General features: G+C 36.5%; 1 protein-coding gene across 2 annotated transcripts; it reads right to left on the bottom strand.

Moving 5' to 3' along the window:
- Positions 1–42,418: 42,418 nt before the first annotated feature.
- On the bottom strand, positions 42,419–135,061 carry BCHE (butyrylcholinesterase). 2 transcript variants are annotated; one of them, XM_027876159.1, is made up of 4 exons: positions 134,948–135,061; positions 125,828–127,349; positions 56,841–57,007; positions 42,419–43,618 (listed from the first exon to the last, which is right to left on the bottom strand). In XM_027876159.1, the coding sequence occupies exons 2-4, from the start codon at positions 127,339–127,341 to the stop codon at positions 43,494–43,496; spliced, it is 1,806 nt and encodes a 601-aa protein (XP_027731960.1). In that variant the 5' UTR covers positions 127,342–127,349; positions 134,948–135,061; the 3' UTR covers positions 42,419–43,493. The 2 variants fall into 2 exon arrangements, with proteins under 2 accessions (XP_027731960.1, XP_027731961.1); XM_027876160.1 differs by lacking the exon at positions 134,948–135,061 and adding an exon at positions 131,229–131,320.
- Positions 135,062–144,179: the final 9,118 nt, after the last annotated feature.

The raw sequence follows: 144,179 nt of genomic DNA, 5'->3' as shown, positions 1-144,179 counted from the left end.
CTCATTTTTAAATCACATTTTTTTTTAATTTACAACTTCATTTTTTAAATTTTCTTTGCAAATTTTCAGGGCAGGTTTCAAATGATCTGAGATAACTCTCTCCCATCCCTTTTTCTTGGTAACACATTAACTCAATGACAATATAGGAGGAGATCTCTGAAAAGTTTTCATGTTAAAACTTTTACCTTTCATTGTTAATATATCAGTTGCCACGGAGATGTTTCAGATTTGGAGTAATGAGAGAAGTTGGTGATGATTGATAAGATACATAAGAAAAAGTACTAGTAGATAATACTGAACGCTATGGAAACAATGCTAAGTGAATTATCCAACTTCTTTTTTTCAACATGTCTTGTAATAACCATAAGTTATACCTCCATGTGACACATAATGTACGAATAATAAGCTGACACCATGGTACTCAGCAACAAATGGCCAGGTTAGTTGGGGGCAAGTAACTTGAAATATTAAAGGTTAAGAAGGAGACAGAGACTTGAAGACTGATCCTCTCTGTTCAGTGATATCTACTCAGCAGTTGAGGGTTCTGACTCTGTGATCTGTGATGTCAACACTTTTTATTTAAGAGTTTAATCATTAGAGATAACCCTTTCCATTTACCTTGGACTCCATACCTGCCTTTAAAATATGTTGTTACAATGTTGGAATGATTGGGAACCTGTCATCTTTAGGCACAATCTTTCATTCTCCCAGTCTTACTCAGATACAGTCTTTTACTTTCTTTTGTCTTTTGGTTCAGTGAGGGAAAACAGAGACCATCAGAGACAGGAGGCCTATTTAAGCATCCTTACCTTCTTAGTTCCCTTAGAGGTAGCTCTCTGATTAGAGAACCTGACTCTATAGATTGACTCTAGAGCCAACTGGTGCACATATTCCATCCTCCCCCCCACACACATACTTCACCAGGCTATGCATTCTATGTAGCAATCCATTTCACAGGACTCACTATTCCCCTTTAACTATGGTGGAGGTAGTGATATCAACCCAAAGACTCCAATGACAACATAATATGGTGGATAGGGCACTGGCTAGGAATCAGGAAGGCTTAGGTTAAAATTCTATCTCAGATGCTCACTAGCTGTGTGATCCTAAACAGGTACCTTAAAGAGTGATCCTTTTTTGTACCTCAGTTTCCATTTCTGTATAATGAAAATGTTGAATGTGACGGTTTCTAAGGTCCTTTTGATCTCTGGATCTATGATCCTAAAATGACTTCATTAGATTGCCACTAAGGTTCATTCCAGTTCTATATCTAATCATCCAGCACTTAGTGCAGTACCTGGAACATGGTAGACATTTAATAAATATTCATTGATCAATTAATTGATGCAACTGTTTTTCGTAGCTAGTTTGAAGTATGCCACTTCCAAGGACAAATAAGCTCTTCTAAATGTAATTTTTCTGATTCTGGTACTGAGAGCTATAGTAAGAATATGCAACTGGGTGCTTGCTAACCACTGTCAGTGCCTCTCAGGTCAAAACCTAGCTATCATAGGTGATAGAATCATAAGTTTCTGGGGATTTTTTAAAAGAGTTTAAAAGGATCTCAAACATCTCTAATCACTTCATTTTATGGATGAGAAAATTGAGAACCAGAAAGATTATTACTTTCCCACAACTACAAAGAGAATAAGTAGGAGGGTTGGGATTTTAATCTAGTCTTCTGAATCAGTTTCCAATGTTCTGAAAATATCATCCTCAAAAACACTTAGTGACAGATGGTGGCACAGTGGATATAACTCTGGACCTCGAGTTAGGAAGATCGGAGGTCATATCTGGTCTCAGATACTAGCAGTGTGATCCTGAGCAAATCATTTAATCTCCACTTACTTCAGTTTCCTCAGCTATAAAATGGGGATAATGATTGTACCTAACTCACAGAGTTGTTGTGAGATAACACTGGTAAAAGTATTTAGCATAGTGCCTGGCACATAGTGGATGCTATGTAAATGCTTATTTCCCAGATCCCTTTAAGAAATGTCCATGAGGCAAAAGGTCATTCAACCTAGTCAACAGAAAAGCGTCTTTGGTTTCAATCATATCTGGGTTCAATTCTTGGTTCTTGAATATACATATACACATGTTGTCTCCTCCATTAGAATATGACTATCTTACATGCAAGGACTGTTTCATTTTGTCTTTGTGCACCAGTACTACCTCTAATATGGTAAGTATCTAATAAAATCTTGCTGGTTGGTAGGTTGATTGACCCCCTGAGCCTTCTAGTTGTATGGGAGTTACTGATCTGTACTGGCATAGGGAGCTTCCTCACCAGACTGGTTATACCACCACCATTGCTTATGATTTATCTTTCTCCTTAATGGCAAAAGTTGTTGGCAAAGATTGTGTGATATAAAAAGACTGAGATTCTGGGACACTCCAGTCATGTCATTAGTTCCCTGCCTTAGTAAGCAGCTAGGTGGCACAGTACATAAAGTTCTGCACCTGGAGTCAGTAAAAATTGAGTTCAACTCTAGCTTCAGACAGTAACTTTGTGACCCTGGGAAATTCACTTAACTTCTATCTCACTCTGTTTCCTCACCTATAAAATTGGGATGATAATAGCACCTACATGGCAGGGCTGTTATGGGGATCAAATGAGGTATTTGTAAATCACTCAGCATAGTTGCTGACACATACTAGGTATGTAATAAATTCTTGTTTCTTTCTACCTTTCTTACCTTCCCCATTATGAAATTGCATGTCCTGGTCCCTCTGTCAAGAAAAAAAGAATGAAAGGAAGAAAAAAAACAGAGGGAGGAAAGAACAAAAGAAGGAAACTAGGAGGAAGGGAAGGAAATGAGCAAAGAAGGAAGGAAGGGATGGTAAAAAAGGAGGCTGGATGGGAGGAAGGGAGGAGATAAGGGAAGGCAAAAGGGAGAGAGGAAGGAAGGAATGAAGGAAGAAAGAATGGAAGGTGGGAGGAGAGGAAGAAAGGAAGAAAGAAAAGAAAGAAGGAAGGAAAAAAGAAGGAAAGAGTACAGGTCAATTATTTAACAATTTCATGTTATCTTGAGTTTTATGGTCTACATCTTGACTAATTCAGCTGATGTTTTCCACCTTTCATCTATTTATTTGCTGCTTTAAAGACAGTGTCTGAGTGGTAAGACAAGGAAAGTGATTAAATGTTTCATCAAAAAGCATGCCCATACAAAAAAGCAAACCCGTTGTGTTTAATATGGGTTTGTGAAATTTCTAAGTATTTAATGTGAAGAACAAATCATTTAAGAGAGACTCGAGCTCTATGGTCCATGGGTAATGATGTAATGGAAAAATCCCCGAAGCACAGACCATAAAATATAGACAGATTTGGGGTCTATCGTCGTTGGATCGGCTTGTGTGCCAGTAAGGTATAAGAGGTGTCCAGCAGGGAGAGCAAGAATTACCGGATCAAAGGATAAGACACCAAATGCTAAAGTAAACCAGTGATAATACAGATAGCTGTGGAGGACTAGTTATTGACTAATAATTATAATGTTTTAGGTGCTATCTGCTTTATTGATTCTGTTACTTATATTAATGAGGTCTTTAGTGCCTTTTATCTTTTTTAAATTGTGTGTGTATGTGCGAGTGCGTGAATTCAGATATGTATGTGTCTAGACAAGAGCAGCCTCAGTGCACAACTGTAGCTTGATGCCAGGCTATTTTTAGTGTTTCTTGGATAAGCTGGGAAATGAATAATGCCACATGGAGGAAGTAAAGAGCTTTGTCACTTTGGATTTGCTGCTCGAGCAACTTTCCTTCCAAAAGTCGATAAATTACAGGGCGGCTCTTAATGAGTTGCTCCATTTGCATTGGCATTAACCCTTGAGTACCCTTTCACAGTGCCTGAAGAATTTCAGTTTGTTTGTGAAGGACTTGGTTCATTGCACTTGGATTACTTTTGCCCTTTTTGGGATGTTTGGAAATAAATTGCCGGGCCAGCTGTGTGATGAGTGCATAATGAATGGTGATGTGGGGATAGGGAGCCATGGACATTGTGGAGGGGTCAATTCAACAGAAGTATACTTGTTGCCCTTGTCACCATGAAACAGATGTACTTCCATTAGTGTTCTCTAAGATCACCACTTTATTTTAGCACTTGCCTTCTGATTTGTATCCTTTGACCTTCTTAGCATGTTTTCAACCTCTAGGACCTTCTACGTTCCTGGGCATATAAGCTGACTCAATAATGGTAGGAGTCAATCCATCTGCGTTATACAACACTCTGGCATCTAAACATCTTCTCAGCTCACCCAACATTTCCACATATGTTATTTGATGCCAGTCTTAGAGTAGTGGATGTAAAAATTAGAGAATCTATATTCAAACCCCATTTTAATGTTTCATACCTCTGTGTCCTTGGCAAATTCACTTGACCTAGCTGTACCTCAGTTTCCTCATCATTAAAATGGGGGGGGGTTGATGACCTCTAAGGATCCTGTTGGGTTTAGTGCTCTAATTAGATAAGCTTATAAACAGATAAAACTAGAGTATTGAGTGAGTGTTTGCAAAACGATAAAAAAAATAAAGTCAAAGAAGTTAATGGTCCCTTCTCATGCACATATAGATTGGAAGTTATGAAGTTAAGAATAGACTTAATATCAATGAATCCATGTTCTTAGTGATGTGGGCTCTCTCTCCATCAGTGCAGATCACAGTTCACAAATATCTCACCCTTTGCAATTATTTTCCTGTTCTCCCTTAGATTGTCCAGAAACAATCAGCACAGTCCGCTGAAGGCCTTTCTCTATTTTTTTAATTTCTTCATTACTACTGCAATGCTTTTGTTATCCATCTCAGATTTCTTGTTCTCACTATGTGAATGAATGAACCTTGTTTGATCTTACATTTCCTGGAAAATATACACTAGAGATATGCACAAGGAACACCTGGAAGATCTTATCATTTATATATGCATCAGCCCATTCTAATCAATAGCTCAGCTTAAGCCTAGTGGGCAATATAATGGTTCATAAAGTCCCCATGATTCACTTTTCTTCAGCTTTAGGAAATTGATTTTAAAGAAAATGTTATTAATTCAATAACAATTTCCCAAAGTACCCAATTAGGGAAATTCCCAACATTTAGACAGAGATTATACTCTTCCTTTGCCTGTATGTAGATAGAGAGAGAGATATGTAGTTAACTTCTCTCCTCTTTGTGATTGAGGCAAAATTCAGCTTACTGGAAACATTTGGGTAATGAAACAATAGATTAAATTATACTGTTGAGAAATGGGGGGAAAGGGCCTGAGCCTTCTCAGGACTTCACTCTGCTAAGATGTTCTGCTCTGAGTTGCCTGTAGAGCCAATAACTCTTCTTAATATTTCCCACTTCTCTCATAGCTTCTCATGAGTATGCTGGAATACCGTGCTTAGTCCAACATCTAAAATGAAGATCTCTCTTGATAATTTCAAAATGATTCCTGGGGTGGGGTTAAGTTCCTCCAGTCAATCTGAATAAGATTCTTGTACAATGAAGAATTTTTCCCATTTGGTTTAAGGTCTCTGATGGAACCTTATTGCTTGTGCATTCTATCATTTACTTTAAATGAGGTGGATTGAGTAAGGCAATTCCTCTTCCATTTGTATTCTGCTCATGAGACATTCAATGCTAGTGGCAATTTTAAACAAAATAAACGTATTCAGCAGAAATACAAAATTAATTCGAGGGAGGGAGGATACTAGTTATTAAGGGAGGGCATAGAAAGATGTCACATAGAAGGTGTTGCATTTAAATAAGAGGACATCTGAGATGGGGGTAAGGAGGCACTGCCTTCCAGCCAAGGAGGATGGCCAGGGCACAGATATAGGAGATGGAATGTTGTAAGGAACAGAGAAAAGACTTGTTTGGCTACCAGGGGTGGGGAACCTGCAGCCTCAATGCCACAAAACAAATTGTTCTGTGAAGTTTGGATTCAATCAAAGGGCCACACTTGAAGACCTAGAGGACCACGTGTGACCTTGAGGCTGCAGGTTCCCCACCCCTGGAGACTGTGAAGTGTGAGAAAGGAGTTGATATGTAAGGAGGCTGGAAAGTTGATTGAAGCCAGGAGGTAAAGGGTTTTAAAAGCCAAATAGAGGAATTTCTATTTTATCCTAGATACAATAGGGATCCATGAATGTTTGTTAAGTGGGAAAGTGACATGGTCAGATTTGACCCAAATCTCTTTGGGCAGAAAGAAGGTGAAAGCAAGGAAGATTAAATTAATTAGAGGATAAGGAGGTGTGAGGCAGAGACAAAGATGGAAGGATTGGATTTGATTTATATAGATTTTCCAGCAAGGAAACTACTTTGACTGATGCATAGAAGTTATTCATGTGTACCTATCAGAGAGGGGCTTAAACCTTGGTCATTCTAATTACAAGGCCAGTACTCTATTATAGTACTAATACCACCCTACTCCTAGTACCCTCTCAATATACTTATCTCTCAGAATACATAAGGAGCTTTAAGACACAGATGACTGCAATATAAAATTTGAATTTTAGAAGGTTTGAAGAGTTCACCTGTCATTAGCCTTCCTATTCAAAAAAACCTTTTAAAGCTTCTTATAAACATTTGCATTTACAAACATTCTATTTAACACTGAAACTTCAGAAAGCCTAGTTGTGCTTGAGATGTCCACAGAGACAAAACCTCTATTTGTAGTAAAAGCACTCCAAATTTGAGAAGATTTTCCTTGCTTCAAAATGTCTCTAATATATTTCTTATGGGGCCCCATTCTATTTAAGACAAGAAGTTTTGCCAAGGACCTATAGGACTAGGCTGTGATCCAAAGGACCATCATATAAGCAAGTTGATGACCAAGTAAAAGGTTGAAATCCATCATTTAATCAAGCAGAATTTATGTCAGGTAGGGACTGTTCTAAGACCCAGGGATATAAAGATGCAGCAATAAGTGTCTGTGACCTTATGGAGTTTACAATTTGATGGGTAAAGTGATATATACATAAATTGGTAAAAGAGGCACTCTTAGCTGGGTGGACTGGGGAAGGCCTTCTGAAGAAGATGGAGCTTGAAGTGAGTCTTGCAGGAAGCTAGGAGTTCTAAAAGGGGAAAGGAGGGAGAATGTCCTTATCATGGGAACTGCAAAGATTTAGAGAAAGACCTAGAAGTTAAAAGCCAGAAGTGAGGAACACAGGTAGAACCTTGTCTCTACACATTTCATACCGGAGACTTCCAAGTAGAGATGAAGAAGAAGCAGGGCTCAGAGAGATCATCTTATATGGACGAAAAATAACAGAAGACAATCAGATTTATACTACTGAATCTCAATGGCACAGTGCCTTACATGTGCATGAAACTTCTCAAGTCAGGAGTTATAAAACATAGATTGTTGCAGGGACCATTGCAGGGGGAAGCATAATCTTGCATAGCATGGGTGTGGTCAAGCAAATAAAAGCTTCCCAAATGCACCATTATTGCTGTTATTTTGCTTTCCTTTGCTTTGTTGTCTTTTTAACATAAAATAGGGTTTTGTGTTTATGAATTCAAGAACAATCAAGCTCTTTGAAGTTTCAGAGTAAAGGGAAACATTAAAAATTATTTTATTTTCAATTTATGGACTAAAACAAACGTTTCCATAACATTGTATAATAAAAGAGATGATTGCACATAAAACTGTAAATCTATTGTATACATCTTGCTATTCCTTTTAAATATCTAATAAAGTTATCGTGTAAATTTCTTTTTTTGTTCTTTTTTAACTTCCTTCTCCCCCATCCTAGAGATAGCTACCATTAGACACAAATAGGTATCTCTATCTATATCTTTGCGTGTATGATGTATACATGCATATACATACATATTATATACATATACATGCACACATATATATGTATATGTATGTGTGTGTAAAATTATTCTATATATCTTCTATTTATCAGTTCTTTCTCTGGATACAGATAGTGCCTTTATTCATATGTCCTTTGTACTTAATTTGTGTATTTATAATAGTCAAAATGACTTATTCACTCAAAGTCATTCTTAAAACCATATTGCTGTTACTGTATACAATATTCTCTTGGTTCTGCTCACTTTGCTCTTCATTATTTCATGCATGTCTTTCCAAGTTTTTCTAAGATGATTGAACTCATAATTTATTATATCACAGTAGTATTCCATCACAATCATATACCATAACTTGTTTAGTCATTCCCCAATTGATGGACATCCCTGCAATTTCCAGTTCTTTGCCACCACAAAGAGAGCTGCTATAAACATTTTAAAACATATAAGCACACACAGATGTGTACGTGTGTGTGTCCTTTCTACTTCCATTCAATTCTCTCCAGATATCTACCATAGTTAGCTTATCTGAAATTCTATTCACTTCCTTGACTTCCTTTATTTAGTTTTGGGTTAGATTTATTTAGTTCTGGGAGGGGAAGATTCACTTCCCAAGGGGAATGGTTATAAATATATTTATAGGAATATTAAAAGAGGCTTTGTAAGTAAGAATACACCCCTCTTAGGACAGATGACCCATACAAACCTTCTTCAAAGTTGATGTAACAGTAATCTTTTTTGCTCATTAGCCATCCCAACATATTCTGAATTAAAAATAAGTTTAGATACAGGTTAGCGGAGCACCTAGAGTTCTGATCTCAGAGTTTGACTGATGGGGGGAGGGGTCAAGTCTGCCCTCTGACATATGCATATGATTTACATCAATGGAGGGAGTTTGATACTGGGGTTCCATCTATATATCAAATCATAGGTACAGGAATCTCAACAAACAAACCAAAGGAACTTTTAAACTTGTTATTCAAGATACTGCATTTCACTTCTAGTATATGTAAAATGAGTGTGACAACTATCTCTTTTTACTTTTTTCATAGTATTTAATAACTAAATGAATGTATAGCATTGTTAATTCTAACAAATTGGCAAATATTTGCTAAAGTATATAAAGAGGTGAGCTTCACACAATAAATATATAGACTTACAGTTATAATATCATTCAGGATATTCAACTTAATTCATGTTTACAAAGGGATAAAATTTAAAAAGAATTTTTCTCACGACAACCATGTGGAGCAGGAGTATCTCCCCCATTTTTGATTTATCTGAAGAATTTCATCTTTTAATAAAATTGTTTTATAATTTTTTGTATTTTATTTTAACATGTTTTATTTCTCCAAATTCCATGTTAAAACAATTTTTAACTTTGTTTTACATATAAAGTTTTAAGTTTCAAAGTCTATCCTTTTTTCCCTCCAAGGTTCTAGATGTTGAATGAATAGATCCCAGTGACAGAGCTAATAACTGTCAGAACCAGGATGTAAACAAGGATTTCTATAATCCAACTCTAAGAATCTTCCCACTCTACCTATAGTATGTGTAATACAATATAATAGGATAAGGTAGGAGATAAGACGAGACAAGGTAATACAATTTAATGCAATGTAATTCAATAATATAACACAACACAACACATGATATAATGGGACATGACATGACATGACATATAATCTATGTCACTATGATGCATGGCATTATAACCCATAGCAACATACTATCTCATAGTATATCAATTATCACATAGCATATTGTATATATGATGTTATATAATATGCTCATACACATACATATGCATTTGTGTGCATTATACACATGTATATGTGCACAAATTGTACATGCATGTATATGTATGTGTATAGTCAGAGGCAGTGTGTCATAGCAGAAATATGGCTTGCCTTAAATTCAGGTACATGTGTATTAAAAGCTTTCCTCAGACTCATATTGGTGGTGTGACCATGGGTAAGTCACAGTTTCTCAGTGCCTCCCTCAGACAACCGTGTTTAAGACTCTAAATTTTAGAGGAATTGTTCAACTGAACTGGCAGAAGGATTTTCCACACTGGGATACCCCAACACCACTGAAATAAGTCGTCTGGACAAAAACAAATTAGTCTTTAGAACACCATGTGTATTTTCATTTTCCATTCACTTCCCACCCCCCAAAATCATGTGTCAGAGAATTTGAGGTCAATGGTCTTAGCTTCAATTTTCTTAACTACCTCTCATTGGATTGATCATAAAGGAATTAAATGAGGAACTGAGTTTTGCCCAGAGGTCACTGTGAAGGACAGATCTAATACAAAACTGTGTGGCATAAAATACAACTAAATCTGTCCATGGATGTTGTGAAATATAAAGAGAATAACTTCCTGTTTATTGCTAGAACTCTTGCAAACACCAGCAGGAGCAGGGAATATATATTATACATACATACATGAATACATACATATTTGTGGATATATTATACATATATAGTATATACATTATACACATTATACATACATCATACATACATGGTGTATATATTATAATATATTATTTACGGTGATTAAATCTCTATCTGTCTGTCTATCTATCTATCTCATGATTAAATAATAGAAATCAGAGATAGGCAAAGACCTATTAGGTGATTAGGTTTGTTCTCTGCCATCAGCACAAATATGTTCCTTACAAGTACATTTCTTCAGAAGCATTCATTACTTGTATAATATAGAATAAATCCCTTCTACAAAAAGTAAGGATTTTCCCAGGTATTTGTGTGTTTACTATAAATTTCAAGAATACTTGCAGCTACAAATTATTCTGATGGTTATATCCATCCCCCCCCCTTAAATTCAACTTCATTTCAATTTACCATTCAGATCACATATTTTTGTTACATCCAATTTTATGTTTACTAAACATAACACAATAGCTACAAGAATTTATATGAAGGAAACCTCATTTCAGTCACCTGATGTCATGGCTATTTCCTCCTACTTTTAATTCTAATCTTCTCTTGAGATTTTCCTCAAGCTCTTCAAATATGATTTTTATATCTGTATATACTGAGATTTGTTGGCTTCAATGAATCTATAATCTCATTAATGTCAACATAAACATTGATGATGGAGAAAATGCCAACTCTCCATGTCTGACCATCCTATGGGACAAGTCCTCCCACAAAGCCACTACAGGGGTCATCAACTTTTGGTCCCCTTTCTCTAGTTCCCTTGACTTTACGTAAAACCCAGTTGATTACGACAGCTGTCTCTCAGGGAGTCTCACTTTCCCTGTATGACCTGTCTTTTTGTTCTACTTCTGATCATATATCTCAGTAACAAAGTAACAGCATCTTCTTGACCTGGTGTCAGGAAAACCTGAGTTCAAATCTGGCCTCAGAAACTTCCTAACTATGAGACCCTGGGTGAGTCTCTTGATCTTTGTCTCAGTTTCTTCATCTGAAAAACTGGGATGATAGTACCTACCTCAAAGGATCAAAGGAAATAATATGTAAGAGGCCTTGCAAACATTAAAGTACTATAGAAATGCTAGTAATATGTAAAGCCTTACATAGTTAGGATTCCAGAAAATATCAAGTCCAAAATAATGTAACATAATTTAATAGAAAACATTAGAATAGGCTAGGCTAGGATTGTTATGACATTGTACAACACAACACAACAAAACTGTGATACAATACAGTATGATACAACACAATACAATGTATAATGCAATGTAATAAAACTGTAATATAATCTAATTAATATAATATATAATGTGATATTAATATAACCCAAGCTAATATAGCATAATCTAATCTAATACAGCATAGCATTATGATATGACATAACATAGTGTGATAAATTATGCATGATACACAATAGAGTATGATAATATAATATGGTATGATATGATATAAAATTTTGTATTGAATTATATTGCTTTGTATATTATATCATCATATATCATATAATATATGTAATATAATATAATAATATAATGTAATATATCATATATTATGTTATATTAATTGCTTGTATATTATTTTATCATATAATATTATATTATATTATATAAAATGACATTTAGAGTGGAAGTTGTTAAGTTGTTAGTCTTAGAATCAGAATAACCTGGGATCAACACCTGACTCTGATATATACTGAATGTGTGACCCAGTATCTTAAACTTTGATTATCCTCAATTAAGTCTCTAAGTTCAGGGGTGTGTATGTGTGCGTGTGTGTGTGCGTGTGTGTGTTTGTGATAGACCTTGCTTGAAGTCTGGTCATCCAGATTTCCTCATACTTTTTTTAAATGCATATGATAAAATACATGCGCTTATAAAAATGAATTATATTGAAATACAGTTATCAAGTCAATCAATCAATAAGCATTCATTATGTTCCTCTGTGCCAGGCACTGTGCTAAACTCTGGGGAAACAAACAAAGGTAAAAGACAGTGCTTGGTTTCAAGGAGCACATAATCTAATGGTGACAAAAAGCAATGACTGTGTACAAACAAGCTATATACAGGAGAGATAGGAAATAATCAACACAGCAGAGGCATAAGAATTAAGAGTGATTAGGAAAGGTTTCTTTTATATGAGATTTTAGTTAATACTTGGAAAAACTACTTAAAAATTTACATACAAATGAAGTTCACAGAGTCTCAGTGAAGAAGCCTTGCTCTAAATCTATAATTTGTTAAATGTTTGAATATCTATCGGGGTAGAGAGAATTGTTTTTTTTTTTTTTTAACCTTAGTACAGCCCTACCCTGATGATAGCACGGATCCATCCCCAAGTCACTCAAATAACCTATGTCATTTGCCCCATGAATTCTTGTGAGTCTGTCCTCTCTCCACTCATCCCTATGACAGCCATGATACATGTTAGTGGACAGTGAGTGGCTACGGTTAAAATATTCATCGTCTCAAGGCACACCTCATGAGTATTTTTTGAAAAAAAATTTAGGAAGACATTTCTGAAGTAGGACATTGGCAATGGGGGTAGAGAGAAGGGTACATGTGTGAGAGATGCCAAAGAGGAAGAAATGGTGAGATCTGTCATCTTAGATATATGAAGTGGAGAAGATGTGGCATTATGAGAAAATCTGCAAAACCTTTGCATGTTGGGTGGATGTCCATAGAACGTAATCATTTAACAAATTCCCAGTGTCACCTCCAAGGCATTATGTTACATTGGAGTTGTACTTCAGGAGGTTCGTCAGAATATTGACTGTCCCAGGATATAAACCACATTCTTCATATGAGAAAATGAGATGCATTTGAACTGGAATCATAAAGTGATTATAGACAGAAGATAGAAAGAAAGATAGATGGTAGATAGAAGGAAAGAAAGAAAGAAACAAACAAACAAACAAACAAACACTGGGATATAGTTATTACAAACTATAATTGAGATTTATACTAAAAATACTTGATGTGCTATGGCTAGCATACATTGTGCTCACTGCCCTCAAGGAGGGTATACCATCTTAAATATCCATTTATCTTGTTAAATAACTGATGAATAAAAGTCAAAGCAGTTTTCAGAAAGTCAGAGAGGATGCATGCATTGTTAGCTTAATTGATTTAGCCAAATAGCAGAATTCTGCATATTGTAGTCTAATTATGTTGTTTTTATCTTGATAAGACCTAGATTTGTGTTGTTAATCCGCATTGAAGCATAGGAGACTGTTCCATGCTAAATGTTCATTTCTATCCTTGTCAGAATTCAGTCTACTCTAATCCGGTCTATGATCTCCGCCAGCAAGCAGGTGCTAAGCTCTTTGCCATGCCTAGTGAAGCCAATGGTTTAGATGACTCTTGAATGTTTAAAAAGCTTGAGAAAAGCTACAATATACATCCTGTGCTTATTTCTGATTTTCTAGAGTATCCAAGCCATTAGTATAATAAAACGATAGCTAATTGTGATTCCCATGGCTCATTCCCATGATATGAAACATCATCTGTGGCAATACAACCAGAATCAGGGAATGTATTTACTGTAAGTGATTCGATGGGCTATAGGAGTTAATTTCTTTGGGGAAACAGTGATTGGGAGATAACTGGTCTCTGCCTACACACTTTTAGCACCATGGCAGAGATGAGACTTATAAATACTTTATAAATTAAAAGAAATTAACTGCCTTGCTGTGAAACTCAAAGTACCACCTACACCATTTTCAGTTTTCTATTAATAGTGAGAGAGAAGCATTAGCTGCCAAAGCCCTGGAATAAATTAGTGGGGAATTGGAGCTTACAGAGATGAGTGATTTCCTCCTGTTATGTGCAGGACATGTGGTGGGAAATGCCATATTTGGTGCCAATTCCTCATAGGTTCCAGAAATTATGTAGAGTAATGATGATCTAAGATTGCTGACTTTTAGCCTTATTAAGGTTTAATAAGAATAGACTGTGTATGCATGTTTGTTGGGCACGAGTGGAAGAGTGAACAAAAGGCAAAGTCATGTAAGTAGAGACTGTTTTCTTTGAATGGTTATTCCTATTCCATTCTGTTGGTTAAGATCCCACATCTGTCAAAATATATCTAATATAGAACATAGTTGTGTATATACATAAACATGCCAACATACATATATGTATACATACATACATATGTGCAGATTTTAGAAGATAATGTAAGTAATATACTTCCAAACTTTAAAGTCATATCAATATTTCATTATTATCATCATCAAGACAGTTTAATTTTTTCTTAACATGGACAAATTCAGTATAAATTACTTGATGCCATTCTGGTTATGAAGATTGAGCTGTCCTTCTCTCTTCCTGTCTATCTCTCTCTGTCTATGTTTCTCTGTTTTTCTTTGTCTCTCTGTCACTCTCTGTCTGTGTCTGTGTGTCTGTCTCCCCTTTCTTCTTCTTCTTCCTCTCCTCTCCTCCTATCCCCCTTCCCTTTATGAGGATTGATTGGAGAGGGGATAATCTTGAGACTGGGAGGTCAATTAGAAGGCTGTTGCAATAGCCCAGGAGAAAGGTAATGAAGATCTTATTTAAGGCATTTTCAATGTGGAATGAAAGAAGGGGGCAAATGTGTGAGAATGTATAGAAATAGAGAGGATAATATTTCACAATTGATTAGCTGTATGAGGTGAGAGAGAATGAGGAAGTGAGGATCACTCTGAAATTTTTAACCTTGAAAATTAAGAATGGTGGTTTCCTGGGAACCTAAAAAATGGAAGGCATTTGGAAGATGAGTGGATTTGAAGGCAAAGACGATGAATTCTGTTCTTAGACAAATTCAGCTTGAGATTCCTACATATCCTCTAGTTTGAGATGTAAAATATAGTTGGTAGAGTGAGACCAGAGATCAGGAAATATTCTAAGATTGGATATGTAATTCTGGGAGTATTCTACATATACAACATGGTACCTAATGCATGAGAGAGAGACATATACAGAGAGACACAGAGAGACAGAGACAAAAATGGGCAGAGACAGAAATAGAGAGAGAAGAGGGAGAGACAGAGAGTTTCTTTAGGATAAGTCCTTGGAATAAAGGCCAAAAGAGATATGGCTAGATTTTTTTTTTTGGCATCTGGGGTAAGCAATTAAAAAAAAAATCCTGGGGATGAATGGTATGAAATACTATTAATTTTTCTAAAGTTCCTTTCTGATGGATGAGAATTAAGCATGGCTAAATGGATTAGAGACAGAGAACTGGAAATACACCATTAATGGAGACTCTAATAAACTATGAAGTGACTTGATGGGAGTGGAGTTGTTGCTTGGCTTGAGCCTTAACCAGAGTGAAGCTTAGCTGTTATATGTAGGGAGGATGTATACCATCTGCTATCACTTTCTCTTTCTCTCTCTCTCTCTCTCTCTCTCTCTCTCTCTCTCTCTCTCTCTCTTTCCTCCAGAAGCAACTTTACCTGGTTTCACCGAGGACAAACTGATCACCCGAAATCTTATTACCATGCTGATTGACTCATTTGTTGTTACTGAGCACCTCCCCAACTCCCTCAATTGTCTCTGCCCAATGTTTGGAGAATAAAACAGTAAAATCCTCCCACAACCTTCTTTTATGGAGGATCCCAGACCTTCAGAAATCCCCAGGCTCCATTCTTTATCAGTAGCTCTGCTTGGTTTCAACTACACAGAAAATCATTTCCCATACCAGCTACCACCTAGTATTCCATTTGTTTGTTGTCTTTTCTCATTAGATTGTAAGCTCCTTGAGGACAGGGAATGTCTTTTTCAACATTAATCATTTTCTGGAAAAAAAAGAGGACATAATGTACCAACCTTCACTCTTAAATCTATCAGCTCACTCTTTGGAGGTGGATAGCATTTTTCTTCATGAGTCATGTGGAAATGTGGTATGTTATTGTGTTATCAGAGCTAATAATTCTTTTTACAGGTGATTATGTTTAAAATACTGCTATTGCTGTGTAAATTGTTTTCCTGGTTCTACTCATTTTATTTGTATCATTTCATATCAATCTTCCCTAGTTTTTCTGAAATTACCTCTTCCATTTCTTATAAAAAATGGAATTTTGGCATTTTCATGTATTATAACTTGTTCAGCCATTCCTTAATTGATAGAGATCTTTTCAGTTTCTAATTCATTGCTCTCTTCAGAGGTAGAACATCTGTCCCCTCACAGCAACTCATCTCTGCCTAGGAATTGTGACCCAGAACTGGGTAATGGGTGACAAATCTGCCAGATGACACACATTCCTGCTCCCAGTGCTAGTTCAGGGGTCCATGGGATTTCTTTATTACCAGATGTTCAGTGCCCTTATGATCCCTGAGTGCTGAGCTGCTCCCTGGAGTTTCTGCCCACTGGATTGCTGCTGAATTGCTGGGCTTCTGGCCAGTCTTTCTGCAATTTTGGTAGACTTTTCTGTTTATCTTCCTAAGCTGCTCTGGGCTGGAAAAATGACTCACTGTTGCTTTTTCTTGGCATTCCTACTAAGAATTTGCTTGACATATGTTTCAGGTCATTGAGAAGAAGGATGTGGTTAAGTTAAGGCAATGTTACTACCTTTTATTCCACCATCTTGCCTCTTTTTCTTATTTGTATCCTTAGTGTTTAGCACAGTGCCTGGCCTGTAGTATGGGAGTAACAAACATTTATTGAACTGAGTTGAATTAAGTGCTAAAACTAGTTGTTTGATATAGAAGAACTGTAAGTACTGAGATTGCCATCTGAATTTGTGTATCTTGAAGCAATATCTCCATTTTCTTATTCTAGTTATGGTTTTGAAAGTCATTATGCACGAGACAACTTGTTCAACCACTTTTCTCATCCTTAGAGTAATCACCATAATGAACATCATCTTCATGAAGACATGTTTACTAAAGGTCATGGTAGAACAAGAACTCAATTGGTGTTGTCTAGTCTCCTAAGTGTCAAAAGTTCATGGAAAAAAATAGTTGGAGCTTAATCAACCAAACAATTCAAGGTTTACAATACTTTTATAGAAATTATTTCATTATGTTTAAATACACTTAACAAAGCTGACAAAAATGATTTTTAACAAAAATTGTCTGTTGCTATTTTAGCATCCCCTTATTAAGATATTGATGAGAATAATCTGGAGCCATATTGGTGAAAATATAAGATTTACTAATATCTAATTAATCTCCAACCTCGGTATGGTCTATAGTTACGTACTCACCACCACAGGCACAGTTTATACATGGCTGCTTCCACCAGCAATGGTAGCAGAAACAGTGGAATGCTTTGGGTTCTAATGGAGTGCTAACAGTAGCTCAAAAGAATGGGAGATATGCCAGTTTAGAGACATTCCCATGCCAAACATTCATATGAACTATTTGTGCCTGACTTGTCAGAGAGCATTCTGAGCTGTTATTGGTCTGATCATCCACAGTCAGACACAATGTACCCTGACCACAACATAGTGATGCCATTTTGGTCCTCTTTGAGAATGAAGGACAACAACCAACCAGTACAAATGATGTGAAGACTTTCCACGATTTTTTCAAGGCTTGCTCATCCACCTTTGGTGTCCACCTGTCACCCAACTCTCATCTACAGCTCCAAGAAGCTGTAGCATGCACACTTGCCACACCCTAGTAAAACTGTCTAGGCAGGCAGGCTGCACCAGGTTGAGGGTAACCAACAGGGTAACTTAAGCACATTGGTGAGATAGAGGGATGTCTACCCCAAGCATGTGAAGACTTTTCCTAATGTAATAGACATATGAGGACAATTTGTTCCAATGTCCATAAAGGCATGGGGGCAGGCACTATAAAGTACTTAGAGCTTGGTTAGATATCAAAGAAACCAAGGTCATCCATTGCATCCTGGATCATTCCCACTTACTTTGACTTTGGTCCTGCCAATGGACTTTGGTGGCTCTGGAAGAAAGAGTGAGGCTGACTTGGCACAACTCTGTCTCATTTAAATCCAATTCACATACAAGTCAAGACATCATTCTTCACATCATGATGTCATTGGTGCCCTTCAAAAATGAAGGATGAACAACAATAGCAGAAGAAGTAGCAGTTAGAGATTTTTCCCCTTGCCTGTCTATATACTAGGGAACCTAGTGACAACATGTTGCTACCAATTTAAGGAGGCAGAGTCCTCATGATTCAATGTTCTCAAAGAATATCTGAATTTCTGTCCAAAGTACTATAGTGATAAAAAATATCACTCCCAAGCCCCTCATTTCTCACTCTCTCCCAACATGAGGAGGTTGGAAAGGACAATGAGGAAGAAGGAAGAAGAAAGAAAATCCCTGGGAACTCCTGAACCCAAAGAGGGCCATGTTTTTCCTCCACCCAGGTTCTCCTTCACATTGTTAAATGACCCTTGGGCTGCCTTTCTGCAGAAGTGATTTCTTCACTACACTGCCATCTTCACTACATTACCATTACTTCACTGACATCTTATTAACAGCATCATTTTCTCTAAGTCAGTGTCACTGCTTGGAAGAATACACAGTGGAGAAAGCTAAATCAAAAGGACAAAATTGAATGGCGGGGTTTCTCACTTTTACAACATGGAGAAGAGCTATGCAAGAAATCAAGACTAAGAAAAGGGGAAGTTAAGGGGGAAGGTGAGAAAGGGGCCCAGAGATATTAGGGCTTTTTTCACATAAGAAAAGCTCGATTTTCCAAGTTTGTGTTTTTTTTTTTTTTGCCATTTAAAACTTGCCAATTTTGCCGGGTTCCTATTGGCTTACATTACGTATGTTAAACTGATTTTTATTTAAAATATTTTTAAATGGTTTTTAACTAGTTAATACTTTCCATTTTGCTTTAAAAAAACGACTGAATTATTAATCAAACTATTCTTCCTGATTAATGCTCTTGTATAAAAATAAAAATAAAAATCCTAACAACAAAGTGACCAGAACTGTCAGAATGTACCTTATTTCCTACACATAGTCTCCTATCTTTACTGTGAGAAAGGTTCTCTGTTTCCTAGTCTTTTCTTTTGGAACAGGGTTGCTCATTGAAATTAATCTGAGTTCTTCTACAAGTTGGTATTGTTTTCATTTGAAGAATTGCAGTCATTATCTATACTGCTCTTTTGGTTCTACTCTTTTTGTTCTGCATTCATCTATATAAGCTCTCTCATTTCTCTCCCTTAATTCATTATATTTATTGTTTCTTATGGAACAAAATGTTCCCTTACGTTCATGAGATTCCAAGGTGTCTACCAGAGGGCTCAATATAAGCATGCATTTATTTTCTTTATCATTGAGAGCAACTGGTCCAAAAAATTCATTTTGTCTTTTCCTTCTGCTATTTCAGGAAGCTTACTAATGCTTACTTTGAAATATGATAAAAACAGGCTCTGAGCCCCTAGGTTAAATAAGATATTTCTTTTTCTCTGATCATAGAACATAGAATAACTGCCTTGTTTTATGTTACACTCTATTTAAATTTCAGCTAACTGTGATGTTTCCCATAAACCCTGCCTCTACATTGAACACAAATAACAAAAACTCCATTTATTACATTTTAAGCTTGAAAATATAGCTATATATGGAGATGAGTTGATTAAATAATAAAAAAGATACCAAAGTTAAAAACAACCAAGAATTTACCCAACATGGGTAGTAGGCAGCATTAAGACAAGAAGGTGGAGAAACAGAGGATGTTGAAATGAAGGGAGGACATATAAGTAGCTTTTTAAAAAGCTACTAAAAAGACGTAATACCTTAGTAAGCCCAGTTTTTTTAATAGTTTTTTGAATTAACAATTTTTTTTAAAGTTTATTTATCCCTCCAATTATCCCCTCCCCTCACTGAGCAAATAAAAGAAAAGTAAAAGAAAGAGAAAGCCTTCAATATATTGCTGCATCATCTGGTAAAACAAATTCCCTAATTAGCCATTTCTGAAAATGTATGTGTCTTTCTGCATTGTAGGTTCATCACTGCTCTGTCAGTAGATGAGGGGCACATTTCATCTTAATTCTTTTGTACTTATGGTTTATCATCGCACTGATCAGAGAGAAGTCACAGTCTTACTGCAAAGTGGGAGATGAGAGACTTCTACACTCAGTCCCTTGTCTTAAAGGTCACAATGAATGCCCTCCTTAAGGACCTAAATACTATAGTTGTCACACAATGCTACTTCCCACTTCCCCCCTAATTTTCTTTATTCTGATTTTTCAAGTTTTATGCTTTGATGTTAAAAGTCTGTGCCTATTCTTCTCAGATCATGGACTGCAAAACCCAGAATACTGAGAACTCCTGGATGATTTATTCTTTGTGCAGAAGAGTAATTTCCTTTTAAGGGCATGTATATTTTTCCATGACCTTTGGAATTTTAGACTCTTTTGCTAAATCAGCTGCAATAGACTTGGCCTCTGGAATTATATAGCACAGCCACAAAATATACATGATACATATCTGTGTACACCAGATGAAGGATAATGTCAGTGCACAAGACCTTAGAGTTCCATTCAGGATAAATATACATCAGCAACACATGCAATAATCATAACTCAGTGTAAAGAATCTCATAGTAAGCTGTTTCAATTATTACATGTCTGTATTAAATGCAGTATATCTTTCAAACAATTAGTATATCAGTCCCTGAATTCATGCAGGTATGCATAATAACAAATTCAATTAAAGCAATAATAAAATCATTAGGCCCACCAAGTAACAAGGTTAAAAAGAAAAAAAAAACTTCACACAGTTGGTCAAATGTTGATGTGATATAGATATAATGCTGAAGCAAAGCAAGTAGTTATAAAAATGATAATAAAACATAAGCATATTGAAAATGCAATAATTAACATATGCATAAATGAGCATGTATAATCATATGCAAGTCACGGTGACTGGGTAAACAATAGTATTATTATCTATGAACATATAGCTTTCTCTGTCTTTTCTATGTTCATTCTTTCCTAATATTGGTCTAATGAATGCCTAATGTCTAATCATCAAACTTAGGCAATCAGGAGATTCAGGGTCCCACTAACAACCACGATTGGTAGCAACAGAAGTCAGAGTAGAAAGAGTAATAGCCTTGAAAGCAGTAAGCTCAAGGCAGAAACATTTTTGGCACTTAAAGAACTGGAGAGAATGTAGGGTAGAAACTATGTGGCAATCAGGGTTAAGTGACTTGCCCAGGGTCACACAGCTAGTACGTGTCAAGTGTCTGAGGCCGGATTTGAACTCAGGTCCTCCTGACTTCAGGGCCAGTGCTTTATCCACTGTGCTACCTGGCTGCCCCTTAATTCTTAATTTTATACATTTTTTCTCTTGTGCTTTTATGGGGGTTGTGAATTTGTTGATTTTCTCTGTGTAAATTTGTGTATGTTTGTTTTTCTTTTTTTCTTTTTTTTGGGGGGGTGGAGTTGGGATGACTGGCTTACCCTATCTTATCCAACCTGTGAGTGCAGTTACCATTAATAAGCTTGATCTCAATACTGATTGGCACAGAAGCTTTAAACTTTTTTTTTTTCTGACCCTGATCAGCTCTCTCCTGCTTGGACAGCCTGGTGACCCTGTGCTCCCAGAGAGTCACCATATTGTTACTGGACTTACTTAGTGTGAACAACCAATTGACTTTAGCCCCATTGTTGCCTAAAACTGTTGAGCTCAAGCAATCTATGGGCTTCACCCTAATCCAGTAGCAGATTTTCCAGGTGTGTGCCCTCACGCCCAGCTGTGCATTTCATCGTCCATTCAAGTCATTGTTCCTTCCATTCACTATTTTGTATCATGTTTTCAGGGATATACATTTTTCATTAATTACTGTTTTGATTTATCATATATGTTAATATTTTCTCATCATTATGGCACTTTAGAATAATCATTCTCATAATTTTATAAATTTTTAGTTTTATTGTTGCCTTTTCTGAAATACTTCCTTTTCTGTTTTTTTGGAATCGCATGAGGAATAATAAATATTATTCAGTCTCTAATTTTTGTTCTTTATGTTCACATATTTTAAATGTGCTTCTTATACATTTCAAATACTTTCATTTTGTTTTAACATCCTTTCTCTTTCTTTTTATGGTAGAATTTTATCTGTTCAAATCTGAAGTTATCATTGTCATGTTTATGGTTTGGTTACTTTTTCTTCTACCTTTCACTTTAAAATCAGAACCTAAGGGACTATGGTTTTGGCTTGCATTAATATGATTGTAATCTCTTTGCATCAATACCTCTCCTGCCATCAGTTAGACTTCAAATACAAACTCTTTGAATTGTCTTTGATTTATATTCATTCTTAATCTGGATTATTATTATTTTAAAATAATCTTATATAATGACAATATTTAGCTTATATACAAATAATACAAAATACCCTATGTGTTCTCTTAATTTGAAAAATTCTCATTTGTAACTCCTCTTTCCAAATAATATATATATATATATTTAATTTTTCCTATTTCTTACTTATTCTTTCAAATATATATTCTACTCTTGCATGTTCTATCTTTGTTCTCTTTATGACATATACATAGCTCTTGATAGACTCAAACTTTTTTCCTTCCTCCTATCTCTTGCTATGATTACAGATTTCTCCCAATTTCCAACCTCATTGTTGCTTTTATTATTCTTTTCATTCTTCTGTAAAGATTGTCTCCCCAAGAGCCTTATTCTCACCACTGCTATTTCTTTTTTGGTTCTTCTTGCTTTTTTTTTTCCAGTAAGGCAATGAGGGGTCAAGTGACTTGCCCAGGGTCACACAGCTAGTAAGTGTCATATGTCTGAGGTTGGATTTGAACTCAGGTCCTCCTGACTCCAAGGCCAGAGCTCTATCCACTGCACTACCTAGATGCCCCATCCACTGCTATTTCTTTGAGCAGTTGATGGACTGTGGTGGAAGATGGTTTAAAACCCAGTTCACGCAGTCTATTCATTCTTTATGCCCTTTTTCTCTCTGCCCTTCCACCAAGAGCACATTATTTATTTCTTTGCTATTTGTGACTTCATTTTCCCATCTCTCTAAGTCAGATGTCTTTTGTCCACAAGACATTCAACAATCACAAGTCCAGCAGTATGACATATGTAATAAAAAACAGATATCATGAAAGTAAGGGGTAGGTGATATGACAATATAGCAAGGAGACAGCAGCAGCCTTGAAGCTTTGGAGGTGTGAATGGCACCTCCTAAAGTCATTTATATATTTGTGCCTTATTTTCACATGTCACCTACGTATATGCATCTGTGTGAGCCCTAAGTGAATTATTCCTACTTATGGTATGAGTGAGTATGCCCTAAATTTATGGTGGAAATGTCATATTACTACTTTCCTTACTGTGTTATTGTGTTAAATGCAGTAATATATGCTGATAAGTATTTAACAACTGACTCTCTGGACAACATGTATACATAACATTCTTTTAAGTCTAATCTTTCTTATTAACATTTTTAAAAACTTTTCTTAAGCCTAGACAATTAAAACACCAAATCAACCTCAGGTTTATAGACTTTGACGATGTTGAAGATGTAAGTGCTCACGTCAAAAATTTAACAATTGGCTTTCGAAGCTGGCACACATCATTGATTATGTAGAACTTTTAGCCAAGGCCTTTATATACACTATCTTGTTTGAGCCGTAGACAACTTGGTAAAGTAGGTTCAATCATGGATAGGGAAAGTGAAGAACTAATCTCACTGGTATACAGACCTCCTAGTTAAAGAAAAGCTTTCTGTTAGTGTACGTAAGTACCACTTCAGTTTAGTCTCAGAGAGTTACCTGCAACAGTGAGACATTTAGGAATTTATCTAGGGTTGCACCATCAATATATTTCAGAGGCAGGACCTAAACTAGGTTCTTTCTTCCTTTAAGTCTGACTCTATCCATCACTCTACAAGGAAATGGAGGCTCAGAGAGGTTGTAAATTGGTAGGTTCATACAGCTAGCCATTGTCTAAGAGGGAATCAAAACTCTGGTCATCCTGATTCTAAGTACAACCTTTTATCTACTACTCAATAACTTCATAGCTTCAAATATATGCAGCTTTAAGGGACCTTAAAGGCCATCTATTCCCAACTCCTTATTTTATAGACTAGAAAATTGAGGCCCAGGTGGTTAAGTGATTGGGCAAGGTCATAGATGTAGTAAACATCAAAGAGGGAATCTGAAACCAGATTCTCTGAAGCCCATGTTCAGTGCTCTTTCTGCTCCTGATGGCTAATGTTCTCCATATATGTGTGTGTGTGTTTGAGTGTGTGTGTGTGTGTGTGTGTGTGTATGTATGTATGTATGTATGTATGTGTATATAACATCCAGCCAAAGATACAATAAAAATATTTAGAAGTCTCAAGTAATACCAAACTAGCTCTTTGTTTTTCAAATCAAAGGTATGCTGACTTCAATAATTCCTCAAGCTCCCATTTCATCAACGTACAGGCTCCCTGCAAGGTTTTATTTATTATTCCTTTCACTAACACAAACCAGGCCCTCTTTAAGACCTCATAGGCAATCTAGGAGAGAGTTCTAATCAATGAAAAAATTCACCATAATGTGAACAACATGGTGATGAGTATTCTCTGAAGACAGCTAAGCTGGTGCCCCCACAAAAGAGATGCTGTCCAGTTTCAAGTATGAAGGTATTTAGAACCTTCTCATATTGATCAAAACTCACAAGGACACATGAAATCCTAGCAAAGCATATAAGGATACAGACTCATTTTTGTGCAATGGTGAGGCATGAGATGTGGACCCTAGTGGGGGTTGGTGGCCTCCCAATTATTTCACAGTTTTCCAAAAATTTTTGGACATGTATCCCTTCTGTCACTTTTAACTAAACAGGAGGAAATGCAAATGTCATGTTAACTTTGCTGCAGCCTCATGGATAATGGGTATCTCCTTTCAGCCTACTTTATGTGAGTCAACTGATATGTGGCCAGTACCAACATCACAGATGGATTGATTGTGGCAAACATACAACTGCACCATTAGACAATACAGGTGCTTGGGTTGCTATTTGCTTGCCAACTAGCAGTGTGTTACAGAATGTTGGAAAAGCCCCTGCCATTGCAAAAAGAAGCAGAGAGAGTGTCTGCCCACTCACTCAGCTGGCATTAATCTGACTCCATAATTAGTCCCAAGCTTGGACCAGATCCACTACCATCATTTCTCTCTGAGGCTCTGAATCTCTGTCAGATTCCTGACCAGTCCCTGCAAATTAGGGGAAAAGAATTTGGGCTTAGATCATCAGGGGGAATTTTGGAATGGAAATGATCTGTGTCCTTTCTCCTAGAAGTTACCAAATAAGGATTACAGCCAACATGAAGAACATTTCTCTTCTCAAAAGAAAATGATGTCACATAGCTAAGAAAATTAGATCTGATACAAGCAGGGACATATTCAAATAGCATGCTTTATTTTTATTATTTCTGCATTTGGAGTGGGTTTTATACTATGTCTTTTGTTCTTCCAATTTGAAGATGAGGTGACTGAGATTGATTAAAAAAAACAACTTTATTGATTATTTTAAAATTTCATCCACATTTCCCAATTTAACCTCCACCTATTGACTATGGTAGAAAACCACTAAATCCTGGCTTTGCTACTTATTACCTATGTGACCTTGGTCAAGTCATTTGATTTTTCTTCTTCAGTTTCCCCATCTGTAAAGTGAGGGCATTGAACTTAACGAGCTCTAGGATCTCTTCTATCTTGAAATCTATAAGCTTATGAATTTATCCAAAATGACATATTTTTATTTTTTATTTATTTTCCAGATGCATATTGTTTTCTTTCAGTAGAATGTAAACTCTCAAATGGCAGAGTCTGTTTCATTTCTAGTTTTGTACCCTTAGTACCTAGAACAGTGTCTCATTTTTGGGGGGGAGAGGGGCTGCTCTTATGATTTCAGTAGAGAAACCCCAGAGAGATACCTCCCTCTGCCAATGTAGATCAGCCCCTGCCCTTTGTCTTATGGTCTTCAAGAGTTTCCTGGGGACACTGAGAGGTGGTAATTTTCCAGGTAACTTTTCAACATTCATGTCTTCTTGACCTTGAAACCTGTTCTATATCCACTTCATCGCACCACTTTTTGCTTGACTATAGTAGTCACAAAATGAAAAAAAAATTCTGAATAGTTAAGTAGATAAACAAATATCCATTTATAACAGAGAAATTCAATTAAGCAAAACTGATGAACACTGGAAAAACATTTTTGATGGTATATGCAATAGTTTGCTCTGCTAGTTTTATGCTTCTCTACTAGGAAAGTGAAGTGGGTTTCATTTTCAGTTCTCTAAAACTAACATAGTCCCTAATTTGAATCTGAGTTCAGTATTTTTTTGAAACATACATTACTGCAACTCTTGTGTATGTTGTTCTCCTGATTCTGCTTTCTTCCTTTCTCTTGGTTCATGAAGGTCTTCCAAGATTCCTTTGAATTTGGGGCAGCTAGGTGGCACAGTGGATAGAGCACTGGCCCTGAAGTCAGGAGGACCTTAGTTCAAATCTGACCTCAGACCAAATACTTGACACTTACTAGCTGTGTGACTGTGGGCAAGTCACTTAACCCCATTTGTATTTGTCATATTGATCATAATTTATGGCATAATATTCCATAAGGTAAATTTGTCAGCCATTTCACAATTATTGGGGATCAAATGGGCTTCCAATTTCTTATTATTGGAGTTGATTGTTATTTGTATATGGACATGGAAGAATAGAATAACAGAGGAAGAGAGTCTCGGGGATTTTTTGCTTCCTTGTTTTTGTGTCTCATACCACCTCACTTGCACCCTAACACAAAGAAAATTGGTACTCTGGTTTGAAGCTGTGGTTGCTATTTTTAGAATTGGAATCTTCTTGGAAATGTTTCACCTTGGCTTTCTCAAGGGAAATTTGGTGGCCCTGGTACACAGTTTAGATTTATAATGATACTACCCTACAGTGAACTTGAACATTTGCCCGATAGCTTGTGGAGGGTAACTTACACTTATTGACCTTCTACTAAGAGGGAGGAAGAGTGCCTTGGTATGTAAAAATTTGTCCAACTTGATTGGTGGAAATCTTTAAATTCTACAGAGAGCTATAACAATGGTAACAAAACTTTCCCTTCCCAGCACACTACTTTCCCACTGACACCAGGCCTTACCTATCTTCCTCTGTACTCCTCCTCTGCCCCCTTAAAAGGAACTAGGAGTAGCTTAGAAAATGCTCATACACACAGACTTCCTTGGGTAGAAGTTTTTTGCACACAACAGCCACTTAATAAAAGCTTGTTGGTTGATTGAATGCATAGCCAGGGTTCCTGAAAATTCATATATGTGTATATTTATGACTATATGTATGTGTGTACACATATATACATACATATATAGATGTGTGTACATATATATATAGAGTGTGTATATATATATATATATATAGAGAGAGAGAGTATTCTTTTTCATCGTTTTCAATTCAGATATGCATTTGTTTTCTTTCTCATTTCCTCTCCAACCCCCACTGAAAAAAAATAAAAATAAAGGGGAAAAAATCCATGTAACAAATATAAATAGTTAAGCCGAACAAAATCTCCATTGTCTATATCCAAAAATGTCTATTTCAGCCTATTTAGTCAGTTCATCGCTTCTGATTTAAGAACTCTAATTAACACAATGACCAATCATGATGCCAGAACGTTGATAATGAATAATGCTACCCACCTCCCCTATACATTCACTGTCCTTCTCCCCACACTCTTTATACAACTGACCATTCTAGGTCTGGCAAAGTCTTCAAAGGATTGGTCCACTCTCTGTCTCTCAGCTCTCTCTGTTAAATCTGTCTCCCCTGTCTCTCCCAATCAAAACAGAACACTCAGCACAGATTCTAGCTAGCAATGCACACCTCATTGCTCACTACCCCTAGGGTGTTCTGTAAACCTCAGGAAACAATGTCAGCCTTGAAGCAGCTTCCTCATACCTAACTGAATAGCAAGTACCAGCACCTCTCTTCCTGTTTTCTATAATGACCACAACAGCCACAGCAGCGGTAGCAGAAACAGCAGCAGTAACAACAATTAATAGTAATAGGATGAAGTACTTATCATTCTTGTTGCCCTGTCATCTACTGGGGTTGTACCAAGGAAACACTTTGTGATAGGACCAATGTTTTCCTGATGCAACTTCCTTCAGCCCCAACATCTCTGTTGCAGCTCCCTTGTCAAAAGACACAAAAAGTCCCAGCCACATGTAGTTGGGATTTCACAGACTTGGTGTGTGCTTAGGACCATGGGATCCCCCATCCTCTTATGATTTAATGACCAAACACTTTTCGAGATGGAGACGAGGGATGAGGGCCCCAGAGGAGGTAAATGTTATTGATTGTATCACTGTTGTATATTCTTGCTATGTTGGGGCAAAGTAAAGCTCCTTTGTTATATGTTCGGTTATTTCCAATCCCTCATTTCACCCCCATATCAAACCTAAAGTAAGAGAGCACTGGTGCTAAAGCTTACACTTTCAATGAGCATGCAGAGCATGAGCCCATACCTTACTATTTTTATCCAATTTCGAAAGTCAGTAATTTCATCTACTTGTGCTATTGTCTGTAAAACTTTAAATAGAATCATTCCACCTACAATTTCATTAGTATAACAAACTCTTACATGGGAGGACCCAAACTACCAAATGCAGTTACACATTTTCTCTAATTTATTGTCTGTGAGCACATCAATTTGCATGTCTCTATCAATATGCATGTCACAACTCATCCAAGGCTGCCCATCCAGAGCAACTTTCATCTATAGCCCCCCCCCCCAGTCATTGCAAGGAGATGACTCAATATGACAAAGACATTTCTTAAATTCTCATTATATCATCTGGATACCAATGATGTTTGGTGTCTATATTCATGGGATGCTTGCCACTTGTTCTTACCATACGCCTGCCCTATCATAGTTTCTAGCCATATATTTCTCTGATGATATCCTGTTCACCAATTCTCTTCCTTGATTCCTACTCTGAAATCTGTCGTATGCTTCTCATGCCCATTTCTCCTTTACCCTAATGTCTTATTCTTAACTTTGTGTTTTTAAAGACAATAGTGTTCCAGGATCCACAGTCACACAACATCATTGGATGAACATTCATGTAAAAAAATGTATCTTTGTTTTGGGGAGAACTATGTAACAATATTTGCTTATTTTTAAAAGTATGGCTCTCTTTGATCATTAAGCCAATATGAAAATTATTTTGTTATGAAAATGTTTTGAATTAAGAGTAAGACAAAAATAACATTTAGAAGCCAAAACCCCTCATTTTATGGATAAGTAAGTCAAATCCTACAAAAGTCTAGTGTCTTGCCCAAGGTCTTCACGTAAGAATTATTAGTAATGGGATTTGAACCTAGCTCTTCTGATTCTAAAGTCAATGATGTTTCCACCATATCATAGTCCAGAGATATCTATTACTCAATGTAAGTACTGTAACTTTCACCATCTATTCTTAAAGATTGAAGTTTCCTATTGCCTTTGCTACTTTTGTATTCTGATCCAGAGTCTCCAAACAATAGCCACATTTTTCCCCAGAAAATGTCCCGGGCCTAAGCCATAGAAATTTAGTTCTGGAAAGGACCTTCTCAGGGACCAAATAATTGATTAGAATTAAGCAATAAATAAAAGTGGAAGGTTGGCTTTACCTTGACTCCTCCACAGCAAACAGTGAAGATAGAATTTCATGACAAGTCAAGCTTAATTCCATTTATTTTATGTTACTATGCTCAAGGATATAAGGGATCTGGAAGCTGGTCCTGGGACATTTTCTAAATTCTCTGAGGTCCTGTTTCATTTTGATAGGCTAGTAACATCATCAAAAGTCCTTGAGATCATCAAGTACTCTCAGAGGTATTCCCACTTGTTATTAAATGACTCAGTGAAGGATAGGAGTAGTCCATTTATTAAATTACATACTATGCATCTTCATAAGAATATTGCAATTTAAATTTCTCCCAAAAGTACAGGTATCAATGAAATATACCCAACAGCATATATAAGATGATGGGGGGGAAACTGTTGACCTTTTTAAATTCATCATATTCCTCAAAGCTCATTTAATTTTGCTAGTGATGACATGGATTTATCATGACAATCTAAGATGGCACAGAGGAGTTAAGTATATCTCTGACATATAAAAGTATTTACAAAAAGGCATGTCAAATTTTAAGTCTTGGTAGGTAAATTCATTGACAATTTTTTTGGTGAATGTTATCAAATCCCGCTTGGTTATATTTCTCTATGTGTGTGCTTGTGCACATGTGTGTAAACTGTAGCTTCTTTCAAACTGTGCTGGTACCCATGGTTTGACATCATTCATCAAGATGGGAATGAGCTTGACCAGTAGAGTTAGATATACACGTTATCTTTGCTTAAATTCTCATTTTGATGTGTACTTTTTGGGATGTGGAACTCTTCAGGGAAGACTAGTACCCGTGGTGTGAGGGCTGCACTGCCCCTTTCTGGGTTGCTTTCCATCTTTGGTGTCCACTCAATGTACCCAACTCTCTCACCTGAGACTACAAGAAGCTGTACCATCAGAAGTGGCTATACTGTGGAAAACCATTTCAATAGACAGGCTAAACTAGGTTAAGAGTAACCAAGTGGTCTCAAACCAATTGGTAAGTTAAGGGGTTGTCTGCCCCAAGCATGTGAATACTTCCCCCGAGGTAATGGATTCATGAGAACAACATGGCCCAGCCACGAAGGTGGCTGAAGCAGGTGCTGTGGAGTACTTAGAGCTTGGTTAGACATTGAAGATGCCAAGGTCATCCATTGCTTCCCAAGCCAAGGCCAGTCATCTTGACTTTTGTCTTGGCACTGGACTCTGATGACTCTGGAAGAGAAAGTGAAGCTAGCAACTTCTGCAACTCTGCCTCATTTAAATACAATTTATGCACAAGCCAAAAATAGTTTGGAGGCTAAGGAGTAGCACATTGACCATCTATGTATGACTCAGAAATCAAAGGGCCTGGTTTCAGATTCCAGCTATGTCATTTACCACCTGTGTGTCCTTGGGCATATCACCTAACTTATATGGGTATCAGTTTGCTCATTTTTAAAATGAGAGTCGAGGGATTGGATTAGAAGCATTTTGAGCTCTGTTTCCATTTTAGAGATATGAAGCTATGATTTACTTGTGGGCCCCTGCAAACACTCAAGGTATGGAAACATATTTGATTCTAGTGGTTGTGCCCAGGTGTTTGGACATCAGGTACACTCAAAATGAGGCCATAGGGAAAGACAGCCATGGAGTTGTAAACCACTATTCCATGGTTCCAGTAACTGCTTCTATGACTTTCATGTCTTTATTTATAAACTCTCCTGGATGCCACACTCTATACTACCAAAGTGAGCAGATTTGAAAGTTAAAGTTGTACCATTCTCAGTACTATTTATGCCTATGTATTCTCTATGTAGTATCCATTCACTATTACATGCCATTTACCCATTACAATGGGACAAATTCCCTTTAGCAGATCAGCAATAGGAAAATTCTGTTTATAGACAAAGGGGAATAAAAATTAAGTAATCATCAGCAGCAAGTACCTGGACACTTTTCCTTAGTTCTTCAGAGTTGAGCCCCATCCCCAGCAAATGCATAGGACTTTTCCATGGGGGAGGGGGTGTTCAGGGAGTGAGTGAGATGAATCTGAGACTGGAGGAGATGAGTAGTGGGAAAAGTCTTAGACTTGGAGTCACAAAGACTTGAATGCAAATCTAGCTAGACAGTTGTTAACATTTGACCCTGGGTGAGTCACTTAACCTCCCTCAGTCTCAATTTCCTCACCTACAAAATAAGGATGAAATGAGATGCTCCATGCATCATTTTAGAAATCTTAAAATTTCATAATAATGTGAACTAATATTAGCTAATAAGAGAACTAATGATATTTATTTTATTCCATTCATTTGACCATCATAAAAAACCCTATGAGTTAATAATTTAGGTATTATTGTGTCTGTCTTACAGAAGGGAAAACAGAAGTTCAGAGGAGTTAATTAATGTTCCCATTGTCACGCAGCTAATATTCAAGGTAGTATTTGAATCTGAAATCTCCTGACTGTAAGAACAGCAGACATGCCAGTGAACCATGTTTATTCTCAAGGGGATTTGGTAGGTTCCAGAGCCAAAATATCAAGCTTCTGTCTAAGTGTGGGTCAATATTGAAGGGAATTAAAAGTAATAAAATCATATTATATGAGACTTTTTCTTTTTTCTGTTGAATTTATATTTTCACTCTCCTCCTGCTCCCTCCTACCTGTTGCACCCCATATATCACATCTAATGCAATATATTTCGGTCTATAAAAGCCTTTATTGAAGTTTTACTATAAGCAGGTTACTGTACTAGGTGCTACGTCTATAAAGATACAAAGAGGATTAATTTGTCCCAGTCATTAAGGAGCTTGCATCATCTGGGTTCAAAGGAAGGGGAAGGTCAAACCATGTAAATAAATAAATAAATACAGAATGGTTTGAGGACAGAAATGATACAACTGGGAACATGGTGGCTGTGGGGGGGGAGGAAGGGATGCTTCTAGTTAGAGACGTTAAAGGAGCTGTTAACAGCAAATAGGTTAAAGAGAAAGGGAAATAGAAGGCCTCAAACGTCTCTAGTTACTTCTTTTCCCTTGGGTTGCCTAGTGTGGGTTTTAAGTAGTCTGTAGGGCCTGTGTCCTAATATAACCCCTCCAAGTATTTTAAGAGCTTGGGGTATTATCTTTTCAGGGGTTATTTGCATTTTAATAGGACATTATGAGAATTTTTAAGTATTAAAAAAGGAAAGTCAAAAGAGGGGATGAGGCGTAAGGAAAAAGCAGTATTTTGGAACTTGGCAGTTGATTGGCCACCCTTCCAATTCTACCATCTAATTGGCTTTCAGAGATGTAGCAGTGGTGTGGTAGAAAACAAATCAATGACCATTTCTAAGGAGTGGGTCTTGGGCTTGTCCAAAACAGGTGCTTTCAATATCTACATCTATCATATCGTAGCTGCTACAAAACTAAGAGCTAGTCACTTAAACTTTCAATGCCCAGATCTAAGACTTTCAATTACAAATGAGTTGCAAATCTTCATCAATGGAAGATATTTTCACACTAGGATTTCATTTAAATAATATAATCTCAAGTGTGGAAGCACTCACTACCCTAAAAATACATGTGCACATTTATTTTTCAAATAAATTTCTATTAATAGCTTTTTATATCACCAACATTATCTAATGTATCCACCCTTTCATTCCCTAGTGAGTTATTCTTAAAATAATGAATTAAAAAAAGAAGCAGGAAAAATAAAAACAATCAGCAAAGCTAACCAAAAATTTGAAAAAAAAAAAGTTTATGTGGCATTCCACATGGATTTCTCCCTTGTCTCCATGATATATTGGGTGTTTTCTCAAATAGTTTTGGCACTAAGCTTAATCATTTTAGTTTTATAACAGTTAGTTTTGTTTGTTTTATTATCTCCATTTGTATTCATGTAGTTATTTGTATATATACTCACTGTGTATATTATTTTCCTTGTGTATATGATTATCACTTTACATCTGTTCACCTAAGTCTTCCCATGCTTCTCTGTATTCCTCATAGTCATCATTTCTTACATCACGGTAATATCCTTTTATATTCAGATATTGTAATTTGCTAATCTATTTCTCAATTAGTGGACATCTAAATCATTTCCAGTTCTTTGCTACTACAAAATGAGCTACTGTACATATATTGGTGTATATGGGGCTTTTATTTTTGCTACTAACCTAGGGATATATTCCTAGTAGGGAAATATTTTGGTCAAAACAATGTGGATTTTGTATACTTCCAAATTGATTTGGAAGCTCCAAGAACAATTCATTAATCTGCCCCTCTTTCTGCAACTTCCAATACTGGCTATTCTCCTCTTTCATCATCTTAGACAATTTTCTTCATGTAGTGTGAAACCTTAGGGTTGTTTTGATTTGAATTTATCTTCTTATCACTTATTTAGGGCATTTTTCATATAGTTGTTAATAATTTGCAATTATTTTAAGAAGCGTTTATTCATATCTTTTGACCATTTACATATTGGGGTGAAATTAGTCATATGTATTTGATAAATTATCTGTATTTTTTTAAAATTTCAGACTTTTATCAAAAGACTTGATACAAAGATTCTCCATACCCCAGTAAAACACTGACTGGTGACTTTTAAAACTGAATAATATATTATTACACAGTCTTCTACCTACCCCCATCTCCTTCTTCTGAAAAGTCTTTAAAAAAATCTTAAACTACAAGCAAGTTGAACTAGTCATCTATTACGATACCAACTTTGCCTTTGCAAATGGCTTCAAAGAGTGAACTCCCAGGGATGTTATTAACAATTTAGCATTTGCAGTTCATGTGAAAATGTTAATTCCACTTACCAAAGAGAATATTATAGACTTGCTTGGTTTAAAATGCAAATATCACAGCCTCTAACTCATTTGAGTTTTGCATGCATCTATTACTTTACAGAGAAAGTTAAATTCAGGGTTTTGGTTGAGTTCTGCATGTTCTTAAGTTATTTAATGCTAACACATATAATTTTTGGACTCTGATTTATTTCAGCTCTACTGGATAGCAAACTGATGGCCAAAGGTGACAAAAAGAGACAGAATAAAAGAAAAAAAGAAAGAAAGAAAAAAGAAGCAGCTAAGTAATAGTCATCTTCAAAGCCTTGTAATTTTTTTTTTCTTGAGGAAATATTTTTTTTTTGCCTTGGGTTATAAGTGAATAGCTTATTTTTTTTCCAAAACTAGAGGAAGGATTACTAATGGATTGTTCACGTGCTCCACTCACCCCAGAAGAGAATGGATGGAAGGACACCCCATCCCACCCCCAGCTGTGATGAGCTTAGGAAGGGATTAATGCTTTGCAATTAATATTTATATAGAATTGAATAACCTCATTCTGTCTAGAAAAATAGGGGTTTAGGATTGGTTGGGGGTGCCCACCACCAGTTGGAGTATACTTATATGTAGAATATGGACATTTACATTGAAACCTTCTTATGAGGACAATTGAAAACTCCTGGTTGTTTTCTGATGTTTGGGAAGGGCTGAGACTCTGGCAGACCAATTCTTGTTTAAGGAGCGTCCTTTGTTCTTGGCCTACAAAAATAAAAGATGGTTCAAAGATGGTTCTCAGATTTTTTTTTTGGACTTCCTTTTTATTGATTTTTTTTTATTCAGTGAACCTAATTCCATAGAGTCAGACTAGCTCAGGAGGAAGGGAAGCCTGTGTCTGCCCAATACTTCTCACCAGGAACTGTTGGAGGACACATTAAGGCAGCACATGGTAACTGTATGAACTTTCCTATGGGATCTTAGAGGACAGATCTGGAGAGAATTTTCCTACCATGTGGTGGTAGTAGACTAGCACTAACAAATTTCCCCAGAAGCTAAACCAGGTTGAGGGCAACCAACGGGCCCCAGACCTCTCACTGAGTTAGAGAGGCTTCGCATGTGAAGAGTTCCCTCAGCAGAATGGGCAGATGAGAACACTTGTTCCAATGGCCAGGAAGGTGGCTGAAGCAGGTGCTGTGAAGCACTTAGAGCTTGGTTAGACGTCAAAGATGCCAGGGTCATTCATTGCATCCTGGCCATTGCCAGTCATTCTAACTTTTGTCTAGCCACTGAACTTTGATGCCTCTGGAAAAGAGTGTGAACCTGATGACTTTGTGCAACTCTGCTGCAATTGAATCCAGTCCACACATGAGTGGAGTCCAGATATGACCAGTGATATCATTGGCCCTCTTTGAAATGAAGGAATAACAACAAGCATAGTTTCTTATTTGAATAACACAGGTCTGAATTGAAAAGCGTTCTTTATTTATTGATGCCTACAATGTGGTTTTCTTCCTGATGGAATTTCTGAAGTACATGAAGCATTTCAAGTGATTTCTGAAAGCCCCCTTGATATAGTGGATAGAGTTGGCATTAGAGTCAGGAATACCTGAGCAGAAGTCATGCCTCAGACACTTATTGGTTTTATGGCCCTGGGAATATCATTTGACCACTTCAGCACTTTAGGCAATAAATAGCAGAGAATGTGGAGACTTGATTTGGTAGAGAGAATTTTCTTAACTGGGAGTTCCCTATACAAATGAAATATCAAGTCCAGTCCCCATCCCTATGTGCTTTTCGTATGATTTTATATGCTCCTGTGAATCCCCTCATTTTGCATTTTATGTGCAAAATGAAATGAAGTTTGTCTTATTCAATATGCATAATGTTACCTTCAGTATCTCTCTAGGAGCTAGGGCCCTCTTTTGCACATATCTTTGAATATGTAGTCACAAGTTAACCAATTATCTCCATTTATACACTACACTCTCCTATTTCATCTTTGCTTACTTTTAAAGGATCTGCAAATGCTAGAACACAATGTTTTAAAGCAATGGCGTCATGAAAACAGTGTCACCATGAAAAATTAAAATCTTCCTTCCGCAAAGGGAAAATAGCACTGAGCCTATTTTCTGAAGACTAAGAAAACTGAGGGATCAAAAATTCAACATTTGAGTTTAATGCAGTCATTAAAATTAGCTAGTGCCTAGAGCCTAAAATATATTAGGGGAGGATCTCATGCACACAGATACACACATGCACAATTATTCAAAAATCCCTTAACTTTAGTTTTATTTTCCCTTGACAGTCTAATGAGGGGGGTATCATTGTTTCTGAGAGAATACCCCTCTAAGCAGATGTTTGTATTCCATTGAAATGATGATCAGGATACTGGGAGGAAAATATCAGGAAATGAGAGATGGCCAGATGTATTTCAGAGGATTCCTGAAAATATTTATAAGTCAAAGACTTTGTATCTAACTGGCACACAGTTGCTGTTTCAAATATTCTCTGTCTCTTTCTCTCTGTCTGTCTCTCTGTCTTTTCTGTCTGTCTGTCTCTGTCTTCCTTTCACATTAAACATGGGTCTCCAAAATAAAACCTATTCTTGTCGCATCCGGTCCATACAATTTCACAATATATGTCTTTCAATATAAATTTTCATGTTTTCCAAAGGCTGTCTCCTAAGATATTCATTTCTGAATCAATCAAAAGAAAACAAACAACAACAAAAACAACAAATAAAGGAGGAACAAAAGATTAAGTTTGGAAAAAACAAGGTAATACAGTGATTGCCTGAAGCAGAAACACTACTGTGAAGTCTTTTAAAATGAATAACAGTCCTTGCATAGTTACTGTTATAATCATTAAGTAATTAATCTGAACAACAGCTAGTGGAGCTGGCAGGAATCATTACTTTCCCTTTTGGAGAGATGAGATAATCAACCATTGTGCAATTAGTATTTATGCTCAAAGTTGGAATTGGAGCTCAGTTTTTCTTATCCTTCATCAGAACTGTTTGCATATTTCAACTAAGTAATTTACTTCTCTAATTGTGAATGAGACTTGGAGGTTTTGTTTCTTTGTTTACTGTTTTATATTTTAGTAGTGACCTGTAATTTCTTGGTTGTAGGGACCTTCTTGGTAAAAATAAAATATGATAAATCCATTAATTAAAGCAGATAAGCAACTCTTGGGTAATTTATAAGTTTTAAGATTTGCCTAGAAGCCCTGGGGGATTAATTGACAATCTCAGCGTAAAACAGGCAGCACGTGTCAGAATCAGGATTTCAATCCAGATCTTTGGAACTCAAGACCAACTCTTTCCCTTAATCTGGTCCACCTCTCTGAGAGCTAGCAAGCAATGACATTAACTAGCAATTCCTTCAAAGTGGCCCTACTGGCATACAGAAGGCATTTGCTGATTCCCAACCCTTTGTGGTTAGTGTACTATACTTATTAAAATCACTTTGCATTGTCTATCTTTTAAGATAATGGTGCTGTGGATTTAGAACTGAAAGAGATTTTAGGAACCAACTACTATAAATCTTTCCATTTATAAAAAAAGGAAAATGGGATCCAAAGAAGTCAGATGGATAGCTCAAGGTCACAAAGATAATGACAGAGGCAACATTCAATCCCATTTTTCTCAGAGACATCTTAAATTCAACATGTCCAAAATTGAACTCAATATTTTCCCTCTAAATTGTTTGTTCTTCCTAACTTTTTATTACTATTGAGGGTACCATCATCTACCCAGTAACATCTCTAATGTGTGTTCCTTTCTTTCTTCTGATCCTGGTACAAGCCCTGATCACCTAATGCTGAAATTATGGCAAAAGTCTGCTAGTTCATCTGCCTGCCACAAATTCTCTCTCTCTCACTCTTTCTCTCTCTCCCTTCCTCCCTCCTCCAGTACAAAGAAAAATCCCGTGTTTGCTATTCAAAGCCCTCATAACCTGCCCCCTCACCTTTCCAGTCGTCTTGCATCTTACATATCTGTATCTCCACATACACTGTGATCCAGTGATTCTGGCTACCTTATTCAAAGCTCAAAACACTCCATCTCCCAAATGTATATATTTTCACTGACTGGCCTCTATTCATGGAATACTCTCCTCATCCTCTCTGCCTCCTGTCTTCCTTCCTTCATTTTGCCACTAAAAGTCTCCCTTCTAGAGGAAGCCTTTCTTAATCCCCCTTAATCCTGCCATCTATTGATTATTTCAAATTTATTTTGTGTCAAGCTTCTTGGTACATAGTTGTTTGTATATTATTTCCCCCATTAGACACTAAACTTCTTGAACACTTTCTAATGTGACACACTACCTCTAAGTGCTTTATAAATTCTTTGTGTTTATTTTTGTGTGTACATGTGTGAACATTGTATTCCCTAGTATAAGATCCTTGAGGGCAGGGGTTGTTTTGTGTTAATCTTTGTATTTCAATAACTAGTAGGCCTTAGTAGCTTAATATATTTTTAATTAAAGTTGTATTTATTAAATTGTCATATTAAAAAAAACAAATATTTTGATAGGATCACAAGTTTTGATCTGGAAGGGGCCTAAAATGACATCTTTTTTAATTCCCTGATTTTAGAGTTTAGGGAATTGAAACCCTAGGAATGTCTTGGTTAAGGTTACAAGGCCAGTCAGCTCCAAAGAGGCGGGGTGTGAATCCAGTTTCTCTTACTCTAGAAGTCAATGTTCTTTCTGCCTTATGGCCCTGCCTACCTGCCATTCCTAACCCTGAGATTCTGTTTTACATACCCAATTTCCATAAGCCTTTTGAGTCCTGAATATATTTATTTACATTGATCTTCTAGAAATTACTTTTATTTTTATTGGCATTTGAGAAAATCATGTCCTTAAGTTTTAATCTATCACTTAAATAGCCCTAGCATTCTCAATTTCTTGTCCATGGGACAACAAACACAGAGTTTCTTAATATGCTTTGTAAAAACAAAGTTTATTCACTCCCCCAAATTAAAAAAAAAATCTTTGCTTGGGTGAATTAGCACCATGGGATATACACTCAGTATCTTTAATTATAATTTCAATGGGATATAAAGGAAAAAAAACACAAGGATGAGAAAAAAATTATAATGATATCACTTATATAGTGCTTTAAAATTTTCAAAGTGCTTTATGTATGTCTTTGCATTTGAACCACACAATAATCCTGTGGAGTTGGTAAATGTTCTTTTTATAGATGTGGAAAGGGAGGTTCAACAATTTTCAGTAACTTGCCTATGTTCACACAGCATGTGTTAGGTAGTGGTTTTAGATCTAAATCTTCTTGCCTCTGACTTTATGGTAAGTCCAGCAAACACAATGTAAGATAGGTGCTGATTCCCTGGGTACTCCCTACCCTCCCCACTCCAGTCACTCTGGAATAGTTAGGAGGACCAATTCCCTCCCAGATAGTCTTAAATTGCTTCTGTGGGTAACTCAGCTAGGATGCAAAGAGGACCCCTTTGTTTTCTTGCCTCTTTCCTTGGACCACTAATGAAGACTTATAATGGTATAGTCTTACTGAATCATAAATTCCTTTCCCTCCTCCTCTCAGTGGCATCATCAATGTTCTCTTGAGGATAACAGTTACTTTGATGATGGATAATATGTAACAATGGAGGAAAGTTGGGGAATAACCATGGCCTTCTGACTATTCAACCTGTAACAATGGAAGGAGGCTAGAAAAACGACCATGCCTTTTCCTCCTTCTCTTGAACTTTTAGGCATTTTAACCTTAACCTGCGCACAGTGGGTGCATGTCCTTTATTGGAATGGTAGGACTTTTGGTCTAAACTGTAGAATTTGTAATTTGGCAAATCGTGGCTAAATAGGTTTCTTAGGCACATGGTTAGACTATTAAGAAAATAATAGATCCCTGTAGAAAAATAATGGGTACAAGTGCTACCTCTTCTTTTAATTACCTTTTTGAACCTGAGCAAGCAATGTTGTCTTTGATTCTCTCTTTATATACAAAAAGATGATTAAACTTGGTACCTTCTAGGACGTCTTCAAATTTTAACATTCTATGACCCTGGTGATATAACTGCATGAATAAGTACATATCTGTACATCTATATATGTGCATACATATATGTATACATGGAGAAAGAGAGACAGACAGAGACAGAGACAGAGACAGAGATGAAACAGACCCAAGAGCCACAACTTCTTCACTTTTTCCTGTCATTGCCTCCTTTGAACAGTGGATAAAGCCTGTGGGCCCCTACAGCATTACAAAAAAAACCAATATATCAAAATGAAGTTATAAAAGTGTATTTAAAAACAAGTTCACAGACTGACTTACAAATTCTCAATTTTTCCAACCTCCATATAATGCATTATAACAATTTGTGTATTAATTGTATTGCCCTCCTAGACTACAAGTGTGTGAAAGTCAGAGATCAGTGACATTTAAAGTCTCTCTCTCTCTCTCTCTCTATGTATATATATATATATACATATACATACTATGTGTATGTATTTAAATATACTCACATATGTATATACATATATATGTGTATACATGTATGTGTGTATATACACATATATAATTTATTCCATACAAACTGATCTGATTCATGTAAAGATAACTACAGATGACAAAACATTCTCTATCAATTCAAATGGCCAACTCTTATGAAAATCATTTTTGAAAATTTCCTATGACTGAGAGGGTATATTACTTGCCTAGGGTCACACAGTTTGTGTCATAGGTGGTACTTGAAGCCTAGTCCTGATTCTTAGACCTGTTTTCTATACCAAGCTGCCTTTTTCTTGAACACAGTTAATATTTAAGTTTTTTTCAGTTGCTCAATAAGCAAAATAAGGAACAAAAAAGTTATTTCTAATATGTAACATGTCCTTTCTAGTTCTAAAATTCTTTGAGTCCTTCTAAAATACAAGCATATAATTAGAACACTGGAGGTTGTATCTATACTTTTTAAACTATTATAACCTTGCTTGAAAAACTTGGTCCTCTCAACAACGAAGATGGGAATCAGCATTGTTGAAACTTATTGCTAATCAAATAGATTTTTTTTAAAGATGGTGCTTTCAACAAGAAGACATAAACACTTTTTCCCTATAGATACAGCATTTTTGTAAGGGTATGATGTTCTTTTCATGTGGTTGTGTCCTGTTTTATCAGTGAGGCCCTGTGTCTACCTAAATTTTGACCTGAGTTATTATATATGAAAGAAGTAAGTTGATTCTGACTTTGACTTATTATCTGCAGAAATCATAACCATTTATTCACTGAAATCTTAGTATTTCCTGTTGTAAAAGTATCTAGACTTTAGCACCTTGGATAGTTCCATGGTTTCTTCCTCTCCCTTGACAGCTAAACACCATTCAGTTATTTGAATTAGTTTAAGCGGCTTGCCACATTGTGTGTGTATGTGTGTGTGTGTGTGTGTGTGTGTGTGTGTGTGTGTGTGTGTAGGGAGGGTAAGTTATACATATATGTGTATATGTGTATATTTATATATGTATGTATTTATATAAAACCAGTGAATCTACAAAAAACATATTGTTTCCTAGTAGACACTCTGATAAGCTCTGGGAATAAACACATAAAAGTGAAATAGTTTTCTACTCTCAAAGAAATTGCATTCTAATGATTGGAAAGCCTACATGTTATGTTACATTCCACCAAATATTAAAGGATCCAGAGGATGGCCTCTGGCGCATTGGAAAGGGAGGTCATTTATAGAAGAGAATAGGCAAAACTCAAGAATTATAAAGGTTCAGAAAGTGTGTGTGGGTTGTGGTTGGTGTCATTGTTCTAAGAACCCACAATGATGAAATTGCAGCTTAATCAAAATAATTAAGTAAATTTAGAAGGCTCAGGCTTTAATGACTTATTCAAAACAATAACCATTATTGCTAGTATGATAATTGTGTGTTCTAGTCTTTCAAAGACACTAGGAATTTTGGGGGAAGGTGTTATCATTTTGTACTGGTTAACATTAAATAAATGGCCAGGTAAATTAGCCAGATAAAGGCATAATGATATTGTAAAAGGAATGGTACATTTGGAGTAAAAATCACAGATCCACTACTTTACTATTCCTGAGAGCTAGGGCAAATATTTTCTTCTCTCTGGGCTTCAGTTTCTCCCACTGTAAAATGAGGTATTGTCCTAAATGATCTTTAAGTTCCCTTTTATCTCTCATCCCTTTGAAAAGGGATACTTGAGAAACAGGACCTAAATTTAGAGAGCTAATATAAAGTTGGACATGATTGTACATGCCTAGAGTCTTTGCTGCTGGGAAAGCAGAGATTGCTGGGTAGTTGGGGTTTTGGAGTTCAGAGACTGAAATCGATTGGAAATCTACACTAAATCCACCACCATTATGAGTCCATGAGTATTGGGGGATGGCAACTGGCTGCCTAAGAAGGGGGAAGACAGCCTAGATAAAAAAATAGAGCAGGTCAAAGTTTGTGTGCCAATCAGAACTAGATTGAACCTTAGAGAGACCACTACTCTTTCAGCCTAGGCAAGATAGGCAAATGCAGTCTTAAAAAGAAAAAAAAAAGGTATAATAAAAATAAAATCAGTGACTTTCAGTATAGTAGAGCATTTTTCTCAAAAGACTGCAAATATACTTTTTAAAAACTTTAAAAGGCTTCTGGGTAGAGGAATTTTAAATAGCTAAAGGTTGCAATTTGCCCATAAATTCATGGTCAAGCTTTAATGTGTACATTTTACTTTGGCCTGTCAAATGGATTGTTTCCTGAAACAAAAGGTAAAATACAAGGAGAATATATGAGGAATCAATATTGTCCTCTTGGCATTTGGGTTCAGCTATAAAACAGCTTCCTTTTGAGGCTTACAAGTGAGCTACCAGCCCAATTGCCTTGATCCACAGCAATAGGGGCATTCCTGAAAGGCTAGGCCTATTAATTAGAGACCTGCACAGCTCTGCCTCTTGCTGGTATAATCATTAAATTGATTTCTCCAGTCCATCATATAACTGTTCCAGCGACGGAATCCTGCTTTCCATTCACGCTCAGCTTCATCAATATTTCCTGTAAAACATGAAATGGGTTGGATTAATCTACATTTGAATTGATAGTTACATTAATTGAAAAATAACTTTCATTACAGATGCTATTTTCTCTATGTATGCTGCATGACAAGTTTTTGTTTTGTTTATTTAGGGTTATTTCTTGCTTCCTCCTTTTAAGTTGTCAGTAATTCAACTTTAAGATGTACTTTTTGCCAGGGAGCTTCTTTCAAAGGAAATGATCATCTTCAATAAGACAAGTTTTACCTTTTAAAAATTTTTACAGGAAACAAAAAAAAGGGTTTTGTATATTTTTGTTTTAAAAATTAAAGATGATGCTTAGAAATCTCCCATCCTTCATTATACTTAGATGTCTTAAAAGAAAAATGCATAAATATAAAAAGTCTCTTCATTAGGGCAGGTGTATAATTACAATCCTATATGATCAATGTTAAAAGGATAAAGGATAAAGGATAAAAAGATAAAGTTAAAAGGAACAAAACATTTTCAAGGATGGCCTCTTATCTTATTGGGAATATATATTTATATGCTCAATTCCTGAAGTCTAATTGAAATTGTTATATCTGAGCACTTTTTAAGCATCTGCAGAGATTCCCAGTTAATTGGCACACACATATATAAAGATCCATATCATGTTGGCCTTTATATTCCTTTATTTAGTTCCTTCATTAAGCATTTAACTACTTCCTACTAGGTACAGGATATTCTAGATGCTGGGGATACAAGGACAAAAGAAAACAGTCCTGGACATCAAAACATTTATGGTCTATATTTAATTTTATTTTTAATAGTATTTTATTTTTCCCCAGCTACATGTCAAGAAAATTTTTATCATTCATTTTTACAAGATTTTGAATTCCAAATTTTTCTTCTGCTCTCCTTCCTCTCCCATCTTCTGAAAATGGTAGGTAGTTTGATATACATTGTACATGTGCCATCATGTAAAAATATTTCCATATTAGTCAAAGTTGTGAAAGAAGAAACAGATCAAGAGGAGGAAAATAAACCATGAGAAAGAATAAAATAAGTGAAAAGATGCTTCACTCATTCAGAGTCCATCAGTTCTTTATCTAGGTGTGGATAGCATTTCCCTTTGTCAGTCCTTTGTACTTGTCTTGGATCATTGTTTTCCTGAGAAGAGCTGAGCCATGCATAGTTGATCACCACTCAATGTTTCTAATACTGTATGCATGTTTTCCTGGTCCTGCTCATTTCATTTTGCATCAGGTCTTACATGTCTTTCCAGGTTTTTCTGAAATCTGCCTGTTTATTCCTTATTGCACAGTAGTATTCCATTATATTCATATACCACAGCTTGTTCAATTATTCCCCAAATAATGGGCACCCCCTCAAATTCTGATATTTTGCCACCATGAAAAGGGCTGCTATAAATATTTTTTGCACACGTAGGTTCTTTTCCCTTTTTTATGATCTCTTTGGGATACAGATCTAGTAGGGGTATTGCTAGATCAAATAGTTTGGTTGCCCGTCAGGCATACTTCCAAATTGCTCTCCAGAGTGGTTGGATCAGTTCATAACTCCACCAACAGTGCATTAGTATACCAATTTTCCCACATCCTCCAGTATTTATCATTTTCCTTTTCTATCATATTAACCAATCTGATAGGTGTGAAGTGGTATGGCAGAGTTGTTTTAATTTGCATTTCTCTAATCAAAAGTGAGAGTATTTCTTCATATGCCTATAGATAACTTTGATTTCTTCATCTGAAAATTGCCTGTTAATATACTTTGACCATTTATTAATTGGGGAATGGCTTGTATTCTTGTAAATTTGACTCAGTTCTCTATATATTTGATTACTTAGGCTTTTATCAGAGACACTTGCTGTAAAGATTGTTTCCCAGGTTTCTGCTGTCCTTCTAATCTTGGTTGCATTGATTTGTTTGTACAAAATTTTTTTAAGTTAATATAATCAAAATTATGTATTTTATATTTTGTAATGCTCTCTATCTCACTTAGTCATTAATTCTCCCCTTCACCATAGATCTGACAGGTAGACTATTCCTTGCTCTTCTAATTTGCTTATGGTTTCACCTTTTATGTCTATATCATTCCAAAGATTTATCATATCTAACTTTTCTAATATTCTTTTTATCTCCCTTATTTTCTTTCTTGTTTATTTCGGTTGGATTTATCAAGTTTTGAGAGGCGACAGGTCCCTCAGTTGTATGGTTTTGCTATCTATTTCTTCCTGTAACTCACTTAACTTCTCCTTTAAGAATACAGATACTATACCACTTGATGCATATATGTTTGGTATTGACATTGCTTCATTGTCTATGGTACCTTTTAGCAGATGCAGTTTTCTTTTTTATCTCTTTTAATTAGGACTATTTTTGCTTTAACTTTTTCTGAGGTCTGGATTGCTGTCTCTGCTTTTTTTTTTTTTTTACTTCAGCTGAGGCATAAGAGATTCTGCTCCAGCCCCTTACCTTTACTCAGTGTGTGTTTCTCTGCTTCAAGTGTATTTCTTATAAACAACATGTTGTAGGATTCTGGGGTTTTTTTGTTCACTCTGCTACCTACTTCCATTTTATGGGAGAATTCATCCCATTCACATTACAGTTATGATTACAACCTGTGTATTTCCCTTCATCCTATTCTTCCTCCTGTCTGTCCTCTCTCTCCTTTCACCCTTTCCCTCCTCACCAGTGTTTTGTTTCTGTCTATGACCTTCCCTGATCTGCCTTCCCTTCTGTTATGGTCTATATTAATGACATTCTATGTTGGGTTTTTATTCTGCCTCAAATGATCTCAAATTTATAAAAGAAAGCTGTGACTATGTTTAATGAATTAATGAAGTAACAAACATTGATTCAATACCTATAATGCACGGTATTTATGGTTTTATCCACATAGATGATTTTATAAGTCAAAGTTTGTTATTAGAAATCTGGAACAATTCATGTTTATAGAAGACAATTTCTGGAATTCTGTGAATGTGTATGTGTGTGTGTATATATATATATATATATGTATGTATGTATAAACACATGCCACACACATATATGTATGTATTTGAGATGCTTTCTACTCTCGTCCAGATCTTTCTTTTTTTCTCCTTTTGCTTTATCCATCCATCATTCTATCCAAATACCTATCTATCATCTATCTATCTATCTATCTATCTATCTATCTATCTATCTATCTATCTATCTATCTATGACAAGAACCCTTTTTGCAAGCTGGTGAAGCCTATATACCACCTATCATAAAGGTGTTTATAAATTACAAAATAAAATTGGTGGGATTATAAATCAATTATTTTGTAATACAATTACCAAAATATTACCAAAATGATTCACAGACTCAAGTGAAGAATTATTTCTGTAATCCAATTCTTCCTTTTAAAGATGGGGAAACTCATATCTAGTGAATTTCAATGGCTTGGCCAAAACCACAAATGGCATAGCAAGTATCCAAGCCCAGGACCCTTCTGGCTTATGCTTTTTTTTCCTTTTTGTGAAGTTGCAGTACTTAACTTCTTTCCTTCAGATTTGTATATTGTCCTTATAGAAGATTGGCTACAGCATCATGCTGACTCTTATGATTCAATTCAATGCAAAAAGCATTTTAAGACTTACTGTGTACCAGGCTCTGTGCTTCATGTTAATAATATAAAGTGTAGGGGACTCAAAAACCATAATCAAAAAACCAAAACAAACAAACAAAAAACCCAAAACACCTCATGTAGGAGGTGACTTTTAATCTGAACTTTAAAAGGAACTAGGGTTTCTGAGATAAATTGAGAGGAAGACAATATTAAGGTATCAAGGACTGAATCTGTGCAACATTATTGAGGCAAGAAATGTAAAATCATGTATAGAAAAGGTCAGGCAGGCCAGTTAGGCTCTGCTGTATGGTATGTGAGAAGAAGCAACATGAGATCAATCTAGGAAGATAGGCTTCAGAGAGATAATGGATATTGATAAATGACAAAAGGGTTGGGATTTAAACCCACAGTGAACCATTAGAGCTTCAGGAAGAAGAGAATGCAATTGTTTATCCTGTGCTTTAAGAATGTGAATTTGGCACATATTCTGAGGGGAGATTGAAGAGGTAGGGAAACCAATTAGCATGCCATCATAATGATCCTGATAATAGATCATGAGTTTCTTAAAGTCCCAACTAAAATCCCATCTCTCATAAAACTCTTTCCCAATCCCTCTTAATTTTGTGTTCCTTCTTTTAATCATGCTCTATTTATCTAGTACATAGCTTGTTTGTATGTATTTGTTTGTCTGGTCTTTCTCCCAATTTAATTGTGAGCACCTTGAAGACAGGGACTATCTTTTGCTTCTTTTCATGCATATTTAGGCATATATACATGCATAGAACTTGCACATGTACTATATATGCCTGCAACTCATATTGTTGTATGCTGCATATACATATGCATGTATTATAGATACATACACATATACATGCATGTTCATGTACATTTATGTAGTATATGAGAGGCAGTATGGTATAGGAGAGAGGTAACCTCAGGACCAGGAAGACCTGGAATTTAAGTCCTATCTCAGATACACACTAATTGTTTGATCCTGGGAGAGTCCCTTAAACTCTTACTAATCTACTCAACTCTCAGAGACTGCAGGTTAATGGGAAGTTGTCAATCTGCATTAGAAGAGGAAGTTTTCTTTTCTGGGAGGAACCTATACCAATACCAATGGAATCAAAGGGCTAGGCTTTATCAGTATATTATCCATCCATCCATCCATCCATCTATAAACAGAAACAGATCTAGATGTTGATACTAAGGTTTCAAATATGTAGCTAATAATCTCTATATAAGATAGATTGATAGGTAGGAAGAGACAGAGCAAAAGAACCATACAGAAAGAGATAGAGAGACAGAGATGGACATTTAAGTAGGAAACCAAAGTATTAAAATTTCAAACAAGTCCTAGGTTATCAAGCACCTAATTAAAATGTGATTGGACAAGAATGAATATGAATGAAAAGATTTATTTTTTAAATCCTTAGTATGCACCATGTATTATGCTAAGCACTGGAGATACAAATCCCATAGTGTCCAAGGTGAGATAGTTAGTACCTTTCAGTAGATTATATTCTATTAGAGGGAAATAACACATTAAGGAGAGTGAGGGTGGGGATTTTGGTCTGGGGAGTCCCAGTGATGGTGAAGTATAAAACATGTGCAAAGAAAATCAATGTCATGAATAATAGGGATTCTGAATTGCATTCCTGGTACAGTTCTTCATAAAGTTGTTGATGGTCAATTAGATGTAGCTGGTTATCTCTGTGGCATAAGTATTTATATCTCTGAATCACATATCCTAAGCCCTACTCACTCCTTCCAATGGAAATAAGTTTCTTTTAAATAGGAACTGTTTTTTGAGGAAGGGGAGAAATGAATGGAATAAGCAATTATACAGTACCTACTATGTGCCAGGCACTGTCCTGAATGCTTTACAAACGTTGTCTGATTTGATCCTCACAACAACCCCGTAACATAGGTGCTGTTATTATCCCTATTTTACAGTTGAGGAAATTGTGGTAAGTACAGATTAACTGAATTGTCCAAGGTTACACAACTAGTGTTTGAGGTCACATTTGAACTCAAGTCTTCCTGAGTGTAGACCAAGAGTTCTATTCACTTTGCCAGCTAGCTGCCTCTAGCTTTGTCTTTGTATCTCCAGCACGGAGTACAATGTCTTATTTGTAGTAAACCCTTAATAAATGCTGATTTGATTATAGAGAATGGAATGGAAATGCTTGTGAAAAGTTTGGGCACTTCTAAACATTTTTGCAAGCCTAGATATTCCTCTACCTCCCCCACCAAATACTAAATAGAAAAAAAAAATATTCCTGGAATATTTGCATGGTCCTGAGATTAGTAGTTGAAGATCTTCTTTAGATGATATTCTTTGGAAAATCTCTTTGATGAATCAGAAATGTCACAGGGATTTATTTGTTGGTTGGACTGTAATCAAGCTATACTCAAATTAGAATAGATTGTTTTAAAGCTGGTATAGTTTAAATAACTATAGTTAAATATAGTTTAAATAATAAGTAAATCATTTTTATATTTAATACAAAGTCTTCAGTTTTCAGTGTATTTAAAGTATTCAGTTTTAGTTGAACTGTGTTCAAATATTTGAGGGTTGTTATATGATGGACTTTCGAAAGAAGAAATTAGTTTGTACTTTATTAGATATTCTGTTCTTTTGGAGTAATCAGAAAAAATGCATATATTCCTCCAGAATGAATAAACATCTGGTTTACTGTTCCACTTTGACTATCTCATTTGTGATACTTGAGTTTCAAATGTCTCTTTAAGTAAAGCCTGAAATTAAAACCTTGAAGAGAATAAAATCATTTGCCTCTTTGTCAAATGAGAGACAATTTGAGGATTTGGGACCATGACTAGTATTATTTAGAGAGAAGGCACTTGGTTATGAATTCCTTTCCTTGACTTGATTATAGTTTAACAATCACAGTTGCTAATGCAATGATGCCTGATTAGCAGTTCAGGCAAGTGTTACATTTCCTCCTGGATGGCTCATATTCAGATGTTTATGAGCTCTAGTGCTTTGAAAGCAGGCATGCCCAAATGTTTTATAAACCTGAGTTCTTCCTTTATCTATAAACCTGCACTCAAGAAGCCATTGATCTGTATAATGAATTATGAAGCATTGGAATGCCAGCCAACAAAGAAACAAAAGAAAGAAAACATACAACAGGACAATCAGAAGTTTCAAAGTCACAGTAAATGAATAGAGACAGGAAAATAAGGGACTGAGTATTGAGGACTGAAGTTCTATTTGTCTATTACCTATTATGTTATGTTGTTTTATGTTATATTTTACTTTATATAGATGTGTGTATGTATGTATGATATGTATGTGTGTATGCATGCATGTATGTATGTATGTATATAGTGATTGCAAGGCAATGTGGGGTAGTGGATAGAAAATCAAGAAGATCTAGACTCCAGTCCTGCTTCTGATATATTCTACCACTTGAGCCTGAGTACGTTACTTAACATTTTAGTGATACAAGCAAAAATTCTAAGACCATACATTGCAGAATAGGTGACAATCTGCTTCGGTAGAGGGAGTTTTGTTTTCTTTTGATTTTTGTCCAAAAACACCTTAGAGAGGCACCTCATGAAATATGCCAGAGGTGTCAAGCATGTGGCCCAGTGATCAAGGCCTGAAAAATTCCTGAGTGCCTGAGAACTAGATTAAAAAATGGAATTGAAAGATATTTAACAAAATAAATAAAATCCAATCCAACATGTAGTTTTCTAAGCCATTATGGAGTGGAGGTGGAGGGATCATTATCTCAGTTTAGTAGCTGTGTTTCTATTTGAGTTTGAGACCATTAATCTGTGTCTAGGGCAGATGTGTTTAACTTTTTCTTCAGAAGCATTTTTGATTGAGCAGAGGGTAGAGAGACTAGTCAGTCATTGTAGACCTCAGAGGAGTGGAAGGGTCGGCACCAGTGAAGACAGGGCATGACAAACACATGCTTTGCCTGTCTCATAGTTTTACCTTAGCCTGGCTGTGGCCATTGCAACAAATTCCCCTTGGATCTATCCTATTTTTCAGAAGGTTTAGGGATAGTGATGGGCGGCAGTGCTAACTGTATCATTTAGAAACTTTTGGCTTAATGTCCTCATTTGAGCTGTTAATATTAAATGATAATGTTAAATGTTAATGTTAAATGATGTGTTGATGTTAAAATGATAATGTTAAAAAAATCTAATTTTAAAAATGCTAAATCATGGGGGTATTTTCTCCACTCAAGCATTACAACAGATCATGTTTTAGTCCAACTTACTTAGAAATGTGAATCTCCAGAAGTATTTATTCCATTCTTTCAAAGAACTCAACACTATGGTTGAAGAGCCATAGTACAGAGAAGTATTACTCCAACCCATTAACCTCACCCTCTGGTAGGGAGCATGGCATGAATGCTGTGCACAGATAATGGTTACTTTGCATTGGCAGGAATACAATCATAGCACAATCTCTGTTGGTCACTAGAACATTCTCCTCAGAATACATACTTGAAGGAATTGAAATCACCAGCTGAGGGAGGCTTAACATTTAATATTGGGAAAATTCACCTCTCTTTCTGAAGTTTCTTCATCTTCTATTATCTGTTCCTATTCATGCAGTTTACTTGCAGCCCTGCCGAGGTCCTCATTTTATAAGTAAATCAGTTTCAGCATCTAACTCATATGGCTGTTGTGAAGATTCAATGCGATGAAATGAGCTAAGATTTGTAAAGCACTTTCCTCCATGCCTGGTGTGTAGTTTTTGCTATAAAAATCCTTATTTCCACCCATCCACCCCTTCCTTTACTGTGTGTGAAGTCATCTGGAGAAATGAAAATTCCAACTATTTTCCAGATCCTTCTCTTCTGTCCTCTACCAGATATTAAGCTATCAGGGGCTATCTGCCTTTGGCTGTTTCCCATTTCACTGTCCTTTATGCTAAACACTCCGTGGGAAAAGCTCTCTAAAGATCACTGCTGATTTCTGAATTGCCAGATCCAACTCGGGTTTCATTTGTCACAGCTCTAACAATTCTCTGTCTTTGTCTTTAACCCAAACTTCTGCCCACACCCCACCCCAATCCCATGTCCTCTCCTCAATATCTCAATTCAGGAACTTTCCCGGACATTTCCACATGAAAGGCCTGAAAACACAAACTGCTATCCAAGACCATATACATTGGTTTCCCACACACACAAAACAAAACAAAGCAAAAACAAAAAAACAAACAAACAAGAACTGTCACCACTCTATACCTCCCTATTCTTTTTATCTTTATCATATTCCTCAGGATCAAAATTAACATTCGTTCTTGGATGAAGTACTTTAACAGAGAGGGAGAGCTGGTGTCAAGGAGACGTGGGTTGAAATCCTATCTTTTACATACACTGAGCAGTGGGGCCCTGGATAAATCACCAAACCATTCTTAGCTTAATTTTCCTCATTTGTACAATGGTGATGATAGTGACTGTGGTACCTGAATAATAGAAGTGTAATAAGAGTAAGGATAAATTGAAATAACATTTATAAAGCACTATTCTAATCATAAAGTTCTATATAAAATACTACGCATATTTGATGATGCTTGCTCCTCTGCCAGGACAGATAGATATTTCTCTGAGGAAGGAGATAAAAGGAGAGGTTATAGGCATGTAATGAGTGCTACATATCTACCAGCCAGTTGATAAAATGTAAAAACAAAGGTCAGAGAGCAATTATAGAGTATAGGAAGGAGAGTAAAATACTACATGAGACTCTTGGGAGTTTTCTTAAAGGACTCAAATTTCTGTATTTGGAATCAGTTTCCCATAGTATGAATCGATATCCTTTATTGGAAGCTAACCATTAATCAGGAGTTTAGAAATAACAGTTTGATGGATAATGATTAGAAAATGATTCTGTCAATGAATATGATTCCATTATCACAAAAAATAATGAAAATGTGTTAATTTTATTGACTGGCAAATATTTCTACTATTTACAAAAATTATAAACATGCACACAAAGTGATTTGTATGTAAGAGTCATTTAATTAATTTTATTTCACTGGCATCTCTTTTGAAAAGAATACTTGAGTAAACTTTTTTGGATAGATTGGTGATTGGAAAATATATTAAGGTTGAATTAAGAGAAGTTTAAATAATATGAGCTTTTATAGTTAAAACAAATTCTGTCATCCCTTGAAAGTTGGATGCATGCTATCAAGTTTTAAATTGCAGAACTATCAAAGTTGGATGAATAAATCACTTCCTGACTCTAAAGTTTCTTAAACATTGAAAGGAGATTCTATTTCAGAATAGACTGGATAGTTGAGAGAGTTGAGACACATACTACCTTTAAACATTTGGCTTGTAGATCATCTTTCCTGCCTTTGACAGATGTGAATCTGAGAGTATTAGTATCTATTTACAGCTGACTCAATTATGAAACAGTAGATTTATCTGCTTTCTAGATTATCACTGGTAGCTTGGAGCTTCTGGCTTACCATTTTACTAGGCAACATCAGCTTTGAGATGGCAGTGTTTAGGTCAAAAAGATGTCACATTAGTATTTGCCTTACTTATTGCAATTATTTTATATTCCTATTATATGATCAAAGATGAAGATATGGAAGGGATCTTAAATGTCATCTAGTTCAACTCCCTCACCCTACAGTTTAGGAACCTGAGTCCTAGAGAGCTAAAATGATCTGGCCTAGGTCAAATATGGAATAAGTGGCAGGGTCAGGCATTGAATCCAAGATCCTCTGATTTCCAAATCCACACTTACTCTTCTGTTATGTTATGTATTACTCAACAAAACCACCATTTACACCACTGATATTTAAGATCAATTGATGCCAGTTCATGTAGGGGTAGGCAGAAGAGTTATAGTCCCTAAAGCGTTGGACAATTAAGTAAGGGATAAGTATAGAGGTAGCAGAGACCTTGAAGTCACCAGAAAACCCTGAATTTATCTATTTCAGATAAATCAGCATCTTTCCATCCCTCCATTCTTCCCCCAGCCAGAAATAATAAAAAATTTAGAGTTGGAAGGAAAAAGAGAAGCTCTCTATTCCTTTCTGTCAAATTCACAAAACATTTTTTACAAAATTCCTAAATGGTCATAGAATCTCAGAGACCACAGAGGTGGAAAGGAACTCAGAGGCCAGAAAGACCTGACCAAAACTCTCTGTTTTATGTGTCAACACACACAAACACATGTGCACATATGCCTATATATGTTTTATTAAAATCATTTTCTTATATTTTGGGATGGGTGGTAGTAAGTTACTTGTTTACCTGTTATAAACCTGTTGTTTACCTTTTAACATTCCCAGCTATAACATTCCCAGGATAAAGATTAACACCAAATGTCTGCATATCTCTGTGAGATTCTTTTCATATGTTCTGAAGACATAGCATACATTTGTACCTTTAGTTTTCACCTTTAGTATTTTTGTGACAGATGAGATATATAGTCCTTGGCAGACTAATGTTCTCCTAAATTAGGTGAATTTTTTTTTTCTGTTTTTTAGCCATCAAAAATGAGTTGAGAATAATAGATATTTTTAATATGTAAAGGCATACCATTACTAAGTATTCATAAAAGATGATTATCTATCTAAGAAAAAGGAGTTTCCTTACCTTAGAATTAACTACCTGGTATTAATTTATATTTATTCTCTCTATTCTGTTTAAATATGTACATGAGCCCATTGTCTTCTCTTACTGGATTAGAAGGTCCTCAGGAGTAAGGATGTTTCATTCATTATATTTGGTTTTTTTTTGTTGTTGTTTGTTTTTAGGCAATTGGGGTTAAGTGACTTGCCCAGGGTCACACAGCTAGTAAGTGTCAAGGGTTTGGTCTGAGGCCGGATTTGAACTCAGGTCCTCCTGAATTCAGGGCCAGTGCTCTATCCGCTGCGCCACCTAGCTGCCCCCATTCATTATATTTGTATTCCCAACACTTAGCACAATGTTTGGAACATAGAAGTCATTTAATAAAACACTTGTTGATTGATCGATATATGTCTGCCTATCTCTATATCTGTCTGGGTCTATCATCTATCAATCACTATCTCTCTATCATGTGTCTATCTTTGTATCTTTCTAATATAATGCTTGATTCAGAACAAGTGGTTAGTGATTCAATAAATGTCTCTACATCTCTTGGCAGGTCCAGTGCATTGCCTCATTGTCATTCACGCCCAGAGGACACACCAGGCAGGTCTGTTCTGCCAAGAGATGCGGCAGTCCGTCTATTGATATCTATTATGTCACAGAACATTTGGTAGCATTCAGTACGCTTGTATATCAGAGACATTGCCCCAACAGATGGAGTACACAATTATAATTTTCGTGAGTAATGCATGATGATCAAAAAGCACATTAAGCCATAGCATGTTGTTCTGAAATGTCCCCATTTTGCCTGAAACTGACCCAAATTTACTTATTTTTTAAACATAATCTGTCACATTGGTGAAATCATCTACACAGTCAGGCCATGACAGTGGATTGTGAGAAAAGGGACCAAAGGTTGAAATGGAGGGAGCAATTCATTGTAGAAATGAAACGGATTCTGGCAATGTCATTTTTTTTTTTGTGGGAATGTTGATGAGAGGAGACTCACATGGTGCAAACAGCTGGGTGATTTTAAAATCAGATGATAATCTTGATGGGAAACTCATAATTCTCAAAGAATAGCAAAGCAAAATTTTATTAGTTTGATAATGAAAATAGAATGGGGGGCACTTTCTCATTAATGATGGACATGTGCCTTAAAACAATAACAACAAAAACCAACAACCAAACAAACAAACAAAAAATTATTGTATTAATCACCATGGTATTGGTTTAGTTACTTAATTAAAAACTAGATAATTCACATGGTAGGAAAGAAGCCCTCCACTAAAGTCTTACTCTGAATTCTCCTGGTATCATGAGGTGCTATTCTGCTCTCAAAAGCAATGCCAGTGAAGATTAGTTCTCAGTATACACATGACCTAGGCATACCATAAAAAGATCAAGTATATAGAGCTGGAATTAAATTAAGATTCCCTAAGTCTTGTCCCCTCATTTATGTCCAGGTAGGTTAATTGAATTGCTGAAGGCTACATTAGAAGATCCTAGGGAGCGTTTTGAGAGCAGGTCTGGTGCTGTAATGAATATCTCTTGTTTTAGTACTAAACTAAGTAAATTTCAAGAGGTTCAAAACCAGGTAAGCAGTAATATGGCACATTTTTTTGGACACAGAAACTATCAAAGATGCCTTGAGTGATCAGAACTAGTAGAGGGAAAATCAAACCAGGAAAAACACACAGACTTGAAATATTCCTATATGTATTGAAATATTTAATGTGTCTTTACTGTAAACTAAATATGTATATTCATTTATATCTTGGGACTTGCATTCCAGGGTTTCAGGAAGGGCATATATCACTTCTCATTAAATTTTTATGGAGTCTGGATCTGTGCATTTTTGGAAGAACAATGCTATATGCAATAGTATATGGTTCCTTAAAATCAATTATGAAAATACAGTCACATAAAATGTATATTACAATTGAATATCACATAACTCATTGGTTGTTTTAATAATATATTTCATGAATTGAAAGAAAGATATTCTGTTAATAGCAAGAGGTTGAATTTAATCATATAGTTGTTAATGACTAAACAGGATTTCTCACCTGACATGTCCAAAACTTTGGGAAAAAATGATTTCCAGAAACGGCATTGCTGGGCACGCAATTTTGCATGTATTTTTGATGATTCTGTGTTCAAGGTAAGATACTTTTGTTCCATAGAACTGAAGACTGGCCATTTAGTTCCATTGTTCTGAGTTCCATTTGGATTTCTAAATAATAAAAGAGAGATACTTTTTTTTTTTAACAAAACTACATTTAACAAGAACAATACTGTTTCTATATTTCATCAAAAATAGCTTAAAGGGAACATATATTCCCTGAGTTCTTTTGTCTACATTACCCAACAAAAAATTTCACAGATGATTTTCTTCAATTAAAGTAAAAGATTATCTTGGGACATTAGTAATGTAATCTTACCTGAGTTTCATTCAAGTTGATAAACAAATTTCAAGTAAACCATCAACAAGAGTATAACTGACATCTTTTTATTTCTTTTCATCTGCATCTGTCAATTTCTCTATTTATTACCTACATTCTATCTAATCTAATCTACATATAAAATGTGTATGAATCTTCCTCTCCACACAACCATCTATCTCATCATCATCACCATCATCATCATCAATCTATCAAGTCTATCATAGTTGATCATCACACAATGTTGCTGTTACTGTGCATAACGTTCTCTTGGTTCTGCTCACTTCACTCAGCATCAGTCCATGCAAGTCTTTCCAGGTTTTTCTGAAATCTACCTGCTCATCACTTCTTATAGAACAATAGTATTCCATTACATTCATATACCACAAGTTGTTCAGCCATTCTCCGATGGATGGGCATCCCCTCGATTTCCAATTCTCTCTTTTCATCAGCTATTATTCATTAGTGTGATATTCATTTGCCTTCATAATTTTACTTAGAACTACCTTTATAGCTTCATCTCCCACTATTTTACTTCATTCACTCTATGTGTCACCTGACTGGGCTATGCAGCTTATCCTGTCCTTGCCCTGTTTTTTTTTTTCTTATTTCTAGACCTTTATATTAGACAACAACAACAACAACTTGGATTACAACACTAACTTTAAATTCATTAGCTGGTTGATCTCAAGCAAATTGCTTCATATAGTTGGGTCTCAATTTATTTCAGATTTTAGAGTAGAAAACATCTAATGTTCTTTCCTATTCTATAATTTGACTATTATCAATCATTTATGAAGCAACTTCTACGTGCTAGGCACTATGCTAAGTGCCAGAATCATCATCAACATCCTCTTCTTCCTCCTCATCATAGGGTTGTTGTGAGGCTAAAATAAAATCTTATTGATTACATGAGTATTAAATGGGATAATAAAAATTTACCAACTTTAAATTGGAAAGAAGCCTGGACATGTGACTTTGTTGCCATAGATAAATCTTGGAAGAGGAAACTTCATTTACCAATGCAGATGAGCAACAACTCCATAATGAATAGTCTTAAAGCAGGGGTTAACTCTAACTTTATATGTGTCATGCACCCCTTCAGCAGACTGTAATGACTGTGGACCTCTGTGCAGAATAATATATCTAAACGTATAAAATAAAATTTGTAGGATTACAAAAAAACTAATTATATTTGAATATATTTATATTTTTATAAATGTTTAAAAATATGAAAACGTTTTTTAAATCAAACTCATAGATAATAAATGTAGAACCTTTATCTTAAAGAGCTGCCTAGAACACTGAGAGGTAAAAGAATTTATTCAGGCTCAAGTAGCTGGTATTGGAGGTGAGACTTGAACCCAGGACTTCTTAATTATGAGGTCAGCTCTTAATCCACTATAATCTGCTTACTCTACATCGCAACAAGCTTTAGATAGCTGTAGATACGTCTTTGTTTTCTTCACATTGTCGTAACATCAATGTTTATTGAGAGCCTGCTATGTGCTAGGCTCTGAATTAGGTATTAGAGAGAAAAAAAAATAGATGTTTTCTATCTTTAATTGACCTACAGTCTTGCTAGGTAGATAGATGTCTTTACAATATAAATAAATGTGTGGTAAATGTCAAATAAGTTAAGTACAATATGTGTATTGCATCTGGGAAGGGCCTGACTTGAAGGCACTCAGTGCCCATCTTAACTTCTATATTACCTGAGTAGAAGTTATACTAGAGAAGATGCATACATCATCAAATAATTAACAAGCCCCTACTGAGTGCAGTATATACTGTGATTAAAAACAAACTTCCCTGCCTTTCTGACAGGGAAGAATGTTAGATTTGGATTCAGAGAGAACTAGGTTTCAGTTTTGTTTCAGATTGTGAGATCCTGGGCAAGCCATTTAAGTTCTCTGAATTTGTTACCTCATCTATAAAATGGGAACAGCACCTCCCTGAAAGAGTTGTCATGAGGATCAAATGAGATATATGAAAGCATTATCAAAATTTAAAGCAAACATTTTTAAATGAGCTCTCTTTACTATTAGATATATGGCATCCCCTGCCTTAAAGTAGCTTCCCTTCAGTGGTTCTGTTCATGATTCTCCTTCCCCTCTCTATTATTTGCCTCCTTCCAGTGGATTATGCACTTACTGAACAGGGCTAATGTGTATAAATACACATACACATATGCACATGCATATATACACATACACATATATACATATACACACACACATATATGAAAAGTTATACTATTTTAGGGGCGATTATGAGATATTTGCTGAGAGTACTTCAGCAGAGAAGATGGAATGAAAAAAAATAATTTCAAATATTTGGAGCTGGAAGGGATTTAGATGCCAATTAGCTTAGTCTCCTCATTTTACATATGAGGAAAGGGTTAAGTGATTCCCAACCCCCGCCAAGATCGTAGAGGTAATAAATGGCAGCTCTGGGATTTGAACCCAGATCCTCTGATTCCAATCCTCCTTAGACCATACTAGCCAGTATTTCTCCTGCCTGACTCTCTCAATACAGAATTTTGTTACCAGCCATGAAAATTGGTCAGTGTTGAGTTTCCACATAGTACTTAGTGTGCTCATACTCAAGTTCAGGAGATCCAACAGAGAAATAGTCCCTTAAAGGCCTGGTTGCCTTACATTGGGATTAGCTGATTTAGGAGGAATTAATCACTGTTCTAACTGCAGCATTTGCAGGAAAGACAGTATCATTCCAGGAGAGAAACCTCGTGCTTCAGGGTATGACCCAATTACTAGATGAGGTCAGAAGGAAAATTCCTCCTACCTGTCACAGACAACACCCTCATCTAGGTGAATTATATCTTCTTGTGCTTTCCTTTTAAAAGGCTCAGAAACCATTGAGTGCAGCTGCTGAAAGCCAAGGATTAAAGCTGGAAGAACCATGGACCAGATCCACTATGACAATACTTATGGTCTTAAATTGCCTACTTTCATCCTAATTCCTCTGTAATTAACTTACGGCACCACTTTCCCATAACATTCATTTGTGGCTTCAGATAATGGTAACTTAAAGCAGAGTTGACTTGTGTTTCAGTTCAAGATCAGAGAGCTAATGGTGCTGTCAGTATTCATTGCACAAACATGGAACTGTGAATAACTCATGACATTCCAAATTGTGGTCTTAAGATAATAGAATGCCTCTGCCTATAGATGCAAATATAGTTTTCAAATAAAAAAGGGAGGGGGAAGTTGAAGACACAGTCAGAATTATTGAGCATCTTAACTTAAAATTTAGAGAATTTTTTTTTTTTTGGTGAGGCAATTGTGGTTAAGTGACTTGCCCAGAGTCACACGGTTAGTGAGTGTTATATGTCTGAGACCAGATTTTAACTCAGTTCCTCCTGACTTTGGGGCCAGTGCTCCACCCACTGCTCCATCTAGGTGCCCCTAGAGAAATCTTTGGAGAATTGAATAGCATACCCAGGGGAGGAAAAAAAAAAAGTACTCTACTTATCAGCCAAAATTTATTGGCATATAATTCAGCCCCCAGAAAGGTAATCCTAAAAGCATGCTTGTATTCTCAGAAATATAATTGAGAACAGACTACATTTGCTGATGTAGTTTATTTCCTTGAATCATTTACTGTTCTTGTTACAGGAGACTTCAGAATAACAATCCTTGAAAAACTCTGTTTTGACCACTGAGATTGATTTTCAACTGCATGGGATTCTAAAGAAACTAGAAGCTAGAACATTCAAATGTTGTTGTTAGGCAGTCCTGGAAACTTTTAGGACACGACCAATCTAAATGCAATCTCACCAAAATGGGTATTTTTCAGATCTCTATTTTAGAAAATCACTCACTCATTATGGCAGTCTTGCTGTCACACTTACTTGTAAAATGAAGAAAAACTTTTCTTGTATTTGAGAGTAAGGATCATCCTGATGTTAAGAAAATAGGGCCTTTCAATTTATGCCTCAGACCTAGATTGGCATCAGAGCTTGGAAATGTGGCCACCAAATCTTGATTTCCAAAACAAAAGTTCCTAGTATTGAGTTCTGGGAGTCCATCCCTTCTGGGGGGTCATGTGAATTCCTGATTAGGCTTAAAAACTTTCAGTTTGTCTCAGAGTTGTGACAGGGGAAAGGATATAGATAGCCTTGAATTAACAGTAAGGCTAACCATTTCATGGTAATTTATCTCACTTTTTTGTACTTCAGTCTTTTTATTTGTAATATGGGACAATTCTACCTATAATCCTTAATTTTGTTTAATCATTATGAAATTTAAATCAGACAGTGAACAAGTGGTGCATGTTAAGTTTTAATGTGATTTCTCTTTCCTTTCTTCCTTCTTTTCTTCCTTCCTTCCTTCTTTCCTTCCTTCCTTCCTTCCTTCCTTCCTTCCTTTCTTTTTGATGATGGGAGAAACATTGGTGCGTTTGTAGGCCTTAGGAAAACAGTAGAGAGGAAGACATGGAAGATTAATGAAAGGATAGGAATGATAGAGAGGAAAATTTGCTAGAGAAAATCAGATGGAATGGGGGTAATTTGTGTATGTAGAAGAATAAAAACTCTCTCTCTCTATGTGTGTATATATATATATATATGCATATATATACACATACAAATATATATACCTTGTTATTATTACTCTACTATAACATACTATTAATGTAAAGTAAAAAGTCTTTTTTAATCCTTTAAAATAGAGTAAAAATCTATCATTCAAGATAATAGACAACAGCAAATTTCATGTTTTCAAACAGAATGATTTACCAGTTTTTATTAGAGAGCTGATTCTCTACTCTGAGCACTAGGTCTTTTATCAGCAGATATTTTTACCTTAGTTTTGTGAGACTTGCTATTGGGGATTTTCAATATGTACCTTGAAAAAAACCGCTCCTTATTTATTACCAGTTTCTTACATCTCAATGATGAGGAATATTACAGTTTTTTAATGGAGAGTTCATTTTCTTTAGCAAAAAAAAAAAAGATATGGTATAGGTATATACATATGTGTAATATGTATGTATATGATAGGTATACATATGTAATATATGTGTAGATAGATGATAATTTACACATACACACAACACAAAGAAAGCATGACATAATGGGTAGAGAACTGGCCTTGGAATCAGGAAGGCCTGAGTTCATTCCTGTCTGATTATTCCAGCTGGGTGACTCTGGGGAAAGTCACTTATCATCTCAGTGACATAGACAGAAATCTTCATTGCTAGAGGGAATGTCCTCACTGGCAGTTCTCACACTAATGACATCACAGGTTGAGATAAAAACATACATTTTCATGTGCTCCCATAGGTTCAATATTATGTCTATACAGCAACCTTCAGACTGTGCATTTTAGCCCCTATCCTCTCTTAGTTATAGCTCTGTATCATGAATTACTAGCTAAAAACATTCCTAGGGAGGCTTCTTAGGCATCTGGAACTCACGTCCAAAATCTACCACCTTGCCTTTCCACCAAAAGCCACTTTTCTCCCGTGCCTCTTTATGTCAGCCTCCCAGACATCTAGGATCACAATCTCAGAATCATCTGGGACTCTTCACACTCCTTCACCTTCATCCGTATTCAATCAGTTGTATATTGATGGGAGGGAAGGAGCCCATATCAGAATCTCTTCAATCTTATTTTTACAGCTTCTCTCTCAATTTATTTCTTTCTCTTCCAGTTTAGGCTCTCATGATTTCTCCCCTGGAATATTGCCAGAGGTTCATAATTGGTTTCCATGCCTTCAGATTCTCCCCTCTCCATTTCATTCTCTACCTTAATGCTAAATCATTTCTGAAGCATCATGTCCCTCACCTACTGAAGAACTTCATTGGTTCTCTGTTGTTGCTAAATGACAATATATGTTCCTGTTATTCTAAGCCCTTCACAATATGTCTTTCCAGACTTATATCCCATGATTCTCCAACCCCTACTATGTTCTATCCAAACTGGACTAATTGTCTTTTTCTTTCCCCTAAGTCAATAAATATTCATCATATACCTATAATGTGCCAGGCGCTCTACTAAGTATTAGGGATACAAAAAAGGAGTTGAGATAGTCCCTGCCCTCAAGGAGCTCACAATCTAATATGCCTTTACCCCAATTTAGGCCTTTACATGTTCTCTTTCCAACTCCTAGCTCCATTTTATATTCAGCTGTCACCAGACTGACTAGATCTCCTGCTTCAAATTTTTCAGACGGTGTGACAACCAGTCACACAAGGTGGACAGACATGGATAGATTGCAATCTGCTTGCATTATTGGAATAGACTTGTCATTGATATTAGAGTTGTAGGTGAGTATTATTTCAATGTAAATTCTTGCTATATGGCAAAATCAGAAATGAAATATCTTATTTGAGAATTGAGGAGGCAGAATATGCAAAAGTGTGCATGATTTCATCAGCCTATGAAATGGGAGTCCAAGTATTGAGACTCTGTGCTAGTGTAGAAACTCTCCAATTAGTAAGTGAGGTATAAGGAATTGCCTGAGGTAAACAGAGGTTAAGTGACATGCCCAGGGTCATGTCACTAGTAACTATCTGAGACTGGATTTGAATTTAGGTCTTCCTCATTCCCAGGGCCCAGTCCTCTATCCACTGGCCATCTATGTGTCTCTAGTCAGTCAGTCAACATATTTCTAGTGCTTACTAGAATCTAGAAGCTGCACTAAGTGTTAGAAATATAAAGAATGGAAGGAACAAACCAAACAACCAAAGCAGTCTCTAATGGAGCAAATACTTTTTGAGGGAAATGAAATGTTCTCAACTTTCCTGGGATCTTTCTGGAGGCTGGCCACAGGGAGCTTTCTTAATTCAAATAATGATTGCTGCCATTTAGATGACCATTTCAAGACTGTGACATGCTTATAGATGCTAACTCATTTAAACATCATTACAACCATGTAAGGTAAGGTTTACAATGATTATTCTCATCTGTAAGATGAAACTGAAGCCCAGACTTGGAGTGACTTGCTGATGGTCACACTGGGAAAAAAAAAAGCAAGATGCAGTATTTCAACCAATTTCTTCTTGAGTTCAATGCCAGTACTATACCCAGTATAAGATGAATTCACTGATACCTTTCATCTTACTGACACAGTAAGAAAAGATGATCTTATTTGTTTTTAATTAAAATAGAAGGGATACTTCATGAGTGTGTATATATGTGTGTGTGCATGTATGTGTGTATGTGTGTGTGTGTGTGTGTAAAGGGGGAGGAACTGAACTCAATTTCTAAGTTTGTAAATACATTCCAGGGCACATGTCTTCTGTTATTTATTATACTAATTACTTAGGGCCAGTGAAAATTTCAGTAACTGGCCCAAGTCACACAGTCATTATGAGTCAGAGCCTATACTTGTACCCAAGTCTTTCTTTCAAGGTAATCCTTTTACCCCTCCCTAATCAATTTACTATGTCTCTCACCATGTGGTATCTGTCATCTCAGAAGATGTTTCATGCTCAAAATTTCATTTATCCATCCTCAAAATTCCCAAAATTTCCTGTCTCTTCACCATCTCAGCTGACCACCTTACTCATATTTCACAATAAAAATTGAGGCTATTCATGGAGTGCTCTCTCTTCTTCCCTCCATGTCATCTCATATCATTCAGATTGCTACCCTATGTCCTCCTTCATTCCTGACTTTTAAGAATAGCCCTTCTTCTTGCCAAGACAAATTCCTCTACAGGCACAAGTGACCCCATGCCATCCCATCTTTTCTAGCATATTGGCCCTCTTTCATTCCCTTCTCTCACAAACAATCAATCTCGGCTTGTCTACTAGATGTCCACTGCTGCCTACAATATGCCTATGTCTTCTCCTTCCAAAAAAAAAACCAAAAACCAAAAACAAATAATAATAAAAAAAACACCACCACAACAACAAAACCCTCACTTTATCAATCTAACTAGGTCTTTAAGAAGGCCATCCGTAATCTGTGCCTCTAATTCCTTTCTTCTTACTCATTTCTTAAATTATTTATAATTTGGCTACTGACCTTTGTCTTTCTACTGAAACTATTTTCTCTGAAAGTTCCCAAAGATCTCTCAATTACTAAATCTACTGGATTTTTTAAAAATTCCCATCCTTTTAGACTACTCTTCAGCCTTTAACATTGGTAATCACGCTCTTCTCTTTCATATTCTTCTCTCTAGGTTTTTTAGGATACTACTTTCTCCTCATCTTCCAACTCTCTAAGTACTCCTCAGTCTCCTTTGCTGGATATTTGTATTGGCCAAAATCTTTAATGAAGGCTTCTCCCAAAGGTCTGACCTAGGACCACTTTTCTTCTCCCTTTATACCATTTCACTTATAAGTTTCATCAACTCTGATAGATTCAATTATTATCTCTATGCTGATGATTCTCAGACCTATTTACTCAGCCCTAATAATTTTTATGATCTCTGGTCTTAAATCACCAACTGCCTATTAGACATCTCAAACTCATCATTCTTAAAATGTTTAAATCTCAACAGTACAAAACTAAACTCTATCTTTTCCACAAAACCTTCCCTTCTCCCTACCTTCTGAATTATTCTTGAAATTACCACTATCCTACCAGTCACCCAGGTACTGAACCTTGGTGTCATCCTTGACTGCTCATTCTCTGTCAATTATACTTTTGTAGCATCATTTGTATGTATTAACATTTCTTTTCTATGACATTGCTACCACCCAAATACAGTGCATCATAATCTCATGCCTGGACCATTGCAGTAGCCTTCTGGTTGGTTTCCTCACTCAAGACTCTCCCTACTGCAAAATGTCTTCTATTCTTTGTCAAATTTATCTTCCCAAACTACAGGTTTCACCAACTCACATTCCACTCCACTCAACAAACTCGGGTGCTTCCCTATTATTTCCAGGATCAAAGATAAGATATCTTTATCAGTTAAAGCCCTAGATAACCTGTCCCTTTCTATTTCCCATCATCTTACATCTTATTTTACTCTTGATACTTTATGATCCAGTGACATTGACCTATTTGCTGTGCCTAGCACAAGACACTCCACCCCTTGAGTCCCTGCCTTTTCACTGTCTGTCCCCAATACCTGAATAGGCATCTTTAACCTCATCTCTGCTTCCTGACTTCTCCAGCTTTCCACAAGTCTCAGCTAAAATTCCACATTTCCCAGTCTCCTTCAATGCCAGTACCTTCCTTATAATATTGCCTTCAATTTGCCTTGTATGTAATTGTCTGCACACTGTTTCCCTCCTTAGAATATGAGCTCCTAGGGATGGTTTTATTTCTTTTTTTTTTTTTTTACTTTTCTTTGTTACCCTAGCACTTAACACAGTGTCTGGCACATAGTATGGGTTTCATAAATGCTTTTTGGATTGACTCATTGATCCCTGATTCCCAGAGCAACTCTCTTTTGCATCTGCCATGCAATCTCCCTAGAGAAGAGTAGCACAGAGATATTGATCTGGTTTTATTTGCAAATCACTGTCTGAAGTTTGATTGATTACTTTTTTGAAAGTTGTCATACTGAAATTTACCATTTTTTCACTAGCTTCAAAGATGAATCTTCAGAGATGCATGAAATGACTTTTTTCTTTTCTAAAATAATTGAATATATGGCTGTCCCCCAACTCTCTTTTCTCAGATCCTTTTATGAGACATAAATATCCATCTGACATCATATACTCAGGATCTTGAGTGTTTGTACTCACCAAATCATTGAGATCCAATATTATTTACATCAGGCCTTCATTTTTCTCAGAAGAGCAATTCTTTAAATCTCACTGTAAAAGTGCCATGTTGGATGGATATGTTTCAATATTACACATTTCAATGTGCGTTGTGCTGCGCAAGGTTTTACTGCATTAGAACAGAGGGAATTAATGTTGGAGTTTTATTTCTCCTTCTTCCTTTTAAGATGCAAAACATGGCATGAAAATGTCTTACTGCCAAAGTTTAAGAACTCTGAATGTATGAGTTACTTACATAAAGTGAGTTAGGAATGGAAAAGGAATAAGCATTCATATGGCACCTCCAATGTGGCAAGCACTGTGCTAAGCACTTTTTATACATACATGTATATAATTTGATCCACACAACAACTCAGTGAGGTAGGTGTTATTTTTACTCTTGCTTTATAATTTAGGAAACTGAGGCAAACAAAGCTCTAAATTGCCTATCATCATACACTGACTCCAGTTCCAAAGTTATATCTACCATGCTATTTGCTGCCTCTACATTTGAAGAAATTGTATTGTTTCTTTGATTTAAAATTCTGACGTAGCAACTGAGACAATTCACAAAGTCACTGATATTTAATACAGCACCACAGATTTCATTTCATCCAGTCTAAAATAGTTTGATTACCAAGTCTGTCACTTGCTACCTAAGTATTCTTAGGAAATCCACTTTGTTTTTTGGGCGTTATTTTCCTCATTTGTAAAATGAGGTAGTTTGATTTGATAGTCTCTGAGTTCTCAGCTGGCTCTTAATCTGAACTACAGCACAATCCTGTACCCAGTCCCAAAATGGGGGCTCCTTGGGGACAGAGGTAATTTTGTTCTTTGTTTGTATTAGTAGTGCCTATCACCGTATCTTCTATACAATATAGCAGACCCTCATTAGTCACCTGTTGAGTTGATTTTCATCTTAACTCTGTCTTCAATCTAGCCCTTGTCCAGTGCTTTATGAATGGATTTGTGAAAAATTTCCTCTTCTAATAGAAAGATGAAGTAGCTGAGGAACCAAAGAAAAAAGATGAAAATGATTCCACGTGGAGTTCTGTCTTGTAAGTTGCTTATTAGCAATTCTGATATGATTTGATGCAAGACGCAACACCAAATGTTCATCTGTGTGCCTTGATCTTCTCTTGACATTTACATCACGTGGAGGAAGGAAGGAGGACTAGATAGAGGGACAGAGAAGGGGAGGGAGAGGAGTAAGGGCACAGAATTATTATTATAGATCTTTTTTTGTATTCCTATATACTTAAAAATACCCTCCATGCCATATTTTACTTAATCAACATGTTTTCCCTAGGGAATAATTCAGTGTCACTGATGAACCAAAGCTGTAAGATTGCACTGGCAGCACCATCCTGTCATTCAAAAAATCACTGGAGATGACAGATTCAGAAAGAAATCATGTGTGAGCCAGTTCCTTACTGGAGTAAGGCAACAAGATTTCATGATTTCGTGTCTCCTTCATGATGTCAGTATAGGTGGAAAAATCCTTGACTTCTTGGGAGAATATATTTTATCCAAAATTCAATTTTGAATCACACTAAATGAAGAAGAGTACTTGTAAGTAAGTTACATAAGGACCAGCAAAGTTTGAACTCAGAAGATTTGAAACCTGTACTCTCTTCTGACCTTCACTTGATTAAGAGTAAAACCAAACAGGGACACCAATGGCTATATCCTAGCATAGGAAGAAAAAAAAAAAGGAAATGGGATATTTTTGCCCAGTAAGGACAAACAGATTGTATTTTAGTTAAATGCTCAAAGAATGATGGAACAGATTTCCCTGCCAACTATAATCTAGTCTTAAAAAAGACTGAAAACCATATTTAAAGGAAGTGTGAAGAGTATGGTATGACATTACAGGACGAGCACCCAGAAAAGGCCATTTACAATAAGTTATAATTAGAAAAGCCACTATGGAAAATATAAGCCCAGAAATGACAAACACATGGCTATGAAGGCATAAAATAAATATCTCAAATTCCCATAATGTTACCTGAAATCTGTAAAACAGTATATGCACCATGCTCACAGAAGGAGGCATTTGAAGAAGGAAATGATAAAATGTGTGAAATATGTGGTGATATTTCTTGACAAACTAAAACTTTCAGTGTGTTTTCTCCTCTTTTGGGTTCTTCACTGGAAGCAAGCACAACATGTTCCTCAAATATTTATCAAGCAGACATTTTCAAGGCATCTTACTAAGAACAAGAGATTCTAAAATAATGGCACAGATCTGTAATCTCATCAATGTGCTTGTTTCTTGCAATAATGCTGATTGTTCTCCATTCAAACCTACCCATCCTATTTAACTCTAATCCATGTATTTCACCAAGTTCATTACAAAATATCAACTCATGGGGGCAGAGTCAAGATGGCGGAGTGAAAGCAGTGACTTGCTTGAGGTCTCTCCCAAAACAAATTTTAAAGCAGCAGAACTGACAAAAAGACAGAGTGAAACAAATTTCCAGCCCAAGACAACCTGGATGGTTGATCAGAAAGGTATATTGCACCTGGTGGGGAGAGGAGTGCAGTGCAGCATGGGCACGCAGCGAAGGCAGGCCTCAGCGAACCTGGAGCAGGCCTCAGAGGACTGAATCGCAGGCAGCTGTGGCGGTTTCCTGACTTTTCAACCCATGAATGCCGAAGACAACTTAGAAGGTCAGTGGGAAAAGTCTGGGACTGTGGTAGGAGAAGGAGCAGGTCTCAGCAGCAAGTCTAGGGCGCGGCCAGGGACCGTGGCTGTTTCCTGATCTTCCGGCCCACAGACTGAGGGGGAATCCAGCGACTGATCAGAGGGGGATTGCAGGGATCTCTTTGCCAGAGCTGAGGCAGGATTCTCTTTCTCTGTGGTTGGATCTGGGTCACAGTTCTGAGGGGGAGTCCTGGGGCAAGGAGGAGCGCTGGCATGGTGGAGCATGTTGTGGTGGTGGAGAGGAAACACCTCGCCCCTTATCATACCACCTTGGAAGAACTGAAAATTTACAGGTCCCTAGAAGTACCTCTGAAAACAGCTGTACAAACCCCTGAAGCTTGGGACAGTACATTCTCCACATTGGAAGCAGACTCTAACCTTAACAAAGAGTTTAAAACTCAAGTAATTGACTGGGATCATGAGTAAGCAATGCAAAAAGAGTCAGACTATATTATGTTACTTTGGTGACAAAGAAGATCAAAACATACAACCAGAAGAAGACAACAAAGTCAAAGCTCCTATGTCCAAAGCCTCCAAGAAAAATATGAATCAGTCCCAGGCCTTGGAAGAGCTCAAAAGGAGTATTGAGAAGCAAGTAAGAGAAGTAGAGGAAAAACTGGGAAGAGAAATTGGAGTGATGCAAGAAAATCTTGAAAAACAAGTCAATAGCTTGCTAAAGGAGACCCAAAAAAATACTGAAGAAAATAATACCTTAAAAAATAGCCTAACCAAAATGGCAAAAGAAGTCCAAAAAGCCAATGAGGAGAAGAATGCCCTAAAAAGCAAAATTGGCCAAATGGAAAAGTAAGTCCAAAAGATTACTGAAGAGACTACTTCCTTCAAAATTAGAATAGAGCAATTGGAAGCTAGTGACTTTATGAGAAATCAAGACACTGTAAAACAAATCCAAAAGAAGGAACAATTAGAAAACAATATGAAATATCTCATTGGAAAAACAACTGACCTGGAAAATAGATCCAGGAGAGAGAATTTAAAAATTATTAGACTATCTGAAAGCCATGATCAAAAAAAAAAAAGAGCCTAGGTATTATCTTTCAAGAAATGATCAAGGAAAACTGCCCTGACATTTTAGAACCAGAGGGCAAAATAGAAATTGAAAGAATCCACTGATCTCCTCCTGAAAGAGATCCCCAAAGGAAAACTCCTATGAATATTGCAGCCAAATTCCAGAGTTGCCAGGTCAAGGAGAAAATATTGCAAGCAGCCAGAAAGAAACAATTCAAGTATTGTGGAAACACAATCAGGATAACACAATATTTAGCAGCTGCTACATTAAGGGATCACAGGGCATGGGATATAATATTCTGGAAGGCAAAGGAGATAGGATTACAACCAAGAATCACCTACCCAGCAAAACTGAGTATAATCCTTCAGGGGAAAAAATGGTCATTCAGTGAAATAGAGAACTTTCAAGCATTCTTGATGAAAAGACCAGAGTGGAATAGAAAATTTGACTTTCAAATAAAAGACTCAAGTGGAACATGAAGAGGTAAACAGGAAAGAGAAATCATAAGAGACTTAATAAGGTTCAACTGTTTACATTCCTCATGAAACCTTTGTCAGTATTAGGGTAGATGGAGGGAAAAAATTATATGTATGTATATATCGATAGATAGATAGATAGATAGATAGATAGATAGATAGATAGATAGATAGATAGATAGATAGATAAATAGATAGATGGCACAGGGTGAGTTGAAAATGAAGGGGTCATATCTGGAGAATAAAACTAAGGGGTGAGAGAGGATTATACTAGCATAACAAGAAAGAAGGAGAGGTAGAACAGGATAAATTATGTCACAAAAAAAAAACAGAAAAGAAAAGGCTCTTACAGTGGAGGGGAAACAGGGAATGTGAGAGGGAATGATTGAATCTTATTCTCATAGAATTTGACTTAAGGAGGGAATAACATACACACTCAATTGAGTATGGAAATCTGTCTTACCCTACAGGAAAATCGGGTGGAAAGGGGACAAGAGAGTAGGGGGATGATAGAGAGGAGGACAGATTGGGAAAGGGGGTAATCAGAAGCAAACACTTCTGAGGAGGGACAGGGTCAAAAGAAAGAATAGAATAAATGGAGGGGGATAGGATTAAGGGAAATAGAGTTAGCTTTTCACAGCATGTCTACTGTAGAAGTGTTTTGCATACCTGCACATGTATAACCTATATTGAGTTGCTTGCCTTTTCAATGAGGGTGGGTGGGGAGGGAGGAAGGGAGAAAATTTGGAACCCAAAGCTTTAAAAACACATGTTTAAAAAAATGTTTTCACATGCAACTGGGAAATAAGAAATACAGGAAATGGGGTACAGAAATCTATCCTGCCCTACTGGAAAATAGAAGGGGAAGGGGATAAGAGAAAGGCGGAGAGATAGAAGGGAAGGGGAAGGGGTATTCAGAATGCATGCCATCTTAGGGTGGGGGGAGGGGTGAGATGGGGTGAAAATTTGGAACTCCAAATCTTGTGGAAGTAAATGTTGAAAATTAAAAATAAATAAATTTATTAATAAAAAAAGCAAAAAACAAAATATCAACTCATTATGTTAGTTGTCACTGATCTGACTGTAAGTGTCATCTGAATTGTGAATCACCTTCTCATCATCAATGAATCTTTTCAGTTCTGTTAAAATATAATCAATTGAAGTGTGTATGTATGTGTGTGTGTGTGTAAGGGTATGCATGTCTTTTTTATATATATTGTTATTTAGCACTCACTGCATACAGTATTTTGCTATTCTCTTCTCAGTTAAAGTTTTCCTAATACATAGGCCTAAGAGTTCTTTAGAATCTTTGTACAATTTCATTCCTTATTATTGATTTTTACTCACTGCCATATCTTCATCTTTTCCCACATCACCATTGAAATCATGGAGTGTAATAAGTTGATTTCATTTAGATAGTTTTTTTTCAAAGGTTTTTCTTTTATTTTTTATATCTCTACCTCCTTATGCTCTGTGGCAGATGCTGGTGAATGAGTAAGTATAGTGTCTTTTTGAAAATACTTAGCACACAATATGGGATATGACATATATCTATATATCTATATCTATCGATCTATACATCTATAGATGTATAGGATATATAGGAGAAAATATATTTTCCTCCAATTTGGGACACACAGAAAAAAAGCAAATCCCCAGCTCTTTTGTTTTTCTCTTCCAAGAAAACATGCATTTAATCATTCAATTTACCTGCTACTTTCTTCTTTCTTCTGGTTGGAAATATGCCTTCTGACATTGATTTGTAGTACTATTATCAAATAATAGAGTTGATAATGGATATCCTTGTTTTGTGCCTGGTCTTACTGGAAAGGACTCTAATTTACTCAAATGCATATAATTATGACTCAGTTTTAGATATAAACAATTTATTATGTTAATGGAGTTCCATGTATTCATATATTTTCTAGTATTTTTAAGAGAGATAGGTAATTTATTTTATCAAAAGATTTTTCTGTTTCCATATAGTCAAATGACTTGTGTTATTCCTATAATGAATATGGTTACTTATATATATGTACATATATAATAAATGCTTGAATGTATGTATATATACATATATGTGCATTTTTCTTAACATTAAACCAACTTTGTGTTCATAAAGGAGTAAGCATTAATTAAGTACCTACTACATGCCAAGTATTGTGGTAAGTGCTTTTTATAAATATCTCATTTATACCCATAACAATCCTGCAAAATAGAAGTTGTTATATCCTCATTATATATTTAAAGAAACTGAGGCAGACAAAGGCTAATTTGTCTAGGTCATATAGCTAGTCAGTGTCTGAGGCCAGATTTGAATTCATGTCTTCCTGCCTTCAGTTCCAGCACTCTATCTATGGTTCCACCTAGTTTCCTCAAAACAAGACAATTATATCAATGTGAAATGTTGCTATAGCCTCTTTACTAATAATTTATTATAAATCTGTGCATCACTGTTCATTAGGGATACTGAATTATTATCTTTTTTCCCTCTTTTAGGTGTTTCTCTTTTAAATAACAAGACTATATCTTTATCATAGAAATAATTTAGTACAATCAGACATCTTCCCATTTTGGCAAACAGTTGCACAATAGGAATTAATTATTCTGTGAATGTTTTTACAGAATTCACTTGCAAATCTATTTGATCTCAGTGCTTTATTCTTTGGAAATCAATGCATAGCTCATCTGATTAGTTGTTTTTTTCTGAGACTGGTAATTTAAATTTGCTATTTCTGATTCTGTTAATCTTGATATTTAGAGTTTTTAAGTATCTGTTTCATTTAATTCCAATGAACTATTTATTGGTTGCCAGATAGTATGGCATTTTCTCTCATTTCTCATATTCTTTGACCTCTCTGAAACATTTGACAATTTTGGCCAGCTACTCCTCCTGGATCTTCTATTCTCTTTGACACTTTTCTCTCTTGTTTCTTTTCCTATTTATATGATGACCCTTTGCAAGATCATAATCCATATTATTCTCTCCAAATGGGAGTGTTCCCCAAGGCTTTGTTCTCTCTGTCTCTGTCTCTCTGTCTCTCATAACCACACATACATACACACATACACATATTCTCTTGTTGACTTCTTCAGTTCACATGTGATTATTAATATTTCCATGCAGATGTCTATCACATCTATATTTCCAACCTTACTCTCTTTTGAGCTCCCCATTTCACCAAGTGTCAGACACATTCAACTGAATGTCTTGTATACAACTCAGACTCTAAACATCTGCATGTAAATTTACTCTCCTTTCCAAAGTCCTTCCCTTTCTGAACTTTTCTATTACTGTTAGGGTACCACAATCCTTCAAGGTACTCACATTTCAACCTTGAGATCATCCTCATCTCCTTACTCTCACTGTGCATATTTAATTATTTGATAAATCTTGGTATTTCTTCCTCCATAGCATCATTTCCTTTGGTCCCCTTCTATCTACTTACCCAGCCACGACTTTAGTTCAGAGTTTCTTGACTTCTTAATGGGACAATTGAAATAGATCCCTAATTGATCTCCATGCCTCAAATCTTTCCATACTCCAATCCATCTACCAAATAGCTACCAAAGTAATTTTCCCAAAGTGTGGGTCACTCTCCTACACAACACCCCAATGTTTTCCTATTATCTCATGTACAAGAAAACCCAAAAACAACTCATTTTGCCATTTAAAGACATTTATTACACTTCCACATTCTGCCTTTCCAGCTTTATTACATATTACTCCTTCATGCACCCTACAATACAGTCAAACCCCTGTCTCTCTATATATCATTACACTGGGCATCCCAAATCTCTCGAATTCACTCCTACCTTAAATATTTTTATTAGATTAATTATTTTCTTTCCAGGTTCAACTCAAATTCTACCTTCCACATGAGGTCTTTCTTGATTGTCACCACTAGCCACTAGTGCCTTTCCTCCATAGAAATTATCTATCTATCTATCTATCTATCTATCTATCTATCTATCTATCTATCTATGTGTTCATGTGTAGGACATATCTACATATATATACATATTTCCCTTTCCCTAGTTAACTTATAATAATTTTCAACATAAGGACTGTTTCTTTTTTTCTGTTGTTATTTGTTTGTCTTTGAATCTCTAAGACATATAACACAGTGCCTATTTGATAAGTGCTAATGATTGATTTTCTTTAGAACAAGCATATCAAGATTGTCATGGTTCAATGTCACTACTTGTATGACCTCTCACTGTTTTTTTTTTACAAGATCTTCTGAGTTCAAGAATCAATAACTAAGTTAATGTCTGTAGGTTTAAACTTTTTGAGGGTGCCATTAAAATCTTTCTTGCTGTCTGTTGAACTCAGAATAATGTTTTTAAATCTATAAAATATATCCAATTACAAAGGAAATCAATTGAAATATAGTTATGAAAATATGTTTTCAAAGTCATAGGTACCCGGAAATCTACCCAGGGAGAGGTCTGTTTATATTAGATAAAGAAAGCCAGTGGTAGATGTTCTCAAAACTCTGTGAGTCTTAGCACACTTTAATCCATTTTCTATCACTCCAGTATCATCACAAGAAAAGTGGAATAGGGCCACATAGGAATGAGGAACATTTTGTATTTTACTTTGTTTCATGAACTGCCATAGACCACTGTTCAGTAAGGAGCCTTTCCAAACCTAGCTAGGTTCATCCTTGGAAAGCCAACAGAATGTATGACAGGGCCAATACTAGAGTCTTTCCCAAAATATTAGGATTTGCTAAAGGTTGTCTCTAAAACGATAGCCTTTAATAACTTGGGAACAACTTCTGACCAGTATGAGAAATCATTGTAGGATATTATGGATGATATAAAGTCAAAAAAGAAGGATTACATGCCACCCTGGGGTTAACATAGTATTGATTTTTCCCAAAGAAATTCCTTTTCTTTCTTAACAAGACAAAATTCATTCCTATAAGAATATGCAAAGATTCATTAGTGTTTGGATTTATTTTTTTTCTCTAAAAAAATTCTATTAGATGCATCAGCAGAAGAGTTGGATCTAACCACAAGAACAGATTATTTCTCTGTAAGCAATTTCAGTTTAGTAATTAGATTAACCTAGGACATCATCCCTTGTCCATCATGCTAAAGGTTATAGATGTGCCAAACAAAGATTCTTTTATGTGTAAGACAAACAAAAAAAATGATACTTTGTTGCATTAGGTGGCACCTATGATACCTTTCTCTGTTCTTTGAATGAGAGGGAGACATTAATTAACTGAAGAGTGAAAGTGTAGCACCTAGCATTTTTATCAATTCAAAAAGCACCAAACTAGGTTAGACACTAAATCACTTCAGCGTATGGCATGAAATATTTTGGTGTTTCTGCATTAGTCAGGCAAACACATCCAGATGTCTCCCATAATTTCTAAAGGCCATGATGCATTATGTGTATACCTATTTTAATTTTTCTAGTCACAGCACAGTAACTGCCAGCAATTGGATAGAAGTGTGCGATTCCCAGAGGGCCTCCCACCTTACAGTGAATAGAAAGATGTAAATAAAACTCTGCCATGATGCTGCTGGGGCATTCATTTTAATAAATGCCAGATTTGCTATTAACTATTGATTAAGGAAAGTTTCCCCAACCTAAAACCACTCCTTTCCAACTTCTTCTAAATTCTAGTAGCTTTACACTTTTTTCTTGTAAACCTCTCTAGTTGGTGCCATAAGGTTGATGGCAGGAAGCCCTTAGCTTCAGCAATGAGATGCTTGAGTGCCAAGGGAAACAGTCCTGGAAACTCTTTTATGGCAGCAGGCAAAACAACTAAAAATAGAATTTTTTTTAGTGTACACTTTGAAATGAGGGAAGAATTAGGAAAACAAATTCAAAAGGAGAATAGGAACTGACTCAAAGAATTGTCTAGATATCTCAAAAGTGCATGTCAACATCTTGTTTGTTTATATTTCTTTGCTACCACAGAGAGAAGGAACTGCATTATAAAAAAAATTATTTACATCAATTTCCTGAGTACTATTTTCAACCTATGCTTTTATAGATTGTAATGTAGCATTACAGTTTAAATCAGATTTTTTTTTCATCCTAACATCTAATAATGTGGACATTTAAGTAGCTCTGGGAGGAATTTTAACAGCTCTCATTCTTCATGCCACGAACTATCTGGTAATGAAATTACTCCCTTAGCAGATAGCAGGTTTTCCTTCATTAGAGCTTTGATGACCATTGATTAGGAATGTTGAAAAAGAGATTCTTGATCATGTATAGGTTAGACTATAGGGAACTTTCCTGTAAAGAAACTCTCTTTTTCAGTGAAGGCTGGCACTGAAACATATAATCTAAGAAAGTTGCCTAGAATTCTAAAAAATAAAATGGTCACCTAAAGTCACATACCAAGACTGTATGACTCAAAGGTTGGAGAAAGGAGAGAAAAGATTTAACCAAGGCTTTCTTGGGCTTGAGGCTGGCTTTCTCTCTAATTTATCATGGTGTCCTCTATGTAGATGCTTAATAAATACTTATTGAGTTTTGTTGAAAGTGACAAGAGAGGACATGATATGTGAAAACATTGTTCTATGGCATTACTTGCAAAATTTAGGGGCAGAGCCTAAATATTACAGTTTCCCATAGTAATCCTTTATCCCCTATTGATCGATCCTTAATGAATTCATCCAAACCAATACTTTACTATATTTTGATCTTATAACATTTTGTAAAAGTGGGGCAAGTCATGCTATATAGACTGCCCATTGTATAAATTTGATGATTACTGCCCTATCCATAAAGTTATACTTTTATTTATCCTCAAACAAACTGAAAAAAGTGGGGAGAGGGGAGTCCTTATTTCTAATCCTATTTTTAGAAGTTATAGTAACTGTGCTCACCCTCTGAATATCTTTCATTTTAATCACATCTCCATTCAAGTTTAATCTTTCTATACTGAAAAAATTCTGCTGTTTAATGATCTTCTCAGAAGAAAACTACTCCATCCCAACATATTGAATGAGGTACCTAGAAATAAAAATAATGAATACATATACACATATATATATACATATGTTAACTAAACTAAATTATCAAAATAAAGTTAATTATAATTATATATGTTGTTTGTATATTATATAATAATCATAAATAATTATAAAATAATGAATATATACATATATAGTGTTTTTAATTCCAGGTTCCTAATTTAATTCTAGGTACCTCATTCAATATGTTGCATATACATATATATATAGAGAGAGAGAGAAAGAGAGATTATGTGTGTATAAATATATAAACATATAAACATATATATGTGTGTGTATATACATACATACATATACATATGTATATATGTGTGTGTGTGTATATATTATATATATATATATGTGTATATATATATATATGTGTGTATATATATATATCGTGTGTGTATGTATAGTATCTGGCAATCACATTATAACTACTATGTGCCAGGCACTGTGCTAAGTGTTTTATAATTATTATCTCTTTTGATCCTTCCAATAACTGTAAGAAGTAGGTGCTATTACTATTCTCATTTTATTGATAAGAAAATTGAGGCTAACCAAGGTTAAGTGATTTGTTTAGGATCAAATAGTTTGAAATACATGCACATGCACACATGTATATATACACACATCCATATGTGTGCAATGTGTGTGTATATGTGTATATTCTTATAAAATAATGCACCTGTAGGTACATACACATATGTGCATATACGTATACACACAAATGCCAATGTCCATATGTGTGTGTTGTTGTTCTTTGTTTTCAAAGAGGACCCAATGATATCACTATGCCAGAGTCAAGTTTTAGTGTGGATGACTGTGCCTGATCAGACCAGTAAGAGAGAGATAGAGATATATTTATAGATACACTTTTATTTTTGTCTACAGCCTATCACAGTACCTGGTTTATATTGGTTTGCTAATCTCTCAATATTTTTGGCTGCTTACATTGTCATCCAATACATTATTTATCTCTTCCTGAAAGTGCATCACTGACAAATTTAATAAGCATATGAAACATGACTTCATCAAAGTCACTGAATTAAAAAAAAAACAACAACAAGAATGCTAGCTTTAAAAAACAATAAGCCTGTCATACAATAAGATCTGTGGTACACTCCACTGGACCTTTCCATTTAAGAGGATTTACATTTATTGTAATACTGATCTTTGGTTCTAATCATTCAACCAGTTCATGATCTATATAATGATTATATCCTTTAGTTCAACATCTTTTCCACTGAAAGTATTATATAGCCTTGTACTGAAGTATACATAGTATACTTATATTATGATGATAGCCTTAAGTACTATCATAGTCACTACCACCAGCACCATCATCATCACCATCATCATAATCATCATCATCATCATCCTCATTCTCAGTAACAGCAGCAGTAGGTCATTGAGCTGCAACTAGGTTTCCCAAAGTACGTCTATCCAAACTTTCAAATGGATAGTTTAAAGATAGAAGTAAATGTTAAAAGTGAGTGTTGATTTCAATTCCCCTGATGCCATTTTAGAAATACAATAATGAGGGGTAGCTAGGTGGTGCAGTGGATAGAGCACCAGCCCTGGAGTCAGGAGGACCTGAGTTCAAATCTGGTCTCAGACCAGACACTTGAGACTTAATAGCTGTGTGATCCTGGGCAAGTCACTTAACCCCAATTGCCTCACCCAAAAGAAAAAAAAAAAACAAGAAATACAATAATGTCCTTGTTTTTTCTTGTTTATTTTGCCTATTTTCAGAGTAGAAAATTGCTTCGGGTTATTGAAAATTTCAGGACTGTTTTATGGTGAAGGATATTCTGGTCTCCTCTATTTTGAACCAAGACATTTGTTGGTTGTACAATACCTGAATTCTGAGATGCTGGTTATATATATTATATACAATGCTGGTTGTATGGTAATTATTTTCTTTAGTCAAATGAAGGGACTGTCATAGCAATTTAGATATAAAAATTGATTGCTGTGTATAGTGAAGAGATCACTATATTAAGCAAAAGAAGACCTGGTTTTACATGGGTACTACCACTGTTTGCTACTTTGGACCAGCCTCTTTCATGATGTTTCTCATTTCCTTCTTCTAAAATAGGCTATCTCTAAGGTTTGTCTTAGCTTTAGAATTTCATGATTCTTTTTGAAGTCAGTAGTAAAATTGATTAAAATATTCTTGTGTGCATAATTTAGGAGACAACACAAAGCAATAGTACTTATTTTTTCCTGTAAATGAACTAATTGGAAAACAGGTTGTGAAATAATAATAACTGAGAAGGTAAGTAGCTCACTCTCATGAAACTTCATGCAGAGCTTCCTTCTCATCCCAAAGTGAAATATTAAACAAAAAAATCAAACATTTATTTCTTAACCCAAGGGATATTTGATAGAAAAGGTGCACATTTGACACAAAAATGCACATTTGAATTATAACTTTGGTAAAGTGGAGTTAAAACATATGAATCTGATCAACACCCCAATAAATGTAAGTGACAGCATTCAAAACCCTACAGCATTTAATGGAAACATATTCTTCCTATTTTTTTCTTCCTATAAGAGCATTTATTATTATTTTTTTTTGCTAATCCTTTGGCACTTCTTCAGTTTTTGTTGCGCTTTCAAAGATACTGAAAATGGCCCAATAATAGCATAGTTTATATCTAAAAACTGAAACTAGTAGATAAAGAGCTGAATTTGTATGCAAGAAAACACGGATTCAAATCTGAATCTGATGCAACCCCTGTCACCATGTATAATTCATTTAAGTGCTCTCAGGCTAATGTCATCACTGATATCACTGATAAAATGAGGATAGTAATACTTATAGAAATCTTGTTTTGAGCTTTAAATTACATGTATATATTTCTATACAAATCTGTGTAGATATACACCTATATGTATGCACATTCATATATACATGTGCACATAATCATACACAGATATATACATGTTCATATGTGGATACATACAGGTATATATGTACATATTTGCATCTACCTGTAAATGCATATTATAAATGTATATGTATAGACACATGTATATATGTATTTATGTATGTATGTATGTATATTTCCTTGCACAATCTAAAGAGTTAGAAGGCTGTTATTGATAACATTACCCAAGCATGTTGTTTATCCAATTTGTTTGTTAAGATGAACTGAATCAAAGCAAATAGTCAATGGAATGTGATGAAGCCCTGGGTTACCATGAAAGTGATTTTATGTTAAAAAAACTACTTTAAATAATAATTATGGACATTTACATATAGCTTTAATACCTATGGAACATTTTACATATATTATTCCAGGAGGCTTAGTGTATAGACTAGTGAGCTTACAGTCAGGGAGATCTCACTCCACATCCTGATCACTTACCACTTGTGTCACGTTTGGCAAATCACCTAACTTCTCTCAGATTCAGTTTCCTCATCTGTAAAAGGTGGACAATAATAGTATCTAACTCCTATGTTTATTATGAGGATCAAATGAGATAACATACATTTCTTTGCTCACCTTAAAGTAATATAAGCTATTATTGTTACCTGCTAACTATTATATGGAAAGGAGTGATAGGAAGACAGTAGATTATTCAAGATATGTCAGGGTTTACCAATCTTCATCTACTTGAGCCTTGGAAATACCAGCCAAATAAATTTTTGTGAGTTCCTAGCTTCCAAAAAAGGGGAATTAACAAATTCAGACCAAAGTGGCTTGTAATGAATAAATAATTTTTATGGGTGGGAGGAAGTTTGGTAAGTAGAAATGAGAGAAAGTCCCTTGGAGGTAATGACCTATGACCTACTCTCTCTCTCCCCCCCCCCCCCCCCCCCCCCCGGCAGAAGAGGCTGTAGCTCCCACAGAGGAAACTCCCTCTCTTGCCTTTCTTAGTCATTCCATCTTCTCTCCTCTTAGGAGATGGGAAACTGAGCTTTTCATCATTGTCTCTCTAAGACTCAATTAAATATCAGTGCAACACTATTATAAAAGTTAATATATTAAAAAAAAGGGAATCAAAATTGAAAGGCAGTCATAATAAAGGAAAAAAAAGTAGAAAATAATGATCAATGGATTCATATAATTTAATGGTCAGAATTAACCCTAGAAAAATTAATCTCTCAATATCCTCAGCTTCATCTCACACACACACACACACACACACACACACATACGCACACATACACACACACCTTTTATTAAGAGGAAACTGATGAGAATAGCTGCGATAAGCAATGAGCATTTGAGGCTTTACTACCCTGAATTTTTCCTTGAGAATTTTCTCTAATTCACACAATTTTCATGTATGCTCTTTTATTCCACCATTTTTCTCACTTCTTCTAAGCAAAGTAAATGAGTAGTCCTTCAGGGAACAGAGTTGCAAAAGTGCTAGGTACTTCTAGCATCTGATTTTAGGGAATTATGAGGGGTGTAAGGCAAGTAATTAGTTTAGGATTTACAGTCACACTTTGCTATTTTTTCCATCTATTCCATCAGATGTTATCTGCGCCAAGAGATTCATGGCTATCTGAAACAATTATAGCTGTGTATACACTGCCTCCAAATGAATGTCCTGTTCAGAAATCACTTCCATAACTTAATACTCAATATAATTATATATGTTTAAAATAAATGCCAATAGATTTTACTAGGGGGCATCTCCATGGTATTGAAGTAGATCTGCTTAATCTGAATCTTTCCTGACACACGAGAACTTAAAATATGTATGTATGCATTTACATGTGTGTATGTATGTGTGTATGTAGACTGACTGTCTTAAAAAAAAACTTTTCACAAGTTCCATTTCCTATAGTGATTGTACTTCAGGTGTGAAATGGTTTCAGAGGTCATTCAGAACTACCCCTGCTTGAGCAAGAACATATGCCATTTGTGGAGCATTTTATATCTATTATATAAATAAGCAGGCGAATGAGGTCTAATGTTCCTTCTAGCTCCAAATCTGTAATCCAAAGTCTCATTTGAGCCTCATGTAACCAAGTGAAGCAATCTCTATTTTTCAAATAATAATAATTAAATATAGGCTCAAAATCATGAAGTGACTTGCTCATTATGATACTCAGCAAGTATCAGAGACCAGATTTGAACCCCTTTCTTCTTGACTCCAATTGTAGTATCCCACTAGCACATGATACACATGAGGCCTTCCTTATCCATATCAACAATGATGGCTTTTCTCTTTCTAGAAGTCTTGTGCTATTTAATATCTTGGCTGCTTATAAGAAACTCATTTAATGTTGTTTTTTATTGTTGATTATCATTATATCATAACATTTCCAACAAAACTATAAAGTCCTTGATGGAAGGAATAAGTTTTGAATCTCCAATTGCAGTCTATATACTCTTCTACCTGGGATAGAGACTAGATGTGCAAAACTCATTGGTACAGAACTTCTAGATGAGGAAAATACTTCTATGAATGTAGAATGTCACTTTCTTTGCCACTTATCATCTTACAGAGTTGTGTGGACCACTAAGAGGTTAAGTGACTTACCCATCATCAGACAATCTTTATGTGTCTGAGGCAAGGTTAAACCAAATTTTTCCTGGATGTGAGGGAAGCAATCCATCCATTATCTCATCTTGCCACTTTCTGCATGACAAACCTGTAAATATTTATAGACTTAGCATTCTCTCCAACCATTTTCACTTCTAGACTTAACATCCCTGGTTCCTTCTAATGACCCTTTTTATGGAATGATCTTGATTTCCTTTACACGATCTGCCTTAGTCATTAGCGTTCTGATAATGCTTAAATGACTATGTATTTACTTTATATATACTGAGGTTTTACTTTTTTTTTAAACATGTTTCTAGCTCTACGTACACTGTTAGAGGAAAGGGGATATTTTGTTTGTGTCTTCATATCTCCAGGACCTAGCATGGTGCCTGGTCCTTAGTAGGCAGAGAGAGATAAAAGACTGATGAATTGTATGAAATGGATTATAATGATAGAAATCTGTAAGGTGTCAACCTTGGCTCTTTCATCCCCATGGTTTAGCCAGTCCATCGGAAATAACATCATTATTTTTGGGAGAGCTGTTTAAAACTCCATTAGATAATCTATGTGCATTTGTCATTTTAAAATGTCATCTTCTTTAGAAGACACAAAGTGGAGAGGACTTTCTATAAGCATTCATATCACTATGTTAGAGAGATCAACATGATCATTGAATCAGAAACTCAAATAATGAGGTAATTGATTGGGTTTATCTCATGATAATTGTAGTTTATTCTCATTTATGTCTGAAGACAAGTTGAAAGAATGGGTGATTCATACTTTTCATCTGTTTCAATGATTAATTTGTACCCTCTTTACACCCATCTTGATTGATTACAAAAACACATGGTCATTAAGATGGGCAATAAAACAAGAAGCCCAAAACAATTTGACAGAAATAGTGTCAATTTATATAGAATCTGCTATAGAATGTGAAGCAAAATGACAAAAGTGTAGAAAAAATATTTCTTCCTTTAAAAATATCACCTCTATTGTATTTTCATTATGCATCATGGGGATTTGATGAGAGAAATGTCTTAACTCAAGTGGATGAGCGTCCCAATTAATCTGATGAATTACCATTTGAGCCTCACATAAGCAATGACGAGATTAAGGATCCTGAATCTAGAGAAATATTGAGTGCCACTCCCCATGGAGGTGTGGATGCCCACTATCACCATGCTTAGAGGACATAGAAAACACTGGTAACTGGAGCTATCTTGAAAGGCATTGATTGCTTGGGACTTGGAGAGAAGGGAATCTGACTCAGAGACTAGCCCTCTCCATGGTCCTTAAAAGTAGACTGTTAGTCTAGTTCATCTCTTGCTCTTTCTCCTTGTTCAGAGACCAGATCAGTGTACGGCTGAATGGAATTGCATTTAGAAGTGGGATGGAAAAGCAAATTTACATCCATCAACAGTTTCCTCTACTAGAGTTACTGTTCTTTATGCTTAGGGTAAAAGCAAGTGGAAGACTTGGATGTTCTTGACAAAAGACTAATATACATGCAATGTTTATGAAGGGCAAATCCCTGAAGTTGAATCTCTAGTCACAGAAGGGCGACTTCCTATGCTGCTCTTGCCCTGCAAAGTCATTCCAAAATTAAGAGTTCCCAAGGTTGAAAGTTTGGGGATCTGACCTCAAAGAGAGAGAAGAAGAGTTCTGTTACAGTGCCCTCTTGAAGAAAAAAAGGGGGGATTAAACAGAGTTCTCAAACATTTTCCTACATGGAGAACATAGCCAACTCTAAAAGTTACTTGGAGCCTAGAGCACTAGTCAGAAGGGCCTTGCTTGTTTAGTAGCCCCCAAAGTGTATTTACATTCCATCACAAGTCTAAACCATGGTACAGTAGATAGAATGTTTTACTTGAAGCTAGGAGGATCTGAGTTCAAATTCAAACTCAGATATATACTTGTTGAGGGATTCTGGACAAGTTATGTAACATCTATCAGCTGTAGTTTCCTCATAGATGAAATAGGGAAAATAATTATCTCTTTCTCATGAGGTTGTTGTGAGGATCAAATGAAATTATATATGTATAGTGCTTTGCAAAACATAAAGCACTATATAAATGTTCTCTTCCTCCTCCTCCTCTTCCTCCTCATTATACCATAGGATGGTACAGATAGTTTTAAGAACACTGTATAGGAGGGGGGCAGAGGCAAGATGGCCAAGGGAAAGCAGTGACTTGCTAGAGCTCTCCCCCAAACCCCTCCAAATCCCTATAAAAATGGCTCTGAACAAATTCTAAAGCAGCAGAACCCACAAAAAAACAGAGTAAAGCAAATTTCCAGTCAAAGACAGCCTGAATGGTTGATCAGAAAGGCATATCGTGCTAGGCGGGGAGAGGAGCGCAGTTCGGCATGGGCGCAGGCCTCAGAGGACTGAATCACGGGCAGCTGTGGCAGTTTCCGGACTTCTCGACCCACAAAAGAACACCAAAGACAACTTAGAAGGTCAGTGGGAAAAGTCTGTGACCGCTGTGAGGGAGGAGCTAGGTCTCAGCCACAAGTCCTGAGCGTGCCCTCGGGGCAGCGACTGTTTCCTGAGCTCCCGGCCCACAGACTGAGGGGGAATCCAGCGGCTGATCAGAGGCGGATTACAAGGATCTCTTTGCCAGTGCTGAGGCAGGAATCTCTTGCTCTGCCCATGCTTGGATCTGGATCACAGTTCTGAGGGGTGGTCCTGGGGTGAGGAGGAGCTCTGGTGTGGTGGAGCTTGTTGTGGCTGTGGAGAGGAAACACCTCGCTCCTTATCATAGCACCTTGGAAGAACTGAAAATTTACAGGTCCCTAGAAGTACCTCTAAAAACAGCTGTACAAACCCCTGAAGCTTAGGACTGTACAACAAAGAGTTTAAAACTCAAGTAATTGCCCAGGATCATAAGTAAGCAGCGCAAAAAGAGTCAGACTATATTATCTTACTTTGGTGACAAAGAAGATCAAAACATACAACCAGAAGAAGACCACAAAGCCAAAGCTCCTACATCCAAAGCCTCCCAAAAAAACATGAATCAGTCCCAGGCCTTGGAAGACCTCAAAAGGGATTTTGAGAAGCAAGTAAGAGAAGTAGAGGAAAAACTGAGAGTTTTGCAAGAAAATCATGAAAAACAAGTCAACAGCTTGCTAAAGGAGACCCAAAAAAACACTGAAGAAGATAACACCTTAAAAAATAGCCTGACCCAAATGGCAAAAGAGGTCCAAAAAGCCAATGAGGAGAAGAATGCCCTAAAAAACAAAACTGGACAAATGGAAAAGGAAGTCCAAAAGATTACTGAAAAATATACTTCCTTAAAAATTAGAATAGAGCAATTGGAAGCTAGTGACTTTATGAGAAATCAAGACACTGTAAAACAAATCCAAAAGAATGAAAAATTAGAAAACAATGTGAAATATCTCACTGGAAAAACAACTGACCTGGAAAATAGATCCAGGAGAGAGAATTTAAAAATTTTTGGACTATCTGAAAGCTATGATCAAAAAAAGAGCCTAGACATCATCTTTCAAGAAATGATCAAGGAAAACTGCCCTTATATTTTAGAACCAGAGGGCAAAATAGAAATTGAAAAAAATCCACCAATCACCGCCTGAAAGAGATCCCCAAAGGACAACTCCTAGGAATATTGTAGCTAAATTCCAGAGTTCCCAGGTCAAGGAGAAAATATTACAAGCAGCCAGAAAGAAACAATTCAAGTATTATGGAAACACAATCAGGATAACACAAGATTTAGCTGCTTCTACATTAAGGGACCGCAAGGCATGGAATATAACATTCCGGAGAGCAAAGGAGATAGGATTACAACCAAGAATCACCTACCCAGCAAAACTGAGTATAATCCTTCAGGGGAAAAAATGGTCATTCAGTGAAATAGAGGACTTTCAAACATTCTCGATGAAAAGACCAGAGTTGAATAGAAAATTTGATTTTCAAATACAAGACTCGAGTAGAACATGAAGAGGTAAACAGGAAAGAGAAAATCATAAGAGACTTATTAAGGTTGAACTGTTTACATTCCTGCATGGAAAGATGATATTTGTAACTCATGAGACCTTTGTCAGTATTAGGGTAGTTGGAGGGGAAAAATTATATGTACATATAGATAGATAGATAGATAGATAGATAGATAGATAGATAGATAGATAGATAGATAGATAGATAGATAGATGGCACAGGATGAGTTGAAAATGAAGGGCTCATATCCAGAGAATAAAATTAAGGGGTGAGAGAGGAATATACTAGGAGAAGGAAAAAGGGAGAGGTAGAATGGGGTAAATTAACCTACAAAAAAAAAACAGAAAAGAAAAGGCTCTTACAATGGAGGGGAAACGGGGGAAGGTGAGAGGGAATGAGTGAATCTTATTCTCGTAGGATTTGACTTAAGGAGGGAATAACATACACACTCAATTGGGTGTGGAAATCTGTCTTACCCTACAGGAAAAAATGGGGGTAAGGGGACAAGAGAGTAGGGGAATTATAGAGAGGAGGGCAGATTGGGAAAGGGAGTAATCAGAAGCAAATACTTCTGAGGAGGGACAGGGTCAAAAGAAAGAATAGAATAAATGGGGGGACAGGATAGGATTAAGGGAAATAGAGTTTGTTTTTCATGGCCTGTCTACTATGGAAGTGTTTTGCATAACTGCGCATGTATAGCCTATATTGAGTTGCTTGCCTTTTCAATGAGGGTGGGTGGGAAGGGAGGAAGGCAGAAAATTTGGAACCCAAAGTTTTAAAAACACATGTTTAAAAAAAATGTTTTCACATACAACTGGGAAATAAGAAGTACAGGAAATGGGGTACAGAAATCCATCCTGCCCTACAGGAAAATTGAAGGGGAAGGGGATAAGAGAAGGGGGGGAGAGATAGAAAGGAAGGCAGACGAGGGGAAGGGTATTTAGAATGCATGCTATCTTGGGGTGGGGAGAGGGGTGAGATGGTGTGAAAATTTAGAACTCAAAATCTTGTGGAAGTAAATGTTGAAAAGAAAAAAATTAAAAATAAAAAGTCAAAGGACCTGGACCTGAACCAAACCAAAGATTTCCTTGGTTATCTGTGGAGTAAGAAACTCCAAATTTTGCACTTTTAGAGTAAAAGAAGGGAACAGGTGTCTTTACACTCCTAGAATCTCTGCCTAGTGGCCAGATACCCTGGGAATTGACCATCATGATCATGATCATGATCATGATAATCATTATTGGTAAGAATATTACACAAATCAACCATGAAAGGTTACTTCTCAGAAGCTTTTGCCAATCCAAGATTAATAAAGGAAATAATAATGTTAAAAAAAAAAAAGAACACTGCATAGGACTCATAGGGAAGAAAGTCAGACCAGCACCTCAAAGGATTACCTGGCTCATAAGCACAAATTCGGTTCCCTTTTAAAAGTAACTGGTGGGCAAATTGAATGCTTTATTGAGTCATGGGGCTGATTTAACACATCCGGAACTATCTAGACACAAAATAAAAAAAAATGCAATAGAAAGTATTTCTGGATCAAGTCTCAGTGGAGACAACAAACTAGACAGAAAATTACCCTCTTGGATTCATCCCAATCTACGTCAATATCAATCTGAGTGAGCCCCAAATTTAGGGACACTATACCATGGATTAAACACACCAACTGTTTTTACTTAGAGAGGAATTAGCAAGCTTAGAGTACACTATTTAAATCTGTTTTCTTTTGAGTGAAATGATTACAGAGCTATAAATTATGCATTATTTCCAAATTTAAATCCCTAAATAATAGGTCCATGTTACTCTCCTGCTCAAAAAGTGCTGAGGGCTGCTTATTGCTTTTATGATGAAATATGTATGCGAACCCCCCCACCCCCAGGATTACTTTCCACGTCCAACTCACATTGGTGGTGGCAATCCCCAGCATACACATACACACACACACACACACACACACACACACACACACATATTTGTTAGTCATTTTTCAGTCATGTTCAACTCTTTGTGATCCTATTTAAGCTTTTCTTGGCTAAGATGTTGGAGTGGTTTGCCATTTCCTTCTCCAGGTCATTTTACAGATGAGAAAACTGAGGGAAACAAGGTTAAGTGACTTACCAAGGGTCATAAAGCTAGTAAACGTCTGAGGCCAGATGTGAACTCAGGAAGATGAATCTTCCTGACTCCGAGACTGGCGTTCTATCCACTGTGCCACCTAGCTGCTTTTTTATGAAATCACATTTCCTATTTCTATGCCTTTGTCCTGACTGTCTGCCATGCTTCAACTTCTCCCTTCCAACATTTTGACTCAGAATACTCAACTTTCATCAAGGCAAATAGTATTCACTATTTATATTATGGGCAGCTAGGTGGCACAGTGGATAAAGCACCAACCTGGGAGTCATGAAGACCTGAGGTTAAATCTGGCCTCAGACACCTATTAGTTGTGTAACCCTGGAAAAGTCACTTAACCCTGTTTGTCTCAGTTTCCTCATCCATAAATTGACCTGAAAAAGGAAATGGCAAACCACTTTATTATCTTTGCCAAGAAAAAGTGCAAACATCTATCCAATCCAAATGACTGAAGGTCACAGTGGAAATAACACTGAATTTGGAGTCATAGGACCTACATTCAAATCTTACCTCTATCACTTGCTCTGTGAACCTCTTGGAGTCTTAGTTTCCTAACCTGGAAAATGAATGGGTTGAATTGAACCCTTCTAGACATAATTATATGATCTGATTATTGCCGCAGACATCCAGATGCTCATGCTTTACTCTCATGACCAAAACCTACTTTTTCTTTATTTTGCTTACTTATTTGTACATGTTCTCTTTTTCTTCAATAGAATCTAAGGTCTTCTAGGGTAGAAATCATTCTTTTTTTTGAATCCCTGGTCCTAGCACAATGTCTTACATATAGTAATCTTTAATAAATCCTTGTTCACTGAAAGAATAAATACTATAACATTATATTTAAAGAATAATCCAGTGAATTTTGGAGGATATTCAGGTGTCTTTCACCATAAGGGAAGTGAAAAGGGATAAAATTCCTCCCCTAATACCAAGCAAATGTTTTTTTTTGTTTCCCCTGCATCTGCAGCTATCATTCTCAATAAAGTCCTTATACTTTAGTTCTGCCAACTTAGATAGATTCTTAGTTTTAGACTAAGATAAAATGCATTTGCACATAGGAAACTGGGCCCAATTTCACCTTAACTAGAGCACACAGTAGTGTTTGGATACATTTAGAAGATGAGTTCTGATTCATACACAGAAAGCATCAGGTGCATCGAGGTTTGAGAGAGTTATTCCAGTCTACTGTGGATGCTAGTTGGGCTTGAAATGGAGATATTTTATTTCTTGAATTTTTGTCCAAAGTGGAACAATATTGTCATTATCAGTGAGCTTTTATAGTTCCCCTGCACCTGGGGTTAATTGACATCACCCACAACCAAGCAGTGGAGGTTGGACACCATTGTACAGTAAGACATGGACTACAAAGTGGAGCCTTAGAAGTTGAAGATGTGACAAATTCTGACGACAAAACTGATTTTTCTATTTTTCTAAATTAGCAGATGAATTCCTCAACTTTGTATTTGACTATCAATTTTAAAACAACATAGACTTTTGCTCAAGAAATATAAAATATACATTCTGCTATGGAATGTGGTTGCCTTTAGGAAATTTTGTCGAGTTGTTTTTTTTTTTTTTAATTCCTTGAGGGAGGCAGTAGTCAAAAGAAAACTCCGTTGAAGAGGGAAAGGGAGAAAGGAGAGAGAAAAGCATAAACAGGGACAGAAATAGTAATCAGAACTGTGAATGTGAAGGGGATAAACTCTCCCATAAAACAGAAGCAGATAGCAGAAGGGATTAAGAACCACAATCCTACAATATGTTGTTTACAAGAAATACATTTGAAGCAGAGGGATAAACACAGAGTAAAGGTAAAAGGCTGGAGCAGAATATATAATACTTCAGCTAAGGTTAAAAAAAAAAAAAAAAGCAGAGATGGCAATCCTGATCTCAGACAAAGCAAAAGCAAAAAATAGATCTAATTAAGAGATAATGAAGGAAACTATATCCTGATAAAAGGTATCATAGATAATGAAATGATATCATTACTAAACATAAATGAACCAAGTGGTATAGCATCCAAATTCTTGAAAGAGAAGTTAAGGGAGATACAAGAAGAAATAGACAGCAAAACTATACTAGTGGGGAACCTCAACCTTCCCTTCTCAGAACTAGATAAATCTAGCCACAAAATAAACAAGAAATAAGTTAAGGAGATCAATAGAATTTTAGAAAAGTTAAATATGGTTGACCTCTGGAGAAAACTGAATGGGGACAGAAAGGAATATACCTTTACCTCAGTGGTACATGCCACCCACACAAAAATTGACCGTGTACTAGAGCATAAAAACCTTACAATCCAATGCAGAAAGGCAGACATAATAAATGCATCCTTTTCAGATCATGATGCAATAAAAATTACATGTAACAAAGGGCCATGGATAGATAGACTAAAAATTAATTGGAAAATAAAGAATCTAATCCTAAAGAATGAGTGAGTTAAACAACAATCCATAGAAATAAATAATAACTTCATCCAAGAAAATAACAATAAAAAGACAACATACTTATGGGAGGCAGCGAAAGTGGTCCTTAGGGGAAGTTTTATATCTTTAAATGCTTACAAAAATAAAATAGAGAGAAGAAATCAATGAATTGAGCATGCAGCCAAAAAAGCTAGAAAAAGAACAAATTAAAAATTCCCAATTGAATACCAAATTAGAAATTCTGAAAACCAAAGGATAGATTAATAAAATTGAAATTAAGAAAACTATTGAACTAACAAATAGAACTAAGAGCTGGTTTTATGAAAAAAATCAATAAAATAGATAAACCTTTGGTTAATTTTATTTAAAAAAAAGAAGAAAACCAAATTACCAGTATCAAAAATGAAAAGGGTAAATTCACCACCAATGAAGAGGAAATCAAAACAATAATTTAGAGCTATTCTGCCCAACTGTATGCCGATAAATTTGACAATCTGAGTTTTTTTTTTAATTCCTTCATTTGCTGCAATGATCAGCCTCCTTTTAAAATGAACTATAAACTTTCCTTCAATCTGGATATATACTCTAAAATACTCAATTAAGATTTTGCAGGGTTAAGAAAGATATCATATCTTTTTCACTGTGTTTTTTTTCTATCATAAGAGAGCATTGATAATGAGACACACCTGGGCAATTACCAAATACATTTCCAAAATGCTGTTCAAATGTGCTATCAAACATATCAAACACATCAAACATAGAGTGTGGAAGGGCAATCAGTGCCATTTTAAAAGACAGTTTAAAAATAGGACAAAGATTACTAAGGGAAAATATTTTTTTCTGGTGAAAAGATTAATAAAAGGAAGCATATGTATTCTAAATAAAAATCTTCCAAAATTAATCTGACCTTGTATAAGGGAGACAGGTTTAACTCAAGAATAAAGGACAGATATTGCCAGTTTTAACTTTACCCCTTCAATGTTGCTAATAGCCTCCTTGAGGTTTGTTGAACCTCTGAGGTATTTTGCATGGTATTGTTGCTACCTGCCAATGATATGATGGGAGTTGAAAAGAGTTCCTTAGAACTCCCATGACACTGCTGGCAGCTTAACACTAGGGACAGGAAAGTATACTACTCCCATCATGCATATGTCTTTGGCACAAGGTCCATATAAAAATTAGCATGACATTTTACTAAATCTCAAAAAACTATTAACCAACACTGTATGGCTTGTGCTCAACATGCCCCCTTTGTTTCACACTTGTACTGATTAGTCCTTTTGTAGCTTTAGGTATAATAGTTGAACTCAACAGTTCATAATCTAATGATTTATTCTCTTGTTTCAACAAACGTGAAATTTTCAATATAAAAAGAAGACAAGAATAGAGGAATAAATAGGAGAAATTTAGAATGTATTTCTTTGTCCATTAGACTTGTGATTTTATCAGCACAGGGAAATTCCAGTGAAAAAATGCCTTCAAATGCCAATCAGCAACTGCTCTGTAATTTGTAGTCTTCAACGAGTGACTTAGGGTGCTGAGAGATTGAGTTACTAGCTCAGCATTACAGAGCCCCTAAGTTTCAGAGGCAGCATGTGAACCAACATGTATTCAAGGTTATTGCTTGATGCAGTGTCTTTCAGCATTGAAAATTATGTTTAAAAAATTATAAGTATCCAACAATCTGAGAGCTGGCAAAAGGAAGGGCCCCTTCTATAATCAATTTACATGTGTTTAGACAGTTCAATCCATGTCTCCAAGGAAGACAAAACTTTTGTGGTCTTCTGCTTTTTCTACAATGAAAAAATCACTGTCACTTTTCCCCCCTATGACATTAAGCCAATATAAACAATCATGCATTGGATGCCAGTGCAAGAAAAGTAGCCGAACCAAATCTCTGTGCGCGTTCCATTTTCAATTTCTATGACAGCTTATCAGTTTGTGAGCCAGGACCTCAAACGCGTACCACATGTGTGTATTGAGGTACCAACCTTTTCTGTAATGTACTGCTTCTAAGTTTAAAGTAACTGCTAGATAATTATCATTATCTGATAATGTGACAACAATGAGTGATTGCTGATATTTGTCTTTTCAGCAATCACTAAAATGATTGAATGTCATTATATATAGATAGGTAGGGCAGGTAGGTGGCACACTGGGTGGTACAGTAGATAGAGTGCTGGGCCTGGAGTCAGGAAGACTTATCTTCCTGAGTTCAACTCTGGCCTCAGACACTTACTAGCTATGTGACCCTGAGAAAGTCACTTAACCCTGTTTGCCTCAATTTCCTCATCTGTAAGATGAGCTGGAGAAGGAAATGGCAAACTACTCCAGTATCTTTGCCAAGAAAACCCCAAATGGGTTCACAAGAAATTGGACAAGGCTTAAATGACTGAACAAAAATAATATGTAGACACGAAAACAAACGAGCTAGATTATATACATGTGTGTGCGTGTCAGTGTGTACACACATGTATGCATATACATATATGTGTATATGCATATACATGTATATATGTGTGTATGTGTATATATATATATATATATGTGCATAGATGAATGAACACAGCTATAATATATACAGAACACTACCCTAAGCACTGGTGACACTAACTGAAAAGGAAACCAATCCATCTTCTAAAGAGCTCACCTTCTAGTAGGGGTGACAACACATATAAGAAGTTTCCATTTGAGATTGACAACCCAGAATACTGAATCCAAGAGCCTTAGGCATAGTAGTGCCTTCTAAACCACCAGAATTGTTTCCACTCCAGATACTGCACTCATCATTTAAGGGAGAAATAATTTTGGTGAATAACCCCATCCTTGTCATCACTGAAACTGCTCACCATCTGCCACAAAAGGCATAGGAGAGGCTAGGAATGGTAGTACCCACCAGATGACCAGTCTGACTTCCAGGTGCTGATCATCATCACTGTGAGTTGGGAAGCTGTAGTCAACATGATGACAATGGATTTATTTTCCTGCTATGTACTGTCTGTTGTCTCTTCCTCAGGAGGCCTTGCTGCATCAGCTAGGATGACTTACTTGCCTAAAAGGAGAAGGTGGTTGCCAGTTGTGGAGATGGCTGGACTATTCTCCACAGGAGTTGTTTCCCAGGTTGATGACTTGAAAAAAGGGAATATGATATAGCAAGTGGTTTAGGACATGCCACTATTCTTAAGAGTTTATGAACTAGCTGTCTATTTGGTGGAAAATAGTCATAAGTTGCTATTATTTTAGTTGTGAGGAAGGTAGACTGTTTCTACATAGTGATTGCTCTACTCAGTGATGGTTGTTGGGCCCTGTTCATTCTCCCTCTCTCTCTCTCTCTCTTTCTCACACACACACACACACACACACACACACACACACACACACACACATGTCTGAATATGTCACCTCCTCTGTTTGGCATTCAAAACACTTCATAACCTAGCCCTCTCCTACCTTTTTATTTTTCTTGCATCTTACTTCCAAACATACTCTTCAATCCATTGACATTGGCTTCTTGGCTATATCTTGCAAACAATACACTCCATCACTTAGCTATTGGTATTTTCTCTGACTGTCCCTCATGCCTGAAAGTTCTCCATCCTCTGCTCTGACTACCAACCACCCTGGCTTCCTTTATGTTCCAATTCTGCCTTCTACAGGAAGCCTTCCCTAACTCCTCTTAATTCCAGAGCTTTCCCTCTTCTAATTATTTTCTATTTACCCTGTATATACCATGCTTTGTCTATTTGTTTACATACTATCTTTCCCATTAGAATAAGGTTCTTGAAGGCAGATTGTCTTTTGCTTATTTTTGTATCCCCAGAATTTCTCACCGTACCTGGTACATAGTACACACTTAATAAATATTTAATAAATTTAATTTAATTGAAAAGATAGCAGTATGTATTAGATATTTATATGCAAACTGATGGATAAGATACTTAAACTCACACATCTGCCTTTGTTCAGACACATGATTTCATTTTTATAGCGAAGTTCTAGCAAGGAAACTTCTATCATTGTTGATCAATTCACAATCAACAACATTTTTAAAACTAATAGAGGTACTGAGAGGTTGAGTTACTTGTCCACAGTCACACAATCAGTATCAGAGGAGACACCTGAACTCAGATTATTCTGACTCTAAGATCATCTTTTTATCCACTATGCTACATTGACTCTCAACTTATCTCTGTTTACATGCATACATATGCATATGTATATGTATACATACACACATATATATTCATTTTGGGACAGAGCATGCATAGCATTGCCCAACTGTGATATCAGTATAGTTTTATGCAATCAAAGGCAATATTGAACTCTATATTTTACATGAGTATCAAGATTCTAGCCAGAATCCTTCTAGATTAAATCTCTAACCATGCCAACTAGATGATAACAAAATTGCAATATGTCTTGAGGTCATCATATAGTCCAAGTGTTATTTGTTACTTTTGATAAAACACTATAGAAGAAACATTAAGATTTATTCACTGATTGCAAAGAAGCCAAACATCCATAAGAGATCTGCCCACAGTTAGTCATTAATGATGGGTGGCCACAGCCTAAAACTATTCTCTTATGGTAGGGTATGCTTCATGTCTGTGGATTTTCCCCCATCTGACCTATCACCTATGGAGGAAGTAATATTGAATGGAAACCAACTGTTTATTTTGCACTGCAAATCTGATGAAAAGTTCATCTATTTCACACACGCACACACACACACACACACACACACACACACACTTAGCAGTTGCAGGACATGTTCTGAATAGAGATGGCTATGGTTTGTTTTTTTAAATATTCAATATTTTTTAAAGTTTGAAAATATATTTCTTGTTTCAGCTATTTGTTGTGATAATTCATTTTATTGTCTCTGCTTCCCAGTTGGTCTCAAAATGAGCCATAGGAAATTAATTAGAGTGAAGTCTAGATTTGATCTAACAATAGAGTTGATTGCTCAGGGAAAACATCATGCATCTGAGATCCCTTGAACTTTGCTCATTATCTCTATAAGGAGGAAAAAGAAGTCTAGAGTAGCGTGGCTTATGGAGTCTGAATCCAAAGTGTTAATAATCTGTCAAGAAAGAATGCACTGTTTTTGAATCACAATTTTTGTTTCTTTGTTTTTTGTTTTCTCTTTCACTCTGCCTAGTTTTGTGGGTTGCAAAACAATGGGAAAATGCTTGAATCATGAAATAAAGTTGTAAGCCATCCATGGATTAGTGGAGAGATGTAGAGTAGGTAGAAGTGGGTTGTAGCATATCATTAGCAAAAAAGTACTCAGAAGGCCAAGATGGCGGAGGGAAAGCAGTGACTTCCTCGAGCTCTCCCCCCAAACCCCTCCAAATACCTATAAAAAATGGCTCTAAACAAATTCTAAAGCAGCAGAACCCACAAGAAGACAGAGTGAAACAAATTTCCAGCCAAAGACAGCCTGGATGATTGATTGGAAAGGTATATCATGCCAGGCTGGGAGAGGAGCACAGTTTGGTGTGGGCACGCAGGCCACAGCAACCCTGGAGCAGGCCTCAGAGGGCTGAATTGTGGGCAGTTGTGGCAGTTTCCAGACTTATCAACCCACAAATGCCAAAAACAACTTAGAAGGTCAGTGGGAAAAGTCTGGGACTGCGATTAGAGAAGGAGCTAGGTCTCAGCCACCCGCAGGGCGGCGCCTGTTTCCTGAGCCTCCAGCCCACAGACTGAGGGGGAATCAAATGCCTGATCAGAGGGGGATTGCAGGGATCTCTTTGCCAGTGCTGAAGCAGGAATCTCTTGCTTTGCCCATACTTGGATCTGGGTCACAGTTCTGAGGGGTGGTCCTGGGGAGAGGAGGAGCGCTGTTGTGGTGAACCTGTTGTGGTGGTGGAGAGAAAACACCTCACCCCTTATCATAGCACCTTGGAAGAACTGAAAATTTACAGGTCCCTAGAAGTATCTCTGAAAACAGCTGTACAAACCCCTGAAGCTTGGGACAGTACATTCTCCACATTGGAAACAGACTTTTACCTTAACAAAGAGTTTAAAACTCAAGTAATTGTCTGGGATCATGAGTAAGCAGTGCAAAAAGAGTCAGACTATATTATCTTACTTTGGTGACAAAGAAGATCAAAACATACAACCAGAAAAAGACAATGAAGCCAAAGCTCCTACATCCAAAGCCTCCAAGAAGGATATGAATCAGTCTCAGGCCTTGGAAGAGTTCAAAAGGGATTTTGAGAAGCAAATAAGAGAAGTAAAGGAAAAACTGAGAGTTTTGCAAGAAAATCGTGAAAAACGTCAACAGTTTGCTAAAGGAGACCCAAAAAAAAATACTGAAGAAAATAACACCTTAAAAAATAGCCTAACCCAAGTGGCAAAAGAGGTCCAAAAAGCAAATGAGGAGAAGAATGCCCTAAAAAACAAAATTGGACAAATGAAAAAGGAAGTCCAAAAGATTACCGAAGAAAAGACTTCCTTCAAAATTAGAATAGAGCAATTGGAAGCTAGTGACTTTATGAGAAATCAAGACACTGTAAAATAAATCCAAAAGAATGAAAAATAAGAAACAATGTGAAATACCTCATTGGAAAAACAACTGGCCTGGAAAATAGATCCAGGAGAGAGAATTTAAAAATTATTAGATTATCTGAAAGCCATGATCAAGAAAAGAGCCTTGACATCATCTTTCAAGAAATTATCAAGGAATACTGTTCTGATATTTTAGAACTAGAGGGCAAAATAGAAATTGAAAGAATCCACCGATCACTGCCTGAAAGAGATCCCCAAAGGAAAACTCCTAGGAATATTGTAGCCAAATTCCAGAGTTCCCAGGTCAAGGAGAAGATATTGTAAGCAGCCAGAAAAAAATAAATCAAGTATTGTGGAAACACAATCAGGATAACACAAGATTTAGCTGCGTCTACATTAAGGGACCGCAGGGCATGCAATGCAATATTCCGGAGGGCAAAGAAGATAGGAATACAACCAAGAATCACCTACCCAGCAAAACTGAGTATAATCCTGCAGAGAAAAAATGGTCATTCAGTGAAATAGAGGACTTTCAGGCATTCTTGATGAAAACACCAGAGCTGAATAGAAAATTTGACTTTCAAATACAAGACTCAAGTGGAACATGGAGAGAAACCATTGACCACAGAGAAATATGTCTTCACAATTTTGGATTCATCTTTGAAGACAGCCAAATACAGTTTCAGTTTGCCATGACAAAGCTCATTTAATTGCTATTTTCAATCGTGAAGAGGGGCCTCCAGATCCTTCCAAAGAGGAATTTTTATGGAAATAATTGAATTGGAAATCCTGAACTGAAACTGGAAAGTTGAAACTGGTAAATTCTGCCCCCAGTGAAGAGCTATATACTTATGGGATAGTATTCAACCTGACATTATTGGCAAAGAGGACTTTTGGGTTGTTATTGCTCAACTGTGAGGCATTTCAAGTGTTTTTTACTGATGTACAAACTTTTGCCACCATAGTCCTTATTTCTTTGAATTTATAACTTATAAAACAGACATTTCCTCTTCTTTCTCCTTCTCCCATCCTGCCCTCTCATACTCCCTAACTTCCCATGCCTTTTCCTTGAAGCAATAGTCAGAAAGTCAAGTCAACAAGCATTTAATAAGCACCCCCTAGGTGCAAGGCCTCCTGCTTAGTGATGGGGATAAAATAAAGGCAAAAACACAGCCCTTGACTTCAAGGAACTCACAATCAAATGGAAAACTTGCATGCAACAAGTAGGTGCAAACAAAACATCTACAGAATAAATTTGAGGCAATCTCAGAGAGAAGAGACTAGCACTGGAGGAGATTGACAAAGGTTTCTTGCACAAGGGGGTACAAATGTCCAAGGTGGAGAATTTCAGTATTTTACTGATTTGGAAAATATTTGTCTCTACCAGACCTGACAATTTATATGTCACTACAAAAATTTTTGACTGCTTCCACATTAACATTTAGACATAGTCATACAATATTTTCATACCAACATTGAAACAAACTAAGTGGGCCACATTGTGCACATTGAGTTAGCAGACACATTTTAAAGTGGCGCTGATGAAATGGCAGTCTTGTATAAGACTCATAAACCTTGGATGAAACTTGGCCAGTACAGATATGACCATACCGAGTTGTTAGGTGAATTAAATAAATTACCTGTTTGAAGGTATTTATTGCCAGTGTCTTTGGATATATGCCTCTAAGACATTTTGATTGAAATCAGAGTAAAATTGCAAAAATAACAGCGGTTGGATAGAACTTCACAGTTTACAAAGTCGTTCTTTGGGGCAGTGGATAGAGCTCTGACCTTGGAGTCAGGAGGACCTGAGTTCAAATCTGAACTCAGACACATGACACTTACTATCTGTGTGACCCTGGGCAAGTCACTTCACCCCATTGCCTTGCCAAAAAAAGGCAATAGTATCTGTAAAATGCTTTGCAAACAAAGTATCTCTCTGTGCAGCTGAGGTTATTACAGCTTCCCAATCTCTCTCTCCTCTCTCTCTGTCTCTCTCTCTCTGTCTCTGTCTCTGTTTCTGTTTGTCTCTGTCTCTCTATTTTTCCTGGAGTATCTATGATTATTAAAGATTTCTGGAAAATGTCAAAAAAAAGGTACTCAGAAAATCATGAAAAATATTGTTCAAAGAAAAAAATGGCCATGCAAGGAAGCAGGCCAGCCAGATAATGGACATCGTTTGTGATCCACTGGCACCCATACAATATCCAGAGATCATAGAATCTTAGATGTGGAACTGGAAGGTACTTCCAGGCTCATTAAGCCCAACACTACTTATTCTTTTTATTTTTTTTTCTTACAAATAAAGAATCTGGATCATTCAAAGTAACTTTCCCAAGGTTCCACAAGTAGTAAGTGGCCAAGGCAGGATCTCAAGTAGGTCCCAGAATGGTGACTTCCCAGTGGAGGAATTACAGGAGGCTATAGACATGCATCACATTGGATGAAAAGACATAGACAAATTGTGATCTGGAAGGAATGACCTCATTGGTGAGAGCAAAGGACCCTTGATGCATCAAAGTATCTTGTTTTTTTATCAGTAGATATACCTGCATTCTACTTAAAGCTTAGGCGGAAGATCCAATTTCAATCTGTGATGACAGTGATGTGGTCATCCCCTTTAGTGATGTGGAAACAGATATTAACCCTTCCATTCTCTCACTGTCCTGTTTTAGGACAAAGCAAATCAATGAACTCTCCAGGATACCAAATGTTGATAGCCTGTGTTAACTATAATAGGAAGTTTTAACTATTTATAGTCATAGATAAAGTCACCAGGAATGTCTATGAAGCCTTCTCATTTTGGTAGATTGACCAGAGTTTGCAAGGGATCTAGGGTCATCTGTCATCTGTTCTGAAGAACAATTTGGAACCATGCCCAAAGGGCTGTAAAGGACTTCGATGCCACAAAAGAACTGCTAGGTCAATAAATCAAAGAGGTCAAAAAAAGGGGAAAGGATCCATATACAGAAAACTATTTATAGCAACTCTTTCTGTGGTGACAAAGAATTGGCAACTGAGAGAATGCCCATCAGTTGAGGAATGGATGCATAAATTATGATATATTATTGGGATGGAATTCTATTATGCTGTAAGAAATGAAGAAGGGGATGATTTTAGAAAAACCTGAGAAGATTTATATTAAATGATTGAAAGTGAAATAAGCAGAACCAAGAAAACGGTGTGCCCAGTAACAAAAATTATGTAATGGTAATCATATGTGAAGGACTTAGCAGCTCTGATCAATGCAATCATCCATAACAATATCAAAGGACTCATGTTTTGCTATCTCCCTTTAGAAAGAGAAATGATGAACTCAACTGTATGGTGAAACATATTTTTGCTCTTTCTTTATTTTTCTTTTATCTTTTTTTCCCATGCTAAGGATAATGTGGAAATATGTATTATATGGCTTCATATGTATAATAGCTGTCACATTTCTTGCTTTACCAATGGGGTGGAACAAAGCAGAAAATTTGGAAATGAAAATTTAAAAAAATAATTTTAAAAAATCTATGATATCTTTAATATTAAAATGAAGCAACAGATAGTAATTGTGTCTTGGATAAAGATGTAATTTAAAATGTGCCTTTTGTAGTTCTGTATGCAACCTGATTTATTTTTAATATGTGGGATATCTATTTCTGTAGATCAAGTTGCTTTATTTATATATCACACAGATATGATATGGTTTGATTCATTTATGGATTTTTTATCCAATCTCTCTTGTATATCCAAGGATCTCATTGAGAACGCTGTACTGTGTTCAGGAATTAAATGCAAATTAAATGTCATGGTGAGACACATGAAGCATCTATCTCAGCAACAAAAATTTCTCTCTTTTTTTTGAATTTTGTGCAGATTATTCTCCATGATAGCTTTGAATGAATTTGGGGAGCATTTGTCTCCATGTTTTATGTTTTGATCATTATCACTATAGACAGTGGATTGTTGAGAAAATACAAATTTGTTGTATTTTTCAAAGAACCTATTGTGAACTTAATATATTTTGGAAGAGAGCCCTAAAGATACATAATGCAATTGCAATGGTTTCAACCTGAACTATGTAAACAACTTAAAGACTTTTAACAATGTGAAATAGATAAAAAGAAAGACATTGATGTTTTTTGCCATTTCTTAGAAAGCCGTAACATGTAAAATAATTACCACAAGAAGGAAACCAAAAGCCCCCAAAGACCATTTAAATTATTTAAAGTTTGACAGTACTGCCTAACATCAAAACAGAGCAGCCAAGAGCAATACATTAGAATACAATCTCATTTGTGAAATGTTATGGAGAAGTAAATTAAAAAAACAAAACAAAACGAAACAAAAAAATTTTTTCACAGAACCATGAAAAGTATCATAAGGGAAAATAAGTCCAGAATTATTACTTGTGATCCATCTAAATTAGATAATGTTGAGAGTATTTGTAGATACAAGTAGAAGGAGGATTTGGGATTAAGGATCTTTACATTATAGAATAATAAATGTAGTGAGTCATAACTATTTTCAACTATTTGAAGATCAGCGATCCAAAATAGATGGAATTTGGCCCAAGAGAGTACAGCTAAGTTCATATAGCAACAGTTGAAAAGAGAAAGATCTTAACAATAAGTATTAAGAATTATAATTAATAGTTATTATTATTAGTTATATTTAATATAATATATTAAATTACATATAATGGCTTAAACCTGAGCTATGAAACTATATGTATATATAAAATAGATATATATTAATTATAATTATTAATAATCTAGTCTTAATAGAAGAGAAGTGGGGACTTCCTATGTTAGAGTTATCCAAAAGTGGAAAGATACAACATGCCTTTGGAATTAGCTATTTCTCCTTAATTGGAGCTCCTCCTTCCATGACTAGATGACAATTTTAAGCTTGTGGTATAGAATTATTTTGTGGCATGTTTTGACTAGATGCCTACTGAGGCCTCTTCCAACTCTCTGATTTTAAAATTCTGTGATGTCAAAAAGGTGTGAAATAAGATAGAACTTTCCATTTTATTTTAAATAAACTAGTTTTATTATTTATGACAATGGAACTGTCACAAATAGATGTTTTCCTGAGGAAAGGGAAATGACACTCAGATAAATGAATTTATAAAGAGTGGCTGGGTAAAACCAAAAAAACAGACAGGCAATCCATGTTGTAGGCAGTATGATTTCCAGGTTACTCAGGAAATCTAATTTCAAGATATCTCAAAGGGAAAATTTCGAAAGAATGGACAATATCATGAACAATATTACCCCAAGGCGACCATGAAGACATTAGTGGCTGCTAACTCATACCCTTCTGTGTGTGTGTGTGTGTGTGTGTGTGTGTGTGTGTGTGTATGCATATTTCTTATCTCTGCACAAGGGTGTCATGAAGAAGGAACTGGATTTGAAATAAGAAAACATTAGTTTAAACACTTCCTCTGGAATGCAAATGATTGTAACCTTGGGAGGAAAACTATAAACTTCCTGTATGTCAGTTTCCTAAGTTGTTCTATTAGATAGCAGTGTATCATAGGGAGGAACCAAGGACTAGCTTTAAGTCCACCTTCTGACACGTACTGGCAATGTGGCCCTAGACAAGTCATTTCATGGGTCAGTGCTCCACGAAACTAAGGGTATACTTTTTACCTGCCTTAGAAAAGGAAGTTCCTCATCAGTAATGCTATAAACCAATGCAATGAGAGACAGACAGAGACAGAGAGAGAGACAAAGAATAATGCATGAGTTTTGGGGGGCACGATGGTGTAGTAGAAAGCGTTGGAGTCAGGATAGATATCTAGATTCAAATCCCAATTTTTTTTACTTATTCCTTAAATTCTTAATCTTCAAAATAACAATGGTAGTGCATATGCCACAGAGTTTGGGGGGACATTCATATGTCTGAAGGGAAAGGAAACCTCATCCTATTAGTTTCCTTTTCTGCTTTGTATTTACTCTAGATAATCATTGGAATTGTCTACTAAATAGATCAGAGTATACATATGCTTTGGGATTTATTTTATTCTATTAATTTATTTTATTCTTTTTTCTGCATTTGAAAAAAAAAGTGTAAAGTTGGGCTGGATTAGAAGATCTCTAAAGTCTTTCCCAGTTCTCAGTTTATGTTCTTACGATAGCAATTCATTCATTCATTCAAATTGCCATGTAAATGTCAGCTATTATAATGCATAATACCTTCCTCACATTTCTACATCATTTCTGAGTTTGCAAAGCACTTTCCTCATAACAAGCTTGTGATTAAATAGGGATGGTGAAGGGACCTGAGATTTCATTGATATAAGATGATCACTGATGAGGAAATTCCATTTTCCAATGATTGCTGGCTGGCACCTTCTCTCTACCTTAGCAACTTAGTTGCTTAGAGCACAAAGTTACTTGCCCAGGGTCCCTCGGCCAATGTATATCAGAAGAAGACCTTGAATCCAGGTCACCCTTTCTCTAAAGCCATTTCCCTCCGCTACTTCTTACTATATAAGAATGATTACGGATGGGGAAATTGAGGTTTGCTTATGGTCACATAGCTAGTAAGTATCAGAGGTAAGATTTGTACTTCAGTTTCTCAAAGAATAACAATAAATAAAATAAAATCAGATTTTATTGAGTACCTAATATACTCCATACACTGATCTAGCTGCTGGTGATACAAAAAAGAATGAAACAAACATTATTTTCCATTAAACTGCCATCATGTCCCCATTATAGGTATAGACACTGCTCTAAAGAAATAAATAAAATGATGTTAATGACAATATCAAGATCCCATCTTATAAATTTGTGCTTTATACATTTCCATTGAAATTAACAACATCCAAAGCCAAAGTACCAGCTTGACTTCTGGGGCATTTCATGTCCTTGAAGTTATCGACATTTTCATCATCCTTGTCTTGCTCTGCTGATTACTGAATGGTGTCTCTGAATTAAATGTGTGTGACACCTCTGATGTGGTTCTAGGGACTGAGATACTTTATTTTTGAGTAACCTCTATCAGAAGGGATGATAGAATCATAAAATCCCAATATAATAGAGTCAGACGCAGAAGTGGCCATAAAAGTCATCTTTACTTTGCCAATTCACCAAACTGTGGGCCAGAAAGATTGTAACTCGTCAAGAATTTACAACTGAGTTTGAAACAGGATTTGGCCTCTATTTCTCTGTCTCTAGATCCAGGACTGGGTTCCTGAGGTGAGTTAATAGAGACAATATAATTATAAAGCATTGTTTTCAGTTATAAGTACTTTGAAATGAAAATTTTGACGTCAAAGAACAAAATGAAAACATAATATTCATTTGAGGATTTATGTAAATAAAATTTTTCTAGGTATTGTTGTTTTCAAAAAATAAATTTCCTCCAATTTTCCCTTGCAGTAGTCTTTAATCTCATACCTAAATCCAGATTTCAGAGCTTAAATTTTCTAAAGTATTCAACTCTCAGAGGTTTCCTTTAAAAGGAAACTAAACTCCCAATTCATAAACAAAGAGAGCTTGCCAAAGAAGGAGGAAGCCTCTGGCACATAAAAACAATATTGAAGTTGCCAGTGTTTGAGTCTGGGAAAGTCCCTTTGAATACCTCAGGGAATGGACACTGTGCTTCCTACTTTTAAAATGGTTTTTTCAACATCCACTACCTATCAAATTTTTAGGACAATCCTCTTCTTCCATCAGTTTTGAATCTCAGCTATTAAATTATGAGTTCCCAGAGTGCCATGCTTGGTCAACAGAAGAACTTAATAAATGCTAGTTGACTGATTGACTATAAGACACAGTGATAGCTAGGATCCTTGAGTCATATGAAGAAGTACAAAATACTATCTAAGGACTCAGGGATCATATGATCTAACAGAGAAAAATCAGAGGATAATGGTGGGGCACAGGTTACCTATAATCCTTTATTAGATATAAGAGCTAAAGCCAAGGAGCTACTAAAAACCTGTAGAAAACTTGAAGAAACTTAGATCACTAAAATTTTTCACATTATGTAAATTCCATTAGTTTATTTCTAGTAATGAAACAGATGACAAACGTTAAGAATTCAAAAGAATGTGAAAAATGGGGCAGCTAAGTGGCGCAGTGCATAGAGCACCAGCCCTGAATTCAGGAGGACCTGAGTTCAAATCTGGCCTCGGACCAAACACTTGACACTTACTAGCTGTGTGACCCTGGGCAAGTCACTTAACCCCAATTACTTAAAACAAAAAAAGAAGAATATGAAAAGGAGGTGGGCATTCTCAGATGGGAATTTGAAAAGTCCTTTTTGTGTTTGCTAGGATCAATCCAACAAGAAGATAATTATACTAAGACAAGGCATTTTTAAAAATGTCCCTTATTATGACCAACCTGAACAAATGTTATCACCTACAGTATCTAACAGAAAGTATAAAAAGTTTTCAGTACCAGCCTAAAAGAGGGTATAGAAGTTTTTGTCATGGTTAAATATCACAAGAGGAAAGATAGAGCTATTGAGGAATACCCCTGAGCACTGGTATCAAACACCGTCATGGCAGAAGCAAGTAAAGATAGCTATCAAAGATATATGCCAAAGCATTAAAAGATCATACACATATGTATTATATATATATGCATTCATATCTATTTATACACACATGTGTGTATACACACATATACAGAAAGTCACTTGCCCCTATTTACCTCAGTTTCCTTATCTGTAAAATGAACTAGAGAAAGAAATGGCAGCTTTTATCTTTGCCATGAAAACCTCAAATGGGGTTACAAAAAATCAGATATGACTGAAACGACTTAACAGCAACAACACCACCACAAAATAAAGCCCAAAGCTGAGAAGTGAATATGCCACAATGTCTCAAAGTCACTTAGAGATCAAAGTCAAGATCTCTCACTACTGTATTTTACTGTCTTTCATAGATAAGATCAATCTATCAAAAGCCAATCAATCAACATGCATTTATTTAGAACCTACTATGTGCCAGTCTCTGTGTGATTGTGCATTTGGGATATAAAATCAAAAGTGAAAAAGTGTCTTCTTGCAAGGAGTTTATATTCTATCAGGGGATACAATGTAAATAAATAGAAGACAGAGACAGACAGAGATAGAGAGGAAGGGGATGAAGAAAGGGAGAGGGAAGCAGAGAGACAGAGAGAAGAAAAGTGAAGAGGGAGAGAGGAAGCAAAGAAGGGAGGGAGAGAGAGATAGAGAGAAAGGCAAAGAGAAGAGAGACAAAGAGGGAGAGAAAGAGAGATAGAAAAAACAGAAAGGGGCAGGGAAAAAGAGACAGAGAAAGAGGCAGAGACAGAGATTAGAGATGAAGATAAACAAAGATAACAGATATGATATGGCTATTTGTCTATCCATAATATCTATAATATTATATATATATATGTAGATGGTTGATCTGATTCTTTCTCTTCTCTAAATGGCATCATGTATGAGTCACATGCACACACATTGGACTTTGAGGCTTTCTATACCTTGCTGATTCACTATTTTTGCCCAAAACATATTTACCTCTAGTCTTGGAGCAAAGATAATTACAGATATCAATCTTTACTGATGAGTTATCTAAATGAAAATTTAAACTCTAAAAGCAATTGAATTGCCCAGGAAAGGAAATCTATTATCCTTTACTTGGTGGACGTATTTGTCTATGTGTAAACTAATAATACTAGTCCCTTTACAATAAATCTACAAAGAGACTGTGACAGAGTTTACTGTCTCTATCATGATAAAATAGAAGGATTGGCTAAAGATGGTGGTGTTCAGAAAGACAGGAAAAACACTTTTCAGTATTTTCTATTTGAAAGCACTTGAGTATTTTTTTCGTAGTTGGTATTTAAAAAGACTTGACTCCAGAATAAATTTTAATTGATACATTTGAACAAGTAAATTCTTCCAATCTTGATAACGTAATGATTCATATAATTTGATTTAATATACTTTGATTCCCAAATCCATCATGAAGGTGATATGACATTTGATTATAGAACATTTTATTGGTATATATAGACCATAGATTCAGAATTTGAAGAATCCTTAAAAATTATTTAATCAACCACTGTTTTTAATGAAATGATGAAATGGAAATTCTGAAAAGGGAAGGGACTGGTCCAAGGTCACTCAAGTGGAAGTTTAAGAGCTGTATGTTCTGATGTCATATTTCATTCCATGATTCAGCACCTACTATGACTTTTGCAGTATTGATTCCAAAATGACTAGTTTCTCTTTTAGAGCTTAAAATTAATGTTTAATGCAATAGATGGACTGTGACAGTTTATGGGGTAAGCATAAAGAAACAAAAGTAGAAGTGTATAGTAACAGTCCACATCCTAGAAGAATCCATTGCGAAAGAGCTGAGCAGGGAATTCCCCAAGTTGTCTTCAAATAAATACCAAATCATATGAATACATTCCCTTTGTGCTGCCCTGGTGTGCTCCTCATCTGTGAAGGCTTTATTTTAGTTCTTCCTGTTTTATGATAAATGGACATTAGAATTCAAGGTTGAATACATACTGTGGTATTTTATCTTCCTCCAGAGAAACAGTCTTGCTTAGTGGAGAGAGTGTAGTATATATTTGGCATCACCAAGACCTGACTCTTCATATCAGAATGACCATGGGTAACTCACTTAACCTCCCAGTGTCAGTTTACTTGTCTATAAGATGGAGGTAATACTTCTCATAACTCATAAAAATACTGTTGTGATGTTCAAATGAGATGATAGATAAGTAGGTAGGTAGGTAGATGAATAAATAAATCAATGCATAGATAGATAATCTATTTCTATATGTAATCTTTATATGTATATTTATATATCACGTTGTAAGTTGTAAGTGCTAAATAGCTCTGTCTCTAATTCTGCAACCTTGAAAAAGTTCATTGAACTGTTTCAAGTTTCACATTCCTCATCTGTAAAGTGACAGTCTAAACCTGATAACCTCCAAGGATTTGTCTGGCTGTGAAGCTGTTATTTTATCATCATAAAGTGAAATATCAGTTATTATTATACTTCCTGGTTTTCATCTTTGGGGGGGCTCTGATTTTCCCATCTCTTTATGTAGTGATTTGGGTAGAAAATCAGCATTGCTTGGCATCATTAAATGTCATTATATATAAATAAATATGTTTTCAGTATCTACTCCCCTAAAAGAACCAGCCTAGCTACTTTGTGTCAGTCCTAAATTCTCCCCTGATGTTATTATAACTTTCATCCCAATATTTCTAACAGATACCCATTGTGTTCCTTCTTTTTGCCTTTGTTCATTTTAAATTAGGAAAAAAGATAATTATTTCACTATGGTCATTGAATTAATTCCAAAGGGTATTTTTCCATGCTTGACCCTCATCTGAAGGATTCATATTTTCCAGTTAAGTTAATAACCATGAGGCATGGAATCAGAGAATAGGAGATTTTTTTTTCCCTTCACTATAGAAACTACTTGAAATATTATCTGACAGATAATCTAATTATAGTCCTGATAATAATTAGACTCAATGGCCAGATGACAATCTTTCACAAACTCCAACTTGCCCATAGACCTCTCATTTTCTAATTTTAGCCTGACTGTACTTTGCTCTTTGTAGCTTCTGCACATATGATTTCAAGCATTCTAAAATTACCAACATGGAAGTCAATCTATTTCCTAAGCATCAAGTTTAAATATTGCTGTGTAAACAATGAATAAAAATATCATGTCCTTATGAACTGGAGCTATCATTGGGGTGGTGCCTCATTATAGCTGAAACCATCTTACAGAGAGGTCCTATTGAATGGAATGAATCAATGATTCAGCATTTTATTAAATGGGCTAGACACTGTGCCTACAAATACAAGAATGAGATAGTCTCTACCTTCAAGGAGCTTACATTTTGAAGGAAGATACATATCTCCTTGAAGGAGGAAATGGTGCTCAGGGAATTTGGTTTTGATATACAGAGTCATTAAGATAGTGAATGAATCCATAGACCATTCAATTTTTATGCTGTTAGAGCCAGAAGTAGAGAGGGGAGAGATAATTATGCATGTAATAGAAGGGACTGTGCTAAAGTAGAGCACAGTTTCTGTGTGGATGGTAAGATGTCCCATGAGTACAAGAGCTGGCAAGACATAAAGGGTTAGGTGAATTTTATACTCAACTAACAATCAGGACAGTTTAACCCCAGCAACTGAGTTGTTTTGTGAATCACACTCCAAAAATGATTTCTAAAACACATTCTTTACTTCAGGGGAAAATGTTGAAGAAAGTAGAAATGGTATGGTGGGCTAAGTAGACTTTTTAATAACACAGGGATGTAGTAAGGAAGGTCTGAACCAAAGTGGTAGTGATGGTGATAGAGAGGAGATGTATGCAAGTTTCAGAGGCAGAAACAAAAATTTGTCAGTGAGATGGAAGGATGAGTTAAGAGTAAAAAGGCAACATTAAGATTTCAAAGGATCACAATTCTTGAGCTGCGATGAAATTCTAAGGTCACTTAGACCTTCATTTTACATATGTGAAATCAAGAGAGATTGTGACTAACTTATGGTCAAACACGAGAGAAATTCAAGAGCCAAGATTGGAAATCCTGGTTCTCTGACTCTGAACTCAGCAGTAAAAAAGGGGCAGAGGCAAAGAAGAAGACTCTGTGAATAGTGGTAACAATGACAGAAATAAACAGAAAATGTGGTTTTTGATAGAAAGATAAGAAGTAACCCTTTGGATGTATTGAGATTAAAATATTGGTGGGCCTTATTTGTAGAGAAGGCCTGGAGGTAGTTGGAGATGCTTCAACTGAGAAGAGAGTTCAGAACTCAAGATCTAGGCTCTACAATATGGGTTTATGACCTTTTTAGCATCATGGAGATCTTTGGAATTCTGGTGAAGTTGAGATTTTTAAATGTATAAAATAAAATATATAGGATTGCAAGGGAAAACAATTACATGGAAATACAGTTACCAAATATATTAAAAAAAAGTTTGCACATTTACAGGTGAAGAAGCCCAGGCATATATCAATGGAGAGATATTGTTTGAAAGTACAAGGTGAATAAGTTTTGTAAGGGGAGGTGCGTATACAGAGCAAAGAACACAAGTCATGGAGAATCTCCTCTGTGAGAAATTGGAAAGAGAGGCACTTGATAAAGAATCTAGGAGAGAAATGGAAGTAGAGCCAGCAGAGATCAGTGTTTCAGAAGCCAGTGGAGAAGAAAGTACTGAGTTGAAGGGGCTATTCCAGTGTCAAATGCCACAGGTGAGATGCTTCTATAGATTAACAATTATTTTATTCAATAGCAATTATTTTCCAGGCATGGAACAGGGAGACAAAAATGAAATTGTCCTTGTCTTCAGAGCAATAGGCAGTTCGTATGGGGAGGCAAATTTAACCTTGATATTTAGGGAAACACACACACACACACACACACACACACACGCACGCACCAAGAAGGATACCTACTACCAACAAATTTAGGTAGCCAAAAAGAAGAGTAAATTAGAAGGTTATGGATCTTCTGACAAAGAGGTTGTATTGAAATAAATTGAATGGGAATTTTTATTTTTTTTATTTTCTTTTATTAATTTGTGTCATTTGGGGTTCAAGAACATTTCTTTTGTAACTTTTGGTTAACTGAAAAATCTATATTCTATTAATATTAACCTTTGGCCAATAAGAGAATTTGTTGGGGCAGCTAGTTGGCGCAGTGGATAGAGCACCAGCCCTGAAATCAGGAGGACCTGAGTTCAAATCTGACCTCAGACCAAACACTTGACACGTACTAGCTGTGTGACCTTGGGCAAGTCACTTAACCCTGATTGCCTCACTTAAAAAAAAAAAGAGAGAGAATTTGTTTTCTTAAATCTGTACATTGGTTAAATGCATGTTAATAGAAAAATAAAACACAATTTGATTTCTAAAAAAATAAAAATAAAAAAAATTTTAAAAACTGAAGCAGTGGTTTCATCCTCCCTGGAACTCTTCAAGCAAGTTTGAATGACAGAATTGAGATTCCTTCCTGTGTATGGGTTGGACTTAGAGCCTTCCAGCTCAGAAATTTGGTGATTTTGAGAAAAGGTCAGTATATTTGGCAATTAGAAAGTCACTAGTGAACCTTAAGAGAACAGTTTTAGTAGGATGGTGGGGAGAAAAGCCAGGGTTCAATGATTTCTGCTATCCTATCCAGCTCCAGATTTATGCTTTCCTGAGCCCAAGATCAAAGATAAGGATGGAAACTGGGCCTGGGACTTGATTTACATGGGGATATCACAAAAAAGTGAAACACACACACACACACACACACACACACACACACAAAACCTCCCATGACCAATGCTGGTTGCTGCTTTCCCTATTACTTACTGTCTTAGAGACTGACCCAGAGTAGTAAGAATTTCAGGGACTTGCCAATGATCACAAAATTTGTGTGGGTGAGAGGGAAAACTTGAATCCAGGTCTTTCTGGCTCTGAGGCTTGATCTTTGGCCACTGTATCATGCTGCCTCTAAGGTCAGTTGTCACTTATTCGTTTTCTTAATGGTTATGTTTTAATAGGAGAATAGCTCGTGAGAAATTAGAAACATACCTTTCAGATTTTGAGAGAATGAGGGTGTGATATAAACAGCATGTGAATTGGAATCAAAAGATAAACTATGTGGCATTGGGAGAGTCAATTCATGTCCTTAAGCCTCAGATTTCTAATCAATTACATAGAAGAGTTGGGTTATGAGATTTCTGATGTTCTTCTTTGCTCTAAATGGCCACCCTTTGAAGGAAAATTATTTTTTAATGCAATGATATATATGAGTTAGCATACCATAATAAGAGGAACGACCTGCAGGTGGGGGAAGACCTGGGTTTAAGACTCATCTATGATATATGCTGACTGCTTGACCTTGAGCAAGTCCCTTATCACCTCAGCACTCTAATTGCTCTCAAAGACCTGGATTAGTACTAGAAATTTCTTCAATCAAAAGTTTTCTATTCCAATGGAATCCAAGGTCCAAGCTTCACTCCTAAAATCAATTATAACTCGAGCAACAATATTTTGGACATTGGCATAATTAAGAAAAGAAAGGCCTTTTAGTCTAAAGGCTTAGCATAAAACCATTCAAGAAATTGCAATTGTTAGGAAGCCATATCAGTGCTAAGACGAGAGTTCCATGGACATTTTCTCTCTTTTCTACTACTTAAGAAAACTATTTGATATTAAATTACTTTTGAGAGACCTCTCGGAAAAGAAAAGAAAAGATGGTGAATGAATGCTTTCTGATTTCAGGGGCTTAATAATAATGTACATAAAATCAGGTGATGAATTTGCAGGGGATGGAAACCAGGCCTGGCTGCTTAAATATCATATCTTATTTCCATTTATACATGCCAATACATTTATCCATACTTTGGTATGTTTATTTGTAGATTTATAAATACCAAATCTATTAATTCTATTGCAACATTATAGGAAATAAAAGTGTTGCCCTTGTGACTCATAATAGTCACAGATATTCAAGTATTGCTATCTTTTGGGGAAAAAAGTTGTAAGGACTTTATATCCAGATTTTTCAAGGTTATAAACTATTATATGAAAAGAATGTCAGACATTTTGAAAGTAGTATTCCATATTTCTGGCTCCTAGAAATAATATAGTGAATGGATGTGATCACTTTAGACATGGCATAGATTTTGTTTGACTCTGCCTCAGAGATATTTGGAAGGAGAAGCCATGGCAATGGAGGCTATCCAGCCCAGGAGTGGGGGAAAAAGCAGCCTCAAGAACACAGGCGGCCTTCTAATTCCTTGAGTATGGCCTTTTGACTGAGTCCAAATTTCACAGAACAATCCTTTAACAAAGGGGATTTGCTCTGTGAAGTTTGGATTCAGACAAAGGGCCTCCCTTGAGGACCTAGAAGGCCACATGTGGCCTTGAGGATGCAGGTTCCCCACCCCTGGTCTAGCCTAATCAAATCTGAACAAAAATAAATCCTTTAAAACAGCCCCAATAAATGGTCATCTAGCTTTTGTTTGATGGGCTCCAAGGAGGGAGAAGTCACTTTTCTCCAAGGCAGTTCATTCCTCTTTGGGATAAAATTGTTAAGAACTTACGGGTTACATCGACTTGAAATGTACCAGTTTACAACTTCTATTTGTTGTTCCTAGATCTCTCTCATACAGCCAAACACAATTAGTCAAATCCTTCTTTCCCATGATACCTGGATGTCCTTCTCTGGCCATTCTCTCTTTCATCAATGTCTGTTCCATAATGTGGCAACCAAAATGGAAAATGATACTCAAGATCTGGTCTGAGTATGGTAGAAAACAGTGGGATCATCCCTTTCTTATTCCTGGATGGTATTTTTTTTTAACACAGTTGAAGTTCCCATCTTCAGGGGAGAGATATGCCACTGTTGACTTATATTGAGTTTACTGTCTCTAAAATTACTAGGTAGTTTCTCAGATAAACTGCTATCTAACTATGTCTCCCAAGTCCTATTATAATATAATATAATATAATATAATACTTTTGCACCAAAATATACTACTTTATATCTATCCTATTTGCATTTTATCTTATTCAGTTTTGCCTAATGTTACCACCTGTCAAGAAATTGTGGAATCCTGAGTTTGTTTTCCAATATTTAGCTATGCATATAAATTAGTGGTGAATTATTTTGCCATTTATCCTCACATGATCTTCAGCAGCTAAATAAATGACAGTGGTATTTATTTTACGCTATAGATGACATCTAAAAATCTGAGAGGTTTAGTCACATATTTTTCCTTATAGATTTTGTCCATCCCAATAGAAGTATTGAGCAAATTTAGGAAATACAAAGGAAACAGTATAATATACATATATGTATGTATATATATATGTATATACACATTCAGATACATATATGTGTGTGTGTGTGTGTGTGTGTGTGTGTGTGTGTGTGTAGAGGCAACAGACAGCATCCTATGACAAAAATCTCTATAGAGTTTGTTTAAAAACTGTTACAGAGATTCTAAAATATTGATGATGAAGAATAATACCTAACAGAGAGGGGATAGACATATATGGAAAAAAGACAATCATATTTAAACATGGTCAATGTGGACATTTATTTTGCCTGACAATCCTTATTGTTACAAGATTTGGGGTTTTCTTTCTTCTTAGTCGCTCCCCGAGGATGAGGGTTGAAGAAGTGGGAAAGAGAAAAATAATAAAAAATTGTTAATTTAAAAAAAATTAACTCTTATGAAACATAAAATATTACAGTGGAATACTGAATTTGGAGGAAGAGGGCCTATACTCAAATCCTGAATAAACATTTCTTCACATGTCTCTGGGCTTTGGTTTTCTTATGTGAAAAAAAAAGGGTCCTAAGATTGATGATCTTTAAGGTGTCTTTCAACTCTAAATTCATGATTTTCTGACCAGTCAGTAAATGTGTTCTCTATCCTGTAACGATGCTGTAATATTCAGAGAAAGAAAAAGGTCCCTTGAACAAAGCTTAAACCAACATAGTTATCAAATGGATTGCTCTGGTACCAGATGGTAGCACTCTCTTAATTTCACAGACTTCAATAATATTATTGTGCCTAGTTATAGTTGGGCCTTGTACATTCCCACCTATGATCCTTAGCTCACAATGTAAGTCTGAAATTTAGAATGGAGACAGGGCTGGGCCAGGAGCCAGGAAAACCTGAGTTCTAATTTGACTTCATACACTTACTAGCTGTATGACCCTGGGCAAATCATTCAACCTTTTTTTCCTTCCATTTATTCAACTTTAAAATAAGAATAATAACAGCACTTCCCTTACAGGGTTGCTATGAGAATCAAATAGGAAAATATTTATAATATTTATAAAAACATTCATAGTAATATAGACACTACATGTATGTTTATTTCCTTCCCATCCATCTCCAACTTTATAGCTGAGTTTTTTTTTTCCTATCATTTAGTAGCTAATGAAATAACATGTTTTCCATGAAGTCGAAGACAGTCCTAAACTCTCTAGAGAGAGGCCTATTACAGACATGGCCAGGAGACCTATGCATCATCCTACATCATTAATTTCACCACACACCGCCTTTCCAGAGGTAGTATGGTACAGTGGAAAGAAGGCCAGGTTTGGTGTAGGGAATATGGTTTTGAATCCCAATTCTGCCAGGCACTCACTGTCTATGTGAACAAAGTCAGAAGACTTGAGCTCTGCTGCTTTCAGTTTCATCATCTTTAAGGTAAAAATGCTTTAATGTGAAGGGAAAAAATTAATTTTAATAATGAACGCAAGATGCTAATACTGACCAAGCTTGGCTCGAGGGACAAGAAAACACATTGGGGGTAGAGGGGTATAGGTACGGAGCAAGCCTATACTGCCAGTTTTAGGTGATATATTGGTTGGTTTTACTGCAGTGTTTGCTTTTTTCCTATACAGACACACACACACACATACACACACACACACACACACACACACGCACACATGTTTATTCATTATTCATTTATATGTTTATTCATTTATTTGTTAATTCCTTATAAGAGTATGAGTCTCTGGATAGGGGAGTAGGGAGGGATATATCTGGAGATAAAAGTGATATCAAAACATTATTTTAAATGCAGGGATTGGACTAGAGAGCTTTTAGGTTTCTTTCCATCATTAAATCCACGATTACTTCTGTTATTCAGTCATTTCAGTCATGTCCATGACCCCATTTGAAGTTTTCTTGCAAAGGTACTGTAGTGGTTTATCATTTCCTTCTCCAGATCATTTGATAGATGAGGAACTGAGGCAAATTGGGTTAAGTGACTTGCCCAGGGTCGCACAGCTAGTAAGTGTCTGGGGACACATTTGAACTCAGGCCTTTCTGACTCCAGACCTGGAGTTTTATCCACTGCACCACCCATGATTATTAGCTTGTATTTAGTATTCTCGATTGTATAAGATGTCTACTCAGCAGCTTTTGAGTGTTATATCTTTCTTAAGCTAGCCCCTATAAATTGCTATGGCTAAAGTTGCCCAAATGACCTGGGACATGGGAATGGCATATCTTGGATATAAGATTGGTAGGCCAAAGACTTGACTGTTAGAATATTAACCATGAATTGCAACACTGAGAGGAACAGTGTAGTTTAATGAAACTGTGAAGGATTTAGAGTAATGAAATATCTATAATCAAAACATTCCTCAGACACGTGCTGGGTGTTTGTTCCTGGGCAAAAAATGACTTAAGATATGAATTAGGAAATGAAGCTAATAACTGCACCAATAAAAATAAAGTGCTTTGAGATCCTTTAAGTTCTATTCCAATGTCAATTGCTGCTGTTAATAGTGGTAGATCTTGTGATAGAAAAGATTAAGTTGAGTTAATTAACTTAGGAAGAGTATGACCCACAATCATAGGCAGAGTAAGCAATTGCTTACTTGAGACAAGTCTAAGCATACCGGTGAAATTCTGATTCCAAGAAAAAGATGCCTGACCAAAACAGTGTAGGCCCTGGGGACTCTCGGGCACAGTTAGCTAAGTTTCCCTAGGCTAAATAATACAGAGTTTCAAAAGAGATGGTAAAAGCAGCTTTGTCCTATGAAAGCTAGCGTGTAAAGATGAGGAGCAGCCATCGGCAGGGAGACGTGTTAGCAGGAGCCATATCTCAGAAGAGAGGGAAGGGCTGGATTGGGAATCAGAGGAACTGAGATTCCCAGCTCCGTCCCTTAACACTGGTGTAACCCTGAATAAGTCACTTCTCCATTTGGGACCTCAGGTCCTCATTCGTAAAGTAAAAGGTTGGGTTCAAAGGTCTCAGAAGTCCTTTCAAGCTCTCAATCTATGATGGTATGAAGGACAGAGGGAGGGCTAAGAGAACCACAAGGTGATGGTGGCAAAACAGAAAGGGTGGGGGTGGAGAAGGTGGGGGGATGCTAAATTGATTGTCATTTATACACAAACACAGATAGAACTTAGCCATCAGACCCTCTTGCAGTTATTACTGGACATCCCTGAAGGGTAGAGTTTTGGGCTGATCAATCTGCCATACTCTTTAACAGTTCAGTCAGGAATACATCAACTCTACCAAAGTTTTCAAGCTTTGTGGACCTCACACAAGCCTCTGACCATAATTACTATTCCATGAAATTAGTACAAATGTCTCAAAATTAGTATATGTTATATTATATAGCCTGCTTTGAATATAACATAGTTATATACATACATTCTAATATTTCAAAAGATCCATCATTTCATCAGCCTGGATACCAACAATAAGTTCCCCAGTCTAGCGGAAAAAGCCACGAGCCCAGAGGCTGAGGATTGTCGGTTACTTTGGCCAAATCATTGAACCATTCTGGGTCACAATTGCTTTGCATGTAAATTGAGAGGAGTAAATAGTCTCCTGAGTGTGATATGCCATCTCCCATCCCAACTCATTTGCAAAGATCTTATTACCTGGGTTAAACTTCCCAGTCACCTCTGCCTTTGAAAGCCTTCTCTTCTTTCAAAACTCAAATCTAGGGCCAGCTTTTTTCAGAAGCTCTCCCTGATCCCTGTTTTTATATCTGTTGTCTTCCATATCAAATTTTCCTTGAGATATTTTAGCAAATCTCCTTTTCCCTTCTATGTCCTACTTTATATTTTAGTTTTCTGTGTACATGTTATCTCCCTGCCCCTACAGTTTAATAATGAAAAGAAATGCAGGGGAAGGTGGCCTAGTCATTCCAGATCTTAATTTGTATTATAAAGCAGCAATCATCAAAACTGCTTGGTACTGGCTAAGAAATAGAGTGATGGATCAGTGGAATAGGTTAAGTATGCAAGACACAGTAGTTGATGACTATAGTAATCTATTATTTGATAAACCCAAAGACCCCAGCTTCTGGGATAAGAGCCCACTCTTTGACAAAAACTGCTGGGAAAACTGGAAAAGAGTATGGCAGAAACTAGGCATTGATCAAAATCTCACACCATGTACCAAAATAAAGTCAAAATGGGTTCATGATTTAGATAAAAAGGCTGATAGTGTAAGCAAACTGGGAGCACAAGGAATAATTTACCTATCAGATTTATGGAGAACAGAAGAATTCACGACTAAACAGAGAATATTACAAAAAGCAAAATGGATAACTTTGATTACATTAAATTGAAAAGTTTTTACACAAACAAAGCCAATGCAACTAAGATTAGAAGGAAGGTAGAAAATTGGAAAAGAATTTTTACAACCAGTCTCTCTGATAAGGGCCTCATTTCTAAAAATATACAGAGAATTAAGTCAAATTTATAAGAATACAAGTCATTCCTCAATTGATAAATGGTCAAAGGATATGAACAGGCAGTTCTCAAATGAAGAAATTAAAGCCATCTCTAGTCATATGAAAAAATGCTCTAAATCACTATTGAATAGAGAAATGCAAATCAAAACACCTCTGAGGGACCACATCACACCTATCAGATTGGCCAAGATGACAAAACAAGAAAATGATAAATGTTGGAGAAGATGTGGGAAAATTGGAACACTAATTCATTGTTGGTAGAGTTGTGAAATGATCCAACCATTTTGGAGAGCAATTTGGAACTCTGCCCAAAGGGCTATAAAAATATGCATAACATTTGACCCAGCAATAGCACTTCTAGGGCTATATCCCAAAGAGAGCATACAAATGGGAAAAGGACCCACAGGTACAAAAATATTCATAGGAGCTCTTTTTGTGGTGGCAAAGAATTGGAAATTGAGAGGATGCCCATCAATTGGGGAATGGCTGAACAAGTTGTGGTATATGGATGTAATGGAATACTATTGTGCTACAAGAAATGATGAACAGGCTGACTTCAGAAAAATTTGGAAAGACTTGTATGATCTGTTGCTGAGTGAAGTGAGCAGAACCAAGAGAACATTGTACACAATAGCAGCCACGTTGTGCCATGACTAATATGGATAATCTTAACCATTCCCAGCAATACAAGGATCTAAGCCACCTCCAAAGGCCTCGTGATGGAAAATACTATCTACATCCAAAGAAATAACTACGGAGTTTGAATCCAGATTGAAGCATACTATTTGCTAATTTTTTTTCTTCTGTTGAGTTTTGTTTCCTCTTTCTGGTGATTCCTTCTATTGGTTCTAATTCTTACTTACAACATCACTAATGTGAAAATATGTTTAATAAGAATGTATATGTATAGCCTATATCAGATTGTGTGCTGTCTTGGGGAGGGTGGTGGGGAGGAAGGGGGAGAAAAATTTTAACCTGAAAAGCATATGGAAGTAATTGTTGATAAATCAAAATAAATTAATGAAAAAAATTGCAAATTCCTTGAAGGAAATAGGGATACACACATGTATACATGCACACATGTGTTTGTACACATGTATATGCATGCATATGTATACACGCGTGCATATGCATGTGTGTATATATGTATGTGTGTATCCAGTGCCTTGCATATAATAACAGCTATTTTTATATAACATTTTAAAGTTATCAAAATACAACCATCATCTCATTCCATGCAGACAACAACCATGTAAGAATAATATTGCTATTATTTGCATTTTGCAGATGGACGAAATGAGGCTTGAAAAGTCTAAGGAAGAGGGATTTGATCATACTCATGTATTCTGCCTTTGGCTGGGCTTATCTCCAGTATTATTTCATGCTCTGTTTACCACAGCTTAAAAGCTATTGACAGACTGGAGAGTATCTATAAGAAGGAGATCAGTCTGATGAATTGTCCTAAGTCATGTTAAATGGAGACTGGTTTAAAGACTTGGTGAAGAGAAGGCTCAGGGGAGGAGGTATGGGTGTCACGGCTGTCTCCAAGCATTTGAAGTCCTCTGTCTGCAGAGAGCAGAACCAGGAGAAATGGGGGAGAGTTACAAAAAGCCTACATTAGCCTTGATGCAAAAAAAAAAAAAAAATGTTCTGCCAATTCGAGCTCTCCAAAGTGGAATAGTTTATTCAGAAGTGGTGGGTTCCTTTCCTGGGCTGACTTCAGGCAGAGGCTGGATGGCTACTTGGCACATATGTTATAGTACGGATTCCTTTTGTGTACCATTGAAGTAGATGGAGGCTAAAGTCACTTGTACCTCTCAAAAACCGACTCTGTGACAATGCTTGGTGTAGAGCACATAAAAAAAGTTTTCTGGATTCAATTAAATTTCAATTTGAGTGAATAGATTAGATTCATAGATAAGGTCACTTCCAGTTCTAAAAGCTACACTGCTTTCAAAGGGGTTACAGGTATCTTAGGCACAGCTAAGATAATACTGGCTTCTAAATGGATTTAGGGGAGAGAGAGAGACAGAGAGAGACAGAGACAGAGAGGATCTGTGTATTAGGGCAAGGGGAACAGGGATTTCATAATCATGTGATTCTCATTCTCTTGGCTGGGTAATAAGTCTGGCTGAAACATAGACTTTGCACTGAACCTTGGGAGCTCTGCACAGAAATTTCCAAGTTTAGATTCCATTTAACATTTTCCCAAAATGACTTCTCTGCTAAGGGAAAGCATCTTACAAAGCTTAGAAGGCTTCTTGGACATGGACCAGTTCTTACAAAAGCAACAGTCAGGGTAAATGAATTAGAAACACTAGGATTAAGATTCCTCTAAAAATACATGAATTTAAAGCTTAAAGAGAACAAAAACCTGAGTAAAAAATGTTTCTCTCAGCAGTGTGTTTGAAAATTCTGGATTTTTTCCTAAATAGAGATGACTAGGTATTTTTTTTTCTTTTCCTACTATTACAATTTGCTGACTATGAGGCCATTTCAGATTTTGGGATGTGGTTAGTGCCGTACAACTCACTTATCTGGGAAAACTTCATTATTGTGTCATGGCTTAATGGCCTTTGTCATGTCACAAGAGGCTTTGAGCCATAACGTATTGAGAGGAGGCCTCAAAAGACTTAGTTCAGAGCCTGCCTTGGGACACATCTCATTTAACTTTAGGAAAAATCACTTAAACTCAGGGCTGTAGGTCTAGACTATTCTCTAAATAGGGGTGGGGAACCTGAGACCTTGAGGCCGCATGTGGCCTTCTAGGTTCTTGAGTGTGGCCTTTTGACTGAGTCCAAGTTTTACAGAACAAATCCTTTTATTAAGGGAATTTGTTCTCGGAAGTCTCGATTCAGTCAAAGGTCGGCACTTGAGGACCTAGAAGGCCACATGTGGCCTCGAAGTCACAGGATCCGCACCTATGCAAGTCCATAGATTGAAAACAAAAAGGTAAAGGTCAAAGGTCCATCCATATCCCCTTAAGGGATTTACAGAAACACTATTATTATTAATATAGAATTTTATCAAAACTACTTCTTATTTATTTTGCATATTAAACATTCTGGTGAAAAAGCTATCATGACAAAGCTAATTGTTTTTCCTTCTCATACTTAGACTACTTATTGCAACTGAAAGTACAGTGGATTTGGAATCAGACAACAACGGTCCAGGCCTGATTCTGCCACTCAAAGTCATGTGACCTCCATGGTTCTCAGTTTCTGAATATGTGGAATGGGGAAAATAATCCTTCCCTATCTCCAGGGGTTGTTGTGAGCATCAAATGAAAATACAAGTGAAAAGGAGTCAAGACGAGACATTGGCAACTTGAGAGAGATAAATAAGCTTAGGACTCCAAATCAGAGGTCCCAAGTTTCAGGTTCCTCATTTGAAAAATAAAGATAATATTTCATTCTCTGATGCCTTGAGATGATATGAGGAAAGTGCCATGTAAAACACTCTACAAATTTAAATTATAAGATAATAATCATTTTTTCCACTTAATTTCTTTATAAACAACAAAGAGACAGATCAACACTATGGACAGTTAAATAATATGAATTGAGTAAGTACTGGTCCCTAGTCAGTGGGCATATAAATTATTATTGTTAATTGACTGCACTTATTACTTTATACTTAGTGCCTAAAGTATAAATCATATTTTTCAACCTGCTTAGAAAGCACCTAAGTATAACTTCAAGTAATAAGTAAATGACTATAAAAGAAAACCACGGGACAGAACAATCTAGTTTAAACAGCAGGCATCTTGGAGAAACAAGCTGGCTTTCTGGCGCTATTTTCTTTTTCATTCCCACAAGGAAGATGGAGGAACAAAGGCCGTATCATCCCTTTTGGTCACAGGTCTCTCTTCTGAATCCCCCTCCCTCTGCAGGTCAGGGGCAAAGCCATGCTGAGTCTGGGTAGTACTTTGAGATCTCCTCTTGTCTTCCCTCCATTTTTCTCCTTGGTAGTAAGAGGTTGGACATATTATCCGACACACCCAAGTACAAAGATCTGTGGAATCATTGAGGCCCTCAAACCTTTGCCTCCCATGTGACACACCCAAAATTATAAGAGTAAAGGACAGGCAGAAAGAAAAGTCCCTAGGTAGGCAAAGACTCTTTCCCATGCTCTTTAGAGGAAATGATAGGATTTTTAATAAAATACTAGGTAAATTAATATAGCTCTTATGATTTGTTAAGAAATTTCTCTCCTATTCCTACTGGAAAGAGCCTGGGATCTCTGCCCTAAACTAGAAATAAAACTTCTTAGCCAGGTTCCTTCAGAAGAACTACCAAAGCCCGAACTATTCCCCCTGGTTCTACCCTCAGTCCTGCAACAAAATATATGAAAGGAAATGGACCTCTATGGGTAGACCAATCTTGTTTTGGGTAAAAGCAGGATCAGAATAATGAAATCAATCAGAACATAGCAAAAGATGCATTAAGAGATGCCAGTTTTCCAACTTGCAAGTGTGGGGTGGGGCAGAGAAGCCTTTTGGGAGCTCCCTCAGATGTTCCAGAGAAATAGTCAGAATTCCTTGTTAGGAAAAGAAGCACAAGTAGAATGCTATAAGCCTGGAGGTTTAGTCCAAAGCCCCTGTGGCTGTTGTAATTTTGTAAACTACCTTGGCTTCTCGGCAATCTCTCCCAGTTCTCTTCCCAGTTTTAGGGTCAGAAACAAAAACAAAACAAAACAAACAAAAAACACCCATATCTGATTCTGTAATCTTACATTGTCTAGTCCCCAAATGGCTACACATTCCTTCCATCTATTCTGGGACTAAAAAAGCAACAATAATGGGGATAAAGACTACCACCCCTGTTCGTGGCAGAGATAAAAAAAATGTTCCAAAGGGATGCTATAGTGGAATGAAAAAAATAAAAATGAGGGGAACAGCCTAAAAAGTTCTAATGCTGCAAATCAGAAACTAGCATTTATTTAGGTCCACACTGCATGCCAAAGAACAATGGGAAGAGCTATCAACAGGTACGTGAAAGGAAAACAATTAGACAGAATCACAGACTCTCAGAGATACATGGGACCTTAGAATCCTTCTAGTCCAACCATATCCAAACAACTATTCCTTTAATGTCTCAAAGTCCTTTCTGGTGTTAATCTGTGATCCTGTGACCTACACTCTCAACAAGTGACCATTTGGCCTTTGTTTGAAGAACTTCGATGAAGGGGAACTCATAGGAAGTATTTTATTGGTAAGAGGCATTTTGTGACGTGAAGTCCTAACTTATCTCTTCCTACCATACTCCTTATTCTGCCATCTGGGGCCGAGTAAAACAAGCATGACCTTCCTTTAAAATATTCAAAATACACATCAGTCTCCCTCTTCCCAACCCTTACACATTTTCTTTTCCAAGCTACACATCTCTAGTTTTGTCCACTGATACTTCTATAGGCAAGAACTGTTTCCTCTTCATTATCTATGTCATTGTCTTCTTGACACGTTCCAGGTTATCTATGTCCTTTCCGAAATGTGACATCAAGTCTAGAATACAGTTCTATAGATTGATCTGAGGATCATCTCCCTATTCCTAAGAAGCCTAAGCATCTTTAGCTTTTGTGACATCTATATTACTTGGTCAATTAATGTTGAGCTTTCTTTTGTCTACACATTTCTAATTTCTCTACTTAATTCCTTCGTAAATCTGTGTCAAGATGAAAATCACATTCATTTCAGATGCAGATCCTTATAACCAATTGGTTGATGCAAGTTTCCAAATGCCTAAAAGATCCTGTTTCAGTTTGTGGTTATGCTACAGTGGCAGTGCCAGAATCCATGTGACCTGAAAAAGAAGGCAAGGAAGTCCACCCTAATCCATTTCATTACTTGGCATGCCCCCAAACAGATCTGTGCCTACTCTGGAGGAAAAAAAGGAGGAGGAAAAGAAGAAGAAGAGGGTGAAGAAGAAGAAGAAGAAGAAGAAGAAGAGAGAGACAAAGAGAGAGAGACTTACCCATATTTTGCAAAACTGGCCCAGTTCTTCATAATGGCGCGGCTCAGAATTTCCTCTGCTTTGGTATAATTCACTCTTCTTTCCAGAGGTAAGCCAAAGACAAATTCAATCTCATAACCATGCATGACTCCCATCCATTCAGGCCAAGCAGTTTTGGATGACCGATGCTCAAAGTAGTAGAAAAATGCATCGTTCCCTAGTTCAGAGACTTTTTTGGTAAACTCCAAAGCAGGGCATATAAAATTGTAATCTCCAATGACATCATCCATTACATCACGAAAATTATCAGGAATCTGGTTATCTGACCAGCCAGTGTAGTGAAACTCTATGGATTCCACTCCCAGTTCACTCACTCCAGGGAAAAACTCTCTTATCCCCTCTTGGAATTCCTTTTGACTTATCAGACTGCTGTTATCTTTGCTGAAACCTGGAGCCCCATAGACCAAAAAGTATGTCCCTTCATCTTTGTTAACTCCCACCAATATCTGTGTTTGTTTAAAATGCCCCTGCTGGATGAGGCTGTCTGGCATGTCTGTGAGAAAGTCTCCATCCACAGTTGGACAAAAGTTGATTTTTAAGAGAGAACCAGAGGAGAGAATGGGATTTACATGACCCAATATTTCCTGAGGCTTTTTATTTTGAAGACATTTAATTAGCTCAGTCTCATTTCCTCTAAGACAATCAAGGGATTTTGCCAAATCCAAAGTTCGGTTTCTGGCCTCTGAAGGAGACATTACTGCCCATGGGGCATTAGCAGACCCACTTTGGAGAATAGCTCTTGTAAATAATGGATGGCTTCTAGGAGAAAGAATATGAAAACTGACTGAAGCAGCCCCTGCACTCTCTCCAAACAGAGTTACACTTTTCGAATTCCCACCAAAACTTGCTATATTTTCCTGGACCCACTGAAGAGCTAATTGTTGGTCAAATAACCCCATGTTTCCTGGGGCCTCTGAATTTCCTGGCAAAGCCAAAAATCCAAGGGCACCCATTCTATAGTTCATTGAAACCACAATTACTCTTTCAACACGAGCCAGAAACTTGCCATCATAAACGTGTAAAGATGATGTTCCAGACTGAAAACCACCACCATAGATCCAGACCATGACTGTAGCATTTTTGGGTTTGGGAGCTGGAACCCAAACATTAAGATACAAACAGTCTTCACTAAGTTCAGTGTTTGGATTCCACATCTCAGATCCTGGAAACCCAGGAAAACTATCATCAATGTTTTGATAGCAAGAGTTGGAATATTTGGTGGCATCCCAAATATCAGACCATTTGCTCCGGGGATGTGGCTTTTGGAATCGAAGTTGACCGATGGGAGGTTCTCCATAAGGAATACCAAGAAATGCCGTCACCGTGCCCCCAAGAACTGGGAGTTGCAGTCCTTTGATTTTGCCTGTCTTGGTTGTAACAATGATGTCTTCTTCAGTCTCAGACTTCTTGGTAAGTGTACAGAGTAGAAGAAAACAAAGAAATAGGACGGGTACACTAGGTCCATTGCTGTTCATCCTGATACCTGAAATATAGTAAATAAAACACTTAACCAGGATGCATTCCATACTCATATTTACTTAAAAGAGATTAAAATATTGCTGTTTGTTATTTATTCAGAACATGACATAAACTAGATGCTTATGATCCAACTAAAATCCTACTCAGTAAATTAACTGGGCAGCAAGGAAGATTTTTCTCTCTACTGCATGAAATCTCTGAATGATTACAGTTGACCAAAAGTAGAAAGGGCTGCCTAGGAATTGTTTAAAATAAAACTATACACTATTCTAGATTTAGAACTGGGTATCTGCAATTAGAGGTTTAATGGTTACTTTTTATAGAGGGAATCATGATGCAGGTAAGGGAAAGACTACATGGTATCTATAATCTACTTCAAATTTGAAATTCTGATTCAATCTTTTGTGCTGCAGTAGTAGATTTTACATATGTGTGTATATATGTATGTATATATACCTATATATACATGTATGTATACACATACATATATATGTGTGTGTGTGTGTTAAATTGAGAAAGTGTTGGGGAGGAAGGGAATGGCCTTTTTCCCCCACTCTTTTCTGAAAATATCCATGCACAGAATTAATTTCCAAATCTTATGAAAAGTGGGGTAAGAGGTTAGGGGAGGAGTTTCTGGGGATACAATCAAATAAACCAAAGTAAAAATTTATCCCTTCCAATGTGCTTTCTGAAACTTGGACTGTGCTACTGCTAATTGTGCAGGACCAGAAAAATGAGAAATTGTAAAATGATGATGAGGAGAAGGAAGAAGAAGAAGACTAGGATGAGAAGGACAAGGAGGAAAAGGATGAAAGCTGTCACTTAAATGATACCTTCAGGTTTACAAAATTTTTACATTCCAAATTCACACCAAAGCAGTGAAGTAATTACTGCAAGTATTATCACTCCCGTTTTATAGATGTGGAAACTGAGACACAAAGAAGTCAAGTGATGAACATAGTCCCAGAGGTAGGAAATGTATGCAAATGACTGCCTTGAAGTGCCAACAATCTTCCTTTTTTGTGTCTGTTTCTCTCTACTCACTCTACTTAAGCACTCAATGTCTCATCCCACTTTCTTTCACAAAAAGCTGCAGTTAGGAAAGGATTGAATAAACTAAACCACATTAGGGCCACCCTAGTGCCTAACACTATGCTTCCTCGAAGCTTGAATTGTTACTCCAGGTGCTAAATTAGTTCATGTTATTGGTTTATTTATCAAGGAATAAGAAATTGAGACAGACTATAACTCTAATGGGCATTGAGATTTTCATGGAAAACAATAAACCTTAAGCCAAAGGAACGTGTCTGCCGATTTTTTCAGCGAAAGGGCCCAGAGTTTTGGAGGGGAAGTTAAACTCCAGGTGTTTCTGAAAGTTCACCATGTAGGTGCAAAGCTACATTTCCCATGGGTAAGCTGCCCCTAACTTTTGTATCAATATATGAGGGCTAGAAATTCATTCCAGTCAGAAGTTATTCTCAAAAATCATTAGAGAGGCAGGATGTCCTAGTGAATTGATGTTTTATATAAAGATCAAAAGGGCAGCTAGGTGGCTTAGTGGATAGAGCACTGGCCTTGGAATCTCCAAGACTCGTCTTCCTGAGTTTAAATCCGTCCTCAGATACTTCATAGCCATGTGACTCTGGGCAAGTCACTAAACCCTGCCTGTTTGCCTCAGGTCCTAATCTGTACCACAATCTGGAGAAAGCAATGGCAAACCACTCTAGTATCCTTGCCAAGAAAAGCCCACAAGACCTCACAAAGAGTCAGACGACAACAATTTAAAGATCGCGAGACAATTTATAAATAGAGGAAAAGTCTTTGCTAACAAATGTTTAGAAAAGCTTTGATTATTTAGTCCAAAACAAACAAACAAAAAAAAATAGGGTACAAAACCTTAACTATAAAAGTTGCAAATAAGAAAGAAGCAAACACCATCTGCTCCCAAGACACATACTTTAAATCACACTTCCACAAATTCTCAAGGTGAAGAGAAAAAAATAGCAATTTATAAATTGTGTAAATCTCTTAGAGATAGCCAATATGACATAGTGGATAAAGTTGCAGACTTTCAGTCAGGAAGTCCTGGGTTCAAGCCTGACTCTACCACATACTAACTATGTGGTAACATCGAGTCTTTTAAATTCCCTATGACCTAGAAAATATTCTAGGAGTTAAGCTAAAGAGGACCTGCTTTGGACTACCGGAATAAATAAAAATCGTCACCCCAAGATGGATTAGGCCTGAAGGATAGGAGAAAACGAAAACAAACTTATAACCATTTCTATCTAGCAAATGCTTAAAGAGTTTAAAAAAAAATCCCAATAGTAACAGTTATTGAGAAAATTCAGTATTATAAAAATAATCTGATTTACTACAACATAAACTGATGAAAACTTTCCTTGATTTAAAATTTCTAAATTCAACTGCAGAAATATATTTCAAGAGATTTGGCCTATATTTAGAAAGTAAATAACACATTATGTCCTCTCACCTCCCCCAAAATTAAAAAGGTGTTTATGCATGTAATAAGTTAGGCTAGTTTTATTTTTTTTAAATATATCTAAATTTTATATTTTTGAATGCCATTTTTTCATCATATGCTTTCCCTTCCCCTCCTCCTACTCAGAGAACCATGCCTCTTGTAAAATGGTCATTCAATAATCTGACTGATAAAATTATATGTGATTGCTATGCACTAAATGGTAACAGTTGATATTACTGGGATTCTCAGCACCACACCCAGGCAGACATTCCTTTGCATATATTGTGTCTGATTTAGACAGTGAGCTGTTAGAGAGTACAGCCTCAGGCAATGTCTTCATTGCCATGATTTCATGAAATAAGGCCTGTTTAATTCCATGGTGTGATTCTTTTCCATTTTCTAAGAAAAAGGGTGTGGGGGGGGGTTGGGGGGTGGATAATGGAGTCCATACCCCTGAGACAGTCATTTACATGGGCTAATGTAAATTTGACTAATCTTTTTGGGGGGGAGGGGCACTAAATCCCATTATATCATAGAAACCTACATCTAATGTTGCGAGAGATTGTAGAAGTCATAAAGTCTTATTCCTTTATTTTTTAGATGAAAAAAATTAAGGCTGCAGAAATTAAGTGACTTACCCAAATTTGCACAAATAGTTGCTTCATATGTTGCCTTATATACATGAATGTTTTAAGGATCTTTGTCTCTGAAAACCTATTTCTAAAGCATCAACTTATTTCTAAATTAGTGAGGCAATTTTTTATACGCTTCTTTTTTTTTTAAATTACATCTTAAAAGTTTTTATATACCTAGCTTCTGAACTCAACGCTGTATTCATTTCTGCCTGCATTTCATAACAATAGTTCTTATCTGACAAAATATCTATAAGCAATTGTGAAGATTTGGTCTCACTCTTACCAGTTTTTAATTCCTCCTCAATTTCTTGTGTGTGATATATTATCCAGAATCATATTCCAGGAAATTATTTTTAAATATATACACTAAGCTTTTGCCTTTTTTGACAATATAACATATCTATGACCTTTAACCTCATAACTAACATTGCCGTTCGTCTACATTCAAATTACTGATGATAAATTTGCTAATTACCAGTTCAGCAAATAGTTTCACTCCTCTGTCATACTCTCCACTGAGAAGAGAAGGTCTAGTGTATTTAAGAAGTCTACATACAGAACCATATTATGAGCAGAGTGACTGGTGTTTCATTCCAAAGCAGGAAAATTTAAAAAGGGCCTCCCCCATCAGATGAAAAGTGATCTCTTCCCTATCCAACTTCTTCCCTCCAATATTCCCACCCCATCCTAGAGACCTTTTTTCCCTCAAAGAATCTCTCCCTTAAACTCTCTGTCTGGTGGTACTTTGTAAAAGCAGAGATACCTTGGGGTCCTGTTCCCGTCTTTGTCTGGGCTACCCTTCCTTTGCGGGTCCTTTCAAACTCTGGGCCTTCTTCATCAGCAGCAGATTTAGAAACCTTGCAGTTTCATTTGTTTGACTTCTTCCTACTGCTGTCATGCTGTAGGTGAACTTTGAAGCCTCCACCTCCCAAATACACACAAACACACACCCACGCTTGCCGCTGGTGTAAATTTGTTAGCTGCAGCTGTGATCACACAACAAATATACAAATATCCTACAGATTTCAGGCTTTGATTTTAATCGCAAAAATATCTATATTGCCATCATAAATACCAAATTAAACCTATGAATTTAATTTGAAGGACATAAAGATGCAATAATTTGATATTCTTTTAGATTCCCTATTCTTACAATTTTATTGGTAGCTTTGCTATTCAGGACAATTTTTTTTTAATTTTTAACTTTTTTTTTTTTGCTTTTTGGTGAGGCAATCAAGGTTAAGTGACTTGCTTAGAGTCACACAGCCAGTAAGTGTTATGTGTCTGAGGCTGAATTTGAACTCAGGTACTCCTCCAGGGCCAGTGTCACCTAGCTGCCCCTTAAATTTTGATATACGTTATAGTCTTTTTTTTTTTTTTTTGCTTTTTTTTTGGTAAAGCAATTGGAGTTAAGTGACTTGCCTGGGGTCACACAGTTAGTGAGTGTCAAGTGTCTGAAGCCATATTAGAACTCAGGTCCTCCTGACTCCAAGGTCGGAGCTCTATCCACTGCGCCACCTAGCTGCCCCTTATTCAGGACAATTTCAACGATTGTTTTGAGGGTAAGGGAAGAAAAATGTTGACACATTTAATTAATCCAGAAAAAAAATATTCAAAGAACACTAGATAACAATCATTTTAAATTATTAAAATGGTTAATAAGTGACCAATCTAGAATTTGAATGATGTGAAAATACTCAACTGACCAAGCTAGCTCCATTTTCCCCATTGACATTTGGGTTCAGTCAGAGCATGCTCCCTTTAAATAAACTATTCTTTTGGAAAGAGAAGCACTTCTGTCCTAAGAAGGAGAGAGGCTGATACTCTTGGCAAGTACAGCTGCAAGTATAAACTCAGGAAATTCAGCTTGTTTATTTCATTGTCACAGATATGAGAAAAAAGGGAAGAAAATGAGGGAAGGAAGGGGCATAGCAAACAAGAGACGAGCAGAGGAAAAAGAAAGGAGGAGATGGGAAAATGCACAGCATCGTCTTTCTAGAAAAGGCTTGTGAAGATAAAACATTTTAAATAATAATTAAATTGTGAAACTTGGAAATATTAAAAAGTGATCTAACTGACAAGAAAGGGAACTGGTAACAGAAAATTTCCATTAAGTTTTTCTCAGAATCAAATCTGGCAATGAGCATCAAACAATCTAGCCTGGATTTTGGGGAAAAAATTAATATATCATCCATCACTAAAAATGTGCTTAGTAAATATAGTGAGGACAGTATCACTTAATATACACACATGTGTATATGTATACACACATGTGGACATATATAGATACATGTGTAAATATATGTATGTTTACTTTATCCATGTTCCCTTCCTTCTTCATCTACACAGAGAGCCTTTCCTTATAACAAAGAAAAAAAAGAGGAAAAATCATTCAACAAACTAATCAATCTATTAAAAATTGGCATCCCTCACTTGCCTCTTACTGATTTCTTTTAGCCATGGACAGCGGAGAAGCAACTATTTATCACCCTGGTTGAAGGGGCATCAACATGACCCAAGGCAACAACAGAAAACAACTTTCAAAGGGACAGAGCCAGGAGGCACATCTGGGTCCTCAAGTCCTACGCTCTTGTTTGGCAGATGAGGAAACAGGCCTAGTGAGGTTAAGTAACTTATCTTAAGAGGGCACCCCCTTAGCAAGTACAAGAGACAGGATTAGAACCCAGACCTACTTTCTCCAAAACTTCACACTGCAGATCAGTGCTTTTTCTATTCTCCCTATCTACCTGCATGGTTGTCCTTGAAATGGAAAACTTACAAGACTGGAAGCTGGCTCCTGGACTTAAATTTCAGGTCTCTGACACTACATCAGTGACCTTGGACAAGTTATGCAGCCTCTCTGGGTCTCAAAATTCTCATCTCTAGGGACAGAGAGATGGAACAATGAGATCACTGGTCCTGGAGTCAGGAGGATGTGCGTTCAAATCCTGAATCAGATACCTATGAGCTATGCGGTCCTGGACAAGTCACTTGAACCCTCTAATCCCCACCCAGTTTCCTCTTATAAAATAGGGATAATAACCATACCTACTATAAAGGGATTTTGTGAGGACCAAATGAGATTGTATTTAAAAAGAGCTTTTCAAACCTAAAAGCACTTTGTAAATACAAACTGTTATTATTATGAGCACAGTCCCTGGTATACAGTAGGAATTTAATAAATGCTGGATTGGATACGGTACTTATCCTGAAGATGGATTTTTAAAACATTTCAGAGCATGTGAAATTGCGCAAAATGGAATAGGTGGGGTCAGTGGGAGGGGTTATCCTGATCTTTGAAATCAGGAATTGGTCCTCAACTGTCTTATACAAAAAATAAAATGCTGGAGCATTTCACAGGTGATACGAATACGTGTTCACTTTTTTGAAGGGGATTTCCGTTTGAAATCTTTGAAACGAAGAAAATCTTTGGGTAAAAGTCTTTTGTGGTATTTGCTTTTTAGTGGCTAACCATCTACCTAAAGATAATCAATAAAGAAGTGAAGGATTAAAAAAAAAGTTAGTGTTACTGAATTTGCTTATGTCTTGCTTGATAATAGATAAGAGACTGCTAACTATGTAGAAAGCCTCACTACTACAGGACCCAAAGAAATAATGCAAGGACAGAGAACTTTGTGACTCCAGTTAGGAAATTTGTCACAGTCTCTCCTCATTGGTCAGTCAGAAATATTTCATTCTGTTTCTTAAAATCCCTTTGGTAGCCCTATACTTATCCCTGAATTTAATAATCATTCGTACATATGTCAGGTATAGTTCAAACTCAACCCAAATAAGCTTGTCAAGGTAACAGTAAACGTTGCCAAAATGAACATCATTGCCTTCTGTTCAAGGAAGAGAATTAATAAAACCTTAGCACCGTTACAGAAATAATCATTCATTAAGTGTAACTTCAATCAATTCTCCCCTTTCATTGAAACTCTAGGTTAGCTCATTCCAAAGAAGAAAAGCCAGAAGATGCAAAAAATCCTTAGGTTTCACTAAAGTTGGAAGTGGCCAAATATGGATTAATTTCAAAATACCAAAGCTCAGTCAATAGGTAACTATCTAACTCTAATTAAAAAAAAAAAAAAAAAGGTAAATACACACACGAGAAAAGTCAATGACCACCACTGTTAAACTTTACAAAGTGACGAATCAGCATTCAGTGAATTTAGAACACAAGGCTATCACACTCAAAGTGTAGTATAAAAAGGGATGAAAAATACACATAAGCAAAAAATTCCTTTTTCAACTAGAAAACAAAGTTTGCACGAACACTTTCCTCATGCCCCAGTGCATACTGACTTATGTAGATTGAAATCCCTGAAGGCTAACAAGGGTTCATCCGCACTCCTTCCAGTCCCATCTGTCCCCCTCCAGCATCACAAACATACATGGCAAAACAGAGACGTAGATCCTAATCCCCAAACAGCTTCCTCACTGCTTCCTGGAGTCCTGCTCCGTACATGCAGAATGACTTACCCTGTTCCCCAGCCACAGAGATGATAAAGTTTGTAAGGACTCGCAATCCCTTACTATTTCAGTGAAATGTAGCCTGCAGCTGCTGCTCCTAGCTTGGGAATTGGACGAGCCCTAATCAACTGTTACTGACACAAAGCTCGCGAGACTCAGCAGCAGCAACCTGATCTTGACGCAGCCGGTCCTTAGTTTCTGACATCTGTTCCAAGGCTAATGGTGGGGTGGGAGCAATGATTCAGTTGCAAGAGCCTTCCAGGGTTCCTGTGGGCCTATCTGAAAGGGAAAACACAAAGACTTCTTAGAAAAAAAAAAAGCTACAATTTGGCAACAATGGAAGTCTTTCATGGAGCTAAGAAACTATTTTTTTTAACCCCTGAATATCTGGGGTAAAGTTGTTTCACAGATTACAGGATGTTCAAAGGAAACACAGGTATTTCAAGCCTGGGAAGTCCCTCCCTGCCTCTGATGGGACTGTAGTCCTTGAAATCCAGGATGGTGAAAATGAAACCAGGAGAATCCAGATGCCCTCAGTAGGCACTGCCACGCAGCTCCCACCCCACCAATTATAAAGGCTTCCATGCTAGCCACGTGGTGATTAATGGCCCTTTGGTAATAACAAAATGTTTTGTCATCGTCCCAATTTGTCAGCCCTCCTAAACAAAGAGTAGAGTATTCACAATTACCAAATAAATTTGGACTGTGTAGACAGCCAAGCTGGATATATTCCCTCAGCTGCCTGATTGATTAAACCGCCCCTACCCTCAATCTCTATACTTTGTGTCTATCTCTATACTCTTTGGGATTCAGTTGTGAAAACTCCCTTCATACAGGTAGATCGGAGACTCCTCTGGGATTATATTTGTTAGAGTGTTGTCTGGGGGAAATGGAAGGTTAAGGGCTTTGCCCAAAGTATGCAACAAAAGCAAAATTGGAGCCTGGCCTTTGTGATTCCAAATCAATGCCATACAATATGAGGGAGGGAGGGAGACAGACAGACAGACAGAGACAGACAGACAGACAGACAGAGACAGAGAGAGACAGAGACAGGGACAGACAGAGACATTGACAGAGACAGAGACAGAGAGGGAAAGGGAGAGGAATAGGGAGAGGGAGAGGGAAGAGAGGGAGAGGGAAGAGAGGAAGAGGGAGAGAATGGATATATGGAGATAGATGGATAAAAAGATAGAGAAATAGTTACTCTGTGTGTGTGTGTGTGTGTGTGTGTGTAGTGTATAGTATACCTGATAATTGTATTTTGGTGATTATACCCAGAGAGAGTCATTTGAAAAGGGGTAAATAAAAACAACCACCAAAAAGAACTAGCCATTTATTGTTATAGGAGAATTATTTTAAACTTCACAAAAAAGATAAAACAAAACCCTAGAGGTGACCTAAATTTTTAACAATTGGGGAATGACTAAAGAAATCGTGATACATCAATGCCATGGGTGACTGTAAGGCAATTAAGACTGACAAGTGCAACAATTCAAATTGAAAAAGTAGAACCAGGAAAATAGAGTGCAAACTTCCTCTTGCTAGGCTGCTTCTAGTCCTTACAAGAAGGAACAATGTATGAGAAGGAAATACCTCAGAATTGCGTTGAAGACATCAAACCAAACTGAAGAGCCCCAAATTCGAAGGAATATTTGGCTACGTTGAGCAAAACACATGACTCAGGACACTGGAGGAAGATGCCCAGAAGGGCTCCCTGCTGTCCTCTGGTCAGACGTCATCTGCAGTGCTGCGGGAATTTTGGATGCCACTCTTTAGGAAGAATATTGATAAATTGGAGGGCTTGAAGATGACAATGAATAAGGTGGGAAGGGTCTCCGGATCATGGTATATAGAGATCAGTGAAAATATCTGGGCACATTGGTGGAGAAGAAAACTCTAAAGGGAGAGTTTTAAAAATATGAAGGACTATAAAAATGGTGAGCTCATTGATTTTAGAAAAACCTAGAAACCTAGAAAAACTTGGGCCTCTGAGGGAAGACACTCTTCACCTTCATAGAAAGAAGAACTCATAATTAGAAGCATGTACAGCCCTCCCTAGAGAAGGGTGGGGAGGGAGGGAGAAAAAAAATACACAACAGAGAATGAAAGAAAATGTTAAAAGAAAAACCAAAAACCTGGGTATCTCTGAAAACGTGTAGTATTTATTATGTAGTTTTTAAAAAATAAAGTAAATAGCCAAAATGGAAATTTATAGTTTTAGATTGAATCCTCTCTTTATGTTCTATGGTATAGATGGAGATTTTTTGTTGCTGTTGTTTTATATTTAAGTAAATGAATAAAATATTTAAAGCTATCACATGGCAGAAGAAGGAAACTTGTTCTTCTTGGCCCCAGAGGACAGAATAAGAAGCACAAAACAATTTTATTTATGAATAGATGCCTCTAGGATTGTTATGAGGGAAAACACACACACACACACACACACACACACACACACACACACACACACATATACTTCTCCTAATGATTATAGCTGTTTAAAAGTATAATGGGCTGCTGTGAAAGTCCTCAATGAATTATTTCAAGCGAAGAATGAATGACCAATTATTGTGAACATTTAATAAGAAATACACCTCAGAATGTGGATTTAGGTGGCCAGAAAGGTCTCTTTCAAATTCAAGGGTAAGAGATTTCTGTGTGTATATGTCTTTATACTACACACATATCCTATATGGGTATATATGTCAATGTGTGTAGTGTATGTGTGTGTGCGTATAGCTGACAATCCTATGACTTTTATTTCTTTCTTTTCTCTAGTCTAATGATAAAAACTAGCTCCAAGAAGTCATAGCATGCACAATAGCCACACCCCAGCAAAACTATCTCGGCACATGGGCTAAAGCAGGTTGGGAGCGATTGATAGGCCAGGGAGATATCTATCCCAAGCATGTGAAGACTTCTCCTGGCAGAATGGGTAGATGAAAACAATTTGTTCCAATGGCCATGAAGATAATTGAAGCAGACGCTGTTGAGTTCTTAGAGCTTGGTTAGACATGAAAGATGCCAAAGTCATTCACTGCATTTCAGGCCACTGTCAATCATCCTGACTTTTGCCTTGCCCTTGTACTTTGATGATTCTGGAAGAGAGAGTGAGGCCAATGACTTCATGCAACTCTGTCTCACTCAAATCCAATTTATGTGTCATTTCACTGGACTGAAGCACCTGTGGGATTCAACAGCTCTACCAGGTATCTGAATAGCTTTTCTTAATGCCCACACTCTCACCTCCTGGCATGAGGAAGGGGCTAGAAAAGGTGACCTAAAAATTTTCTGCTCCACATAAGCTAATCCTGGCCTGCTTACTATGTCAGGCAGGGATCCCACCCTGCAACTAAAAAAGCAAAAGTTGTACAAAGACTTTTATGAAGATGACTCCACTCACTATTGGTACATGGAATGTGTATATGCTCATGGACAACATGGAATCTAGGACCTAGAACACAAATATGTCTTGTTGTAAGGGAACTTAGCAGTTATCACATCCAAATAGCAACCCTGTGTGAAGAGAGGCTGGCAAAGGAAGGCTAGCTTAAAAAAGTTGGAGCTGGATACACATTTTTCTACAACATCCTCAATGATAGGGAGAGCCATGAAGCTGGTGTAAGTTTTGCAATCATATCTAGTCTAGTAAACAAACTTGTATGCCTCCCAAAAGGAGTGAATCACAGGCTAGTGACAATGTGATTGCCACTTGTAGGAAAATGCTGTGCCATCATCATCAGGGTGTATGCTCCCACCATTATAAACTCTGATTAGGTCAGGGAAAAATGTTATGAAGATCTGGAGACCCTCACCATTAATGTACTGGAAGAGGATAAGTTTGTAATTCTGGGTGACTTTAATGCCAGAATAGGCAGGGGGTCCTTGGGAGGAATGGAATCAGAAAAAGCAACAGCATTGATCACTTACTAATGAAGACTTGTGCATCTCATGACCTTTTCATTACCAATGCTGTCTTCTGTTTACTTGAACAGAATAAAACTTCATGGATACACCCTCTCAGCAAACATTGACATTTAATAGACTGTGTGATTACAAAAAGAGACAGAGAGTGATAAAGATGACATGTGGCACAGAGTGTTGGACCAATTATAGACTTATCCTTTCCAAGTTAAACATTTGCATTCAACAAAAGCGGCAGCCTTAAAGACAACTACCAGAAGACCTAAGGTCAACAGATTAGAATGCTTCTCCCTGTGTGAACAGTTTGTTGCAAACTTGGAGGGAAAGCTGAGACCACACATGGTAAGCAACAGTGGAGAAGAAAAGGAGCAGAAGCTTTCAGAGATCTGGTGTACAGCACCATTTTTACTCATCTGGGCCAGCACACTCGCAAACATCAAGATTGGTTTGACAAAAATAATGGGGAATTCAGAAGTCATGGAAAAAAAATTAGAACTCCACAAGGTTTACCAGCAGAATAGTCCATCCATCTCTAAGAAGGAAGAGTTTAACACTATCTAAAGTAAAATGCAAATGAAACTTAGAGAAATGCAGGACTCTTAGCTTAGTTAGAAGGCAGGTGAAAGTCTTATACTGATAGTAACAACTTAAAGCATTTCTATGATGCCCTGAAGACTATTTTCGGGCCAAAGATCTATAGTACTTTTCAACTACTCAGTAGGGATGGAGCCACACTGATCAGTGATAAGGACATAATCATGGAGAGATGGACTGAACACTTCTGTGCTATTCTCAACAGATTGTTATTAACCAATGCTGAAGCCACTGACTATTTACCTCAGGTTGAAGTCAATCTTTCTCTAGCCAAACTTCCAACTGAAGAAGAGGTTTGGAATGCCATAGGCTCCTCTCATGTGACAAAGTGAAAGGTGCTGATTCTATCCTGGCTGAGATTACAAGGTAGGGGTTTCACTGCTCATACCAAAGATGACTGAAATCTTCCGGATTATATGGCAGGAAGAGGTTATCCTCCAGGAGTTTAAGGATGTATCCGTTGTCCATCTCTACAAAGGGAAAAGAAATGGGTTTTCCTATACCAATCATGGGGTGGTGGTGGAGTTCTCTCTTAGTCATTGCTGGCAAGATTCTTGGCAGAGTCTTCCTTAATAGGCTGATCCTTTGCCTGGAAGATGATCCTGAGAGCCAGCGTGGCTTCAGAAAGGGCCAAGGAATAGTCAACATGGTGTTTGTGACTAACAACTTTAGGAGAAATGCCAAGAGCAGAACAGAACAGATCTCTGTACACAATGTTCATTGATCTGACCAAGAACTTTGATACTCTCAGTTTTGAGAGCTTGTGCAATATCATGGCAAAATTTGGTCATCTGGAGAAGTTCATTGGTATTGAACATTGGTTTCATGATGGTATGATGCTGTTTTCATGCTTTCCCAGTCACCAATGCAGTGAAACAAATCTGTGTGCTTACTCCCATGCTTTTTAGCATGATGTTTTCAGTGATATCAGATATCTTCAGCAAGGATAAAAATGGCATCAAAGTCACCCACCATACTAATGGCAAATTATTTAACTTGAAAAGGACAAGACCAAGATGGAGGGAGAGGTGGTACACATTTTTTTGTATGCAGATGATTATTGACTCAATGCAGCCTCTGAGGCTGAGATGCAACAAAATATGGATTGATTCCCTGCTACTTGTGGTAATTTTGGCCTAATGACTAACACTAAGAAAACACAGGTTCTCCACCAATCAACACACAATCCGTACATGGAACCACGTGTTATGGCAAATGGAGAAATTTTGAATATTGTAGATAAGTTCACTTATCTTGCCTGTAAACTTTCCAGGGATGCATTCATAGATGAAAAAGTTGATGCACACATTTCCAGAGCTAGTTCAGCGTTTGGGAGGCTCCAAGGAAAAGTATGGGAGAGAAGAGTTATTAGGCTGCCTACCAAACTGAAGTTCTACAGAGCCATTGTACTGACCTCATTGTTAGAAGCCTGTGAAACCTGGACAATATAACAGCTCCATTCCAGGAAGCTGAATCCCTTCCATTTGAATTGTCTTAGAAAGATGCTAAAGATCACCTGACAAGATAATGGTAATGGACACTGAGGTCATTTCTTTAGACAAACTGCCAAGAATTCAAACTCTACTGCAGAGTGCAAACCTCTGATCGGCTGGCCATGTTGTGCGCCAAAAGTATGTTTGCCTAAAAGACTATTTTATGGAGAACTCATACAGGACAGTCAGAAGAAGCAATGCAAGGACACTCTTAAGGTCCCTCTGAAGAAATTTAGAATTGATTGTGGAAGATGGTAGACACTGGCACAAGATTGTACATCTTGGCATGCGCACATCATAGAAGGTGCTGTGCAAATTTAGAGAAATCTCTACCCCATATATTCCATAGACTATTTATGCTTGACCTGTGGTAGAGCTTTCAAAGCTCATTTTGGTCAGATTAGCCTCAGTAAGACACACTGTACCTTTACGGCATCATAGTAATGTCATTTTGGTCATCTTCAAATGTGAAAGAAAACAAGCATGTATAAATATGTGTATGCATGCATCTATATGTATGTACATTTTTACATACACACATGCATATAGGTATATACACATATGTCTGTGTATATATATATGTATATGTGTGTGTGTATAAATGCGAATATATGCACGCATGCATGCATCATTGACTTCAATATGTGGTTACAAAGATAGTGAGCTTTGATGCTTGGCTAAATATGACAATTTGTGGGTTCTTCCCTCATTCTGCTGACTCAATCCAAATTGACCTTTGGTCATCCATAGTGACTAGTTGACAATCCTATGGCCTATGTTTCTATCAGGCATTTTTCTCTGTTCTAATAGTAACCTATTACTGCTCCTCAAGCAATTCAGTTTCCATCTGAATTTGCTGGCAAACCATTTAGGATTGACATCAGCTGGCCCCTACATTAAGAAACTGATACTTGTCTGTGGTTTATAGCTACTCATTTAAAGAAGCCGAAGGTATTTTATGAAAAAAAAAATTGATCAGAGAACTAGATACGTGTTCTTTTTTTTTTTTTAATTCCATAACTTAAAGGAATAATACTAAGCCTCTGGAAATTATAGACCAGGGAGAATCCTTTTTAAGTTTTGAAATTATTGAAAATTTAATCCGTAATAGAGTGAAATTTACCTAAGCATTCATTTTATCTTGCTACAGTAGCAAAATCACCTAAATAATTATTAATCAAGTTATTCCTTAGTTTGATCCAGAGACTAGTATAGCATCTGGCACAGAGTAGGTACTTAATAAACCACAGAATTTTAGGATAGAATGTTAGTTTTCGAGTCAGACAGGACCTTGAAATTGTATTCCATGTATTCCAACATCCACCCACAACTGAAAAGGGAAACTGAAACTAAGAGATGGTAATTGAGTTGCCCCTGGTATCACCTAAATATCTAACATAGGCTTTGAACTTAGGTCTTCCTGACTTGTTTATTGAATGATTGACTGATTTTTCTCCTTTCTAGGAAAAAAAAAAAACATTTTAAATGATTTTTCCCTGTTAACCATTGTTTATGTTTACTTTTTTTATTTTTTTCATTGACTTAGAACCTTCATATTGACTACATTTCTACACATCCAAATTCATAAGTCATACTTTTGACTGTAAGAAACTACCTTAAAACGAGGAAGGGAATAAACATTTATTAAGCACCCACCCTGTGCCAGGCACTGTCCTAAGCACTTTTAAAAATATTATTTTAGTTGTTCCTGACAACAACCCTGCCCAGTAGGCACTATTATTATCTCTATTTTTTAGTTGGGGAAACTGAGGCAAGGAGTGGCTAAGTGATTTGCTCAGTGTCATAAATCTAATAAGTATCTGAAGCCAGATTTGTATTTAGGTCTTCCTGACTCCAAGGCAGCCTTTTATCTACTGTGCCACTTGTCTTAGGAAAGGGAATGTTTATATCCCATGTTCAATTTGCCTCTGCTTATCTCTAAGTATACTCAAATGACACAGCAATCCCATGCCATTCAATGTTTGCTTCTAGAACAGCAATATAATCCAATGCTGGGCATGCTGGAAGGAAAGAGGAGCACGAGGACACTTCTAGAGGGCCAGTGATCAGTTTGTACAGTCCTTGAGAAACATAATATGGCTTTATGCAGTAAAGCTAAGAAAAATATTCTTACCTTTTGAACTGCTCATCCAAATTATCGTATGTATCCTAAGAACGATAATGACAAAAAAAAATAGTAACTATACAAAAATATCCTTAGTGAGTCTTAATGTAAAAGAACTCAGGTTGTTTGGTAAAGAATTTTGTATGTCACCGCCATGCTACTCCACTTTGGCCCACAGTGCTTGTAGAATAGCTAAACATTATATGGTGTTTGAAAATAATGGAATAATAATATAAGAAATGTGGAAGAAGATCATGAAATAGAATAGAGAATATGTCATCTAATTTGGGTTCAAATCTCTCCTCTGACAGATAGTGACTATGGCACTCTGGGAAAGTCACATAACCATACTCCCCAGAGTATGACTGGCAGAACGATTGCAGATCTGCATTGGTAGGAGCAGGCAGGTAGGTGGTGCACTAGACAGAGCGCTGAGAGTCAGGAGGACCAGAGTTCAAATCCACACTTAGACTAACTGTATGACCCAGAGCAAGTCACTGTAAATATTATATATACAAGTATTCACATACTTGGGGAGGGGAAGAGAGAGAGAGAGAGAAAGAGAGAGAGAGAGAGAGAGAGAGAGAGAGAGAGAGGATACAACTCTCATTGCCAAAGATCACATTGCCTTTACAAAAGATCATAGTCACTGATCACTGGTGGGTTAGAAGTTTCCCAGTGTCCCTGTCTGTTCACAGTACAGCCAGCGTTGAATAATAATATTGCTCTAGCAGCAGTGATTGAATGAATCCAGATTCAGGTTTCAACTGAAGTACATCTATGGCTACATACATGCATGCATACACACATATGTGCATGTAGTAATATGTTCATAATTCTCTGTTGCAATGTAAAGAAAGCAGAATCAGAACAAACATGTATGCAGTCTAAAATTATTAAAAAAGAAAAAAAGAACTATTTCTAACCTCTTTGATTTAGGTCCTCCCACCCATTCATGCCTTCTAGGTCTGTATGAGGTTTGTTCATGGTCTTCTTATAAAGATGTCACCAGGAATCCAACCCTCATGTCAGGGTCCTTCATTGTGGCTGCAATGTATGGTTAATCCAGGTGGCAGAGGGGATAGAACACTGAGCTTGGAGTCAA

This window comes from Vombatus ursinus, unplaced genomic scaffold (genome assembly GCF_900497805.2).
Source record: "Vombatus ursinus unplaced genomic scaffold, bare-nosed wombat genome assembly UNPS02014810.1, whole genome shotgun sequence".
NCBI classification, from domain to species: domain Eukaryota; kingdom Metazoa; phylum Chordata; class Mammalia; order Diprotodontia; family Vombatidae; genus Vombatus; species Vombatus ursinus.
This window is presented reverse-complemented; position numbering and strand designations above follow the sequence as displayed.

Coding starts and splice junctions, on each gene's coding strand:
- BCHE (XM_027876159.1), bottom strand. CDS start 127,341: ATGAACAGCAATGGACCTAGTGTACCCGTCCTATTTCTTTGTTTTCTT. Junction 57,008..125,827: donor GCCAGTTTTGCAAAATATGG/GTAAGTCTCTCT, acceptor TTTATTATTTAG/AAATCCAAATGGAACTCAGA. Junction 43,619..56,840: donor CAAAGTTTTGGACATGTCAG/GTGAGAAATCCT, acceptor CATGTTTTACAG/GAAATATTGATGAAGCTGAG.